The following is a 143,283-nucleotide window of genomic DNA, read 5'->3' on the forward strand; positions in this document are numbered from 1 at the left end:
AGGGACGATTTCCCCCAAATACGCCAATCAGTGCCGTGGCCTCAATCCGCCCCTGCTGCCCCGGGTGTCCCTAAAGTCCGGGTGCCGTCTCGATCGCGCCCCAGTGGCGCTCCCGGGTCGGCAAGCCCTCCGGGATCGCGCAGGACTGCCGGACCGACGTGCGAGGTACCCGGCCTCTTCGCGGGTACCCGCTGGGGCTGCTCGGTCCCCCGTTCGGGTTTTCCTGGCGGGCACACCGGAGGGGCCTGCCATTTCCTTCTGCAGCTCCTCATTAGGCACGCAGGGTCCGGTGGCTGGCTGAGGCTCACACGGCTGATAGAGGTCTTCCCGACCCCAGGCTGGCCCTCTCTGCACCGCCGCCCTGCCCCCTCCCGGCACGGTAAGGGGCCTGGTTTTCCCGCGGTTCCTCAAGGTCTCCGGCAGCACTCACCCCGCACCTCGCTCGGACGTTCGCCCATCGCGGGGCATCTCCTTGGTTCGAGCTCTCCAGCACCCCCAGAAGTTCCGAGGCTCCCCTCCACCACCCACCTTAACCCTTCCCACACTCAGCCCCCCTGGCGGCTTCCAGATGCCATTCTCCACGCACTTCCTCTCTTCGGCCGCCTGCAACCTTCCGGCCCCCCACCTGTCCACCCACCGAAGCTGCCGCAGCGAACCCGTGGGCAGACCCACTGTTCATTCTCCTTGGCCTCCATGATCGATTCTTGTGCTAGCGCTGCCTCCTCCCAAAACACTGGATTTTCTCTTTCATCTGCAGACTTTCCTTCCCCAAGTGGCTCATCCTTTCCCAACCAACCTCTTCATGGCTAACTGCCTATTGGACATTTCCAACTGCACATCTAGAGATGTCTCAAACTGAGTTCTTCCCCCACCTTCTCCAACTTTTCCTGGCCTGCTGCCAGCGCTCAGCCCAACTTACCTTGGGGTTTAACTCTGTCTCTGATTAGTACTTGTCTCCCATGACTGAATATCTAGTCCCATTTCCTACAGTATGCACTTATCGAAACTAGCAGGTTTAAACCCTTCGACCCAGATTCCACAGCAAGGTCTTTGACAAAAAGTAAGATCCCAGGTATGTGCAAATATTTGTAAGCTACACTTCTACACTTTGGTGGAAGCAAAGAACTGGAATACAAAGTAGATGCTGACCCACTGGGAAAGAAATCAACGTATCGTGGTGCATGAATATCATGTTATAATCTGATAGAACATTCAAAAGTATATACTGCTCCTCTCTCTTTTAGAAAAAGGATGAATATATATATATATATGGCTATCAAGTACATGTGATTTGTGGTCACTTGATGTATTTAAATTTTTATCATCTCGTGCCCAAAGGGTTCACCGCTTTTCCCTTTACTTATGGAAAATTTTAAAAACTGCCCCCATTAAAGAAAACAACACGCACTACAACGAAATGGAAATAAATGGAAAGAACAGAACACAGCAGACACAGAAGGCAGGCCCCTAGCCCTTGGCGAAGTGAAGGGCAGGGCCTATCACATCAGATTTTGTGATTTTGGTTACGGTGCATTAGTTTTCTTTCTTTATCCTAATGGATAGTTCTGGGAAGGGGATGCACCCTCAATCATGGAGCTCCCTGCCATTCTGGTCGGAGAGGTCAGTCACCCACCTCTGCTTGCCCCCTGGCACCTGCCTCCCCTGGAGTTTAAGGGAAGGCCAAAGTAGGATGGGCCCAGGCAAGTAAAAGACCTTAGGAAAAATGGCACAGGAGTCAGCCCTCTTTGACTGTTTATTTCTTGGCCTCACATCTCCTCATCGCTGACCCAACCCTCCAGAGAGGGCAGCCTTTCATTGACTTCTTCTTCGCTGCTCAGACCCGCCAACTCCTCAATTCTCACTTTCTTGCGTCCCCATCGCTTCACCTCTCCAGGTTTGTAATGACTGGGGCAAGTGCCCTTGTTCTTAGGGACAAAAGCACCAGAGACAGGTTTCTGTGCCGTGATCCAAAGCTCGTCCTCAGTCGCAACATCCAGCATCTCTAAGCTATCTTCACTGGGTGCTCCTTCCAATGTATCCATTGGCCCTGGCAGACTGGGCTGTTCTGGCGCCTCTCTAGGCTCCAACTTCTCCCGGGTCACCTCACCGACTCCTGGTAGGGTAAAATGCTCACCACATTAATGACTACATAGATCATCACTTACCTTACTTATTGATAAGCTCCCTAGCTGCTCCTTCTTGGGGCAATTTGTCCTTCTCTTCCCCTACAGATTTCTTTAGTGGGGGCAATTTTTAAAATTTAAAATTTAAAACAATGAACCCTTTGGGCACCAGGAGATAAAAATTTAAATATAAGTGATCATAAATTGCATGTGCTTAATTATATACAATATTTAATTTGAAATTAAACTCATCTCCAAGAGTTTTCCCAGACCCATATCATTCACCCTCTTTACAAAAGAGAGAGGTGCAGTATATACCTTTTATACTTTTAAGTAAATTTTGAAAACTATATTTGGGGAAGAGCTGTTCACTCTAGGACACAGTTTACGGCCAACATGATACAAAGTAATTTGACCCAAATTGCAGTTAATTGGATAACATAACTGCCTAATTTGTATTATTGGAAATCTATTGGTACATTTTTTTCCCTCAGGAAGGGGGGCGATTTTAAAATTTAAAAATACATTTTGTACACATTTGGCCAACATCTCATTACGTAGCTTTTTCTATCAATGTTATCTTTTAAATACAGAAATGCCTTTTACATAGTCCATGCTACACCAATAACGTATAAACTGTTTCCTACTTTGTCTAATTTATTATTTGCTCAGTCAGTAACTTGGTTACTAAATTCTTGGAATCTATAAGCAACTTTGGAGACACAGGTAATGTCAAACTTGGCTACGTCTGTACCATTTTCCCCCTCTGGAACAGATCTTTCCTTCTTTTGGCACTGTCTCCCTCTATACTAGCTAATCATCTCAGCATTCACTGGACCCCCTCCATAGGGCATTCAGGACCTGTGTGTTCATCCTTTCATTTCCTCTAGTCCCTGACTGGTCCAATTCACACAGCAGGCAACTTGTCTGAAGAATGGACATTTGAGACAAGACCCCAATCATATTGCTTTTACACCTTTCATCCCTTTCTTGGCCTCAAGCACTTGTTTGAAAATCCTAATACTAAAATTAAACTTATACTTCATGTGGTGAAAGAATGTTTCCCATATTAAAGCTGCCCCAAACTTGAGCAAGGCTCAATGCAAGATTCATGGCCTAACTTTTGAGGTTGCCCATCTCTATCTTGGTGGGGTTTTCTTCTTTATCTTCCCAGAGACACGGCCCCTCACCATAACTGGTTCCCCTGAACTGGGTAAAAAGATGCCTTTTACGTCAGTCTGGCTGGTCAATTGAGACAATACAAAACTTCCAGTTTGAAAACCACACTTTATTTGTGAAGGCGACTAGAAATATCCGATAACTTCTATTTTTAAGCAAAAACAAAAAAACAAACTCTCCTTTCACATTTTTCTTTCTTGTAGGGTTGTTAGTACAAGAAAAAAATGACAAGCTTGGCTATTATGTTGCATTCCTGGACAAATGGAGAATAAACTTGGTATCTGCAAACCAATCAGACCCAATACACTCTCAACACAGGCTGTTTTCCTAAGATCAAGAGAGCTTACCCAAACCCAACTGTGACAAGCTTCTTGCACTGCTTCAATGTAGGAGGTAAGATTTAGTAAACCAAGTGAAAAATTCCCAAGGACTCTGGGAGGATGTGTGATGTCATGCTGGGGTCTCTAAGAAGGGAGAGGGCACAATGATAGGAAAAGCCCAGGCATCTGCCAAGCAAGGGTATCCATCACTGTACCAGCTTTGCTGCCCTCAACACCACAGGCTCTGTCCTACCCACTTACATGAGGATAAACTGTCATCATTTTACAACTGCCTTATTTCATGGACGTTCCATGTTCACTCTACTGCCCCAACTACTCCTGTCCTTAAGAGAAAACACAGGCAGTGCATGAGTATCACACAGCCTATCTTTAGATGGGAGGCCCTGCCCACGCAGGCAGTCAGAGCTGTTTTCTGGAAGGCACCCAGTTTACTGTTACTTCAAACTGAGGAAAGGAAAGTGCTGCTGTAATGATAGCTAGCACCTACTGAAAGGAACAGCTCCCTACTAGAAAGCAGTGATGAAAGCTGTCATAAAATAAACAACCCTACGATGCAAAAAGAATCACAACTCTAATCTATATGTGAGTCACATATTTTACTACTGGATCATATAGCCAGGTTCACCTACATGTTTACGAATACACTAATCCAATCCTCATGCCCTCCTTCCCCAAAATGGAAAGATTAATGCAAATGTCATTTTCAAGGGATATTTCCCAAATCAAAGAAAGAAAACCTGAACTTCTTTCCTCATGTTTCAGTATAGAAAAAGAAGTAATGCTTGGGGTCTTCAGGGTCCCCATGAATAAAAATGAGATTTCTTGGCCAAATGAGAAGTTAGGAGAATTAGCCTTTACGTAGAGACACAGTAAGTGTTGCATTTCACATTGAGCCAAGCGTTCGTCCATGTCTGCACAATTAAGTATACTTCAAATGGCGGCCTTCATAAATATTGACTGTGTAAGGACTCTTTTAGCCTAATAAAATGGGGGGAAAATAGACTGTGGAAAACAAATGAAAACACAGAGCCCGGAGAGGGCCAGGGGTCTTGTTGTGGAGGAAAGACATTAATTCACATCCAAGGAGGAAGAAGAGGACCGCCTTCCTTCCCTTCCCTACACAGAATCACAAACGTTTACAGTGACATACGGACAACAGAGGAGTCAAGGTTACAAGGTGGTGAGCCAGTCTCACAGAAGCATGCCCTCACGGCAATGCAGGGGCTGACTGGTTAATTCCTCCCCACAATGCCATGGGAGAAAACACCTGGGAAATATTCCCCAGTCCTCACTGCAGGAAGCTCCAGTCTCTGCCCAAGTACTTATTACATCATCGGTGGTCCCATATTTGGTTTTGTCATCAAAAGAAGCATTTTTTTTTTATAAAGCACATCAGAATTTAAAAAAAAAAAAATCAAAAATCTCCAATAAGCATGAGGCCACTTCAAATTTTACATAGTTATATGAGGAATGTTTACCTCTCTCTGATTAGTCCAATTTTCCACCATAACTAGATAAGAAATCTTTTAACATAAGTCTCTTCATCCTCACCCTGTAATCTAATCAAGTCCAAGGGAAAGCCAAAATGATTTAATAAAGAAAACAATTTTATGCACTATCTTTCCTTTCTCCTTACATAATTTTCAAGTTTTGGAAAATACTCTTATGTTTCTTAAGTTTGTGATTGAGAGCAGGACAACATTATCTGAGACTAAGGGCCAACCAATCACTGTAACATGCTCCTGTTGCACTGGGGGCAGAGGAGGGGGGATATCTTCCAAGCACCCCAGTTTTCTTCACCAGAAGGTCAGAGGTACATTTGGTTTGTATTATTGCGAGGTCCATTAAGTGATCTGGGTTGTTTTTCCGTCAGTAAGGGCTTTATTTGTTAAAAGGGCATTTATGCTTGACCTCCAAATTTGGCTGACAATTTGCTGATGAGATTCATAACCTTTGGGTTGCTCTGATATTTGGACATGTTCGCGGGGTTCTGTGCCACATCCTGGAACGCCACCATCACCTCTGGGTCCTGCAAACGAAGTTGTAACACCCATTAGAGAGACTGTTCTGCAGTGAACTCATCTCCTGGCCTAAATCCGGCTGCCCTTCATCTGGACGCTAGTCCGTCAGGCTGCGCGCATGAGCCAGCTGGCCACTGTGCCCTCAGACTCATGGGTTCAGTTGTTCTCAAAATTCTCTGCTTCTCTTAAAAGGTCACAAAGAACAAACGATCCTCTAGAAAATGAGCCCAGTTCATCTTTAATTCCAATGGCTGGGCTGAGGGCTCTCCTCCCTTCTCTCCTGTTATCCATCTTGGTTATGGTTGGAATCGAGACCTGCCTCCTCTCTATCATGCCATGCTACCAGGGCAATGTGATAACACAAGACAAGAACAGAAAATCTCAACATTTCCCCCTGGGAGCCAAGACATTCACACTGCAGTTGTTGCTTTGTTCTATTAGCCACTGTTTGTAAAGCTTCTTAAATAACTGTAGCATACATAAGAAACACAAAGAAAAAAGCAAGTGCTCCAAAGCCATGCTAAGTTTAAAAAGGAAGGAGTTTTACAACAAGCCTCCATGACTGTACCCAAGGAGAGAACTGTGCCAACATCCCTCTGATTTTACCAAGGTCATCATTCTTCCCTGCCCTGATCCAGTCCCTCCACACCTCAGGAGACACCTTAGAACGAGGCAATGTGGCAAAGACTTTGTGACAGTCCACTTACTGATGGGCAACAGACCAGGCTGAACTTAAGATAAGACACCTGGACTAGAACCTGCCCTCTGCACACCCAGAGTTACCTTTTTGATCACAAGGAGGCAATGGAGGACAGCACTAGTAACATACTGCGTCTACAAACCCTGAAAGCCATGCTACCCTTTGGTGGTATAGTCAAGTGGGAAAAAGGGGTAGAGGGCTGGGAGGAAGTGTGTAGGAAAAGAACAGCTGTTTTCTTTCATTAAGCCTTATACTATAAACCTGTCTCTCTCCCCCGTGTACAGTGGGGGCTTCATGAGTTCCCTGAATGATCACTTAGCCACTCCACAGGAAAACTGTGATTCCTAGAACAGTTTAATTTGTAACAAAAGCAAATAAAATTGCTTCTACCTACACCTAGTAAGGAAAGAAATCAGCAGATGATGTATTTTTACAAGTCTTACCTGCATGGCTGCAAGCACTTCTGGGTCACTAAGAATCTCATTGAGCCCGGGCATTCCTGCCATCCCAGGCATGGCCCCTCCCATGCCAGGCATGCCTCCAAAGTTCCCAGGCATACCTCCAGGAAAACCTGGAAAATGAAAAAAAAATCACAAATTGGTGACCATGCTTTCACACTATGACTCCCAAGGGCTGGAACATTGGCCTGCTCTTCATGGAACACTCACTGACCAACCACACCCAAGACTGCCACTCAGTGACAATTCCTCCCCACAGTATCTCCCATACTCTTCATCACTGGCTTTTGAGGCCTCTGAGTGCAGCCTAGGCCTGGGGCATCTAACTCCAACAGAAATGGGGCCACTGACCCATACACAAGGATCCCCATGTGCTGCGTACAAATTCAGCTTTAAAATGACATGTTACTTATGCTGTATTGCATTTTTATTTATTTGGCTAAACATTTCCCAATTACATTTTAATGTGGCTCAGGTCATACTCAGGAGGGAGGACCCCTCAGGCTCAACGTGCTGGCCTAGAAAATCAGAACAAGGACAAGAGGCTTTGACTTTCCAAGGAATTCTATTGATCAAAACAGATTTTAGATAGATATTTCTCTGCTCAAGTTTCTACAACAGATATTTGTGTTTAAGACTATACCGCCTAAAGGTAAAATGCTTTAAACATGCTCTTTCCAATGAAGTTTGATTTAAGGATGCTAAGTCTCTTGACATTATCACAGACTTTCTCTGCAACAATTTAACTTTATGCTAGATGTTTCTTTCTTAAAAAAATAATTTAAAAAAATAATTAAAACAGTATTTTTAAATATTGCCTTCACCCACTGAATTCAACTTGACCTATGGATTCAAACTTGGAGCAGCCTTTGATCTCCATCCTTCCTTTGTATTGTGTATTAAGAATTTTACAATCATACAGTCCAAATGACATTTTTCTGTCACTGGAGAAAAAGTTTGCAAGATGGAGAGAGTGCTTATTGTATTTTTTAGCAGCTCCCTGTACCTTAACATTATCCATGAGTACTAAGATACTTTGGTTTGTCTCCCCTTTGCCTTGGAAGTGATTTTGTCATAACCATCACAAATACAGTGTCCCATAATAATAAAAAGTTTCTACAACAGAACATTCATCTTCCATCTTATAATTCAGCAAATTACAACTGAAGTTCCAAGACATCTTTGGTAGCTTTACAGTCCCTATTACAGTAGGTAACAGAGGCTCAGGGAAGCCACAAAGCCTGGTCTGCTGCCTCTACCTTGCACTTCTGCGCTCTTTCCCAGACCAGCTGGAGGGCGGTTCACAGGACACGGCACAACTGCCACTGCTGTTAAGATTACTGACTCACATTTTAAGTATTCCATTAATGCTAACTCCATCACTACTCATCCAAACTGCAGAAAACCAGGGAAATGTCACATGATCTCAATCCACAGAGCTTCAAATGCTTTCTCTTTGAAGTTACGGAAGAAACCTGGCACTAGGGAAACATCAAGGGATTTGGAAGAAAGGAGACCCAAGGTCAAACCCTGGTTGGGCACTGTACTTCCTCCATATCAGCACTGACTTATTGCCTTCCTCCTCTGTACATGAAGGGAAAGAGGTTGCATGATCCAAAGCCCTTTCCAGCTTTGGAGCCTTTGACAGGAGGTCCAGAAGCTGCATCACAAAGCTCCACACCCATAACCTCTCTTGAACTGCCCCTGCCCCCAAGGGTGGAGGACTCAGTGTTTTCATCCTCTCCTGAACTAAAAGCACTCTTCTTTTAGTTCACGTCTACCTGGGTTTCTTGTCCCTACCACGTCCCTCCTTGTCTCTGCCTCTTAGAATCCTTGGCCCAGTCTCAGCCAGCAGTGAATTCATTTAAAGACCCAGCAGAAATACCTGATTCACTTCAAGTCTATCTCTCATCAGAAAAATGAATCTTGGCTATCATTTCAGCTTTCTGGGCATCATTTCTCTCCATTCAAACTAGGTCTCATGTTTCCTCCTTCCCTATCTTGTCTTCCTGGGATGTAAGATTATATAGCTGGCACATATAGTGCCACACATTTGATTTCTTCTCTAGGTCCTATAAGCTTATTCTGAACTCTCCAGTAATACAGGCATAAGAAAATGCCACTGCAGTAACCTGAAGGTTTCTTGGAGTTCATAAAAGTGGTTTTTCAGGGACATTTTCATATTGTTTACTCATTGATCCTGCAGACACAGTAATAGGAATTCAGTTCTTGGAGTCACAAGGCTCTCAGCACTGCCATGAGCTGTGGGATCTGATTTCATCATTACATCTCTCAGGGCACTGATTTCCTCATCTGTCATGTGAGTTAAAGTCAGTTAAGTTAAAGTTAGGAATTTAAAAAGTCTATCACATTTTTACAGAATTAAAGAACAGGAGAGCAGAAAAGGACACAGACATCTTCTGGAAAGAATTAAACAATGTAGATTAATGTTCTTCCATGAGTGGCTAAAAACAAAATCCCCTTCCATAATTCAAAACACTGACATTTTAAATTTTTATCAGGTGTACCTGGAAAAGAGCCAAACTGGGGTCCAGAGGTCCTCCGGGCTTCTTCCTCCTTTGGAAAGGAAAAAAAGAGGCCATCATTCCAGAAGAATCATCTTGTCATTTGTTGCTTGACTCAATGGAGCATGTGAGAGAGCTCAAGGAGCACTCCAGGGCCATTGGCTCTCCCAGTAGAATATCAGTTCCCTAAGGGCTGTATACCCAGGCACCAAGGACAGTTCTTGGCACACACCAGGTGCTAAATTATTGCTTGCTCACAGGTTTTAAAATGCTTCCTAAATTAATGAATGACCTATCAAAGATAGCCAGTATTAAAACACCGGTAAAACCAGAAAAAAAAAAACAAAACCAAATCCAAAGTGAAGCTCATCAATAAACAAGTGGCACTGCTGGGGACTGTTCAAATGAATTTTAAACATAGGCCTGGGCAACAAATATTTGGGGAAACCGATCTGAATGTGCTTCTAAGAGACCTAGGTTTCTTAAGTTCGGTTGTCAGGATCTCTGTGGGCCCTGGCCTCCTTGCACACTCTGGATTGGCTGTTTGTTGTTAAATGATAAACAGGGATTAAGGGAGGAGCATTTAGGAACTAATGTTGCAGTTGTGACCCTAATGATCAAAGTGAAAGAGGAGATGAGGGGAAAAACACCTTCTGGGATGAAAATTTTCAACTGTAATTGGTCAGTTTTGAGGTTTTCTGCTGAATTAAATTATAATCCTATACTACTACCCAGAACAGAGCTGTCTGATGAACAGTGGGCAGAAAAATACTAGGCTGGGCCAAAGAGAACAGTAGCACCCAGTCTGAATTTCATTGTGGTAGGCAGAAATGGCACTTCATGAGGTACAAACAAGCTGCTTCAAGATGAGAACAGGCTTTGCTCTCACTAAAGAGTGGATATAAACTATGCCCACACAGGTCACTAAGTCCCAGCCACACAATCCTGTGCATGTCTATAGAGTACAGACATCCATGACAAGGCCTTGATCTCACGCTCAAAGACTTTACCCTTTGGGCTCGCTCATGTTCCTCCCGAGCCTTCTTCACCCTTTCTAGCCTGTCTTTGATCTCTCGCTCCTCACGCTTTCTTTCATATTTTCGCCGATGTTCGGCAATCTTCTGGGCCTGGAAGAGTGAACAGAAAGAAAACATATATTTTGTCTAAAGTATGAATAAGGAGGAAAAACATTTGGACAACCACTGCCCAAAAACTCTAATTCCTCATCCTCCTTCCGGGCCACCCCCCAAAAATGTTAAGACTGGTCCTGATCAAATACCCTAAAAAATTTGGCATCGCCAATTAAATAATGATTTTATTTGTTGGAAACCTATTTATTACAACAAGGCCAATAATAAAGAAAGACTGATGAAAAGAGGCCCAACTGTAGTAATTTATGAGAATGCTATTACACAGCAGGGAAAAACTGCAGTCAGGAGCTCAAGGCCAACTCACACTCAGAAGAGGAAGAGCACCCTCTTGTGGTCACAGTGATACCTCTATCTTTCAGTGCCCAGAGCAGCAGAGCCTTCCTCAGTTTACCTGGAAGAATTTTCCATCTGGGAGTCACACACATCCCGGCCTTCCTACAGCTAATATCCTGAACCTAATCTGGTTTTGAGGCACATACCAACGTGCTATCAGGGATCATTTTTGGCAGAGTGCACCACCTGCCCCTGGGCTGGGGATCACAGCTGGGTTGCATATCACTCAACTCTTAGGTTATTTCTGCTTTTTCTAATCTTGCTGCATGTAGGTATCTCCCTCCTTCACCCCCATCTCTCCATAGTGATCAGGGCACTACCTGGACCAGCAAAAGTGATGTTATGAGAATATGTCCCAGCCACACGCATCTTCACTTACCCTTGGCTGGACTTCCTTCAGCATGGCACTTGCATCCTCATCGTAGTCCAGTTTGCAAGCCATGGCAAGATCATGGGCCGACTCCTCCCAGTGGCCAAGGAGTCTACAATGGATTTAATAATTGATAATAATAATAATCATTTTCTCTCTGCAATCTCTCCCCCATCCCCCTAAGAGCAGGCTATAGCACCCTCTGGCACCAAAATAAGCCAGGTAGAATCAAAAGCATGGCTTGTCATACTACTGGATGGTCTTGACTTGATTTGGGCTTTAGCTCTCAAAGTAGCATTGTTGCAACTGAGAAGTAAGTGGTGTCATTTCCGGTCTCTGAAGTATGAATGGCTACTGTTTGAAGGAAAAACTGAACAAAAAATATTACTTATTTCAGTTTTTCATAAAAAATATAAAAAAGCCTTCCCTAATTGGAAGAGTCCTAAAAGCTCAACCCAGTTGCAAGTCCTCCACGAGAGTGGGGATCAGGGCACTACCTGACATAACTCGGGAATATTCCTTCCCCATGAGCAAATTTCAGGGACTGATAACGAAAATTGTTATTTTTTATCTTTTTTTTTAATATAATTGGTCTCAGGGTCAGATCTTTATCATGAGCTCTTTCATCTAAGCTTTTCATTATTAGACCCTTAATTAACACTAATGAGCATCTCATCTAGTTATGGGTTAAGCATTAAGACCTGAAACATTCCAGCTGTTAAGAAACAGAAACTCTGAGTCCCAGAGTGGGCTGGGTTAAGACATACAGGGCACCCAAGATGATTAAGAACTCATTTCAGGCACAGCTCAATAAAAATGGTGTGACTATGAAGCCATATGCACCAACATAAACACAATAACTGGAATTTTTGTAATAAAGTTATAGACTAGCAGAAAGGTGGTGCAGATCAGGCCTGGAGTCAGGAAGACTCATCTTCACAATTTCAAATCCAACCCTCAGACACCTACTAGCTGTGTGACCCTGGGCAAGTCAATTCACACTTGCCTCAGTTTCCTCATCTACAAAATGAGCTGGAGAAGGAAATGGCAAACAATTCCAGAGTCTCTGCCAAGAAAACCCCAAAAGAGGCCATGCAAAGTCAGACATAAATGAAATATGGGAGAGTAGAAGCAAATTTTAGGGCACAGGGTAATGCTGCCCACATCCCTGATGATTCTCCCTTCACAATGACTCTTCCTTTCCATCCTTCCCTTTCTCTCCATTCACACAAGCATCCCTACCCAGACCTTCCTCACCATATCCCTCAACTTTTCAGACTCCCTCACTGGTTTCTCTACTCCTACTCTGCTCCTTCCTCTCTACAAGGTAACCCAATTGATGTGCCTAAAGTTCAGGTCGGACCCTGTCACTCCTTTATCAAAGCTTCACTGCTTCCCAATGGAGCCTCTGAGACCAAATCCAAACTCCTCTGCTGGTCACTCAAAGAATTCCACACTCTGGCTCCAGATGCCCTTTCCAGGAAATTCTCCATTCCTGCCCCACACCCATTTTTGGATCACCCACAGTTCTGCTCATTTGGTTTCTTCTATTTTAACTGGAGAAAAAGGAAGAGAAAAGAGTCTAAGACTGACCGTGAGGGGAAAAAATACAACCTCTAGCTTATCAATAAAGAGGGTCTAAATTACAACGGGATCAAGCTTTCTGACAGCACTTCAATCTTCAACTAACCCATCATTTCACTGAGTGCCTTCTTTTTGATCAATACCACTAGGGATACAGACTGCATAGTGCTCACCTTGAAAGAGATGACATTCTCTTAGCTAAGGGAAGAAATCTAACCTCACTATGCTTTGAATCTTCTCTTTCCCCCATCTCACCCTGCTGAAATCCTAACCCACCATCATCCTGATGACTCATTCTTTCTCTGATCACCTAATAAAGACTTCCACTCCCAAATCCCCAAAGAGTAAAATGACCTTTGCCTTCTCTATGGTACTAGCTGTTTGACAGCAACAATTTATATAGCACCTACTATGTGCCAGGCTCCATACTTTATGAGTATTGTATCTCATTGAATCCTGACAACAAGCCTGAGAAGGAAGGGTATAATTATCCCTATTTGCAGATGAGGAAACGGGCAGGCAGCAGATGGTGACTTGCCTGGGATCACCCATCAAGGAAGTGTCTGAGGCTGGATTTGAACTTGTCTCCCTGACTCCAGGCACCCTGGTGTCCATCTGATGCCTGGAGAGTTTCAGTCAATACAACACTTGCAATACCACTCACTCTTCTGCCCTCTGCTCTGCACATGCTGCCCTGCCTTCCTCATGGACTCAGTGCTTAAAGGACCCTTCCATTTTCCCCTGGGGTTCCTCATGATTTCCCCCAGGTACGCCTGCTCTCCATGTGGATTTAGCTGGACAGGGCAGTCAGCGTCAAGTTATTTTTGTAAACTAAGCCACCTGTTTTTTTGCCTCCTTTTCTTGGTTCATATTTCTTATATGGTCAAGGAGGACAGCCTTTTCTATTCCCATCTAACTTCTCAACCTATCAATCCAAAGGAAAGATAAGAGCTTTTCTGTATGCACAGATGTTAATACACTAAAAATGGACTTCCAGAGGAATTGAATCTTGGAAGGGAGAGGAGTCACAAAGCTGATAACCCTTTGACCTTGGAAGTCCTACTACTAAGATCAGACCTCACTACTTAAATCAGTTGAGGAAACTGAACTCAGACTCAATACTGGGGGGTCAACATCTTCACCATCAAAGCAATACCCCTTGATATACCACATTGTAGGTATACAAGGTATAGGGACTGAGCTAATGGATATGACTAGTTTATTGAAAAAAACTCAATCTCCTGAAAGGGGCATAAGATAAATGGCTGAACTCTGATACGTAAGACCCTGGGTGGACTCTGGTTATGCTCAGCCTCTTTCGGCTCACTCCCCCTCTCCTCCCCAGGGATCTGTCCCTTAAGCACTGAGGCCACTCCCAGTCTAGAGACCCCCTCTCTCACCTGTGGGCTTTCCCTCGCCATTTGTAGGGCTGCGCGGAGTCCGGGTTTATTTCAATTGCTCTGTCACAATCTCTAATAGCAGCATTGGGCTTTTGCAGTTTTATAAAGATACTAAAAAGAGACATATGGCATTATAAAGCTTTCTTTTTAGATGAAACTTATAGACATTTACAAAAACAATTTCACAAAAGCTTGACACAATGGTCCCTATGGTGAGAGGAAAACTAAGGTAACAGAATCCCATTTGGGACCTTCTCCCCCCCAATCCAAATGACCCACAAACTAGAGGGGGGGTGGGGCATCAAGGCACGTGCCACCTTTACCTCCTAGGGCTCCTTACCTGGCTCTCTTAGCATATAAAATGGCCAAACGAGGATTCAGTTTGATGGCCTCGGTAAGTAACTGAATGGCGGTCTGAAGATCACCTAAAATAATAATCAAAGGGAAAAGCAAAAAACAAATATAAAACCACTTGTGTAATATTCATTTACTCAATATTTTCCAAAGAACATTAAGAACAGGCATCTCTATTCTTCTCATGCCCAGCAAAAGGCCAGTGGTTAGATAAGTGCACAAAATGACTTATTAGAAAAGGAGACATGTCTGCTTCAGCCTCTCCTGAACTGCAAATGCCCAGGAAGGAAATGAAGTGTTAAATCTGAAATACTCATGGGGTCAATACTTGTTATTTTCTCAATATTGTATCCTTCTCCTTTATCAAAAAGGCTGCTGGAGACTTGTCAGATACCCCATTATTAAGAGAATCTAGGAAAAGACCAGCATTGCTACAACCACCTGGGTCTGGACAAGGGCAAAGCAGCAGGAGTGAAGATGGAAAACAGAATCTCTGCTGGAGAGGAGAGGTGGAAGCCTGGGGAGATCAGGAAAGCCCCACACCAAGGATGCTTGCAGGTCCTCAGCCAAGGAGAGCCCTACCACTTTCTGGGTTAAGATACTTTCCACACACAGTATTTTCTCCCTCTGGTGCCTCTAGAGTCATTCACAGATCTTTCTCAAAGGTTCTGGGAGGGAATAAGACCAGACCCTTTTCCTTCAGTGTATCTACATGTGCCTATGGCAGGTACCTCTTGACTTTCATGGTCATTGTGGGAGGATCAGAGAAGCCCCCACTACTCACCACTATTGAGGGCGTCAATGGCCGCCACTTTCTTTTCATTAGCCTGATCCATCATCTCATCTGTTATCTAGAGAAAGATTGAGAGTACCAATTAAATCTGATCTGGAGGAGGGAAGGAGTAAGAGGGGCAAGAGGAAAATCCTGTAGGCAAGGGAAGCAGTGCTCAAAGCTGACACTGCCACCCCCGGTCCCTCTCCCCTGCCCCCAACGCATATACCTGTTTCCCCCCCCACTCTGGGCCCTGTCCTTCCAGTTAGGATATCGCTCCCTCCTTTGCTCTTTCTTCTAGCTGACCTCTACATCCAGAAAAAGACGTCCTGCCCCACCTGCCCCAACTTCTACTTTCATTTCAGCCAGACTCACAGAACAATATAGATAGAACCCTAATACAGCTGTCCTCAGCCCCAAACTTCCTCCTGGGCCTCACTGACAACACGCATGCCCTGATTTGACCACACAGTCTGACTTTAACCATAGCACAGGCCCTCAGACTCAATACAGCCACTGCCCCCAGATTTGATTCCCATATTTAAACAGGTATGTCCTTGTATTCAATCACAATCACATCAACTGTTTAACCCAAGACAGGACCACAATACCTAACTAGTCATCTTGACCAGAAAGGACAATGGTTAGCCCAACAGAAAGCAGCACGACTAGAATGTTGGCCCATCAAACAGGAGAAGGGGGCCCTCCCGTGTTATTTAATTCCTTAACAAACCCCTCCTCCCTTTTTAATATTCACAATTCCTGTTGTATAATCAGAAACATTACACTATAAACTTGCCTGTGTAGTCTTACTAAGTTGCTGGTTCCTCTTGGAACCTAGTCCGATTTTAAGGGGTGTCAGTAATAAATGGCTACACTTGGATTAGAGGTGGTCTGACTGAACTATTTGAGACAACTCCCACAACACACCATGAAACCGCAGCAATACTGCTTCAAATCCTTCTACAAAGGGAGGGAAGTGAGAATCCAAACTTAAACATGCACACATCATTTCTGCCCGTGAAAAAAATCATGACTGAGTGACAAAAGTAAAGGCACCTTCTGCAAGTGTAGACATTTTATGAGCAGAGAATAAATTTCCGTATCATTTGCCCAAGATTGGCCTTCTGTTCAGTGCTTTATTTTCCCCACCAGGACTTTTTTTTTTTTAAATATGCTCATTAGTATTCAAGTCTTTCTCCTTATGATGTTAAAAAGAACAAAATCTAATGAAAAGTACCTTCTCCAATAGCCTTTTTTCCTCTTAATAGGTTTCAGGGCATGTTCTTCTTATAAAGATCTTTTTTGACCCACCTCAAAATGCTGTAAATTTGTAGTATATTTAATTCACGTTATGCTGTATGAAATTCTGCAAGCTTCCTTGGTTGGCTCATCATTTATATGCTCCCTCTGGACAGGCATGCCAGTCTCTGACTTCCAAGACCACATCTCCTACTGCCTACTGGACATGCCAACTAGATGTCCCAGAAACACTTCAACCCCAGCATGTACAAAACAGAGCTCGATGTGGTTTTCTTCCACACCCTTGTTTCATCAAGGTAAAGCACCCCTCTCTACCAGGCATTCATTCATAACCATGGTACAATCCTCCACTCCTCATTCCCCTGCATCCTAACGCAGCCCAAATTGGGCTGCCAAATCTTGCCCAATTTTCCACCTCCACAACACCTTGTGAATCTGCCCCCTTCTCTCTACTCCCACAGCCACCATTTTAGCTCAGGCTCAATGGCATCCACTCACCTGGAGATTGTAATGATCCCCTAACTGGTTTCCCATTCTTCATGTCTCTCCCTACTCTAGTCTACCCAACACACAGCTGGCAAAATGACTTCCCTCAAGTAGCAGACGTGACCACATCACTTCCTAAACTCCCAAGGGCTCCCAGTCATCTCCAGAACAAAATGACAAATTCCTCTGCTCAACTGTTAAGAGTCATTAGAGCAGGGCCCCCACCTCCCTTCCCAGCCTAATTCTATACTACTCCACCCTCTACAGTCAGTCTGTACAGTCAAACTGTCTTCTCTGTTCTTCACATACATTACTCCATGATTCTATACTGGCTGTCACAAAGGCGTTGGTGTATTTCCCAGTCCCTCCACCTCAAGGAATCCAAAAGTTCCAGCCGTTCCACAAGAGGCCTTTCTAGCCCTTCTCTCTCTCCTGATAGCACAGGCATTATCTCACCTTTGATTCTTGTCTCCCAGCACAATAGGCACTTAATGATCATTCTAGAGAGAAGAGGGGCAGTGGCAGTCCCACCCACAGAACTTCAAGCAGGGCCCAAGCTTCAAGGCAGAAGAAAAGGACAGGTCTTGAACTCACCTCAGCAGTCTCATCTCCCATTTCCTGAGGGGAATCGGTATCTGCTTCAATCACTCCTTCATTATCAATCTCTGCAGGGGGCAGAGAAAACACCTGTCTCTTAGCAATCTGGAGACTGCAAGGCATCCCATTCTTCTACCCCACCCCCCCAGTGTATCACGTGACCAGCCTCCCTCACCTACGTCACTCTCCTCACTCTCGAGCTCTTCTAGTTTGGGGGATTCTTCCGGTTTCTTACTTTCAGTCTTTTCCTCCTGACAAAAGAAGGGTCAACAAAGTCAGGCTTTACTCAGTACTGTTAGAACTCACAGCTCACCCATAGCACTCAGGGTAGGCACTGGGAGGCAGGGGAAATACTTCATATGGTCCTTCATATGCTGCTCATTCACTCAGAAGAATAAGTGGCATTAAGATAGGAGCTCACTCCTTTCTGAAGACCCTCCTTCCTTAGTTCCAAAAGGCTCGATGACTTTGGTTTAACAAGCCCAGGATTTAACACACGGCTCAGAAATTATCCACAAGCTACGAAGCTATCATGTATTGTCTCATGGAATAAGCTCTCTGTCAAGTGGTCAGCATAGGCATCGTGCACAATAGCTAGTTCCTAAAAGCTTATTTTCTCTCTCACGAATGTCAAAAGTTGTAATTCTTCAAAACAGATATTTTTCTCATCTTAAAAAAGTGACAGTAGATACAATGGGGCTGGCTACTTCAGGAATTCAAGTGAAGGAGAGATAAACAGATCTCACAGAAACCCAAAGAAAGGGTGGAATAGAAGGAAGCTGAGCTTCTGTCCACAATTCCTCCAAACCCAGCTAGAAAATGCACCAGAATGAATGCTAATGGAGAAATCCCCCAAAAGTTGCTGTCAGTTCTTTGTCTGGCCCAGGTTGGCAAAGGGAGACAGATGCCAACAGTGTCAGGCAGGAGTGCCTGGTACACAAAAAGGTTATGCATCAGCACAAAAGGAGATCTCAGACTCGGGCACCTTCAGGCCCATGCCAGGCCACTGCAACAGGGCAGGTGTCAGCTGGCATCTCTGCTGCCCTTTACCCAGTCCCAAGACAGAGTAAGAAGGGAAGTGGCACTGCTGGGCTGAGAGGCCCTGGGCAGCTTATTGAGAAGGGGTGAAGTTCAGAAGTTGCTGCTGCTGCCACCAGCAATAACATTAATGTGGCTCAGACCCCAAGCTCAGAGCAAGATCTCACTTCCAGCTTCTAGCCAAGGATGCAGGGGAACAACCAGAGCGAGAAACCCAGACCAAAGAGGAGTCTACAATTCTGCTGCTCTGAACCCCCAGGGTTTCTCTGCTGTCTAACAGGAGCCAAGTCCAGCAGCATCTGGTTTGCAGAGCACTCAGACTGCCCTGGTCAGACCACTCTGGGAGCACCGATAGCTTATAGGTCCCCAGCCTGAGCTGTGCCCAAGACCCTGAAACAACATGACATTCAATACAGAACGCAGCAACCAGGCCAGAGCTTCCCTTCAGAACTGGGCAGAGCCCACCCAAATCTCTAGTCAGGGAGGAGGCCAGGAGGACAGACCACAAATAAAAGGATCCCACCCTGATGAGCTTTTCTAACAGCATAGGGAAGCTCAAGACACAAACCCACAGGGAGAGAATGACTCCACAACATCTACAAGCAAAGTACCAGAGAAAAATACAGCCTGGGCACAAACTCAACCAGAATGTCCTGGAAGAGATGAAGGAGTTTTTCTTAAAAAAGGAAAATGTAAAGTATCTCATAGTAAAAGCCACCAATCTAGAAAACAAATTCAGAAAAATTTAATTATCATTGGATTATCTGAACACCATAACCAAAAAGACTAGATATTCTAATTCAAGAAATCTTTAAAGAAAACTGCCCAGAAAACTTATATGAACTGATGCAAAGTACAACTAGCAGAATCAGCCAATGTATACAGTGATAGCAACATTGTAATGATGACCAACTATGAAAGATGAAGCTATTCGGATCAGAACAATGATCCAAGATCCAAAAGATCCATGATAAAAAATGCTACCCATCTCCAGAGGGACAACTGATGGACCTGTGAGTGCAGAGTGAAGCAGAGTTTTTGTTTGGTTGGTTTTTTTTTTTTTGGCAACACGGCTACTATAGAATTGTTTTGCATGACTTTGCACGTATAACTTGATATATCACTTGCTTTATCAAAGGGGTGGGGAAGGAGCTGGAGGGAAATAATTTTGAACTCAAAATTTTTTTTAAAAATGCATGAAAAAGACAACTGCCCAGACCTCTTAGAACCAAAGAACAAAGTTAAAAAAAAAAAAAAGAATCTACCAATCATGTCCTCAAAGAAACTTTCAGGAACTTCACTGCCAAAGTCTAAGGCAAAGACAAATTAATGCAAACAGCCGGAAAGAAAGAATTCAGGAATAGAGGATCCCAGTCAAGAGTGTATGAGATAACCTGGAACACAACATTCTAAAAGGCAAAGAAGAGGGGCACACAGCTAAGAACTGACCCAGCAAAGCTGAGTGTAATGTCGCAGGGGAAAACCTGGATCGGAAAAAAAAAGGACTCCCAAGTGTTCATGATGGAAAGACCAGAACTGCAAAGAAACTGTGAGATTTAAATACAGGAGAGGAGGAACATGAAAAGGTAAACACAAGTGAACTTAAAAGACAAAGGACTTAAACAAGGACAAACACCTTCCATTCAAACATGGGAAGGGGATACATGAGCTCCTGTGAACCCCATCATCATCAGGAGTCACAGAAGGAGCCCAGTGAGTCACAGTCTATGAGTGGTTCTGTTATGCCTTGATCTTAAGCAAAGAATGGAAAATGAGGGGAAGAGAAATACACTCTGAAGGAAAGGGAGGTTAGAAGGGTGCGTTACATAAGTGACAGCTGTACAAAACAGAAGTGGGGTGGGGGTAGCAAGGCCTGACACCTGAACCTGTCAGTTGAACTGGTTTGAAAGAAGTAATACATATTCACACATAAACCACACACATACCCAAAGAGTTGAGCAAAGAAATACACTTCACTCAACAGGGAAACAAGAGGGAAAGAGAATGGAATTAAAGGGAAGGTAGATTGGGGGGGGGGGGGGAGGAGAGAGAATGTGAGAGGGATGAGTCCTAAGCAAATAAACTCTAAGGATGCCCAAAAATACTTAAGCTTTTTGAGGTACTGATCTGGATGTCCGTAAATTGGAGAAGGGATAAACAAGGTATGATCTATAAGTATGATAGAATAGTAACTACTGTGCTGAACTCTTAAGCAGCATAATGACCAACCAGGATTCCAGAAGACTAACAATGAAATAGCTTACCCGCTCTGACAGACAGAAGTGAAGAACTGAGAACATGAAATGAGACAAACAGGATGAGGCCAATGCAGAAATTTGTTGTGACTAACGATACATATGTGCAATGAGTTCTGTGTTTCTTGTGTTCTCAATTGGGGGGGAGGGAAGAGATCTTGGCTGAATACAACATTTTTTTTTTTTCCTTTTTTTTTTTTTATTAATTTTTTTATTTTTTTTAATGTTTAACAATCACTGCCATACAATTGCGATTTTATCCCTCCCCACCCACCCCCCACAACCTCCCTCCCTCCCCACGACTGCATACAATTCTGTATAGATTCTACATATACTTTCCTATTGAGTATATTTTCACTATCGTCATGCTATGTAGTCAGACTAAGATAAATGAAAGAATCCGTATAACAAATCAGAACATGATACACAAACAGATACACATACACAAACATGATCTGCTACATTATGTGAGTGACTTCCATATTTCTCTCTCTGAGTGTGGAAGGCTTTTTGCCTTGAGGTCCACCATTGGGATTTTTTTTTTTTCAGAAGTTCTTGTGTTATTACAAAAATCTAAGTCTACCAGAAAAAACTCTCACACACTGTGGTTGTTGCTGTGCATAAAGTTCTCCTGGTTCTGCTCCTTTCACTCAGCATCAGGTCATATAAGTCCTTCCAGGCCTCTCTGAAGTCTTCTTGTTCATCATTTCTTATGGCACAATAGTACTCCATTACATTCATATACCATAATTTATTCAGCCATTCCCCAATTGATGGACATCCCCTTGACTTCCAGTTTTTGGCAACTACATAGAGTGCTGCTATAAATATTTTTGTACATGTGGGACCCTTTCCCATTTTTATGATCTCTTGGGGATATAGTCCTAGTAGCGATATTGCTGGGTCAAAGGGTATGCACATTTTTGTAGCCCTTTGGGCATAGTTCCAAATTGCTCTCCAGAATGGTTGGATGCGCTCACAGCTCCACCAACAATGAATTAGTGTTCCAACTCTCCCACATCCTCTCCAGCATTTATCATTTTCTTGTTCTGTCATGTTTGCCAATCTTATAGGTGTGATGTGGTACCTCAGAGTTGTTTTGATTTGCATCTCTCTAACCAATAGTGATTTAGAGCATTTTTTCATATGATTATAGATAGCTTTAATTTCTTCCTCTGAAAATTGCCTGTTCATATCCTTTGACCATTTATCAATTGGGGAATGACTTGTATGATTATACATTTGGGTCAGTTCTCTATATATTCTAGAAATGAGGCCTTTATCCCCGAGCTTAGCTGTAAAAATTTTTTCCCAATTTACTACATCCCTCCGGATTTTGGTTGCATTGGGTTTGGTTGTGCAAAAACTTCTCAGTTTAATGTACTCAAAGTTATCCATTTTGCATTTCATAATGCATTCTATCTCTTCTTTAGTAAAGAATTCTTCCCTTCTCCATAGATCTGATAAATACACTATTCCTTGCTTCTCCAGTTTATTCATGGTATCAATCTTTATACCTAAATCATGTACCCATTTGGACTTTATTCTTGTGTACGGTGTCAGGTATGGGTCTATGCCTAATTTCCGCCACACTGTTATCCAGTTTTCCCAGCTGAATACAACATTTTTTAAAGTGAAAATAAATCAACAGCAAAAAAAGAAAGACAAAGTAAGCAGCACTCAACAATGATTAAATAAGAATTAATATCTACTTACCTTGATTTTTTCTTCTGATTTTGCTTTATGTGGAGCAGGTGGGATTTTACCACCCATACTGGGAGAAGAAAAGAAAAAAAAGGAGAATTTTAACCAAAGTACTCGTTAAATATCTTAACACAAATAGCTTGTACTACATGCCATTATAGCTGATAACAAACAGCTACACACTGGGAAAGAACTGGAGGCCTGGGAGGAATCACAGCCAGATGGGACAGCTCGGAAAGTCACATGGTGAATGTTTGCATACTTGAAAAGCAAGCTGTGCAAAAAGATTCCAAGTTTCATGTATAACCATCATTTTTTATTCTACTATGCATATGGCAGCATTCATTTTAGTTGGCATTTTGTTAATGCCATAAAAAACCTTTCACAATTATCGGTGGGTTACTCTGGCAGAAATACACACCGAGTAAAGCCTAAACTAAATGAAACACATAAACTATACACATTTAGCTTTTTCCTAATTAGCCACAGTGAAGCAAAAAGCTACCACCATCTCCCCAACACTTTCTAGCCTTATTGCTGACGTATCTAAAACAGACTAATAAATGACTTTTGGCAGGACAGCTCTGTGGGCCAAATCAAACGCACACAACAGCTGCCAAGGGTCCGAGGTGGGTGAATCTCTCTGACTCCAGGCCCAGGGTTCTGTGCACTATGGTACCGCTGAGCTGCTCCAAGGTCATAGAAGGTTCCCCAACTGTCTTCCCCTTACCCTCCGAATACTTTTCTCCCCTGATTGACCATTTCATTCTTTCTTCATCCCATTTCTTTCTGTATAACTACATTTGTGACTCGTCCCACCCCTCCAACAAGTGGGCCATGCTAAAAAGATGGCTGAATTTGGAGCCCACAGGCTCAGGGAAGAGTTAGGGGATGGCTGCTATGAAGGCGAAGGGAGCCCCAGCTACCTTTTATCTTGGCCAATCTCTTTAATTTACAGATGAGCCAACTGAGCCCTAGGAGGCTATCCAGGACTTCCCAAGAACACACAGTGCTAAGTAGTAAACTCCAGATTTGAACCCAGGTCCTTGCCATGTGGCCCTGGGCTGCTGAGCCTTCTACTTCATCTATAAGACAGGAAGAAGTTTAACCCATTATCTATACATTATATGATTTTTTGAGGTTCAAAGAAGACAAAATGCTTTATACATCTTAAATATTACATAAAAGGTCAGGTTTTCTATTTCTAGCATCCAAAGTCCTTCCGATGACATCACAAAGGGCATCTTGTATGCTTAAAATTCATGCCAAGACAGTCAGACCTCCGGTGAGTGCTATGAAGTTACTTCCCTCCGTGAAGCCCTCCCTGGTTTGTAACCAACCCAGCCACCAGCGGAAGGGATTGTGCCCTTCTGGCAGACGTCACTCTCTGAGAACTTTCTGGATGTTTCCTGGGCAAGGGCATCTAGTCAAGATTAGTCATTTATCTGTTTCTTATCTCTTATTAAACTAAGCCCTGCTGTGGAGGGAAAGGGTTGTGTCAACCTAAAAGCATCACACAAGTTACTTGCATTTCACTTCTCAATGCCCTGAGTTAGTAGTATTTTTTGTTTTTAATGCTGCCTTTATTTTCATGCATCCCTCTCTCTCCTTTCCAGAGATCCATCCTTTGTAACAAAGAATAACAAAGGAAGGGGGCAGGGAACGTCAGCAAAGCAAAACCCCTAATGTCTCCTGACAGTCCATGCCCATGCAGAGCTCTCCAGAGAAGGAAGAGGTCATGTCAGCCACACAATGTGTTTTCTCCACTTTTTTGGAGGTCCAATGCCAGTGAACCTTTACTAAATGCCTGCTGTGGCCTAAGTGAGGTAACTCAGAAATATCTATTTGTTGAATCGTAGCAGCCAGGAATCATCACTCATGGACGATGGCAGGTAAAGGTGGGAGACAGGGACCAGTACACCAAGTGGGTAGGATGTCAATCATCATTCACTCATGATCAGATGATTCATCTGAAGGAAGGATTTCATCTGTGATCTGACCCCAGCCATGGACAGTGGCCTGATCACTCCTGAGTGCACAGCGCCTTCAGAGGAGGAGTACTATTTATTTTGTTACCATCAGCTCGTAACAACAAGCAGTGCACACAGCTGGCGCTTCATAAACGCTTGTGAAAATGACAAAAATAAAGTGGGGGGTTGTTAGTCAGATGCCTCCAGTGATTTCATCTCAAAGACCCCATCAATGTGACTTGTTCCCGGGCCTCCTTCCACTAGGTACCATCTCCTTCTGGTCCTGGCTCAGCAAACTGTGTTCAAAGCCAATGCCACAGATGAGAGAGACAGACATAGGAGGCAAGTCAAATGGCCATCACCTTTCCCTGGGGCTCTGATGGTGACAGATGATGGACGTCCCACTTCCTGAACTAGCTACTACTTCCAGCCTCCCTGCCCTAGCCATCACTGGAGAGAAAGATGCCCCTTCCTCACCACCAGCAGCAATAATCTAAGGTCTATGTGGTAGCACTCTCCTCGTGGAGGAAGGGGCAGATACCCACAGCAACCCCAATTCATAAGATAGGGGAGTCAGCCCAGATGAAGCAGCAGGACACCCTGGGAGAGACAAGAGGTAGCAGCAGGGGCCAGGCTAGGCCCCCCCAAACCATCATCTCCTCTCAGATCCTGATGGAGACAAGCCCAGGAGCCTGAGCCAAGAAATATGCGAATGGTCATGCTACCAGCCCAGTGCCCTCTGCCATGATCCTGGGAAGCCACCCCATAGGGTCTGCACCTGGGAACAGCTCTTTCTTGCAGTGCCTGCAGCCACAGCTCCAGAAGCAGAAAGAAGAGTTCTTATTACCAAAGTCCTTAGCCAAGGCCAACAGTCCCTCATCAAAAAATGATGTTTGATAAAGAAAAGGGTCTGATCATCTCTCTGCTTTGCCCCAGCACCCTGACCATGGGCGGTGCCCATGTGACTGGCAGCTGAACTCTTCCCCATGAGTCACTTCTCCTATGAGAATGGGAGCTCTCTCAGGGCTGTTCCTGTTCTATGTTGCTGTATCCCCAACACTCAGCACAGTGAGTGATTTTTACACAGTAGACCCACAGCAGAGAGCGGCATAATAATAACACAAAGACATACGAAGAGGTGAGAACTGACCTAGTCAAGCAGTAGGGTTGGGCAGTGAGTGGGCCTTGGGGTAGTGAGGAATAGGAGATGATATTTTGGATAAGGTTGAAGGTGAAAAGGAAGAGAGCTCAAGGTGTCCGGAAGTCAAGGTAAGGTCTCTTGAGGGTGATGGAAACACGAGTGTGTTCTGTGTATAAGCAACAAGAAAAATGTTCATAAAAAAGAGCATGCTGGACGGTGCAGATTCCTGGAGGGAGGGGAAGGATCACCTGCTTCTCAGAGCTGGAAACAAAGGATGAAAAGGAAGGAGTGAACAGATGACAAGGGAAAACAGGCTCCCAGGCCCTGGGAGAAGACGGCCTCTGCCAGTGACAGCCCTATCCTGTTGGGAAGAGAACAGCAAAGCAAGAGGAAAAGGAAGAAAGTGAGGCGAGCAGCCCTTCTGCTGGAGGTGCTCATCCACGCGGGAGGCCTGACCAAACTGGTGAATGAATGAATAGAACACTCACAACGTATTCTAAGGAAGGAAGGGATGGTTTCCAAGAAACCTGGGAAAACCTGTGGGAACCAACACCCAAGGAAGAGTGGAACCAGGAAAAATGAAGGCCAACACGTGAATGATGGAAGGATACCTAGCGCATGTACTGACCACGCACAATCTTAGAGGCTAACTCTGGGAGTACCCCCTCCCCCCCACTCGGTATGGCAGACTGTGACCTGCATATGATTCTGGGCACGGTCAGCCTGAGAATTTGTTTTGCTCATAGGCTAAAAGGGCTTTATTTTTCCTTTTTTTCCTCTGTTTGGGGATGGAAAGGGTGGGTGGGAAGGAGAGAAAATGAATGCTTTTGAATTTTAAAAAAAAAAGCATGTATTTTCATGTATTTTGGGGTGAAATGAGTAAAGAGGGGTTTTGAAATGCAGAGTAGGGGAAAAGAAACTACTGAATGCTCTGACACTAAAAATGAGATCACAGGCCAATCCCTTAATTGCTCTGTACCTCAGTTTCCTCATCTGCAAAAGTGGTAATACCTATAAAACACCCACTCCCAAGATTGTTTAAGGATTAAATGAGATATCCTTAAAGTATTCAACAAACCTTAAATGCTACCTAAATGCTAACAGTAATATTATCACTGCAAGGTTATCTGCTGAATGGGAAGGGGGGATGGGGTTTAAGGGAGTGAGAAGTACCAAAAATTAAATACGGGAATAAACGCAGTGCCAGGCTGCACCGAGGGTTCAGCTGAAGTGCCCAGGTAGAAAGAACAGTGAAGCTCAGAACGAAGTGGAGAAGGCAAGTAAGACATGCCAGACTGGGTAGGACATTCCTGCTCATGTATACCACCTCAGGGCTCCCTCACATGCCCAGCTGCTACTTTTCTTCCTCTCCAGGCTCCCTGAGCCTTGCACCCTCTACTCCCAGCCAAGATGTCCCTCCCTTAGACTGGCCCCTTCCTCTCAAAACTTCCATCTCAAGAATGCCATGAGCGCTCCATGAGGACTCTCCCCCTTTCTGCTCCCTTTTGTGGGAAATCTTTCCCTAATGGAATATAAGCTCCTAGAGGCCAGGGTCTGTATTTTTTCTGCTATCATTTGTATTTCCGGTGATTAAGGCTCTTTCATTGGAAACCAGCTTTAATCACTCTCTCTCAGATAAAATAATTACCCATGAGGCACAGTTGACCAAGTGACTTCCTCCAGAGAAGATCTAACCAGGTCACATATTTACCCAAACCCCCTAATACTCTGAAAGAACCCACATCAATTCTTCCTAGAGACAACAATGGTATAATTGAGGGAGGGGCAGAGAGGGGAAGAGAAACAGGAGATCAAGTGCTGACTTTGGAGCCAGAAGGACCTGGCTGTGTGTGGGGGACTCTAGAAAAGGTTCAGGCCTGCATTAAAACACTCATTTGAGGGTTTCCTTTATTAATGAAATCAAAGATCCAGTCCCTATCTTCATGACGTAAGATTATCCAGCATATAGAAAATGTTTTTTTTTTTAAGGAACTGGTTCCCTTGAAATAACACAGGCCTCCTCCCCCAAGGCTGTCTCTGGACTGAGGAGCACCAACAAACTGCTATCAGCATTACGCACAGACTTGCCTTAATTGATGCGCCACAACAATCTTCAAGCTTGGTTAGACCTGCTGATGCCTGACACATGTCAACGGCCACTATGTCCAGGTCTCAGGATCTTTCCTCAAATCCTCCTTTCTTCCCAACTCTCCCAACATCCTTATACTCTCTGTACACACCCAATTCATCTACTAATCCATCTCTTCTGAGTTATGGCAATGACCTGCGTACTGTCCACATCATCTGCCAAAAGACATTTTTCTAAAGCTCAAGTAGGACCATACAATCCCCACTTCAAACTAGTGGTTCCCTGTAACTTAGAATCCAATATAAAGTATTCTTTCACCACTTAAAGACCTTTGTAACAAAGTAACTGGCAGCCTTTCAATGCCTCTTCTGTGCCTCCCCTGCACACCCTCTACAATGCAGCTCCTCTGGGTTACTGGCACTCAATTGCTGACTCCTCGCCTTTGCCTGTCTTGGCATGCTTCCTGTAAAACTCAGCTCAAATTCTACCTTATTCAAATAGTGGAATTTTCATGTCATTTTCCTGGTCTCCACCCCCCAGTGCCTTCCCTCAGAGCTCACCTCTCATTCACTCTCTCTTGTATCTATGTACATTGTTATTTCCATGTAATATCCTCATTGGACTTTCTGGAGAAGGAACCAGGTTTCTGCCTTTCTTTTTATCCTCAGTCTAGTGCCTGGCACCCAGTCAATGCTGAACATGTGCTTGTTGATCAGCTACTAGAAATGAAGCCAGAATCCACAGGAACTGCTTGAACAGGCAACAAAAGGATTTGGTTTTATTGAACACTCAAAAGCAACAAGGATATTTCACAGGACATTTGTGGTCGTCATATGTGGCAGCGCTAATAAGAGGGGTGTGCAAAACGGTCACCATGACAACCAAGGTAGCTTGTGTGCCAACATCAGCTGCAGAAGACTAAGAGGTAAAAAAATTCTAATACTTCAGGACACTGCACAAGGTGAGATAGGTGAGGATCAGGAGAAGCCCAAAGGAAAGTATGGCTTAAGGAGAAAAGAAATGAGAGATAGTCAAAGCTATACAATCTGTCTAATTCCTACAAGTGTCATACTTTGTGAATTAAGACTTGTGCCCAACAAAGAACCCAAAGGCAAAACTGACATTTTAATAGGCAATAAGATAAGAAAGAAGGCATAAGTTATCCTTGGTATTTCTGGAAAGCTGAAACATCAACTCATCAGAACTAAAATGAAACTTTACAATAAACATAGTTATGAGGGGGAAAAAAGGAACTACGGTTAAGAAGTATTTCAACAAGTTACTGAAAATCAAATATGGTCAACGAACAAAAGAAATGACAGCAAAACTTACTATTTTGTTCAGAAATCAAACTAATGTAAACCAGTTGCTATAGAAGAGAGCAGAAAGCCCTTTAGCTAGCAATATGACTTGCCAAAAGAGAAGATGGCTGTGGGCACCACTGGATTCAAATAGAAACTCCTTTGTAAAATCTTACAAAGAACGATAGGTGATTATGAGCTCAAGAGATTACACGCTGTTTGTCCACACCAGAAAAGATCAGGCAGGTGAAGACCGTCAGCTGACCAGAGTTCACCATGCCTCTAACCCTGCAGAACCCATCCCAGTGTCTTCTCAATCTGCGAATGACATTGGAGACGGATAATGAATGAACAAAGAAAGATTGGTCTAATTTACTCTCAGTAAATTGTAAAGCCCTCTTACTTATTCCAAGTTTCCCATAACAGTAAAAGCCTATCTTTAAAAGCTAATCATTAGCGCAATATTACTGCAAGGAAGCAGGACATGACCTGTTCCTACCCATCTAGGAACTCCACAGGATGTCAGCAGAAATCAAGAAAGACTTCTAGAACCTTGGGTAAGCTTCCTTTGTCTAACTTCTGGAAGGATATGTATGGACTCTGGGTTATGTGGGTTGGGCAGGGATGGATGAGTTCTCATCTGCATCTCAGAAGAGACTTCCATAAGTGAAGAGATCACAGATCCTTTTATCTGAATAATCGAGGGGGAAAAGTCTTAAAATTTTGAACTCTAAAAATTTCAGAATCCATAGAAACTCAGGTTGACTAACATTATTGAAACAACATATGGTAGTCTGCTTCTTTGTTTCCTATTATGTGGAGAGATTGTAAAGTAGGGTATTTATAAAGAAAATGGAAAAATCTTTCTCAGAATGTTAAAGGAACAACATGCTCAGAATCTCAGATCAGCTGGGTTATAGACAAAAGGCTCCTTGTGGAAATATTACAGGCTAATTTTAGCATAAAAAACTGTAGATTGGGGGAGTCAATGGAAAGTGATAGCACTGTTTCTGAAAGCATGAATAAAAATGTGGTTTGAAAATTTGTACTCTAAAGATGCTACAACTTGTGCTGAGAGGAAAATGTTGACTTAGAGGAGATGCCTTATGTCTTTTCCATTAAGCAACTTCCTTTTGCTGGTCTTATAGTCTTGGGTTCATCTTTCTCTTTAACGATATCAAATCTTTAGAGAAATGCAAATAAAAAACAACTCTGAGGTACTACCTCACACCTATCAGACTGACTAGCATGAAGAAACAAGAGAACTATAAATGCTAGACAAGATGTGGGAAAACTGGAACACCAATTCATTTTTTGGTAGAGTTGAGCACTGATACAACCATTCAGGAGAGCATTTTGGAACTATGACCAAAGGGCTATAAAAATGTGCATACCCTTTGACCCAGCTTCTAAGGTTGTATCCCAAAGAGATCAAAAAATGGGAAAAGAACCCCATGTGTGCAAAAATATTCATAGCAGCTCTTTTTGTGGTGGCCAAGAACTGGAAATCGAGGGGATGTCCTGGCTGAACAAGTTGTGGTATATGAATGTAATGGAATACTATTATGCTGTGAGAAATGGCAGATAGACTTCTGAAAATCATGGAAAGACTTATACAAACTGATGCTGAGCAAAGTAAGCAGAGCCAAGAGAACAATGTTCACAGAAACAATCACAGCGTGCTGACTGATTTTAATAGACTTGGCCCTTCTCAGCAATGGAAGAACCTAAAATAATTCCAAAAGACTTAGGATGGTAAATGCCATCCCCACAGAAAGAACTTTGAAGTCTGAATGCAGATTGAAGCAGACTATTTTGTTTTTTTTCTCGTGGTTTCTCCCCCATTCATTCTAATTATTCTATGCACCATGACAACTGTGAAAATGTATTTAATAGAAATGCATGTGTAGAGCTGTATCAGACTGCATACAGTCTTGGGGAGGGGGAGAAAATTTTAAACTTATGGAAGTGAATGTTGAAAACTAAAAATAATAATTAAAAAAATTGAGAAGCAGGCAATTTCAGAAAAACCTGGAAAAATTTATATGAGCTGATGCTGAGTGAAATGAGCAGAAACAAGAGAACCCTGTATAGAGTAACAGCCACAGTGAGCAGTGACTGACTTTGATAGACTTAGCTCCAAAACTCATGGAAAATGCTATCCACATCCATTAAAAGAACTATGGAGTCTGAATGCAGATCGAAGTGGACTACCTGCGCTTATGCTCTCTCTTTTTTCTTTCCCGTGCTTTCTCCCATTCATTCTTAGCCTTCTTTACGACATGTGGAAACGTTTAATAAGAATATATATTTAGACTCTTTATCAGAGAGGAGAAAAAAGGCAGAGAAAATTTAAAACTCAATAATTTATGGAAATAAAGGTTCAAAATTAAAATTAATTTAACGAAAAGAAAATCAACTCTTGAAAACTTAGGTAGAGCTCCTGTGCCTTTCTTTGCAGGCAGAATCAGAGGATCTATCAAGTGAACTAAAAGACTCTACCTGAGCTTCTAGGAAAGACATTTTCAATCCAAGGCACAAAGCGGAGTCAGAAATGGAAGCCAGAGAGCTAAGGATACAAGTGTCAACAGACGTGAAACACCCTTTGTGGTCAGCTATCAACAGACACATGAAAAGGGAGAAAACCCAGCTGAGAGAGGTCAGACGGGCTCCCACATCCTCCCGACCAAAGGTGGTCCTTAGAGATCTCAGCAAGTTCTCTTAAAAGAGATAACAGCTAAAGTCAGAAGAGCTGAGGGCAGAGAACAGGGCTAGGGACGGCACCCTGCATGATATGCAGGCGCCGATGGGGACCAGAGCCAGGAGAACCAACATACAGATTTACAGCAACCTAAGGCCGGGCAGATGCGGGCCTGGACCAGGCACCGCCGGCGTGACCTTCGTCAGAAGCCCTCACCCCGGCCAGCGCCCTCCAAGAAAGCCACGGAGTCCCCACCCCCCAGGCAGCTCAGGCTGGCCTGCCGGGCCCCGCCCCCCTCCCACGCCCCAAACCCAGACGGAGAGCCGACCACACCCCCTGCGGGGTCTGAGCGCCCCGGGACACAACTGGATGTTCCCAGAAATAACCGGACCAGAGCAGGAGACCCCCTGGCGGGGCGTGGAAGAGAATGTGGGCGCCCCGCCTCGCTGCGTAGCCCAGACACGCGCGCCCCTCCCCCTGGCGTACTCGGGGCCTCCCCCCCCCCCCCCGCGCAGCCCGGGCACGCACGCTCCTGCCCCCCCCCACGCAGCCCGGGCATGCGCGCCCCTCCCCCTAGCGTACTCCGGGCCTTTCCCCCCGCCCCCCGCGCAGCCCGGGCACGCGCGATCCCGCCCCCCTCCCCCGCACCTCCCCCCGCCCCGCAAGCAGCCCGGGTATGCGTTCCCCGTCTTCCCCCGGGAAGGGGAGAAATCCTTCCAGGCCGGGGCAGAGCGGTTGCTCGCCTCCCGGCCCCTCGCGCCCCGCACGCACTTCGGCGCCCGCCGCTCCCCAACCGTCCCTCCCGCAGGAGGCCTCACCTCTCCACCCAGTCCCGGAGGAATCGCAGCTCGTCGGTGTGCAGAAGTGCGGGGTCCTGCTGGCAGAGCCGAATGAAGGCCTGAAGCTCGCTTAGCTTGCGGCTATCCATGTCGGGCGGAGCTGGGTCCGGATCTGGGGCGGGGGCTGCAGCTGAGGCCGCGGTCGGAGCCGGGTCTGGGGCCGGGGCCGGGGCGGCGGGGGCCCGAGCGGGGAGCTGCGGAGCGGCGGCGGCGGGCGGCTGCTCGCGCTCGTGCGTGACGAAGGAGGCGCTGGCGGAGATGGAGGAGGCGGTGAAGGTGGGCAGGCGGACGCGCGACGTGGGAGCGGACTGGGTCCCGCACGGCAGATGGCTCCGCCCCCTGGCCGGTCTCGTGGGGCCCTGGGGTCCTGGCGGCGGCTCCTCCCCCGCGCCCCGCCCCGCCGCACCTGCGCACGAACCTTCTAGAAGCCCCCCGGGCGAGCTCGTCGCCTGCCCGAACGCGCAGCCGTGCTTGGCGCACACGCCTCCGCTTCCTCCCATGCTGCCGCGGAGTCCCGGCACTGGTGGACGCCGGCGGACTGGCGGCCAGCGGCAGCTGGATGGAATGGCAACTCAGGCGCTCTCGCAGGCAGCCCTGGAGTGGCGGTGGAGGGGGGGGGGGGGGGCCGCGCCCCGGGACGCCACAGGGCCGGACGCCTGTGACGTTAGCGCCGCGCGCCGCCCCAGCTGAAGGCCCGCGCCGGACCCAGCGCGCCTGCGCGGCCGGAAGCGCCTGGGTCTCCCGGCGACGCGGCGCTCGCCTCTGCTGGCGGCTTTTCTCCCGCACGCGCGAGGGGCTGGCGGCAATGCCCTGGCTGTTCTGGGCGCCCCGGCTCGGGCCCGGCACCAGGAGAACCCGCGGCCTCGCAGGTTAGAGTCGAGGCGAACGCCGAGGGAGAAACTGAGGCTCGCAGGGTTGGGGAGCGAGCCCGTCCTTAAAGTACATCCCACTCCTCTCTCCTCGGGAAGGGAGCGGGGGCCCGCTCTGGTCCTGGGCGACCCCCGAGGCTGGGCCTCGCACGCAGCAGGGGGGCGGGAACAGAAAGAGGCGCTTTCCTGTCCCAGGCGCCTAATAAATTCTTGGTTTGGGGAGTGACGCGCCCCTTCAGCCCCCACGGGGTTACTTCCACCTGCGGAAGGACACGTGAAGAATGATGAGGCCGAGACGGGGAGAGAAGGGGTCAGGAACGTGGCCGGAGCCGCCCGGGGATGGGAGAGCTCGAAGTCGATTTTACCGTGCGAGAACGGGGGTTCAGTCACCGTCCTAGGCACCGCCCCGGCGGGAGTGCCCGTCACCCCTCGAAGCTGTGCGGGCCACTGAACCTTGGTTTTATTTGAGTAATGGGATGGGAGGGCTGAGAGGTGCTTGTTAGAAAGAAGGGTCAGATCTTCCGGTCCGGTCCTAAGGACGTTGAGGCTCAGAGATAAATGATTTAAACGTCCAAGGTGCTGTTTTCTGCTCTGGTTACTTTTGCCGCGTTCCCAAATCTGGTCCTTCTCCGAGGCCCCCCTCCGCGTCCCTGGGAGGCCCGTCCCGTACCCGTGTACCTAGGTCCACCTCAGGTTCGGTCATTTAGCAAACATTAGATACCTGGTGTGTGCCGAAAGCGGGGAACGCCGAGGCAGAAGCCTCCTGTCCTCGAGGAACTCACGTTCGGTGTTGGGGGCGCGGGGAGGAGGAATGGAGCGCCTCCGAGGAATGAGGGGGATGAGCTGGAGGGCCGTGGAGGGGCTGCCACGCACACAAACATTGAGGAGCTCCTGGAGTAAAGGAGCACCATGGGGCAGGGAAGAGTGGACCGCAAAAGAGCGGGCTGGCGTGGTGTCCGGAGAAGTAGAGGAGGGGACGATGAGGAAATGGGGATTCCCCAGGATTGACAGGGATGGGCAGGCTGTTCTCCGCCTGTCAGGTCAGCATTGGGCTTACTGTAGGATTTTCCTGCCCCCTTCCTTCTTCTCCAGGAAACCAGAGTTGGGTATAAACCCTCTGCCCCACAGCAGGACTTTGGCCCCACCACTGTGGAGCCACTTCCATTCAGCTTTGCGGATGACCTTTCACTAGGGGGTCTGTTGCTAATGTTGTGTTTATCACAACGAACAGCTCATTTCTGTTAAGAGTGATAAAGTTCCTTAGCTGACCAGTGAGTCAAGGCTTCTAGGGTCTCCTGACTGGCAGCCTAAGGCTTCTAAAACCATACAGTGTATCCAGTGTCTTCTGGTTACCCCCTTCACTTTTGTCACCATATTTAGAGTATCTGTGTCAGCAGAATGCCACCATGCTGGTGCTGGGACTCTCTGAACTGGGCTAGGCTGGTTCTGAGATAGTAGATGTAATTGAAGTGTTGGTTTTTATGCTAAATTGAATTAAAACATTTTTTTCTAAGAGTAGGGGGGAAAGCTTACTGAACAATTTACCCTTCGAGTAAAGTTCTCCAATGGCTTGGATTTTGTTGTGCTTTTTTCCTATCCAGAGGCCTGGTCCATCGTAGGCAATCAGTAAATGCTCAGTTAACTATACGCTGTGGACTCTTGAGACCTATTTATTTTCTTTCATCTTCTCTACTCTTTCCTTAGGATGCACACCCTTTTTACAGAGGAGGTTCTCCCTCCAGCCTGTTCCAAAAAGGAAGATTCCGAGCCGGTATCTAGGCCAACCCAGCCCTTTTACACACCCACACCTTCTCAGACCAGGTAAGGACTCCTTCAAAGGAATACTCTCCCCAAATGACTTTTTGGTCTACAACACAAAAAGAACAAAACCTCATGAATTCATACTAATTAGAGGAGGGGGCAGTAAGTTTTTGTGAAGAGGATAAATTACATCAGACTTTGAAAGATATAAGGTAGTTCCCTTAAAGTTAGGAACAGCATTGGTAGCTTGAGCTGCTACATGTTTTCCATTGGAGATCCTTCTTGCTGGGCTTGCTTTACTGAATGAATAGATGTTCACAGGAACTCTTTGAGGAGTGCCTGTTTTACATGGGAGGAAACTGGAAGAGGCTAGGGGCAGGCGGAACCCAGAGCAGGTGGACAGGCAGACATCGGCCAGGCTGAGAAAGGGTCCAGGTCTCTTGGTTTTCATTCCTCAACTCTTTCTTCTGTACCACAGCATCTCTCCAGTAATCATTTGCTAAATAAATTCCTGCCCCATTCTAGGCTCTGAGCATTCAGAGTCAAAGCTGAAACAATGTGGCCTCAAGGGGAAGCTGACAAGTAGGGGTGCTAAGCAACGCAGGGGCAGGGGGCCCCAAGCTGAGCCAGAAAAGAAGGAAGCTTCCCACCCCTCACTCCCAGCTTGGTTTCTGGGGAGAGAGGGAGGCCTGGGGACAAAGGAACAGAGGCCGGAGACAAGGAGCAGAATATGCAATGGAAGACAGTGCTTTATCTGATTGTAACCTTTGCTGAGTTTGGTGCACCATTTTCTTTGTGTGGCATCACATCTCTTGGTGTTGAGGTATATGTGCTATGAGTCCCTGTTCTCAAGGAGCTTCTTTTCTGTTGGAGAGAGGGCTTGGGCATGGGGAACCCTGTCAGGGCTGCCTCTGAGCCCAGCCTAGAGGAGGAGGCTTGGGTGCACCTGTGTAGAGATAGGCCTCCATCTTGGCTGGAGCATGTAGTGCAGTGAGGTGAGATCAGGGGATAGACCTGGCTTTTGGTTGTAGTTCCACTTCAGTATATTATATGGTCTTGCCATAAAGGGACTTTCCAGTAATAATGATCTAACTTTCTAAAGTTTTTTTGTTATTTTTTTTTTTTATAATTAGCATCATCTGTTGGCAGAGAAACATTTAGTCCATTTTTTAAAGTTCATATTTTTGACTACTGATTTGTATTTGTTGTCTCCCCCAATAGAACTAGAGCTCCTTGAGGCCAGGGAGTATTTTCTGCCTTTCTTGGTATTCTCATCACTTAGCCCAGTACCTGGCACACCATAAGTGTTTAATAAATGCTTGTTGATTGGTGTTGACCCCTCTTTGTTTCTCATTTGAGTCTTTTCTTTACCATCTACGTATGTGACCTGATTATCCAAATTCTGATCACTTGTGGGGGCTCAGGGAAGGAGCCGGTGCTACCACTGCTAACTGGCCTCCCTTCAGCTATTGCCTGTTAAACAGCACATGACTTCCCAACTGGTAGGCTGCCCCCCAGCTAGGGCAACCTTCTCGCTCCTGAACCGGTGAATGATGTCAGCTGCTTCTACAATCTTGTGTCCTTCTCTGTGATTGTCTACACTCAGCAGAGGGCACCAGGGTGTCTCTGAGGGGGGGCTGGCCCTGGAACTCTTGCTGGGAAGTCATCTGAGACGCAGGAATTGCAGCTTACCACCCAAGAAGGCAGAGGTTTTCAAAGCTGGAAGGTAAGAAGCTTCCATCAGTTTAACTCTTCTCTCATAAAAACAAATGGAAATGCTTTGAAAATCATTGATTGCTTGTGGCCAGTGACCTTCAGATGGTGAGCTGCATTTCCTAGACCCTTCACTCTAGGCATTTCATCAAGGTTACATGTGTGTACTTTAGAAAAAGTTTGCTTATGCCGAATGTTTGCTCTGCCAAGGGTTGTGGGGCCTGTTGCTGCCCTCTGCTGGAAAGAATGTGGTAGTGTTGTGTGGATCAGTAGGAGGGTCAGATGTTGGAACCAGCTTAAAGGCATTGCAGAGGCAGAGATCCCAGGCCCACCCCCAGCCTTCTAGCTATTGATTTGTCTCCTACCTTACCTCAGAGAAGCACAGTTTGGGGGGAGGGATTTTAGGAAAAATTGAAATGTAGTAGACATGCTTAATTTCCTTTCCAGATCTAAAGTCACATTATTTTGGCTATGGAAACTGTGGCTTGGATGGGATGTTGTTTGGGGGCTAACAGCTATCTGTCCTATCTCTGTACTCCCATAATTGGCTTCAGTGGCTCCCAGAAAGTCCTGCGTGGCTTGTGGGCCCCTTCTCATCCTTCCAGTCTTCTTGTGTCTTATCCTTGACTCTTATCCGGTGGCACCAGTCTCCTTGCCCAGCCTTGAGCACGTCACTTGGCTTCGAGCATTTTCCTGGGCCGTCCCTTGTGACCAGCACTGTCTCCCTCCTCATCTCTGCTTCCTGACTTCTTTGGCTTCCTTCAAGGATTGCTTTGTATCAGAAGCCTCTCTGGAGCCCCTTCCTCCTAATGCTTTTTTCCAGTTTCCTCTGTACATGTTGTTTGCATCTTTTGGCCCCCGTTAGACTATAAGCTTCTTCAGAGCAGGGACTTTCTTTGGCCTGGTTTTGTTTTCCTAGTGCTTAGCATGGTGCCTGGTGTAGCTGACGGCCTGCATCCTGCTTCCCTACACAGCTTGGTGATGTGGTGAAAAAGAAAGACCATTTATTGATCTGAGGGTCCGAGTATTTATAGACAGAAGCTGCTAGCCTACGTGACATTCTGCTTGTCTCCTGCCCTAGTGATTTAATCAGTCTTATCTTAAAGACTGAGCCTAGAGGGCATCTATTTTACATATCCCTTGTTTTCTGTAATTCTCTTGTTTGTCTCACTGAGACAGCAACATCTGGGGGGCATGGAGAGCCATTCCCGATGATTATGAGCACGGTCTCAAAGAACAGTTTTCCTGAACGTCTATCTTGATCTTGTCTACCACACCATATTTGTGTTGGCAAATCTGAAAAATCAGTAGAAGCAGTCACTGAATTAAGAGGTCAGAAGCAACTCTGTAGCTACCTTTGAGGTGCTTCAGGTCCCCAGGGGCAGAGTGTGTGCTGTTCTCCCAGCCCCACTTGGATGGGCACAGAGCTGAGTGTTGGCCCACTCCTCAAGGGTCTAAACTGCTCCTGGGAGAGAGTAGAAGGGGCTGGGGAGGACTCAGGAGAATCTCCCAGAGCTATTATCTCAGAAAGACTGTGCTTTCTGTAAATGGTAGATGGAATTGGACCTAGATGAGGAATCAGTGGTAATGAGGAAAAAAGTGTTTCCCTTTCATTGTGACATCTTCAGGGACCCATAGAGCAAGTTTATCCACACTGTGATCAGTGTGCACACACAGGGCTAGGGAGGAGGCCCAGCTCTGTTCCTCTTTAAACTACAGCTGTTTAGCAGCACTTTAGGCCTTAGTGAGATTTTTTTTATCATAACATCAGGTAGAGTAGACCATAGGCATCATATGGTACTCAGGAAAGCCCTGTTGGCTGATTCGTGGAATAGTTTGTGGCCTTGGAAATTGTAGCAATTTAATTTTGCAAGATGTTAGGGGGAAACCAGAGACTCTTACGTAACCACCTCCCCCTACCCTTTTTAAGGTTTTTTAAATATAGGATTTTAAAGTTCCATGATTTCCTTTCACCTATCTTTCTCTACCGCACTTTTGTAGGTGGACCAAGGCTTTCAGAAGATGGTGATGAAGAGAATCAAGTTCAGAATTTTTAGTGTTCTCAGGGCTCTCTAAAGGTCATAAAAAAGCCTTCTAAGGTTGGGGAACCTGTGACCTCTAGGTCGGATTCAGTCAAAGAGGCTACAGAGCCATAGACAGTAAGGGGGCGCTGTAGCATCACCAGGAGCCATGTGAGTTAACCTCAGTTTCTCCATCTGTACAATGGGGAAGGCTCCCATGATACTGACTCTTAGTGGAGGAACTTTCTTTCCTCCTCTCCTAATGTCAAAGGGCGAGCTTCAGGCAAGGATTGTCATTCCCTTGGGCAGGCAAGATGTACCATTTTCCAAGGAGAAGTGGAAATCCAGATTTTTCCTTGGCAGATTTCCCTTAAGTTTTAACTGAAGTTTTAAGTCTTAGCTGAAAAGAAGAATCTTTATTTTTATCAAGACAGTATTCTTAAAAATGTAATAGCAATGGAGAGAAAAAGACATCTATGGATCAAATGCAGTCTGATTTTTAAAATAATGTTATACTTTTCATTATTACATTTGCAAATAGCTTGTTTTTTTCTCAGTAAAAGAAACCTTGATAGTTCTTTTTGCTCCTCTCCCCATGATAATTTTGTGATAAATTAAGCACAGTAATGACTTCCATAAGCAGATCCAGCAAAAGTTTGAATGTGCAAAATGATTAAAGGAAACATTTTTTTCACTCACCCATTACTGAAGTGAGTACCTTTCAAAGTCTCGCACCATCTCCCTGGTCCAGGTTCAGAGCATGTTTAATAGACTCTTGGGCTCTCTTGTTTCAGGACCTGCTCGCAGAAAGCGACTGTTCAAAGTGGCTCATGCCTTTAAGCCTGCTGTCATACTTCTCTTCTCTGGACAGTCACTCCTCAGATGAAATCAGGAGAAATTATTTCCTTGCTCTTCTGAATGACTTTGGGAGTCCTGGAGGAGCCCCTGTCTAGCTTCTAAGCTCTCTGCTCTCTCCTGTGCTGGGGAGGCTTCCAACATAAAGCCCTTGGATTGGTTAAACAAGCATGGCCATAGCCTTCCTCACCTGGTCGCCCCAACTTGCTTCGCTGACTTTTGGTTCTTCACACTGTAGAGCCCATTTATGATTTGATAAGGTGGGAGGACCCTGCTCAGCTTCAGTCTTATCAGCTGGAGTTCGTCCAAGAACACTGCTGGGACTTTTAGTCCACTGTCCAGAGGGGAATAGTGGTTCAAGTTTCTTATCAGCCTTTTTTCCCTAAATGAAAAGAACTGTGGTCCTTTGCCTTATGTTATTTTGTGATTACCTGAATTTCTTTTATCATTTAAAAAAATTTTTAAATGAGAAGTGCATAGCTAATAATGAATACCTTTGGGCCATAGCTTCCTGCTATGTTGTACTAGAGGGTAGAGTCTGCTTTGGGATCTTGAGTGGATCACCTTCATGAAGCCTCAGTTTCCTCTTCTGTAAAATAAAGGGTTGGAGTTGATGATCCTTTAGGCTCCTTTCAGCTGTCATAATCAGTGAGCTTTTTCAGATGTACATGTGTTTATGGTAAATATAAGGATATTAAAACTGTATCTGTAACTCTCCCTTGAATTGGGTTCTCTGTCTTCTGCCACCTTGCCCTCTTGTCAGCTTTCCCCTTTGCCTTTATGTCTCTTCCTCTTCTCCTCCATGGCTCCTTTCAAGTCTCAGCTAAGATTCATCTTCTTTGAGAAGCCTTTGTTGGTTCCCCCCCCTTCAGTGTTAGTGCCTTCCCCTGAGACTACCTTCCACGGATCCTGTCTGTATCTGGTGGTCTGCCTGTTGTCTCCTGTTAGATTTTAAGGTCCTAGAGGGCAGGGCCAGGGATTCTCCCCAGCACTTAGTGCAGTGGCTGAACTTACTAAGTTCCTGATCGATGATTTTCAGTGTATATGGTTAGTTCTGTTGTTAATGACAATTGGAGGTGAAGAGCTTGGATAAATGAAGTTCACAGGTAGCCCAGAAGCCTCTGTGCAGCCACTTTCCTGGGTGACTCTTCTGTTAGAAGTGTTCAACTCAGAGCAGAAAAGATCAATGAAATGACCAGAAGGCAGATGGGAATGAGAAGGAAAAGGAGAAAAGCCCCAAGTGCAGAACCCACATTTGCATTAATAACAGTTTGGAGCCCAGCATTCTGGGGGCCAAAGTCCTCTGTGTCTGTAGTGACAAAGTCCATCCTCTGGAGCCAGACATCATGATTAGGGGATGAGGGCAGGGACAAAAGTTCCATTCTTCAGCTTCATTGTAAGAAAGCTGGTTGGAGCCTGAGATCTCTTGGTGAATTCTTAATAAAGTCCATCTGAGGGGGAAGAAGAATCTCTGACCCCTCCCAGCCCCTCATGGCCTAACCTTATCCACTTGCCTCAACCCCAGTTTCCACATATATAGTCTCCTGTGATGTGTGCAAGCAGATGTGTTTTCTTTGCCTCTGTCTCAGGAGACCTTACAGGGGGGAGAGACATTTTCTGAGCAACCAATGTGTACCTAACATAGTGCTAAGGACTAGGAAAAACTGAAATGACATGATTCTGAGCATCATAGACTGTAGGGACCCCCAGAAGCCCATGCCTTCTTTAGCAGATGAGGATACTGACTGTAGACAAGTCTACTTGCATAGAATTGCCCAGTAAAGTTGGAAAGAGGATTTGAACCTGGTGTTCTTGGCATGTTGTCCTGGGCCTAATCCCCTGTGCTGTGCTGCCTCTGGGAATGTATGCTACATTCCTTCTCTGGTAATAAACAATAACTCACATTTCCCTAAAGCTTTATTCATGACAAATCTGAAGTATGTTGTTCAGTGTCAAGCATTATTGTCATCATTTTTTGAGATCTGGTTGGTGAGTATAGTTCCCAGGGTCATGTGACTAAGGGCACCCCACATCTTCCTGACCCCCCAGACCAGTTCACTTTCTATTGTACTGTATTGCTGCTAAGTGGCACCACAGGGCATATGCACTGGTCCTGCTGTGTGACCCTGGGTAAGTCACTTCACCTCATCTGCCTTGGTTTTCTCATCTATAAAGTTGGGGTAATGACAGTGCCTGCCTCTAGAAGATGGTGTGAGGATCACATGACATGATCTGTGAAGTGCTTTACTGGTTGCTTGGTAGTAGCCACCTTCTGGTGGACAGAACCCTTCTCCAGGTCGGACTGGACCTTGGACAGTGCAGCCCAGTGGGCTCAGGCTGAGCAGGCTTCCCCTGTCATACTCTCCTCCGCAGCAAGGCATCATCCCTCCAGGGGCCGTCCATCAGAATCTCTCTGTAGGGAGAAGGCTATGCCGCCAGCTGAGGGTCATGGCATCTCTCATTCCTCTGCAGCCAGAGGATCGTGGTGGCCAACCGAGCTGGTTGTGAATGTGATGGAGGGATCCAGGAGGCAGACAGGCAGCTACTATTGGATGGTGAAGTGACAACCCTTCAGGGGAAGGTGAGGAAAGAAGGGACTGAGCAAGGCAGAGGGAAGAGAGTTAAACATAAGGGGCCTCAGGAGAGAGTTGATTTTACAGTGTTTGTGATGGGCAAGGCCCCCTGCAGGCATGCGCAGGGGAGGTGTAGCTGAAGAGTCAGTACATGTGTATGTAGAAAGATGTTGTACTGAAATGAGTGGAGGGCAGTGGAGAAATCCAGGGAAAATCCCAGTAAGAGATGGGAAAAGATGCCGTGAGACTCGGAGTCATCGGCCAGAGGTGAGAGAGAGAGGCCCAGGCAGGAGAGCATATACCAGTGACCATTCTGATAAAAGCCCTCTGTTCTCTACAGAGATCAGCTTGCCTGAGCCTCCTGGCCCTGGGAGATGCACATGAGTGGGAATGTGCATTAGTGAGGGAACTGATTCTTGGGAGGAGGTCAGGTTGGATGGCTTGGTGGAGCACTGGTTAGAGCACTGGGCCTGGAGCCTGGAGGGCCTGGCCTTGGCTCCCCTCCTGGCCCCTGGTAGCTACTCTGTGCCTGCTTCTTGATAGAAGTATTAAACTCACTGGCTTCCTTTTGCAGAGAGAGTAGAAAGATTGACTGACTAGTCTTAAAGAAGACCAGGGATGTCTTTTCTTCTTGGCTGGAGGAGAGGATGGAGGGAGAGATGATGCACAGAGGTCAGAGCATGAGCCCTTGGTGTGGTCCCTGAAGTTGGAGGCTTGGTCAGGTCTCTGATAAATAGCCAGGAGATGGAGGAGTTGGGGGGTGGGAGGAGCCTGTAAGATAAGGCATTCATAAGAGTTTTGGCCTTGCTAGAGCACTTGACACAGTTGATTTTACTTGCTTCTCATCACCACCTGTAAGAGAAAACAGGGAGCTGAGAAATCTGTCCTAGAGCCCCCACCTTGGTTCTGGCTCTCACCTTCAGGGTCAGCTGGCTTGAGCCTGGCTGCTAGACCTTTTGATGCTAAAACAGGTTCAAAGGTTTTAGCCAGTTAGTTTGGTTTAGCCAAGCTCTGCAGTCTCCAGCCACTAGAATCTGCTTTCTCAATCCTTAATTCCTCATCAGACATCTTTCCCTGGGATTTTTGATCCTAAAGGGATTCAAACATACCTCTCATCGTAAACTCAGTCCAAGGCCTGGGTGTCTGTGGACTTGCCTTGTCTCCTTAGAGACATGTACCCTGCTTGGTCTGAGCCCTGCTGCACTGCTGTGGGAGTCATCTGGTGAAGCATTCTCCAGTGCCTAGTTGTCTTTGACCCTCTCTTTCTGTCTGGTCATTTGGCCAGAAACTCATTGGACTTTGAGATTCTAATGGCCAATCCTACCCACACTGGTGAAACTGTATTCTCCACCTGTTTGCCCTAGGCTCCTCTTCTCTCCAGAGGTTATGGAGCACACAGGAAAGTCCTTATGACAGTGACCTCCTCCGTGCTTCATTCAGCTTTCTCCAGTTGGAATCCTTGGCAGCTGGTGTCCTCCACCTCTGCTGTATTCCTGAGAAGCTGCATCTGGTGCCAGTAAACCATGAGCTTTTACTGGGCCCGTTTCTCTATGTCCCCCTTCCCCAGAGAATGGGTTACTATGGTCCATATACCACCATTTTTAAAGAAAGTTCCTGAAGACAGTTCCCATGTGGCCAAAGGCAGTAAGGAGACTGCCCACGATGGACTTCAAGAAACACCTTGGGCAGTAGTGAGAGGGCTAGAGAGGTGATGTCACCAGCTAAGGAGTTTGGATTTTATTCAGGAGTCACAAGCGAGCCAGTGGAGGCCCTTCCACAGGGAGGGGATGCATAATGAGGGTGCAGGGAAATTGGTCATGCCCTTCCCTTAACTTAGAGCATCTAAGGAAGCCTTCCCAGATGCCCACCTTCTTTAGTTGGCATTTTCTCAGTAGGTGCGCTGGTGCTACTTGATAATCATTTGTGCTACAATCTGAAATCTACCAGGTAAGAATGGTGGAGCTAAAAGATATTAGGGTATCACTTTCCCCATCCCCACTGTGTGATCACCTACATTATGGCTCCCGTTCCAGGACAGCTTTGGAACCATGTCATTGGGGCTCACCTGATTATTCCAACCAGGTTGGTGGTGCCATGATGGGGGGAACTTGGTGAGCTTTCCACAGCATCTAGGCCATGTTGATCTGTGCTTTAGAAAGACCCCTTGTTACCTCTGCCATGCTGCAGGCTACTGAACCTGCACGCACAACATAAGCCTCTTTTCAATGAGATAATTTCAGAATTTTAAGGGAAATTTTTGACTCTCAGTAAGACCCAGGTATTTTGGAATGGGCAGACTGGAGGTGATACTGGGAACCTGCAGGGGCCAGCACCCTTCCTCTCTCCCCTTCACCTGGACCTCTTGTCCTTGCCACCCTCAACTTTGACTCTATTCCCAGCCTCGAGAATGGAGAAGGACTGACTCAGAGAGGAATCCCTGGGCTCTCCCAGCTGCCCAGGTGTTAGCAGCCCCTTGGAACAGACTAGGGGTGTGTGTGTGTCCTTGGCCTCAGGTGGCCTCATCTGTAAAGTAACTCTGCATAAACGCCAAATCATGTGATTGTTTGTCATCCTTAGGCGAGGTGACTCCGGGACTGTCTCAAGTGGAATACGCTCTCCGCAGACACAAACTGATGGCTTTGATCCAGAAAGAAGCCCAAGGCCTTGGTGGGACAGACCAAGCAGTGGTATTGCTCTCCAATCCCACGTTCTTCATGAGCAATGACATCCCCTACACCTTCCACCAAGACAATAACTTCCTGTACCTCTGTGGATTCCAAGAGCCCGACAGCATCCTGGTCCTTCAGAGCCTACCTGGCAAGGAGCTCCCCGCTCACAAAGCCATGCTCTTTGTCCCTCGGAGAGATCCCAGCCGGGAGCTCTGGGATGGGCCACGGTCAGGGGCTGATGGAGCTGTGGCCCTCACTGGTGTGGATGAAGCTTTCCCTCTGGAGGAGTTCAAGTATCTGGTCCCCAAACTGAAAGGTACCAAAAAGGTGCTGTAATGGCCCCCAGAGCCCCTCTTGCCACCTGGTCACAATTTCCCATTGGAATTCAAATTCCCACATCCTTTGGGGATCCTGCTAGGTCCTTGGCTACCCAAAGTCAAGCTTCTAGCAGGTCTTCTCTGCCCCACGGGACCATGACTGTGCTGGTGACTTGGTGGCCACCAGAGGCACCTGCGAGGTCCTTAGCCCTGCCCAGTGGCAGATAGGAAGGGCCAGGATCCCCCCTTTTTTCCCCTGAGAGTAGGGAAATGATTGGTCTCTTTTTTAACAGAGCTATTATGAAAATGAAAGGTGGCTGAACTAGAACTTACCTGATGTTTGATGCCCGAGGGCTCTCCAGGCTGTATTAATTGGGCAGTGATTTTGTGTCCTGAATCTTGGTAGTAGAAGCAGAAAAAGGACCCAGCTTATATTTCACTTTAGGTGCAGACTTGAGCATCTGTGGGAGAGCCTTCTCCCTTCCACTTCTCTGTGTGGTTGGGGCTCTCCACTAGGTGGCTGTATGTTAGAAGACACTCAGAACTCAAGTGCCCCCAAGTGGTCTGAGTGCCTCCTTGTCAGGTTGGGGCAGCCATCTGTCAGCCACCTGCTGTAAGTCCCGGGACTGGAATGGGGGAAAGGGTTGTCAGCCTCATGCAAGCAAAAACCTGCTCACACTTCCTCAAAAAAAAAAGACATTTGCAAAACCAGCCCTGTCATTGTCTCATGAACCAGAAGGGGCCCTCTGTAAAGACAGAGGCAGCAGGACTTGCCCAGGGTTGCCCAGCCACTAAATGCCAGAGGCAGACTGTGACCCAAGGCCTTCCTGACTTCCAGGTGGGCATTCTGTCTTCTTTGGCCTCAGCATGTCCCTCTCCCAGGTCTGACCACAGACAATGCCCGAATCCTTCAGGATTGGCTTATAAGGGAAGGATGACCTGTGGAAATTGGCATCCCACCATTAGATGTCATAGCGGTTCTAGAGAAAAATTTCTCCCAGAATAAGTAAGGTCCCTCCCTCTAACACAGAAAGACCCTTTGGTAGGGGATGGCACCCTCAAACCCTGGAGTCACACTTCTTCAGTTGGATTCTCATCTTCATACTCCCACCAGCTGAGCTGCACAGACAACACAAGGTTGGACAGATCACCAGCAAGTAGGGATTCCTACTCCTAGAGCATGTGACCCAACTGTCCCCTTTACAAAGACCAGTGATAGTGGATGGGCCCAGCCATGGGAGTTTGGTGGTTTCTGATCCTTTGTAATTCTGCCATCTTTTTGTGACTCTTCTCTCTGCCTCTGATTTTCTTTGTTTTCCTGTTGTAAGCGGAAACAAGTACCGTTTGGTATGACTGGACCAAGCCTTCCCATGCCCAGCTGCATTCTGACTACATGAAGCCTGTGACAGACGCCAAAGCCGGGAGCAGGAACAGGATGCGAGCTGTCCGCCAACTGGTACAGCGCCTCCGGCTCATCAAATCACCAGCCGAGATAGCGCTTCTACAGGGCGCTGGGCGGCTGACGTCCCAGGTACGGGCCAGGCCCACACAGGAATTCTGCCCAGCTTCTGAGACAAGTGTCTCCCCTGTCTGGCAGCTCAGGACCAGGAGGCCTGTGGGATGGTTGGACAGTGATCAACTGAAATCTGCCTCCTCTGGTTCCTTTCCTGGGTTTGCCCACTAGAGTCCCTGAGTAGTTGTTCCTGTTTCCGTTTGCTGCCTCTCCCCATATCCAAAGACAATTCTAGAATCAGAGAATTGCTGGATGGAGAGGGACCCCCGGAGTCATGGAGCTGAAACCCTTCCCATAGCATGAATCCCAGCCCCATCATCCCTTGTCCAAAAAAAGGCAGAGCTCCCAGGCATGAGAGGTGGGAAGAGGGAACTCCTCCCCCCATTTCACAAATGGAGAAACTGAGACCTACAGAAGGAAGCTCCTAAGGCTAGTAAACAGCAGCGCTAAGAAAGGAATCCATTAGATATGACCCACACAGAAAGGCCTCTACCAAATACTTGTGGACTGCATGACTGACCCAGGGGAGGAAATGGACATGTGGTGTATCTGGCCCCACTTAGGCCCTGAGGGCGGGACTCTGCTGATCACAGTAGAGGGTTGCAAGGGATGCTGAAGCCATATTGTCTCTGAGCCACCCCTCACACTTATATTGAATACAAGGGAAAGGGCTGTCTGCTGTGGGGTTTTGAGAGGCTTGCCTTCCCCCCAACCCCTAGGGGGGCCAGCCTTACTTGGACACGTTGGCCAGAACTTTGGAGCTCCTGCCATCTCCCTCAGCTGGACCTAGGGAGCGCATCCCCCTCACACTGACCCCACTCCCTTGCCCCAGCCTTGGCACTTGTAATGGGCCACTGTCTCTCCCTACATCTATCCCTGTGACAAGAGGAGTCCACAGGCCCCCAGACAGTACTTTGGCTGTACCATCATACTGTTGACTCAGGCTTCTGTGGTGTCTGTTGTAAAGTCTTGGGAGAAGTGTGTGACTGTCTACATTAGCAGCACGCCACTGGGAGATGCCTGTGCGACCTCCATGGCCACTGCCACCAGTGATTTTGCACACTGATGGAAAGTCAGTTGTCCTTTCTCTGGGACTGTCTGCCTCATTGCCTCTCCTTTGCAGGACTTTTCCCATTTGCCCACCAGTACTCCTCTGCGTAGAAGGCTTCAGTGATTCTGTTGCTCTTTAGATCCAGGGTAAGCCCTGAGGAGCCGTGATGGCACCTGAGACCTTCCTAAGCCAAGCTCAGCCTTGTATCGGGCCTGACTTCTCCTTACTCCCTTGCATGTACCCTGAGCTCCAACCCCACAGGACAGCCTCTTCTGAACTTGGCATGCTCTTGCCCATATCTACATTCTCCTAAGCCATGCCTCCCCCGTGGCCCTCCTCACTGTCATGAGGCTTCAAGGCCCCTGGGGGGCTGTGCATCCTCCCAGCCCCCATGAAGCTGCCTCCTTCCCAGATGCCCCCCTGCCAAGCAACCGCTTGTCCTTCCTGGCATCTTCTGGAGATGGGTCTGGGTCATCACGCCCAGCTGGTGCTGCAGTGACCAAGGTGTGGGTCCTGTAAGCTCCTTGAGGGTCGGGATGGTGCTTACCTCGGTGTCCTCATCACCCACTTGAGAAGGGAATTGATAATTTTCATATCAATCGATGTGATATGTGTCATGAATATATTAAGAACTTAGTTTGCTCAGGAGCTGCCTCTGGCTCATACTGCAGCTTAAACTGATTCATCAAAACTCTGACAGCGCTCACAAGCTCTGGACCTTAAGTGAAGCGATCAAAGATGATGGAACCTACTCCTGCCACAGAGCCCTGGTTCTGTGCTTCAGGGAAGGTGATCACAGCCCCCAAAGACTTGACTCCAGAATTGTGGGAAACCAGTAAATGGCTGTCATCCACCTTCCTCCTTCCTTCCCCAGTTGTGCTTATAGCCTGTGGTTTTGCTTCAACTAAGAGGACATTCCTCACTCTGAAACTGATTAATCAAATCATTTGATTACTGGTGCTCCCATCCCTGGGCCTGCTCTGTGCTGCTGGGAGCTTTCTCAGGTGAGAGACTGGCTCAGAAAAAAGGCCCATTCACATTCATTGGTGTCAGGAGTTTTTAAGGACTTGGCATAGGGTGAAGCCTTGAACTCCCTGGTACAGGGGACAAGGGACTGGCGCCACTGGATCTTTTTCCAGAGTCCCAACTAACACCTGGTCTGGCAACCTCTGAGCTCTCGCTCTGCTGCAGGCTTTGCCTTTCGTTTTGAGGAATGTTCTCCCAAGGACCTTTTGTTGACCCAGTTTACCCTGTTAAGGTCTACTGTCCATGGATTTGACCTGGTACGCATCTTCTCTCTTATAATGCAGGCCCAGCTGTGGGCTGCAGGGTTTCAGTTGGAGCTGTGGGCTGCAGGGTTTTGTTTCTTCACACAATAACATTTTTGCTTAAGAGTTGCCTTTGTAGTTGATTCTGTTTGCAGTTAAACTGGTTGACATTTACATCTTAATTGTGGAATTTTTATTTCTATGATGCAAGTGAATTGTTACCACAGTGTGGAATTGTTGTAATTGTGTGCTTGCATTTTGTGTATTTGTGTTGATGTCCCCTTAGAGTATGTTTATGTATTGTGTATACTTGTTAGTTAAGTGATATTACTATATTAAAATGGGACAGATGTGTGGTGGAGGCATGGGGGGAGATAGAGTAGTTCCTATTAGCAGACCCCGACAAACATGTGCTTTTCAGATGTATAAGAAATGTGGTGCTGACTTCCTTCAGATTGCCAGGATTAGGTTGATTTGACTAGTGATGACCCTAAATTTTGCTGGCAGGAGAAGTGGCAAAAGGAGGGGGATGTGTAGGTGATGCCCATAATCCCTAGGACTCCTGTTAGAGACAGTTTTAAACCCCTCTGCCCTCCCCACTCTCCTCCTCGGAGTCAAGAGTGTATCTCCTTGTGGGGATCTCTGAGAAAACCATTATAGCCTATATTTCAGAACCGCTCTCCCTCTTTCTTGGAGAGATCAGAGCTTTCCATTCTTTTGTCCTGGTTGCTGAGGCCCCTAGCCACTTGCCAGGACAGGTCACTGTTGCATTTGACTCAGGAGGGACCCCTTCCTTTTGTCCAAGTTCCCTCCAGCTTGTGGATTTCAGATGTTACTGATACTGGGTCAGTTACCAGTGCCCCACCTGTTCTGCAGTTAGCGCTCCCGAGTGATTGATTCACCTCTGACAAAGGAGGAGATGTAGTTAGTGTATGTACATTCAGTCCTGCTGTCAGTCTACCTGAGATGGAAAGTGAGGAGGAGACTTTGGAAAGCTGTGGAAAACTTGATATTCCTCGCCTCCTCTGGACAATCCATTAAAAATCAAAAACAGGTTTCCCATCTATTAGACTATTTATTGCTTCCCCAAGGCATAACCAAGAAAACAGCATTGCTTGGAACATGGTGGCTGTTTCTGAAATATGTGTTCAGTTGCATTGTGAATGGATGTGAATTTGTTAGCTCACTTGATCCCCACGTAACCTTCTGGCAGGAGATAAGGCCGTCAATGCAGCCAAGATCTTTTAAAAGAGGAGGGAAGTTGTGCTGTACCCCCTTTACAGATAAGGAATTATAGATTCATTTTAGATCACTCAGCAGTAAATTGTCGGAAAGAAGAGCAGAGCCAGGTTTTCTGACCCCCCCAGGCCTAGTGTTGCGTCACCCAGTGGGTGTGCTGGGCACTTCTGGAAAGGAACGTTCTGCCTTCTGGACTCTGGCTCAGCCGCCCTTGGTGAATTCACTGTGTCCCTTCTGAGTCCTGGGAGAATGGAAGGGCTGGTTCTTGGTGTTCCAAGTGGTCTGGGGCAGGAAGTGATGTACTGGATAAAAGAAAACTATATTTCTCCCTTTTTCTTTTGGCAGGCTTTTGTAGAAACCATGTTTGCCAGCAAAGCCCCAGTGGATGAAGCATTTCTTTATGCTAAGGTGGGTGTTTTATTGGAAGAAAGGATTGTTGAAGAGGAAAGCTTTCTTAAGGAGTTTGCAGATAACTTTGAGCTGGTGGGCAGTGGGCCTGTGAATTTCATCCAGTCTTAGAGCTTAGAACAGGAAATATGGAGAGAGAGACCTTAGAACCAAGAAAATTAGGCCTGGGAGGGCCCCTAGAACCAGGATCCTCCCCCATTTTTGCAGTTTAGGAAATACCACCTCTAAACTTAGGAAGCTATACACATCCTAAGAACCAGAAAATACAGTGGAGTTAACATAAGTGGCCACTTGTGTATTTGGAATAGAAGCAAACCTATTGTTCTCATGAATGCCAAATTAAAGCCTATAGAGCCATGGGGTGCAGCCCAGCTAAGTGGCAGCACTTTGTTCCCCTAGCCCCGGCTTCCCAGGGGCTGCTTTAATGAAATTCATGCCTTTGCTGACTCACTTGCCCAGCATCAGCTTTTACTACCCCAAAAGAAGTAGGCTGGTGGCCATTTGAAAGGCTGAAAAGGTCACAACGCATATGTGCATCAGCAGTTCATATCACCCCATTGCTTAAGAAGTAAATCCGTGGAGGACTGGGGGACCTGAATAGGAGTCCAGCTTCTCTCCCCTGAGGTTCCCAGTTGCCCTCATTACACCCTTGATAGGTCTGGGGCCAGAATGAGGACTATAGAAGAGAAGGCGTGAAGGGTTTAGGGGAAGGGAGCCAGGATGATTATGGGTAAAGGGGCCATTGAAAGAGTCCGAGTCCTGGGGCATGGAGAAGAGAACACCAGGAGTGAGCTGCTAATGGTTTTTTAAGGACAAATGCAAAAGTTAAGAAAACCAGTGCCTGATGGTGATGACTGGCTGTTCTTGCCATTTGCTGAGGCTGCATCAAAAAATGGCCTGAAACTGGAGCGTGGGCAGTTTGGGGTGGAGGGGGCACCCTTCTACTCCTGCACTTGGCAGTGCAGATCACAGCCCCCCTGCCTTTGATCCCACTGCTGCAGCTCCTGTGCTGATAAGCCTTGGCCAGCACCAGGCCCATAGCCCCAGTGCCATGACTGACCAGCATGACTTAGACCCCTATCATGGAGGCTTGACTTGAGGGGAGGTCTGAGAGTTCTCTTGCCTGATCTTCTCATAGCAAATACTGGAATAAAGTGCAGCATTCCTGCTCATGAAGGGAGTTAAGTAGGGACGAAAGAACCAAAGACCCTGTCTTCACTCTGTCTCTGTGACTTTTGCAGTTTGAATTTGAGTGCCGGTCTCGGGGTGCAGACATCTTGGCCTACCCACCTGTGATCGCTGGGGGTAACCGGTCTAATACTTTGCACTATGTAAAGAACAACCAGATTATTAAGGTGAGTGAGAGATCCCACCAAGGAGCTGTTGTTTTTGTCTGTCCTTTGTTCTCAGAGAAGACCCTGACATCAGGAAGGGGGTGCCATGACGGAGGGCTGTGCCAAGTCACCAGCCTCACCTCTTCTCTGGAGCCTCCTGGGCCCAGTGGCCAGACATAGACCAGGATGACTGGAGATGGCCGAGGATGTGATGGGGGACCTTGGCCTTTTCAAGCTGAGGTCCTTAATATATTAGTCTTGGTATGACCGAGGCCACGTCCATTCAGTGATTAAGACCCAGTAGGTCCTACCAAGGAGCATGTATGCACTCAGTGGGCTGCTAGTCTAAGAGGAGATGAATCAAGCCCATTATTGCCCCCCGCCCCCAGCTCCTCCCATGTTGGTTCCTGTTTGCTCCCAGTGGTCTGGGAGTGAGGGGGGAGCTGTGTTTGAGCACTGCTCCCATCTAGTAGGTGAAGAAACCAGCATCAGCAGATAAAGGGATGCCCCCCATGTCACCCAGCTTGTGAGACTCTGGACTAGGACTAGATTCTGCAGCCTGAATGCACAGATCAGACTGGCCCTGAGGGATCCCTCAGCCATCTTCCGGTGTGTGCTGATGTGCCCACTTTTGTCCCCATGGTGGTTGCCATTGCCTCGTTGACTCACTCAGCACTCAAACCTGGCAGGCAATAGGAGGTCACCCATTTAAGTGGCTGCTGCTGGGCATCTCATCCTGCTTAACCCCACCTGAGTTCTGCTTTGTCTCCCACCATGGAAGAACTGAGATGCCGTTCTCATGACGTTTTGGTTTTATTCTTTAGAGTAACCGAAACACCAAGTGCTTTGGAGCAAACAGGACTTACACCTGCCCCATGGTTTGTGGGGGCACTGTGTGTCAAGGCTGAGGGGGATTAGCTCCACCCCAGGGCAGCAGAGGCTAGGAGCAGGTAGCAAGCCAGTGAGGCCCCGAAGCTCCCCTGCCATCTCTTCTAATCCAGCCCAGAAGGAGGCCCCAATCTAACAAAAGGCCTGTCCAAGCAGCCCCTTCCAGGCCAGCTTTCCCGATCCTGAGCCTGACCATACCTCTTTGTGCCTTCCCTGTCTCTCTGCCCTCCTTTCCCACTCAGGCCGCCCTTCTTTGAGGCTTCAGTGATCTCCCTCCTTTGGTCCCCAGCACTGGCTGCTAGACACAGGACAGAACGGGCTCCAGCCTCCCCTTTCCTGGAAGCCATTTGACATGGCTTGCCCTCCATGGAGGCATTCATTTTCTTTGGCTTCTGCATTGTGCTGCTGTCTTACGGACCTGGTTGTTGACTGAAATCCCTTGATCTTTGCCTGAATCCTCCTGACTGCCAGCCCCTTGTCTAGCTCTGGAGCTGAGGGGATAAGGGATGGGGAGGAGTTGATCAGAGAGGGCAGCAGGTCCCGAAGGGAGGTGACCTGTTGTGCAGGTGAGCAGCCTTCCAGACAGCTTCCCACTGCTCAGATATGAGTTATGGGTGTTTTCTCAGGAGGTGATGATGTCATCACAGTTGGCATCAAATGACCTCATCACTAAAAGACTCATCTTCTAGTCTGAAACCGCAGTGTTGGTCCCATAAGAGCCCAAATTCAAATTCTATTCCTTCAGTTTTCTTCTTCCCATCTGCTTAGGGTGGGATAAGAAAACCAGAGGTGCAAAGGGTAGGGAAGGGAAAGACCACCTGGGTATGCATGACAGGTGACCCTGGACATTAGTTCAGTCACCACTTGTGGGCCAGGCCCTGGGTGAGCCAAATGGCTCCCTCAAACCGCGGGTCTTAGGGAAAACTCGACAGGATATGTCCATTCTTGGTCAGGCCCAGGAAAGATTCTCCTTTAAATCAGACCCATTGAAAGGAAAAGAGAAAGCATAGACTGAGAAAACAACATGCCATCCTAGGTCCCCCTCTGATTTTCCTTCCTCCCCTGCAGGATGGGGAGATGGTGCTGTTGGATGGAGGCTGTGAATCTGCTGGCTATGCCAGTGATATTACCCGTACCTGGCCGGTCAACGGGAGGTAGGCCCCAGGACCAACATGGTACCACCGGGGAGGCTTCTGGGTCTGCTTCCCCAAAGAAGGGGTGGGGATGGAGCTAACTTGTCAAGGAGACCTAAGCATGTGGAGGATTGGTGGTGAGATTAGGCCAGGCCTCATTCACGGCTCTCTAGGACTTGCATTCTCACGTTGCTTTGGAAGTCTCCCTCCCCTTCCTAGAAACCAGTACTAAATCTGGAAGTCTCAGGGACATCAAGCACAGTGTTGTCACCCCTACAGGTTTCGGGCGCTTCCCTCATGGCAAGAATCCCCCTTTCAAGGCACTGAAAGCAGATTAGTGGTGTGATAGTGATTCATAGGATCACTCAGCAAGCATTTATTAAGCACCTACTGTGTTCCAGGTGCTGTAGTGAGTGCAGGAAATTCAGAAACATGAGAGAAAGATTCCTGCCCTCAAGGAGCTCATGGGTATAATAACCCAGATTTGGATCAGGGAAGGAAGGGCCTTAGAATCAGCAAGTTTTATTTCCTTTTACAGATGAGGCCTAGAGAGATAATGGCATTTGCCTCTGGTCTCCTGGGTGGTTTGAGGCCACACAGAGGCCCGGTTTTCTGGCCCCAAATCTAGGACACTTGCCTCGGACGCCACATCACCAGTCAACACACACGCGCATGCACGCACGCACACCCCTTCAAGCTTGAAGACTGATTATTTCTACTGACCCATTTTTCCCCTGTTCCATTTTGGTGATGGTAAAGTGACCTTTTCTTTTTTGGATTCCCTGCAGGTTTTCTGCAGCCCAGGCAGAGCTCTATGAAGCTGTGCTGGACATCCAAAAGGCGTGCTTGGCCCTTTGCCGCCCTGGCAAGAGCCTGGAGAACATCTACAGCCACATGCTGGGTCTGATAGGGCAGAAGCTCCAGGAGCTAGGGGTGGTGACCAGCCTCAGAGCTAACAGCATCACCAAGGTACACGTGCCCCTCGCTTCCCTTGTCCGGCCAGCCGGTCAGCCCTTGCTCTAGTCCCTGCCTGTGTCGGCCCCTGGGATATGAGAGAAGAGAATGAAACAGGCCCTCTCGAGCTCAGGGTGCTGTCATCAAAGACTTGTGGGAGGGTTCAGAAGGACTGGAGAGGATGCTCTGATTGTTCATGTGGACAGTGGTACTTGAACACTGCCTCTTAAGGAAAGGGAGGGAGGAGGGTCTGAGTGAGCCCAGCTCAGAGGACAAGCTGAGGCCTGCAGTGTGGCCTCCTGAACTGGACCCTGATCACAGAGTGTCCTAGCCAGGCCCCTTGTGGGTGAGACTGATCTGAAAGGGCCTAGAGAGAGGCAGTACCTGGTTCTGCCAGCAGGGGGCAGCCCAGTCTGCCATGATTCCTTCATCCCTTACCAAGATGGTGGTTTATGGGCACCTAGCAGAGGGCTAGGAAAGAGCCAGGTGCGGGTTGGTCATATTCCTTTGCGGTGAAACCGGTTGGGGGACCTTATTGCTTAGACTAGTTAATGTTCTGCCAGAGAGCCAGAGAGAGACTGAGCATGTACACTTATTAAGCACCTGTTGTGTGCTACTCACCGTACTGAGGGCCATCAAGATTAATGTCCTATTCTTTGGAAGATTTTGTCAAGATCTCAGATGGATAAAATTTATTGTAAATGGAAAGGTTCTATTTTGGAGAAAGTTGCAGGTTACATCAAGCAAATGTTTAGAGATGGACTCCCTATACCCTGGAAATGCTGAGTTTCCCTGAGGCATTTTTATCTGAAGACAAAAGGCCCAAATTCCTCCCAGTTCAGGCAGCTTAGTAAATAGTGGAGTATCAGTCTAGTCTACTAGCTCATCCTTAACAGGAGAGCCAAATTTTAATAATAACAATCTCCCTCCTTAGATTGTAGCTTGGGCAGGTGTGAAATAACTCATTTCCTGGTAACTAGAAAGGATCTGCATTCATCACAGTCTGTGTGCAGCAGGGAAGGCCCAGGGTACCTGGAAATCACCTTTGACTTCCACCAAGGAGTCATATGTGACCACTGAGCCTGAGAGGGGACACACTAAGTGGAAGAGAGACAGAGAAAACCAAGATCTAACTGTCCGGAGGACAATAGCATCTGATCGCTACCTCATACAACATCTCTTGTGAATGTTTTTACTTTACCCTGAAATATACCTGGTTCTTTGCTCCAGTCTCCTTCCCCGTGAGAAGACACACCATATGATACTCATTGTCCATGTGAAGTCAGGCAGAACATATCTCTGTATTAACTATGTTGGGGAAAAAAGACAAGGAAAATTAATCAATTAGTTCATTAGATGATACTTCAATCTGCACCCAGAGTTCATCAGTTCTGTCTCTGGGAGTGGGTAACATTTTTCATCATGGATCCTTTGAAATTATTTTAGATTGATACTGATCCAAATAACTAAGTGATTTACAGTTCATCATATAATATCACTATTACTGTGTACAACGATCTCCTGGTTCTGCTCATTTCACTTTGCAACTTCCCAGGATGTTCTGAAAGCATCCTATTCATCATTTCTTGCAGCACACTAGTATTCCGTCACAATCATACACCACCACTTGTTCAACCATTCCCCAAGTGAAGGATATCCACTTGATTTCCACTTCTTTGCCAGCACAAAAAGAGCTGCTATATTTTTGTACATGTGGGTCCTTTTTTCTTTGCTGTCTTTGGGATGTAGATCTAGCAGTGGTATTGCTGAGTCAAAGTATGCAGTTTTATAACCCTTTGGGCATTGTTCCAAATTGTTCTCTGTAATGTTTGGATCAGTTCACAACTTCACCAACAATGCATTAGGGTCTCAGTTTTCTCACATCTCCTCCAATCATTTTCCTTTTCTCTCATATGAGTCAGTCTGATAGTTGTGTGAGGTGGTACCTCAGAGCTGTTTTAATTTGCATTTCTCTAATTGGTAGTGATTTAGAGTTTTTTTATATTGATAGCTGTTGATGGCTTTGGTTTCTTCTGAAAACTTCCTGTTCATATTCTTTGGTCATTTATCAATTAAGGCTCACTTTACTTTCCTCTTTACCATAATTCCTAAGGAAAACTTTTTTAAAATAAATCCTACAGTGTCTTCATTGAATGAATGAAAATCTGGTTTGCTGCCTCTCAGAGTTGAGTGTACCTCAGGGGTGTGATTAAGCTGGGGGAGTGACAAAGACAAGACATGCTCTGGGAATGGGACAGAAAGCTGTGTGTGGTGGCGCCAGCTCTCCCTTCCCAGGGAGCCCTGAGTGGAGGGGGATGTGCACAGGGTTACATCTGGTGGGAGCCCCAGGCTCTGGCTGGTGGAATGTGGAGGTGCAGGAGAGGGTGGGGAAGCTGCTTGCTCCACCAGCAAGCTTAGTTTCCCCCAGAGAATGAGCTCACTTAGCAGGAGCTGTTGTATAAATTCGGGCCCTGCAGGGAGGACAGATTCCCCCTTCACTGGTGTAGTCATTTATGTGGTGATGACATGGGGCTTTGCTTTTCTAGGCAGCTCGGAAATACTGTCCCCATCATGTTGGCCATTACCTCGGCATGGATGTCCACGACACACCGGACATGTCCCGCTCACTGCCCCTCCAGCCTGGCATGGTGGTCACTATTGAGCCAGGTAAGAGTGCCTGCCGTGTCTCCACACCTGTTTCAGTAAGCTTTGAACTTGAGTAGACTGGGAGGAGAAGATGCTTAAGACAGTGTCTTCTCAACTGAGAAGAAGCAGCATCCTCTCCAAATAATTATCCATCTGTTTACTTTAGTCCAGTTCTGGATGGCAAGGAATAGAAACTCAGCCTTCCCCCACACTCCTGAGGCATCACTTCAGGATTCATGTTTGTCAAGGCCAGACCAGGAACTTCGTGGGTCCAGGGAACACCTGGGGAGGGCTGCTCTCTCCCAGGGCATACTGGCACCTTCTTTGCACCGTGGAGTGAGCCCTGAAGGGCAGATGGTCTTTGAATCTTGGCTAGAATTGAAGGTCTGCTCTCTGACCTTTCTGCCTCTCGAGGTCTCTTCATTACATACACACACATGCTGGTACATATAAAGAGAACACACAAACATGGCATGTGGGGAAGTCCAAAGACATCCTCTCTCAAGTCTGTCCCTCTGGGGTTTCGAGCAGCTTGCTTCACTTGAGGGGCCTCCATTTCCTCATCTCTAAGACTCAGGGGTAGGAATAGCCCCTTCACAATCTCTGTGACTCAATCCTCTTCAGCAAACACCCACTTCCTCAGCTGTCACCTCTGGTCTCAGAGAGGGGAAGTGATGCCATGCTAAGCCAGTCCTGTCCCAAGGGACAGACCAGGACTTAGTGAGGTCTTACACTTGTCTGCTCTGAGGAGGGCAAAGGGTACTGATAGGGGGCCTGCTGACTACACCCCTTCAGAAACCATTAAATAAGGGGACACTCAGGGTTGTCACTCCTTGGCTTCTGCTCCCCACTCCTTGTCTGCAGCCCTAGAGGAGGAGCTGCCATTGAAGACCCTGCCCTTCTTCTTAACCAGGCCAGCCCTTCCCCTGGGCTGTCAGCACCTCTTGTCTCTGGTATAGCCCAGGAGGGATTCCCACAAGAGTAAGAGCTGGAAGTCATTGTTCCGATGCCCTCCAAAGAGAAGGGATGCCTACAGACATCTCATGGGAGAACAACTGGGGCTCATCCCCTGGCATGCTTTGTTCTCTGGATTGCATAGTGTCCAGCTAATAGGCATCTCCCCAGGGGGCTCCTGGGGCCAGTGACAGATGTTCAGCAGATATCCACACCCGGTTGTATTTCACCTTTTTCATGAGGGTCCTTTATCGTGGACCTCTCAACTCCTGGAGTGTTCTTCCTCCAGTGGGACAACCCATCAAGGGTCCCAGAAGCCAGACCCTCCATGCCTTAGGCTCATCACCATCCCCTGTTAAGATGTGGCACATGCTGGCTTCTCATAGAGAAGGGGTCTCAGCATCTGTTTTTTCATTTTTCTCAATCTCCACGGAGGGAGGCAGGAACCTGTGATCCCTTCGGTTATCTCACAGGGCCTGGCCAGACTCCAGGAGCTGGGCCTGGGAAGTTTAGCAGTCTAGTTGCAGTTCTGTCCTGGGTGGCACCCAGGCCGGTCAGCTAGGATCTTCATCTTTACAGCCGCTCATCCTCTGCTTTCTGTTCCGTAGTCTGATCTCTGCTGGCTGTAGAGATAAGTCAGGATTTCAGGAGTGGATCATCTTGTCCCACTCCCCTGGGGAGAATGAATACAGCCAGACTAGTTAGCGGGCATGCACCCCAGGGGAATCCCCCTCTGTCCTTGCTGCCCACTCTGCGGCACCAGTTTGGCCAGACTGATAGTGATGAAATCACCACCTGGCCTGGCATCCCCCTGGCTCCTCGCCATCCTGCAGCCTGGCGTGCACTGCCAGGACACCCCAAGTCAGCATTGTTCATCTTGGAAGTGACTGATGTCTTTCCAAGTCATCACCGGCACCCTCCCTGATCATGGGCTAGGGGCAGCAGGGAGCTGTCAGTGCAAAAGTGGCTCTAGACTGAGCTGTGGATGTCCTGAGGTAGTCTGGGTCATTTCAGAAAACTCCAGGAACACTCTTCTGTTTGGAGGGGGATTCCCATGCTGCCATAATCCTAGAACATTCTCATCTCCCTTGGGATTGTGCTCAGGGACTTGTGGGTTCCTCTGGCCAAGTAGGCTGGAGACCCTAATCCTACCAGGGCTGGGCCATTAACCTCCAGAATTGGGGAGCCCACTTCCAAATAGATTAGTCAGTCAATCAGTAAACATTGATTAAGAGCCTACCACATGCTAGGAACTCTGGATCTGAATCCTTATCTAGAGACAGACAAGGATGCTAGCTGAAATCTAGCTTAAATTTCTTCCTCCCCTCCTTTGCCTGACTTCTTTCCCTCCATTTCCTCATTTAGCCAGCTAACTAGCTGGCCAGCACAGTAAAGAGGTCCTCTATTCAGCTGACAGACTGTGGAAGCTGTTCATTGTATTTTGCCACAGCTAGGTCAGAGAATTGCACATTGACTTTCAGTATTTTCCCCAGACTTCATTTTTTTCCAGGCCTTTCGATCTTCTGATCCTGGATAAAGTGGGGTTCTGTCATTGTCAATTCATGGATGGTATCCTACTCTTCAAGGGTTCAAGGATTCAGGATTCATGTAGTAATTCATGTAGTGAGCCTGGTGAAAGGGGGAACACATTCTGAGAGACAGAAGCAGGAGGGGACTCGAAATATCCTGCCCTCCCCTTTGTGGGGCAGGACAACGCAGAGCCACTTCCCTGACCCTCTGCATTTGTCCTGTTTGCCCAGTAGAGCTGTATTTGGTGTCATGCCCTCGGCCAACCTTACTGACATTTTCCCTTTGTGGTTTGGTGGTGTTCTGATTCAGCAGCATGTCTACCCAGACAGTAATGATTCCTAGCACTACCCTGGTGTGGTTCTTTCTGCTCCATAGGAGTGTTCAGTGACATCTGCATGCACATAGGTACTTACAGGTTTCTGAAAACATACATAGACCCATTCAGCAACACAACAGAAAACTTCTTAAAGGTTCATTTGCTGCAGGAGAGATTCTAGAGAAGTTGTACAAGCCAAGTTGTAATTGAATGAACCTTCCTGGGCTGACACCTGGGTTTTATGTCTTCTCCCTCTGGCTCTGTAAGCAGCTGTGTGCCCCTCTCTTTGGGGGCCACAAACTGAAATGCTGCCACTCCGACTTGTCTGCTATCTTTCCAGAGGCTGAGTTACACCGCTGCTCATGCCTCTCAGAGGAGGACATTGTGGATTGCATGGGGAACTCCTCCTGCACCCCAAAGTCCTGGAGATCTGTCAGTGGCCACATTGGACTTTGCTGCCAACTAACTTCTGCTGTGGTTAAAAGCACAGACCTGTGATCTTGGTCCAAACTTGACCCCACCTGTCCAGTAAGTCACTCCAGCATTAGACTCTGCTTAACCCCAAAGAACCCAGGCCCAGATGTCTCCCAGGCCTGCCCACTAGGCTCCTTCCCCCTGAAGAGAAGCCACCTTTTAAATGAAGCGCCAAGCAGATTCCCTGAGAGCTTTGCCTTCCTAGCTCGCTAAATAAGCTAGTCTGCTTCCAGGGACAGCAGCAGCCCCCACTGTACTGACATCCAACATCCGGACTTACTGATCAGATGTAAGACCCAAGCAATACATCTCTGTAGAAAGGATATGATTTTTCAGCTGTCCTGGTCTCTGAGAAGCAAAGTAACTCATGGGATACCCCTAAATGCTGAAGCCCCATAGGTCTGCAGTCCTGGGCAGGGATGTTTTTCCTGGAACCCAACTATTTGGCACTCTGTGATTACTATATCACTTGGTCTTTTCAAGAGCTCCCAGAGGTAAATGCTATTGGTATCCCTATTTTACAGTTGAGGAAACTAAGGCAGACAGAAGTTAAGTGACTTGTTCATAGTTACACAGCTAGTAAGTGTCTGAGGCTGCGCTTGAACTCGGGTCTTCCTGACACCAGGCCTAGTGCTCTATCTCCTGTGCTGGCCAGACCAGACTGCATCACTCTTAGATTCTTTTGATAACACAACGATTCTTTTGCTTGACTTCTTCCTTCACTATTCAGCAATGAGTATCTATTAAATTCTTCTTTTATTGTGATTTTTGTTGTTCAGTCATTTTCAACCTTGTCCAGCTATTTGTGACCCCATTTGGAGTTTTCTTGGCGAAGACACTGGAGAGGTTTGCCATTTCCTTCTCTGTCTCATTTTACAGATGAAGAAACTGAGGCAAACAGGGTTAAGTGGCTTGCCTAGAGTCATAGAGCTAGTATCAGGTCAAATTGAAGTCAGGTCTAACTTACTCCAGGATAGGGGCTCTATCCACTGTACCACCCAGCTGCCTTTCATTGTATGAGACTTTGAGAATTAATTGTAGAATCCTGTCTGTCCAATATTAAACTGAAGTCTTCCATTTTATGTAAATTTCAGAATATCCTATTGCAGAGCCATAGATCAGATGGCGAGGCACTGGGATTGTTCCCTTAAGAAAGGCCAAGGCTACCTTCACTTTTTAAAGACACCAGAGCTGTTCAGGTAGAGGCTTGTTTGGCATGTCCTCATGTTTTTAGCTGCAGCTCCTACTCAGGGCTGTGGGACTACCTTGCTTTCTATTGCCTCTTGAGATCTCCCTATGCTTTCTCATTTGCCTCAGAGAAAGGTGTGACTGTCTAATGGGTCACCTGATGTGGCTGATGCTGTGATGTTGGGAGTGAAATCTGGGGCACTGCTGTGGCTGCAGATGCCATCTCTAGCTCATGGACCAGTGACCTCCACCTCCAGCTGCCCATGACTTAGATTCCAAATGTGTCGGTTATGAAATCACAGAGATTTGGAGCTGGAAAGTCTTGCAAGCCCAGTGGATCCAGCCTTGTGCTGCCCTCTTGGCCCTGGACCACCGTGGTCCCATCTTGTTTGTGGCATTTCAGAAGCCAAGTTCCTCCCATAGGGCCTGGCCTGATCTTCCTTGTGCCCCATAGAGTGGATCAGAGTGGCTTCCAGGGAAGTACACTGTTGAATTTTCTTTTGCTTCATTTTTGCCTAATTATCCCACTGAGGATATCCCTTTGAGGCCATGGAAGGAGAAAATTTCAAAGTTGTCTCCCATGGAAAATGTTCCATGGCTTGCCTTCTCTGTGGCATGGTAGAGCTCAGACACTATGTGAGATCCTCCCTAGCTCTCTTCTCCCCTAGTCTAGCCCATGGAAACATTATTTCAAAGGTAAAGTCAAGTTCTTGGTTCCTGGTGGGACAGCTTCACCCTCAGATTCTGTGTCTCAGTGACATCCTCACAAATGTCTACTGGTCAGGACCTGGTGAGCTTGTTTAATGGGAGTTAAACAAGTAATGAACAGAGTTGAGAACAGAGATGCAGGAAGTAGGACTGTCTTCTCCTGGCCCTTTCTGGTTCCACCCCCCAAAAAATATGCCGTGCCTTCACTTCCACGGTCACAGGGAGCCTCGCTAGCTATGCTGCACCCAGAGTGCTATTTGTTCTCCGGGGAATGTGGCGGCATTTTTATTCTTGAACTTTTCTTTCATTCTCCCTACACCCCCTTCCCAGCGGAAAAAGAAGAAAAAACAAACCAACAATTAAGCAGAGGCCAGCTAGACACTTTCTGTGTTGGCTGTGTCCAGAACGTTTCGGTGCTGACTCCATCAACTCTTGTTAATCATGGGGAGCTTTTCATCGTGAGACCCCTGAAATCATGGTTAGAGCAGAGTCCTTCCAATCACTCAGTTTTACAGATTGATGTCAGAGTGCGCTTTCTCCTGATTCTGTTTGCCTCCCTCTGCATCACTTCATACAAGTCTTCCCACTGAAATACCATCGTGTTCCCTTCCCCAGCATACACCATCATTTCTCCTGGTCTCCTCAATTTTATTTCATTGATATGATGAGGTTCTTATGTTTTGTACATAGAGGATGTTTTTCTCTGTTTGATCTCTTGGTATAGGCCTAGCAGTGGTATTTCTGAGCCAAAGGGTATGCAGACTTTGGTAACTTTGGGGGCCCAATTCTAAATTGCTTTCCGGAACAGCTGGACTGTTGATCCCACAGTTCCAATGGTGCAGTTAACATGAGGAAGCCAGCTTGATGGGTGTGACATAGGGGCAACCTCAGAGCTGCTTGAGTTTGCCTTCCTCTCTTTTTTAATGATTTGGAGCACAATAGGTAGCTTGGATCTCTCAGAACTAAAGACACTTTGAGAAGCTATCCTGTGGTCACCTTGCCCTTGCCCTTTCTTCTGTTCCCATAGGCATCTATGTTCCTGAAGATGACTGTGACGCCTCTGAGAGATTCCGAGGTCTTGGCATTCGCATTGAGGATGATGTGGTGGTGACCAACGACTCACCGCTCATCCTGTCTGCTGATTGCCCGAAGGAGATGCACCATGTTGAACGGATCTGTGACCGGGGCTCTTGACCTGAAGCCTGGGGACCCGTACACACACCCTAAGGATCCTTCATGGATGTGCATGTGCACATTCTTGAGTATATGTATGTGCATATGTGTATATATGCATATGTGTATATACATACATATGTGTATATGTGTATATACATACATATACATATAGGCATGCACTTCCTTGTCTGGGAGTTGGGTGGAGTCTTTACACAGACATTTTCCTTTTATATTTGGGAAGCCTGAAGAGGGAATTATTCAGCTGTACATGAGCACAGCTCTGGAAGGAGGAGGAAGTCTACACAGCGGTAGTGACCCAGGTGAGCACAAGGTGTGAAGGTAAATGAGGTGCCCATCCCCCCTTGGCTTTAGTCAGTCAGTTGTTCATTGTCAAAGGCAGAAAAAAGATCCTACCCTCCCAGCCAAGCCTTCTGTATTCCTGCTTCCAGGGACTCCATGGTTAAGACTTCCATGTAATGTGTTTTTTGAGCATTCATCCCCTGAACTTGCCCTAGAAGCCACCAGTCATTGACCTGGAGGTGAGGCAGGGGGCTCTCAACTTCTCCTTCTCTCTCCTCTGTCTCCTGTGGGTCTTCAGCAGAGGGGATGGGGCCTGTTGTTGCCCAACCTGTGTTGTCCACAACCAAAAGCCCTAAGCTGGCCACTTTATGTCCACAACTCTGGTTGACTCTGCTGGTGAGGCTACAACCTCAGTGCGTGTGAAGGCTCAGAATTCATTCTGTCTGCTCTTGTGGCTTAGAGGCAGGAGAAGCCATTAGTTCTGAAAGGCCTCACCCCTCCTCACCTTCTCACACCTTCCTATAGCTGACCCTGTCCAAGTGGTTCCCATTCCTTGGTCGGGGCTCTTCTCTGGCTGATTATCACAGTGATGTGACAGGCCTCCCCGAGACTGCAGCATAGACTGAGCAAGGGAGACTCACTGTCTCTCCCACTGCTAAAGGCAGTGCTAATGCTGGTAAAGCCTTTGATGAGCCTTCAGCTGTCCTGGCTCTGTTTGGGGCACACCCAGTTCTGGCCTTGGTGCTGGGGCCCTGCAAGGGAGGAAGCATTGTGAAAGGGTTAAGAACCAGTACAAAAATCAAAGCCCCAGCTTCGCAAAGTGTCAGTAAAAGGGCCATGGATTGTTTAATAAACACATCAGGGCAACTAGCTTGAGAAGTGACACCCTTTGTGGAGTCCTGGAAGGGTGCCTATCTGATAGGAAGCCTGGAGAGAGATACAGAGGAAGCCAAGGGCAGGCAGACGGGCGGGCGCTCCATCAGGAGGTGAAGATAATGTTACAGAGCTAAAGTGTTACAAATTATATCCGGGCTACCCTTCCTCCCACCCCTCCTCAATGGGGCCCATGGTGGCTGGACAGCTGGAGCAGGTGTACACAGGCCAGCCCGGACAACTGAAATGTCCCTTTACAGCCCTGACCCCCACACACACGCGTGTGCACACACACTCTCTCCCTCCCTCCCTCGTCATGGCCCCAACTTGGGCCTGCCATTCCCCACTTTAAATGGAGAAGATGAGACAAGCAAGTCAGAAAGGCTTCTTTTACTCGAAGTCCTCAAAGATTGCCCTTTCTTTCTACATCACATTCCTTGTGAAAGAACACTTAGTAACAAATCTTAAACTTTGTAGCTAAGAAACTGGTCTTGGGCAAACAGTTGATACCATTTGATACTTACCTCCTCCTTCCCTCACAGAGAAACTTTCAGGTCAGTGGTGATGTGGTTCTGGGCCCTAGAGCCCCAAGTGTGCCTTCTAGCAGAACTGGGGTGGAGTGATGCTCTGGCTATTGTTTAGGCTCTCCTCCTGGTCTGAGGCCCAGCATCTCAACCCAATCCTCTCGGATACTTGAACTGAACAACTGCTGCTCCCAAGGTCAAAATCCCGAGCACAGTCACCTCGAAGACTGTTTTATGAGGTATCTGGCTTTGCTCGGTTTGGGAATTGGGGAGCAGACTGTTCTACCCAGGGTACAGCCTAGGTACATCCCATAAAGATTCATTCTTCAGCCAGAAAAGTGTTTGATCCTTTCAATGTTCACCCATACCCCCAAGTGAAAGAAGCTCAAATATGCTTGTTTCCTAATGGCGGGGAGGGGGGTGAGGGTTGAAGGAACTGAGGAATACTACACTGACACACAGAGAAGTTGTTACTTCAAGGTGGCCATTGCTGCTTATCTTTTTTATATCAAGAAAGAATCTGGTGTTTTTCTTCCTTGGTTTCTGGGTGAAGAGAGGAGAAAGTGTTGAGGCATCTCCGTTAGGTGGATCCCCTTGGTAATATGTTTGATCTTAAAGCACCAATATTGGTATTTATTCTAGAAAGTGCTGCCTCATACAGTCTCCCCTCTTAACTGAGAGCAAGGGTCATTTTAAGATGTATCAGCACCTATCTTCAGAGTTACTTGGTGGGTCCTTGGGGAGTTAGGGCCTCTTCAACTCTACCCACAGATAGCTCCTCTGCCATGGTGGCAGAAAGAAAGTGCATCAGTAACAAGAACGAAATCAGATGTCTCTGAGGAGGGGGGGGTGGGCTGGAGTTTGGGGGGCTTTTTGACTCTGGTCTTCAGTTTTGCCGTTTAGTTAAACTGTGTTAAAGTCAGACTGGGCCGACAAAGCCTTTGTCTTGAGGGTAGTGTCCCTTTAAGCTGCTGAGCTTGCTCAGAAGCTGTGCGGGACCTATCCTTAACCGGAATAAGAGAGAAAGGTTGGAACACAAAATACCTCATGGCTCCCTTGGGGGAAGACTGTCTTTTCTCTTATTCCAAGACCCTTCCCAAGTTCACAGATAGCTGGGTGTTCCTGACCGCCCTCTGCTACCTGCACCTGTGCTGGGGAATAGCAGTGGTCTCCTCATGGGGAAGCTGATCTCAGCCAGCATTCTCACAGTTTTGTGAACTTGGTATGAATATCAAATTTGGATAAAATGCTGTTACTTTGTGAAGACTTGCCCACTAAGATATCAGGTATTTCCCAACAAGGGAAAAAAATTGTTACCAGTGTTTAAAAATTAAACTGCAATATACTGTACATTGCTTCTGGCCTCATTGTCATGTTTTAGAAGCCAAAGGTTTCTTCTGTGATTAGAGGTGTAAGTAGTTGCTTTTTCACAGAGCACTCATTAGTTCAAGGATCCAATGAACAAACATCTAGCTCCTTGGGTGCAGCCCTTTGAGTCCAAGTTTTACAAAACATTCTTTTTTATGAAGAGAATTTGTTCTGTGAAGTTTGGATTCAGTCAAAGGGCTGTACTTGAGGACTTAGAGGGCTACGTGTGGCCTCAAGGCCACAGGTTCCCTATCCTTGCCTTAGACTACAAAAACTGGCCACGGGAAGATCATTTTCACTTGGTTGGATGGGATCAGAGAAGGTTCCCAAATGAGGTGACTTCTGACTGAAGGAGGGAGGGGGGACATCAAAATAGAGAGCTGTAGTCCTTTCCAGACCTGAGAGAGGAGTTAGCAAATGCATGGAAGCAGGAAGCAGGCGGTTGGACAAGGATTCCCATTTGGCTGGAATATAGATCCTGTGTCATAAGCTTTCCAGGGAAGGTCCTTTGGAGACAAAGGCAACATCTCTAAGCTAACAACTTAAGTTGTTAAGTAAGTAAGAGGCATGCTGCCATAGTTGACAGGAAGCCAGCCTTTGAATTGGAGAGCTCTGGGTTCAGATCCCACTTCTTGACTTACACTGTGTGCAGATCTCAGTGCCCAAGGCAGTGCTTGCTGGTGGGTGTCAGGTAATGTACATGGATGTAATCATAGATCGGTACCAAAACAGGAAAGCGAAAAAATGCAAAGGCTTCCTGTCTATTGAGTGGCTCCCAGCCTTCATTCTTTGGTATAAAGAGAACATGACTTAAAGTATGGAATTGTCAGGTGCAACTATTAACAATCAACCCCTGAGGATTCCAGAAGGAAGGTAGAGGGTGGAAAGTTCCCTAGGCTTTGACTAAAAGTCAATGAGACCCGGATTTTAGGCCGGACTCTCTTACAGTCTGGTTTGTGTGACCTTGAGGGACCTACGTGCCCTTTTTTGAAATGACAGCACTGAACAAAGGGATCTCTAAGGCTCCTTCCTATCCCAACACTCCTTGATAATATGAAATCCCACCAAAGGAAATTGTCATAATGGAATAGAAAGGGCTGTCTAGTCCAACTGCTAACCTCAATGAATCACATCCGCAAAAGCCCCATCCAGCCTTTGTCTGAAGACCTCTAAAGAAGAACTCCTTACACAACCCCACCCCCCACCCCCGCCCAAGAAGCCTCCTCTACTTTTGCCATGTTCTCATCACAGTTTCCCTTGATACAGAGCCAGAATATGCCTCTGTAACAATTCCCTGGGGTCTGTGGACTCTGGGACGAAGAAAGACAAACTTAATCTTTCTTCCCCAAGTCAGCCCTTCAGATACTTGAAGACAAGGAGCCTTTATCTTTTCCAGACCAAACATGGCCAGTTCCTTCAGTGATGCTCATATGGTTCAACTGGATACTCTCAACACATCCTAAAAGGTGGCTCCCCATCTTACCCTCCTGCTGAACATGATAGTCCAGGTATGGCCTGACCAGGGCAAGATACAGGGAGACCCTCATCTTCCCTTATCCTAGCCTTTGATTTTTAGTTCATCCTAAGAGGAAACAAGTCTTTGGGGCTATGATTTTAGCCCCCACTTGGATAAGGAATAATTATCATATTTAAAACTTGGGCCAACAAAAGCCCATTGGATCAGCACAGCATGTATCACAGGCTCAATATTTGCAAGGCTGGGCTTGCCCCATGACAGCTTTTTGTCCAGTGCTGGTACCAAAGCAATGAGTAAGACAAGGAAACTGAGAACAGGCAGCGGCCTCTTGGAATAGCCACTGCAAGGCCTTTGGTTGATCTACACCCTCTTGGTCACAGTCCGCTGCTGTCCCATTTTCTTGAGAGCAGATTTCAACCTATGAAAGCCACTCGCTGGAGAGTGAGCCTGATGAATCTTGTGCATCGAGGACCTGGGTTCAAAACCTTGCTCTAACCTGCCTGGAACTCAGTTCCCTAATCTGTAAGATGTTGGGGCTTGACCAAAGAAGGCCTCTGAGTTAGGAGTTTGCCATTAGGCTCCAAACTTGTTAAAGTTGAGTAGTCTGGTCAAGGTGAAACTTGAAAAACACTTGGAAATGGCCAGGATGGGAAAGGCAAGTACAATTGATTGTGAATTAGAAATTTAAATATAGTGATTAATGATATAGCTGGTTAATGTGGCTCTCATGGAATGGGAAGGAAAGAATGAAGTATTTAAGAGCTTTTTGCCAAGTAAGCTCTGGGAATACAAGGAATGACCAAGCAGGGAGACCTTTCAGGAGCTACAAGGAAATTGAAATATACCTTATAAAAAAATGAGAAAGAAAAACATCACATCTCGTGTTCAGTGGTGTTTGGGGAAGGCATAAAGACTGGACTTTGTGGTGCACACTTCTCTGCATTGAGCTCACTGCTTAGCGTGGTTCCTGGCACACACACAGCAAACACTTCACTGCTCTATCTATAACACTTGTATCTACCTATCTATATCTACTTACCTACATATCTACCTATGTCTGGTTTTTTAAAAAGAGGCTGGAAAAGACCTGCTCTGTTTAGTCTTGGAGAGTAGGTTCTAGATCTCATTTCTCCACACTAAAATCTGAATATCTGAAAGACAAGCATCCATAGACAGGGACCTGGCTTTCCTTTGGCCCCTGAGCCTTCCAAGCCTGCTAGAAGGAGATAGTTTGGGGTCATCACAGCCTCCCAGAGCTCCTGCCCACTTTAGCACTGCAGTTCTTTCACCTGTCAAGTGAAGAAGGTGGTGACTATTACCCCAAAGCACCATTTCCAGGGTTAGGGAGAGAATGAAACCCTAGGGGAAAGGGTGAATTTGGAATTAGAAAAGGGGCAGTTGGTCCTGATCTTGCTACCTTTCCTTCCATGGGCCTCAGTTTCCTCTGTGTGTCATCAAGGGGTCACAATTCAGAGCCTCAAATTTCAAAAAATGTTTGCGGGGGAGACGGGACCTCCGAGTCAACTAGACAGTGAACAGAGACGCTCCTCACTCCAAAGGGTCTCTTCGTGCACAGCCTTTGCTCATAGATCTCTACGGAGAGGGAGGGGAGGGAGGGGGCTCTGAAGCACCAACTGGCTTCGGGGCCCATCGCCTCTAGCGCTAAGCGAAAAAGCCTATGAGATCTAGAAAGGAAGAGGAAGGGCCAGTTGTCAAAGCATGGGTTTTTGTATCCGGAAGATTGGGGGGGCTCTCGTGTAAGGTGACAAGGAGAAAGTGTTGGAATGTGGGGACCCCGAGGGATATGAGGATTTTGTGGAGATTGGGTGGCTTTGGGAAATGTGGCGGGGTTCCAAGAAAGGAGGTATGATCTTGGGGGCAGAAGCGGTGGAAGATTTGGGGACCCAGGATGGAGACCTGGTCCTAAGGAATGGGAGTGTATGGGGGTGACGGGAAACTGGAGATTTGAGGATCCGAGAGGAGTCTGGAGGGTTCTTTGCGAGTTTAGTGAAGACCCCTCGTCAGGGATCCAAGAAGACGATCTTGGAGAATGGGGATATGGGGGATGGTGTAAGGGGAGGGGACCCAGAGACAGCATATGAGAGTCCTGCGGGGAACGAGGGGGACCTTAGATCTCTGGGGGGGGCAGTCCGGGAATTCTGGGGATCAGGGGGAGGCTGGGGGTGGGGATGCATTGCGTAGGTGGAGGTGCCTTACGTGTGCACGTGCGTGGGTACGTGTCTGCAAGTGCGTACTCGGGCCGGGGCGGGTTGGGGGTAACGATGGGGGGGGCACGGGCCGGGCTGTCCCCCCCAATTCCATGCCAGGCTCGGGGGCTATGGCTTCCGGGGATGAGGGGCCGTGTATGGAGGGGGACCGGAGCTTCCAAGGGTTCAGCGCGGGGGGAGGCGATTCTGGGGGGGAAAGTCTTTTCAGTTTCAGCTGGGCTTACTCGGCCCCGCCCTGTCCGGCCCCGCCCCCTCTAGGGGTTGAGCAACCCAGTGACAACCTGGGGAGACGGGGGCGGGGTGAACCCGACCAGCGCCTTTAAGGGGCGGGGCAATAAGCCACGCCCCGGAGCCTCCGTACGCCAGGAGGGGCGGGGCTGGAGAGGGAGGAGGTCGGAGGCGGGAGGGGGGGGGAGGCGTGCGCCGCCGCGCAGGCGCAGTGAGCGCGCGACGAGCACTCGCTTTCCAAAATGGCGGCGGCGATGGATGTGGACACCCCCAGTGGCACCAACAGCGGCGCCGGCAAGAAGCGCTTTGAAGTGAAAAAGGTCGGACCTGCCCGGCGCCTCCTTCAGAGGGGCCGGCGGGGCGCGGGTCCGCTTGCAGGACCGAGCGGGGGACGGCTGGGCTGGGGGTCCCGCTCCCCGGCGTTGCTGGGGTACCCGGTTCTCCACAGGAGGACGGAAGTGGGCGGGATTTCGGCGGGGATGGACGCGGCTGCGGCCCAATGGGCGCAGGCGAGGCTTCCCGGCGAGGAAGCGGGACGGGCCAATGGGCGCGGCCGTTGTTGAGAGGCCGGCGGACTGCGGCTCCTGCGCCTCTGCCGGGAGCCTGAGCTGTCATTGGGGGAGGCGGTGGCGGCGCGGCCGGGAGGGGCGGGGGTGGGGCCGGATCTGCCCCGCCCAGGCCTGCCCTGCCCCGCCCCGCCCCCCGAGCCGAGCCCAGGGTCTCGTGACGCCTCGGGGGCTGCCCCACCCGCTCCTCCGCTCCCTCCCCCGGGCCGGGGCAGCCCACACCCCCCCCCCCCCCGCCGCCCCTGCCTTTGCTTTGTCCCGCGGCTCCTCCCAGGCCCCTTGTTCCGGTCACGTCCGGAGCCCGTGGGCTTCCCCCTAGGAACGCGAGCTCTAGCCCCATGAAGTTCAAACGGGGGGACGTGGGGAGAGGGCTGCGCTCCTGACAGCTTGGCGGGGCGGGATCGAGGGGTTTGCAGACCGCTCCCTCCGGGTGTCTCAGGCTTTGGGGCCCTTTGTAAAGTGCAATACACCGGGACGTGCCAGAGAGGGAGGGGCGCTCCAGCCGCGGCCGCGGGGCCCCCAGTATCCGCCCGGGACGGGGAGGGTTAGGGGTACCGAGCCCCGCGTAGCCGGGGGGTCAGCCCGGAGTGCCCTCTCGGCGCTCCCGCCGGCCCCGCACTGCGGGCTCTGGGCCTGGCAGTCTCTGCCCCTGGGGTGGGGGCACGATGGAGCCCCGCCAGCTTGCAGAGGAACCGGGCTGCGGGCCGGGAAGGTCACCGTAGGCGTCTGGGAAAGCTCGTTGGGCAGTGGCTCCGTGCTCGGCCGCTTCGCCCGGGAGGGCTGGCCGGGGGGGGTCGTGTCCGGCGGGCCTCTGACTTAGCCCGGGGTAACTTGGGGCGCATAAAGACTCGTGCGCGAGGGGCGCGTTCGCTTGTGGGCCTGCCGCAGGTGTGCATTGTCCTCCCCTTTTCTCTTGGCAGTGGAACGCCGTGGCCCTCTGGGCCTGGGACATCGTGGTGGACAACTGTGCCATCTGCAGGAACCACATCATGGACCTTTGTAAGTCATCGGGGGCAGAGCGGGGCTGGCCAGGTGAACCCCTGGCCTTCGCAGTGATTTCCTCTGGGCTGCGCAGTTTGGAGGCAGGCCTGACTGAAAACAAGTCCATGTACATGGAAGGGTGGAGAGTGAGCAGTAGGAAGAGGCGCTGTGGACTCTCCCACCTGGGCACAGAAAGGAAAAATAAACAGTGATAAAATGCTCCTTCGGGGCCAGTTTGTCGGGCACAGGTTTCGGGGAAGGTCCAAAGGCTAAGGAAAAATCCTTTTCTGCATCTCCATCACGGTGGAGAATCACCAGCAACTTCAGGTTCCCAGTGGGAGAGCTCTGAGGGAATTGTAGTTACCTCTTTATGTGCCACCTGGGGCTCCGTGGCTGCTCCACACAGGCTGGCGAATGGCTATCCTTTTAGTAATAAGGACAAGGAAATCAACCAGGAATGCTTTAAAAAGCCTATCTTGAGGAGTTAATGTGCAAAAATGGTTTGTTTTGTAATCAGCAATTAGTCTAAGAAACCTACAAACACCCAAATTTAGTTCTTTATTTTTGAAATAGCTTCAGGGAACTGTGATACATTTTCATGATTAAATTATCAGCCAGGGGGGAATAGTCTGTAATCATAGTTACATTTTCTAAATTAAAAAATAAAATCGTTAGTTGCTGGTGGGAAGCAATCTTGAGTCTTACAATTTTGTAGTGTATTGATTGGTGGTGAGGTAGGCTAGCTCTCTTTTAGGTAGCAACTTTTTGTTTATCTGTGGGTCTGAGGCTTTTGTGAAGGGAGAAAGGAACCAGGCCACGCTTCTCTTTCACATGGAGGCAAATCCACAGCTTCCAAGAAGCTGCAAGTACATACATATATATTCTATGTGTGCATTGTATGAATATGTGAAAGATGCCAATCACAGAAGAACACCTGTGCAGCCTTAAATGTGCGTGGGTGTGGTTTTTTTGATTACAGCGTGCCAATAGCTTGATGCTTTTGTTGGGCCTTGCCCAGAAGTGAGGGGATCGGACTTGACTTTGGTCTCATGTAAAGGTTGTCATTTTATGCCTACTTCCTATTATTGCCCCAGATAACATTGTAAAAATTAGTGTTAGTTCCTATTGAAGAGTCAGCCCAGCAGCATGCCTTACTGTGACATGTTTGCTCTCTTTTCTTAGACCTTGTTAAGTAAATCTAGGCCTTTAAGGATGCTACTTTTCCAAGATTCTCACGAACCTATATTCAGGGTCAGTTTGGGCATTTTGTAGCAGTTATGTAGTAATGGCTTGATAAAGAGCTTACATGCTAATGTCTGATCTTCTGAGGTTCTCAGAAAGCATTGGAACTGTCAACATTGCCCTCCCTTTTCCAAAACAATTGGATTCTAGTTTGACCAAACCATTCTCCTCCAGGAAAGCATTTCTGCTCACTTTCTTCACAGCTTTACCTGAAGTCTCTCCCTCTTTGAATGAACATGCATCCTGCCAAACATAGGAGGCCGCTGTTAGTGCAGACAGGCTTGAACTGAAGATTGCTAGAACTAGGATGTTGACCCACACATGTCTGTCGTCACTTTTTAGTATGTAGTGTGCCCAGGAACACCTTTTGAGAATGTCTGGTGCACTTGGGGTTATGTTCCTCTAACCTGCTGATCACCATGAATGTTTTCTCAAAAGAAGGGCCTTACAGAAGGTTCAGGTCATCCTCATGTTCTGTCAGTGGTCATTGGTCTCTTTCTGAGGTCAGTGGACACTTTGTGCATCATGAACTTGAGAGACGAACGCTACTAGATCCTTCATTGTACTGAGAGCCAAGTAACTCGATACAGACTTAACATGGCTTCCATTTTCCCCTTCCAATTTAAATTAAATTGGGCGCATGGGAAGCAAAATTCTCTTGTCTCCTTTTTGTCCTCAGCCTCTTTCTGCCATGTTTCCACTTCCTTGATGACCTCTCCTCAGTGGCCCACTATTGTCCTGATAGTCATCCTTTCCTGTTTGGTAAAATAAAAAGAGGATCTCTTCTCATTTGCACACCACTGCACCTTGATTCTCGTAGGGCCTTGATAAATACTTGTTGACTGACTCCATTGTTTGTACTCTAGCCAGCCATTTTCATTCTTTTCTCTATGTGTCTCACCTGCCTTTCCAACTCCTTAACTTGCCTCCAAAGCTTAGTTTTGAGAGACCTCCCCCCCTCCCCTTGAGCCCTTATCAGATTTTTCCTCTCCATTTTTCCCAGCTTTTCCTCAAGTATTCAGCCTGTTCCAAATGTCCAGATCCAAAAATCCCTTTATTTCCTACCTGTGTGATACTTCTGCATTTGTGTTCTGTCACCGAGTAGATGGTAAAGCCCTTGAGGACAGGGACTGTTTGGGTTTGGACTTTTTCTCCAACAGTAGCTTATTAGCTAGCATGATGCATGCAGTTGGCAAATACTGGTTGAATTCAGTAGACTCAGGAGTTGTGAAATGAAGGGTTTTTTCCTCATTAAAGGTATTTCAGGCTTGAATCAGAAGAGGGAGAATTGATGTGTGGGAGAGATAGGCAGAGAACCCCTGAAATCATACAAGGACAACTTGGCAGTCACTAACCGTAAATGTGATGGCTTGTTAAAGTGATTGGGGGAGTGGAAGGGAACTAGCAGAAGGCAGGACTGACCTGGCTAAGGCTGGTGAGTGCCTAGTCCTGGTAGTTTCTGTGGGTTGAGACATCTCTTGGCTTCTCCTCGAGCCTGCTCAGGTCTGCAGGACAAGGTTCTTCCTCACGATCACTCCTTTTGTTGGTCCCTGACTTGACCCAAGTCACACACTGTATTCACCTAACCTTGACTTGCCCTTTCTTCTCTGCCCCTGAACTGGCAGATACAGGTTTTGTCTTTTCTCACGCATTTGATGTTTTTAATATTTAGCATCTGTTTGTTTTTTAATTTCATACCCCTCCTCATCTGACATCCTGGTGCCCACCCCATGCCACCTGTGTTATTTCAGGGAATTTCTGACCAAGAAAAGGCCTCATTGTAATCAGGCTCTGCATAAGTGATGCCGCTTGTACTTAACGAGTGTATTTCTATTTAGTGAGTCTCTGTTCTGTACAGAGCACTGTACTAGATCCCAGCTGAACTGGAAAGATCTCCATCTCTGGAGAAGAGCCAGTGATATCCCGGTCTTCATGCTTCAACTCTGAAATTGTTTCCCTACTTGTGACTTTCTCCTTTGGCTAGATTTCACAAAATGAATTGGTCCTTGGGAACCTGTGTTCATTTGCTGTCCCCCAGACAAGCAGTAGCTTTAGATCCTCACTTGGGTGAGCCCTTGGGAATGATTGCTGGACAAAGAGCAGAATTCAAGAGAGGGAAACTGAAATGCGGCTTTATGTAGGGGGGCCTCTATTAAACAGATCCCTCAAGGACCCTCTGGACGCTTCTTGTCTGCATTCACAAGCCCGGCTGCCTGGGGTCTTGGACCCACCTTTGCAGTCAGTACGTGGTTATAACTTTTTTCTGTAGTTCTCTGTTTTTAATGGACAAGTTACTGCCAAGTTTACATGTAAGACAGTTGAATCCAACAAACATTAAGTACTTCTGTGTAAAGCTGTGTTTGAAGGAGGGGGATGATACTCAGGCCTTGGCCTCAAGAAATTTGTGATCTCATGGGCCCAAAGGAATATACCCAAATAGCTTGAATACAAATTAGAATATGAGAAAGCTGAAGAAATCCATGAGATGCTACAAGAAATCTGAGGGAAAAGATGTGGCTTCTACTTGGGGAGGGTTAGACAACTACTCATCCAGCAAGGCGAAGCCCAAGCAGCTTTCAGAAGAGATCCTTGCTCAAATACAGCTGGGAGTCAGTGAAGGGAGGACTCTCAGGTGGGAGGTGATGGGATTCAGAGAGGGCTTCATGAGTCCCATTGGGCACCAAAGGGAGAAAAGGATGTCTGTGGAGTCGAGGAGTGGAGACAGTCCACATTGGGCATAGGAGAAGCAAGGTTATGGTAAGAGGGACGTGAGCCGTCAGTCTGGTGTTTCTGAAGCATCAGCTGTTAGAAGGACAGGAGGGTGATGGGGGAGGACACTACATGCTAGCAGTTTGGGCTCTGTGAAGTGGCATAGGAACCCACTGGAGATGTTGGAGCAGAATTGTGAGAGTGAGTGTGCAGGCGGGGATGCTGAGGGTGGATTGGAGGCCAGGACCAGGGGTGGGAGTGTGCGTTGCGCAGCTGAAGGAAGAGGGAAAGGAGACTGCAAGGTTTCTAACCTGGATGAAGTGATTTTAACCTGCTTTGTCCACAGGTGAATTTTCCTTAGCTTTGCTCCCCCATTTCCACACACATGCCCCCTTGCAGTAGTTGTCACAGTGCATAGGTAGTTACTATCACATTCAGGTAAAAGGATTCCTACTCCTGAGATTGTGTAAACTTATTCCCACAGGTATAGAATGTCAAGCCAACCAGGCATCTGCCACCTCTGAAGAATGTACCGTCGCATGGGGAGTCTGCAATGTAAGAGAAATATCTTTATGTATCAGTAGACATATTACTCCCTTTTGTGTTCTGTCAGGTTTGCAGTTAAATAGAAAACATTCCCACACTGAGCTCTACCCAAGGGGTACATGAGTAGTAAGGTTTTTAAAAGTCGTTCACCTGTCTTTACTTACTGCTTCTGTGGGCCAGTAACTATTTGCAAGGTGCCATTATACGGCACTGCTGTAAACAACACTCCCGCTGGCCCTTCCTTTTCACAAAGGCTCCAGCTCCTCACTCCTTTGTGTGGGTTACAGTGGACAATGAAAGGAATGTCCAGGCCAACATAGAGTAGATAAGGCCTCCCTGCCCCTGGGCACGAGGAGTAGCAAGGCTGACTTTTTAATAAACGTGCTTCAGAGGGTCCTTTCAGTGGCCACATATTTGTTCTGATACTATTTAGAATGCTCATGGAATGCTTCCTTAGAAATGGCCTTCAAGCCTCTGGAATATTTGCTTCCCTGGTCTTTTGGATTGGGTTTTTGGTTTGTTTTTTTTTCTTTTCAGTGAACAAGCATTTAATTTTTTTCCTCCCTCTCACCTTTTCCTTTCTTACTCAGAAAAAGGAAAGATAAAGAAAACCCTTGTAACAAATGTGCATAGTCAGGCCAAACACAATTCCCTTGTTGGCCATGTTCAAAAATGTATGTCTCATTGGACGTATTTTATCTGTCACCTTTTTGTCAGGAGTGGGGTGAACCTCCTAGTCTTGATGGTACCAGATAAAGCTTTGCAGAGCCATTTTGATCTGTCTGGTGAATAAATTCAGGGTCTAGATCACTGTCTAGACCAGACATGGGAGCCAAACTTGGCTTTGGTCTTTCGTTGACACCAGTTGGCCATTTCCAAGGAGGTGTCCAAGACCACATTGTTGGCCTAGGTGCATGCTGCTCCGTGGGCTGGAGGGAGTAAATTCTAGTCTTTTGCCATGACTTCGTGGTCATGGTCACATGATGTCAAGCCATCTAAATGTGCCAGGACCGTCTCCTTCTTTGTGCTCCCCACTATGTGACCTGACTCACAGAGAAGCCCTGAGCTTCCTCGAGATGGGCAGCTTTCCTTTGGGTTGGGGAAGTCTCTGACCCTACCCCCACCACCATGAGAAGGCTACTTGGTACTTGTGGCACCTTGGATAAGTCACAGCGTCTGACCTTCCAGCTCTGACTCCTCTCCTAATCCTTTTGAGCATTTTCCCCAATCCATTGCCCAGCCACCTCCAGATAGTTAAGATCCAGCTGAGGACCCTGGACTCTGCTCTCTGCATAGGCTCTGAGCCCCTGCTCCCCTGGAGCCTCTTCTCAGACCAAGGTTAAAGGAAAACAGCTTGGTGTGGTGGCTGTCTCACCCCTAGGCTATTTAGCTGCTCAATCGGAGGAAGGTGGAGGTCAGGAAAAACTAAGTTATTCTGCTGTCAGGTCTGTGCCAGCCAACCTTTGCCATGCCCAGCAGGGTGGAGGAGGTGCAGGTATAGGCCAGGGCAATTCTACAGGGGCACAGCCCCATGCTCAGGGCTAAAGGTCAAGGAGATTGGCTTAACTTGACCTTATAAAGGTCCATGGCCAGCACTCACTGGGGAGAATAGAGCCCCGTGTCTGTGGTGTTCTCTCCCAGTGAACTCTTTTGACTGTTCCCAGACTAGTTCTTTCCAAGCTCTGCCTGTGGTAGAATACTCCTCCTGCGTGCCCTCGGGGCAGTGATTCCAGCCTTTATTTCCTACTCCTGAATGTGGCAGTGGCAGTTGCCCCTCCCCCCAGAAAGAGGCCCTCTGCTACTTCTTCCCAAAGTGTTCCTTGGTCTTGGAGATCTGCTGGCCAGGTTCAGGGCTGTGGGGGAAGCCCTAGGGCCAGTACTTGCTGCTGCTTGCAGGTTATTCTTCATAACCAGTTATGTGGGGATGGGAGCCCTTGGGGTCACTGACCTGCAGTGCTGATGCTGGTCCTCTGCTGGCTTTTTCCAGGCTGCGAAGGAGTGGCCTTACTCCGTGCTCCTGACCATTCTCTCAGCCTGCACCCCAGTTCCCTGTCCATGTCACAAAGGAAGAGGATGCTTGACTGTCCTGACCATTATCTGCCCTTTACATGGCTTCCTCGAAGTGAATTTTAAGTGAATCTTGGCATCTGCTAAATGATCACTTCTCTATCCTGACAGAAGCTAGCCTTTGCCATTGTGAGGGTAGTGAGGGAGTTCTGGTTTCTTTGGCACTGGCCGTGCCTGAGCAGGATGGGATCCATGGACCGAATTTGTGAGGGGAGGGAGGGGCTCTGTCCCCAGGGTCCAGAGCTCAGGGCCTAGCAGGGTGAGAAGAACAGAGGCCCAGCTCTGGCAACAGAACCTGGAGAGTCACATTCTTGCCACCTCTGCTGTAGATAAGCAGCGTGTGCTCAGAGCCCCGCTCCTACAGTGTCTTCCCCTGCAAGTCCTGTGTTTTTTCTATTTCTTGTAATGGAGTTTCTGAGAATGAATCTCTCCATACATAGAGGAGAGAGGTTTCCCTTTTGTCAGATTCCTCCTGCCTTCTCTTGTGTTTTTCTGTCTCTCCGCCTCACTTTGCTTGTGAGGTGGTAATGGTGACAGAGCCAGTAATGGGGAGATCCTCCTTAATGTGCTTTGCCTTCTTTTCCAGCACGCCTTCCACTTCCACTGCATCTCTCGTTGGCTCAAAACCAGGCAGGTGTGCCCACTGGACAACAGAGAGTGGGAGTTTCAAAAGTAGGTGCTCTGGGCTGTTGGGTTTATGATGTGGAGGCAGGGGTGGAGACAAGGATGGGGACTGACTGTGCTTGTGGGGTCTTCTAAATTTAGACTTTGGTGAATTGAAAAAGAACCCTTCAGGCTCAAGTGGGAGGGGCCTGGAGGGAGGCAGTGCCCTGAGCCAGCAGTTGGTCGGGTTCATTTAATAAGAGGCAGGAGCTCCTTACTAACTGTGTTGACTTGGGCTGGTGACATCTCATCCCTTCTGAAGGACACTCGCACTTACTCCCAGCCTCTCAGATCTGTGAGGAAGGAGCTTTGGAAACCATGGCTAATGTTGCTGAGGCCCTTTCTCACTTAATTCAGTTCAGTAAATCTGTGTCTAGAGGACAGATACAAAAGAAATAAAAGACAGGTTCCTGCCCTGAAATGCAGCCATAGAGCAGCCTCCAAGTCCCACTGTCTTTGGCCCATGACAAGGGGCCCCCAGTTTCTGGTGGGCAAAGGCAGACACCTCCAGAGGTCCTTGGCCACATAGGCTGCCTTTCAGTGAGCAGGAGCTAGGGAGTTGCCACTCTTTGGCCTGGATCCCAAAGGTTAAGAGGCAGAAGCCACTCTCAGTGTCTAACATCGATCTGCCCTGACCAAGCTAAAGGGGCTGTCTGGTGGGAAGACAGAACAGTAGGGGTTTGGCTTTGGACTTAAAGAACCTGGGTTCAAATCCTGACTGCTGTTTTATACCTGTATGATCTTAGACCAAGGCAAGGGAACCTGCAGCCTGGAGGCCACAGCTGGCCTTCTAGGTCCTGGATGCAGCCCTTTGACTGAATCCAAACTTCACAGAACAAATCCCCTCCATAAAAGGATTTGTTCTATAAAACTTGGGACTCAGTCAAAAGGCTGCACCCAAGGACCTAGAAGGCCACGTGTGACCCCAAGGCCACAGGTTCACCACCCCTGGATTAGACAAATCACTTAATCTCCTTGGGTTTCAGTTAAATTAGATGTTCTCAAACATCCATTTCTGCTCCAAAACTTAGGATTCTAGCCTTGTAAGCACATTTATCAAAACCAGATTGAAAACACCTAACATTGAGTGTTATGTTATCTGATCATTGATTTGACAGTTTGGGATATTCTTACTAAAAACATGCCAGAACCTTCCTTAATATGGACCTTATTTTGGTGCCTGTCTAAGAAGCTGGTTACAGTGAGTACCAGAAGGACCTAGTTCACGACGTTATCTTGGAGTGTGAACCCCAAAGGCTGATTTTACTAAGATACCTGCACATTAATCCTGAGGTTTCTGTGTATAGACCAGCTTCGTTATTGGAACATCACTGGTAAAGGAGGGCTGACTGAAGCCAGGAATGAAGATAAGGATGCCAGAGAGACAAGCACTTGTGTTGGCACAGGCCATGCAGTGGGCTTGAGGAAGCCCCAGGCCAAGAGGAGCATGTGCCACAGTCCCCTGAGTGGGGTCAGTCAAAACCCAGTGTTTAATCCCTGGTTTAGGGAGGCTCTGGGAAAGGTTTGGAGCATGGAGGACAGAAAGTAGGCTTGCCCTACCCTTCTTAGTATCAAGCTTTCTCCTAGAGTTCCCCAAGAAAAAATAAGGCCAGCTATAGAATCAGGAGTGTGGAGACCAACGTTCTGGTCCCAGCCCTTCTACCCACTTACTTTGTGACCTGAGTTCCAAGGAGATTCATGGTCCCATCTGTAAAAGAAGGGCAGTGAAGTAGATGTTCTTTAAGGACCTTGCAGATGCCTCCCAGAGCTCTCTCCTGGGCATCCCACACTCCACACAGGTCCATCCTTCCAGTCAGGCAGGATATTGAAACCTCCCAGCTGCCGTCGGCCCTTCCCTCTCCCTCATCCCCTGTAGTTATTCAGTTTCCCGGTCTTTCTGATCCTTCCTTCCTACCATCTCTCACATTCCTCCCCTTCACTGTCATGGCAGCCACCCCAGAGTTGGCCCTGTCCTTTGGACTTCTGCTAAACTACTCCCTAAGTAGTCTCCCCTCTCCTGTCCATTCTCTCCTCCCTGCCTAACTGATATTCATGAGGCACGATGGCTCCTGAGACAAAGACAAAATGCGCATTTGTCCCTTGTACATTTAAGCCATCTAATCGATCTTTCTCGCTGTGTCTCAGAGAACTCCCTTGACACCCTGTTCTACTTTCTAGCCAGAGTGGCCTGCTCATTCCCAGGCACAACATTTCCCTTCATCCCATGCTCTCCTCACCTTAGGTTGGAAGCCAGAGCTCCATTCTAGGCTTAGCTGAAGGCCCCCACCCCATCCCCCAGTGCTTTCTATGTCTTCTCTATCCACTTAACCTGTGTTGTTTCTCAGCAATAGAATTTGAGTGTATTGAAGGCAGTTTGGTTTTTGTGCATTTGTGTCCCTAAGGCTCAACATATGTGTGGGATATAATGATTGATTGAATTAAATGACCTATGTCCACCCTCTGTTGGGGCGAGGGTGGCCGCTCCCTTGCGTCCCTGGTAGAAATGACCAGCCTCTGACAGGTGATTGGGGAGGATGAGGCCAAGGACGGGGAATCAACAGAGAAGGCTCAGGAAGGGAGGATCACAGAGAAGAGTAGGCTTAAGCCATGCTTGGTCTGTGTGGTCTGCGTGTGCGTGTGAGCTCCCCCAGATTTTAGCCCATTAGTGTTGCTGCTGTTGTATTCAGAAGGGTGTGGCAGTGGAGATAATGTTCTTCCTTTTATTTTTCAGGTATGGCCATTAGAAAGAGCGCCTTCTTCCTCAAGATTATCACTTTTGTTCGCTACTTGATGACTTGCTGTCCTGTTGCCTAATTATACATGAGTTAAAGCCAGTCTTTGGTCTTGTGTGCAGCGTCTTTTGAGTTTGGTCTTACTGGCACCATATTGTATTCTGTGTGAAATAAAGCCCTGTTGGATCCAAGGAACTGCTGGTCTCTCGCAAGTGTTACTAGAATGACTTGGACGCAGGAAATCTTCTCCTCCCAGAGTAGAAAACCATCATTTGGAATTAAAATCTTTTAAAAGAGTATCAAAGACGTTAGAGTGGTACAAACATTGAATTATGTAGTCTGTGCCCAATCTAAACATTACTAGACAGATGAGTAGGCTTGCAGATGAATGCCCTGGTGACCAGCTTGTTCCTTCCTTGCTTTTCTTGGCATCTCTCAATCCATGTCCCTCTTCCTCACAGTTAAATCAATCCTCCTGTTAACTTGGCAGGTTTGTCATCCATACCAGACCCCTTGTCATTGATCATACTCCCATGCTTGGTTATCCTGAGTCTTCCCCACTTTACATTCTCTTGGTGATTTCATAAGTTCCCATGAATTCATCTAGCATGTCTGGATACAAGACACTCCCATCTCCATCTCCTGGACATTTGCACTGGGATGTCTCTAGGCCTCTCAAGCTAAAACATGTCCAAAACCCAACCCATTCTCTTTCCCCTAAACCCATCCTCCTCCTAACTTCCTTATTTCTGTCCAGACCACAACCACCATTATTCAAACCACCCAGGTTTGCAATCTGGGGGACCCATCAACCCTTTGTTCTTGTCCTCCATATCTAAACATTTGCCAAGTCTTGGTGATTGTACTGTTACAACATCACGTGGGTCTCAGTGGTCTGAGTTGTCTGCCCACACTTTGGGTTTCAAGGAGAATCCGTTGCAGACTCTGCCTTTTTGGCCTTTCATTTTGGAGTTCATGCTTAGAACCACAGAAAAAGAGCACGTTAGGGTCCTGGGGTTGGATTCCCTCCCCACTTGCAGGGCCACTTCAGTCATGTCTGACTCTTTATTACCCCATTTGGGGTTTTCTTGGCAGAGATCCTGGAGCGGTTTGCTATTTCCTTCTCCAGCTCATTTTAAAGATGAAAAAACAGATAAGCAGTTAAGTGAGTGACTTGCCCAGAGTCACACAGCTAGTAAGTGTCTGAGGCCAGATTCCTGACTCCAGGCCCATCACTCTCTCTGATGCAATACCCAGCCACTGCAAGTGCAGAGGAAAGGCGGGTGTAGGGAAAAAGACAGAAAATTCTATTTTGGATGTGTTGAGTTTAAGATGTCTGAAAGGCAGTTGGAGATGTGAGACTGGAGGTCAGTAGAGAGTTTGGGGCAGGCTTGGTGGTGCAGTGGATAGAGCACCAGTGCAGGAGTCAGGAGGATCTGAGTTCAGATGTCACCTCAGGCACTTGACACTCACTAGCTGTGTGACCTTGGGCAAGTCACTTAACCCCAATTGCCTCATCCTGGGTCATCAGTCATCCTGATGAATATCTGGTTACTGGATTCAGAAGGCTCTGGAGGAGAAGTGAAACTGGTGAGCCGCACAGCCCTCCCTCACTCAAAACAAAGTCAAGTGCAAGTCATGTCATCATGTTTCTGATGGCATGCTCAGCAACGAAGGACGAACACAGGCAGAATCGGTGGATGTAAGAATTGTCAGCGTGCAGATAAATCCATGGGAGCACAGAATGTGGCCCTCATGGGGTTAGTGCCTGAGATCCCAGCCCTGAAATTTCTAGGGATCAAGATCCTAGAAGTCAGGCTTCCAGAGAGAGTTGGGGTGCTCTTGGGCTGGAAGAGACGTTACTCCAAATTTAAGAGAGAAATAGAGGTCTTGGGCAAAGCCAGCCTCTTGGAGAGAGGTGATCATACATATGGTCCCCACAGCTAGAAGAGCAGCCAGGGACTCTGATCCACAGTATTGTGTTTGGGGGAGAGACCTGACCTTTGTCCTCCGTTTCTTCCATGAGTTACCCAGATGGTGCAGGTCTGTGGGGGGAGGGGTACCTGTCAGGCACCTGCAAGTGCCTGGCCCTGGTCAGAGTCTAAACTTCCTTAAAATAGTTCCAGGAGGCTGAAAAAGTCACCTTCACTGAAATTCCTTTCCCTTCTGGGTGGGGTACTTGTGTGGATCTTTGGAAGGAAGGTGGCATTTACCAGCTCGTCAGCAGGTTGCCGTGCTCACCACTGGATGTTAGTTTGACTTTTTGGGGGAGTCCTTTGGGGTAGAGGTGGGTGGCAGACAAGCCAAAGAGAGTGACTTGGGATATGGTCCCCATGCTCAACTCCAACCCTTATCTGCTGGTTTCCGTGACAACAAATGAGATCCTCCAGAAGAAACCTGGAATATGGCAGGAGGGTTGTTGAAATCCTGGGCAGGAACCAGGGACTTCAGTCCCCAGCTGTGGTTGTCTTCTCTTCCCCAGGCTGAGGATCCTGCTTTAAAAAAAAAACCAAACTATAACCCTCCTCCTCCAAGAGAAGGAAACTTTCATTTCCCAGCTTCAAAAGTCACTCTCTTAAAACTATATGATCAACCAGCATTGATTAAGCCCCTGCTGTGTGCTACTCACATGGATATAAAGACAGCAACTGCATTTATTTAGTTCTCAAAGATCAGCAATGTTTATTACAAATGGAGTTTCATTTCATCCTCACAGCAGCCCTGGGAGGAAGGTGCTGCTATTGTCCATTTTGCAGATGAGGAGACTGAGACTGAGAAGTTAGGTGACAAATATATACTGAAAAGAATTAGAGAATCAACAAATGTGACTCCTTGGCGCCAGGCATTGTGCTAGGCAAAAATCAAGATGGAGACACCATCTCCTCTCAGAGAGAGCTTACTTATTGGAGGGGGAAATATATGCATAAATGTGCAGAATAAATACAAAATAATGATAATAACTGGCATTCTTTTAAGGTTTTCAAAGCACTTTATACATATTTACCTCATTTGATTCTCACAACAACCTAGGACAACTCAACCTTCCCATTTTACAGCTGAGCAAACCAAGGCAAACAAAAGTGACTTTCCCAGGGTCACACAGTAAGTATTTGAAGTAAAATTCAAACTGTCTCAAAGAGCTCTGTCCACTGCATTGGTGGCTTCAGGGACCAGAGGGCTATCTAATTGCTATCTAGGGGGGTTACCAAATTGCTAACCTTACATCAGTGGAGGGAGTTTCTACACGTGGGAGTCCCACATCCAGATGTAATGAGATCCAGGTCAAATGAGGTCCAGGTCAAAAAGAAAGCAAAATTCTGACTCTCACAGTTTGTAGAGCTCTTTGCAAATATTCTCTGGAGCCCCACAAACCTGTGAGACACAAATATAATTATGCCCGACTAACAGATGAGGAAAATGAGTCTCCAAGAGGTGAAGCTATTTGCCCGTTGTCCTCCAGATAGTAAGCGTTGGGATTTGAGATGTGAACCTAGGTCTTCCTGGCTCCAAATTCTTTTCCCTAGAAAATCGGCTGGGATTTTTTGGAAATAGTAAAATGCTTCACAAATGTCATTGAATCTCAGAAGGTAGAAAGAGGCATCTGGTGCATCCCTATGGACAATGGGACTCTCTGAGGAGGCCTCTTGTGATGGGCTGCCCACCCCTCACAGCAGCCTTTCACTCAGGGTTCAGAAGAATTCCTCATTTCACCTTAATGTGATCCACACACCATGCTCTTGCTGACCAGGAAGTTGTCCCAGAACCAGCCACTATTCACCTCTTTTCGACTTAAGCTCATGGCTCTATGCACCCCAGGACCCGGCCACACAATCCTGTCTCCCTGAAGTCCTCCCCACGTCCTTCGGCTGATCCTCCCGTGGTGTGTTCTCCTGGTCACCATCCCCCAGCTTGTCAATGCCTCTGTTGAAAACTGACCAGATGAGCCCTGACTCATGGAAGAAGACAGGAGGACCATCCCTCATCACTTTTTCTTGGGGGGGACTGTCAGTATTGCTGTTCTTATGGTTTCATTCATCTGACCATTCTGGAATTGAGGAAGTCTCTAAAGAATATGGACTACCTTACTTGGGAGATTTATCCATCTTTAAGTGTCCTTCCAGCTCTAATATCTTATATTTTTTATTATTATTAATTTATTTTTAGTTTTCAACATTCACTTCCACAAGATTTTGAGTCCCAAAATTTCTTCCCCCACCCCAAGAAAGACTGCATTCTGATTACCCCCTCCCTCAATCTGCCCTCCCTTCTATCACCCCCCCACCCCCTTCTCTTATTTCCTTCCCTTCTATTTTCCTAGAGGACAAGATAGATTTCTATACCCCACTGCCTGTATATATTATTTCCCAGTTACATAATATCCTCTATTCCAACATTCCAAATTGTAAGGTTCCTCCCAGCTCAGATATTCCCTGTCCTAAACTCCCAGCTCTGGCACTGGGTGATTCTTTTGCACTTAATAACTTTCCCTGTGCTTGTAGGTTGTGAGCCTCAGTTTCCACGTCAGTAAAGGGGATGATAAGCTTTCCTGCTCCCTCCACCCCTTCTTGTGCTGTTACCTAGACGACTGTCCCCAAAGGGCCCCCTTTGCCTCGGTAGCATCATCCTAGACCTAGGCCAAGATGGCAGCCCAGCCTGGGTGGGTGGGGGCGGGGCAGGTCTAGCTGACCACCCCCACGTCCTCTCTCACTCATTGTTTACACTGCCTGGGTGCTGGGAGGTGTCCATGATTCACCTCCTCCCCCACAAACAAGGTTGTTTTTTATTGCAATGGGAGGTTCTGGGGAACCTTCACTGGCTGGCGTGGACAGACCCTCCAGTAAGCTCCTTGGCCCCCAAAGAGCCCCCAGCACCAGCATCGAGCCTTGCAGAGAAACATGGCTCAGCTCTCAGCTTCTGGTGGAAGCCTGCACGGGGGAGGCCTCCCATCAGTCTTCCCAGTCAAGGTCTCTGGAGCCTGATTCTCTGGCAGCTGGGTGGTTTGTTATTTTGTTGCTATGGCAACTGAGGGATGCTGATACAGGTGGGTGAGAAGGAAGCCCATAGAGCATCCTATTCATTCAGTACTGGAGTCATTCATTCACTCATTCAGTCGTTCCACAAACATTTCCTGAGGGCCTGCTTCACTCAGGGCCCTGGCCTGAGGCTTGGGAAGAACAGACCTAGGATCAAGGAAAACTGGGTTCCATTCCAGACTTGGACACTTACCAGGGATGTGATGTTGGGCAAGCCCCCTGATGTCTGCACACCTCTGATTTCACCTATAAAATGGGAACTTGCATTGTCCACCTTGCATAACTGACTGGAATAACACATATAAGATGCTTTATGCACCTAAACACGCTAAAGAAATGTCAGCTCTGTTTGTTACTGTGGTATTTCTCTGCATCTGGCTAGCCTAGTGGTCAGCTAGAGCTGCTCCACCCCCACCCACCAGGCTGGGCCACCATCTTGGCTTAGGTCTAGGATGAGGCTGCAGGGGCAGAGGGGGCACTTTGGAGACGGTCACCTAGGTAACAGCACAGGGAGAGGTGGGGAGAGCAAGAATGCTTATTGCCCCCTTTACTGATGTGGAAACTGAGGCTCGGAATCTACAAGCACAGGGAAAGCTATTAAATGCAAGAGAATCATCCAGTGCCAGATGCCTCAGCTTGCTCTCCCCACCAATCTTCCTGCTAATCCAGGGGCTAGAGGCTCTCTCCCAAGAAGATAGTAATCAGGCCAAGGGTGTTAGAGCGTTCCTATGTGCCTTGTCACTAGGCCCTCCAGATCCTTGTACTTACAAGGATGTCTAGACTTTGTCATCTGCCCCACAACTGTACCCTTGGGACCACCAGGCCCTTCCATTCACCTTGTAGCCAACCCTCCAATATGTATTGTCTCTCCGCACTCCCTAGGAACAAGGATATTTTCCATATTATCCTCTGTGCTTGTTACAAAGTAGGTACTTAATAAATGATTTTTCCTTCATACATTACTGTTATAGTCCACAGTCCATCCACCTGAAAGCCCTGGGCTCATGTAGGCCAGCTTCCATCCTGCCAACTGACCCTCAAAGGGTTAGATTCTCTCTAGCTCATTGCCTCAAGTCTGGAGTTTTATTCTGGGGAAGTCTTCAAAATAGTTGAGGTAAGTCTTGTGTCCAGGCTTCTCCAAATGTAGATGACAGGTATAAGGAAGATTGACTAGCCTCATGGTGGTATGAGCCCAGAGTTGGGTAGTGGTGACCTGGGGCAAGAAGTCACATTATTTCAAGAGGCACTATTTTTAGAATCTGTTTTTAAAGTAGCAAATCAAAGAGAAGGTCCATATTGATGGAAAGGTTGCCAAAGAAAGTCAGCTAGGTGATCTAGTAGATAGAATACTGACCCTGGAGTCAGGAGGACCTGAGTACAAATGTAGTTGTGGACACTGTAAGGAAAGCAGTATGATCCTGGGCAAGTCATTTAACCCCGATTGCCTCCAAAAAACAAGAAGAGGAAGAAGAGAAGGAGGAGAAGGAGAAGGAGAAGGAGAAAGAGGAGAAAAAGAAAGAGGAGAAGAAAGAGGAAAAGAAGAAAGAAGAGAAGAAGAAGAAGAAGAAGAAGAAGAAGAAGAAGAAAAAGAAGAAGGAGAAGGAGAAAGAGAAGGAGAAAAAGAAAGAGAAGGAGAAGAAGAAAGAGGAGAAGAAGAAAGAGGAAAAGAAGAAAGAAGAGAAGAAGAAGAAAGAGGAGAAGACAAAAGAGAAGGAGGAGGAGGAGGAGAAGGAGAAAGAGAAGAGGAGAAAGACAAGAAGCCCCTTCCTTGGTGAGATCCACAGTATATTCCTTCCAAGGATGAGGCCCAGCTCCCTCTAGAAACATGCTGAGTCCTGCCCCCCACAATACACCTTCCCCTGCTCTTTCTTGAGGCTTCGTATTACAAAATAATGTTAGGATTCTGCTTTAGTTTGACGTCCTTGGTCTAATCCGAATGAAACCCTACCGATCTTAAACTCTCAATTCCAAACAATGTCTTTTTATATCTATTTATATTATTTATATCAATCTTTTCATATAATTCTTAATAAAGCCCTAAACAGTTTCTAAAGCAGACATCTACAAATTTGGTTTTAAAAAAATATTTGGGCAACTATATTTCAATAGAATTGGCTTTCTCTATAATCTGACACATCTAAAAATTGCATTCTTTTTTTCTCCTTTTTTTAATTATTATTTTTTAATGTTTAACAATCACTGCCATAAAATTAAGATTTTATCCCCCCCACACCCCCCCCCGCTACCCCCCTCCCTCCCCACAACTGCATACAATTCTGTATAGGTTCTACATATACTTTCCTATTGAGTATATTTTCACTATAGTCATGCTATGTAGTCAGACTAAAATAAATGAAAGAAATCGTATAACAAATCAGAACATGATACACAAACACATACACATACACAAACATGATCTGCTACATTTTGCGAGTGACTTCCATATTTCTTTCTCTGAGTGTGGAAGGCATTTTGCCTTGAGAACCACCTTTGGGATTTTTTTTTTTATAAGAAGTTTTTGCGTTATTAAAAAATTCCAAGTCTACCAGAAAAAACTCTTGCACGCTGTGGTCGTTGCTGTGCACAAAGTTCTCCTGGTTCTGCTCCTTTCACTCAGCATCAGGTCATATAAGTCCTTCCAGGCCTCTCTGAAGTCTTCTTGTTCATCATTTCTTATGGCACAATAGTACTCCATTACATTCATATACCATAATTTATTCAGCCATTCCCCAATTGATGGACATCCCCTTGACTTCCAGTTTTTGGCAACTACATAGAGTGCTGCTATAAATATTTTTGTACATGTGGGACCCTTTCCCATTTTTATGATCTCTTGGGGATATAGTCCTAGTAGCGATATTGCTGGGTCAAAAGGTATGCACATTTTTGTAGCCCTTTGGGCATAGTTCCAAATTGCTCTCCAGAATGGTTGGATGCGCTCGCAGCTCCACCAACAATGAATTAGTGTTCCAACTCTCCCACATCCTCTCCAGCATTTATCATTTTCTTGTTCTGTCATGTTTGCCAATCTTATAGGTGTGATGTGGTACCTCAGAGTTGTTTTGATTTGCATCTCTCTAATCAATAGTGATTTAGAGCATTTTTTCATATGATTATAGATAGCTTTAATTTCTTCTTCCAAAAATTGCCTGTTCATATCCTTTGACCATTTATCAATTGGGGAATGATAAAAATTGTATTCTGAGAAGGGTTCCATAGGTTTCACCCAAGCCATGGCTGGTGAGGACATGGTCATCCTAGAGAGGCCCCCTCCCTGCAGGATAATCACTAAGAGAAGGAATCTGATTAAGTGAACTAACAGACTTTCTCCTTGAGTTGCCTTTTGGATGGAAAGAAGGTTTCTTACATTGGCTAACAACTGGCCTTTAGTAAATGATTCTCCAGAGTGGTCCAAAAACTAAATGAAGCGCAGCTTGTTTTGTGAATCAAAAAGATTGTCTAGATTTTGTCCTGTTTGAGTTTGAGTTTTACATTTGTCTTTGGTTTTGAAACCTATAAATTATAACTCAAAAATGACTGGGATAGAGATATTTCCAAAGACAGAATGTTTTTCTGTCTCTTGATTTTCTCTTTCTCTAAACAAAGCTTTTTAGAATTAGATAAACGTAATTAATAAATTCATCCTTGGCAGCCTTGGACCTAAAACAAAAGAGAATAGAATTTTTCTTCCACATATTTACACAAGGAAAGTCAAGGGGATGACAAGTGCCTATTGTCCAGGCATGATATGAGTTGGAGGGACAACTCATGGAACTGGTCCCAAATATAAGTATCTCAGACTGAGACTGCAAAGGTCACTCAGTCAATAAACATATCTTAAGCACCTACTGTACACAAGGCCCTGTACCGGGGATACAAAAAAAGGCAAAAAGCAGTCCCAAGTCTCAAGGAGGTCACAGATAAATTCACAACGAGCTGAGTCCAGGATCAAATAGAGTAGGCCAGTGTGCCTTTGAAAAATTGCTCAGAAGTTTTAATGACCCAAATCTGATTCAGATAAATAGGAAGGTAGATAGATAGATAGATAGATGATAGAAAGATAAGTATGCATATATGCAAATGTACATACACATGTATATATCTATAATCTACCTATGTTATATGTTATATGCATACATGTGTGTATATAAATGTATGTGTGTGTATATATATTTTAAATATTACCTATATAGCCTATACTAGACACACATACACCCACACACAAGGCAGGGAAGACTTTTGTTCTCTCCCTTCCCACACAGACTCAACTGAAAGACTCTCACAGGGTGTAATCACAGATTATGATGTGGTCATAAGAAGTTAACCTTTGGTTTTCCCTTTATGAAATGGGACGACTTTCCTCTGATGGACTCAAAGAGACACACACTAATACAAATTAGCCACACCCTTTGGGGCTTGAAATAGATAAATCCTGAAGACAACTGGACAACTCAACATGGGGAGAGTTTATTCATTTGGGGAGGTGGGAAAAAACTAGTTCTTCCTTTCCTTGGTGGGGAGGATGGGAGGAGATTTTATCTCCTCCCCACGCTTCCATTTTCCTATGGCATCAAACATCCGAGTTATTCATCATCACATCCAGTAGCTGGGGAATCAGGTCAAGAGTGTTTGGGCTCAGTTTAAGTGAGCATAGGCACACTGCAGAGAGACACAGTTACAGAGAATCATTCAACTCCAGAAAGAGCTTCATGGCAGTAGATTTCTGGCAGTAGAGAAGAGAGCCAGCTGTGGACTCAAGATCCAGTTCATATTGGAGAGCCCCCTGCTAATTTTCATTGTGAGTAGTTATACCTCCGAAATTGGTAAATGCTATAAATCAGGGCTTTTATTTTGTTGATTGTCTAGACTTAAGAGAACAATGGATAAAATGTTAATAATACAGACTAATCTTAAAAGCATTTCCTACATACATTTTTTTCCTGGAGAAATGATTATTAAACATTTACCAGCACATTCTTCCCTTGGCATTTAAGAGCTGGGTTGCAAAGAGGAAGGTATAAGCACCCTTAGGTACTGGAGTTATAAGCTGTCTTGGCATACCCAGAAAAATACAATGACTTGCCCATGGTCATATAGGTAGTAAATGCCAGAGGCAGGATCTGAATGGAGATCCTCTGACAGCAGAGCCAGGCTCCTTGTCTTTAAGCCAGATAGCAGTACTGTAGGGCATATTGACTGTGTAGATGGCTGTGTCCCCTGATGAACTGGCAAACTGGAAAACCCGCCTAGGGGTTGTAAGTGTGGAAAAATGGCAGAAGACGCTATTTATTGATAGTCTTAAAGAGTTACCTGGCTGGTGCCCTGGGAGTTTAGATGACTTGAATAGCTGTTATGTTTCAGAGATAGGACTTGAACACAGATCCTCCCAATCCTACAACCAGCTCTCCAGCCTGCCTCTCAAAGCTGGGCATTCTAACCAGACATGCACTGAAAAAGTAGGAAGCACTTGGTGATCCAAGTGATCCAACAGCACTGAGCAGGGTGCGCCTCTGCTGTGGCTTCCTTCTGGGTCACTTTACTGCTCCCATGGCTTGTTGTGTTTTTCCTTCATTCTTGAAGAGCCCATGACATCAAGATGATGACATGACTTGCAGTTGACTTCGATTTGAAGGGGATGTGGGAGTCACCAGCTCTACTCCTCTGGGTGAAAGGGAAGGCAACTAGACCTTGCCACTGCCTCCCAAGAGCCCATAGACCTTACCATCTTCTGCCTGCCAGTGCCTCCTGGCACTGTCCTAAGGAAACCTCAGCGCCCCTGATACTGTGCTTGTTTTTGTGTGTGATAATTCCCCACCAAGGAAGGGAAGAGCTTCTTTAATTCCAACAGGAGGGAAGCTTCCTTAAGAGGAGGCACTGTTTGCATTTCCTATTTGTATCTCCAAAGCTTGGCACCAAGCAGGCACCTAATACATTATTTTTCATTCTTTCATTCATTGAATCGCATGACCTTTTTTGTTGGCAGGATTGTGGAATCATAGGCAGAGCTGTTTAGTCCAACTGTCTCTCATCTTAGAGTCACTTCATAAATGTTTATGAAGCACCTACTATGTGTACTGTGTTAAGCACCAGGAATACAAAGGAGGCTAAAAAGATAGACCCTGCCCTCAAGGAGCTTACAATTTATTGGCGGGGGAAGGGATGAGGAGCAAACAAAAGGGCACAAGCTAGCCATGGGCAGGATAAATAGGAAATAATTAAGGAGGGGGCAGCCAGGTGGATAGAGCACCCACCCAGAGTCAGAGCATTCATCTTCCTCAGCCTTAAAGTAGTTAACGTCAGTGTGGGGGAGAAGGGCCCCAAATCTTAAAGGAACTGACGGTGGTCTTCTTTCTTTTTTTGGCAAGTCCTCAGTTTCTTCATCTGAAAAAAGAGGATCTTCGAGTTGCTGGATCCAAGGTCCATTCCTGCTCTAAATCTATAGTCTAGAATGATAAATTGTTGGCTTCCCCCTCCCCTCCCCCATGAGCATCTTAAACATCCATGGAGAGAGTGTTGCCTCATTTCTTTTATTGCTATTTCAATAAACTTTAACCGGTGCCTCCTGAACAAAAGAGAATCATGGCTGACAAAGGCCTCGCTATGTCTGCTCCCTCTGCCCCTCCGTTACCATCCTTTCCCCACTTCCCTCTCATCTGCACCTCCCTTCCCCCTTCACCTGGCCGGGAGGAGGGAGTCACGAGCCAGAAGCATCTCTGCTCCCTTCCCCTCCCCCTCCTCAGCTAGAGCTCGCTCTCTGCTTCTCCCCTCCTTCTGTTCTCTCCCTTTTCCCTCGCTTTCTCTCCCTCCCTCTCTCTCTCCCTCTCTCTCTCCCTCTCTCTCCCCCTCTCCCTCTCCCTCTCCCTCTCCCTCCCTCTCCCTTTCCCTCTCCCTCTCCCTCTCCCTCTCTCTCTCTCCCTCTGTCCTCCCCTCATTTAAACCCTTCCTGCTCACTTTGCTCCATTAAGATGTAGGCTGGTCATTGACCTCTTTCGCTGGTTCCCCCCTTCCCTTGCCCTCACTTCAGAACCTGTTGTAGAAAACAGAAAATAATTGTAATAATGACGTCACTGACAACGGGGGAGTGCTTGACATGTCTTTTTCTATTTGTTGCTCCAGCGAAGTCGGTATTATTATTGATTATTATTATTAATCAGATGAAGAAGACTGAACACAAGCCAGGCACCTGGTGGGACTGAATAATGCTTCCTGGCTTAAGGGTGATGAAGTGACTTGGCTAACATCAACGTGGCTAGTGGCAGATGCAGGATTAAAACCCAAGACTTCCTGCCCCCACATCGATACTCTCTCATTTCGCCAGGTTGATAGAAGCTTGTTTGGAGTGGGTCTTTGATTAGTCTCTTCAGAAGACTAGATTTAAAGCTGGCAGGGGGAGCAAAGGTCACCCCCATTTTACAGATGAAGAAACTGAGGCAGGAAGAGTGGTTAAGCAGTTCATCTAGGATCACTCAGTTAGTAAATGTCTGAGGAGGGATTTGAATCCAAATTTGCCTGGCTCTAAGTTCAGAGTCCTATGCACTACTTCCCTGTGCTGAGTAACTTCAGAGGTCTCAGATTTTTAGGCGTGCAGGATGATCATTATTAGAGGGGTCTGGGAACTTTGAGTCATCTAGTGTGACCCCTTTGTTTATGACCCTTCCACATCTGGTAAGCAGTGATGGGGAGAGCTGGCCTCAGTTAGGGGGGAAGATCAGGCTTCGAGATTTAATTCTGACACTTTCAGGCTGTGACTGGGGGCAACTCCCCAAGCCTGAGCAGTTGCCTTCCAGCTATGCCAGAGGAGGTTCCACATCAAGATCTTGCTTCACAGATAAGATCACAGGGCTACTAAAGAAAAGCCTGGATAAAGAAGCATGCCACCTACCTCCTGACAGAGGTGGTAGACTCAGAGTGCCCAGTAGAACATCAGCATCTACATAACTAAGTGCAGGTGTGTGCATAGGTACATGCATGCCTGTCTGTGTTCATCTTTCATTTTCAAGAAGACCATGACATCAGAGAAATGATGACTGACTTGCCCTTGACTTTGTTTTGAGTGAGGGAGGGCTGTGCAGGTCATCTGCCTCATTTCTCCAGAGTCATCTGGATCCAGTGACCAGATATTCATCAGGATAACTGGAGAGGGCTCAGGATGCAATGGGAGACCTTGGCCTATTCGGGTACATGCATGTATATATACACCAATTAGCTACTGATGCATATACACTCATATGTGTATGCATATCTACATGTGTGTCTACATATATACATACATGGGAATGGCATGGCTGGTAGGGGAATTATTTTGCCTGACTTCACATTTGTTGCAAGGATTTTTTGGTTTTTTTTCTTTTTTCAATTAGGAGAGGTGGGAGGGAAAGAAAACAGATTTTTGTTCATCTAAAAATGTAATTAAAAATTTTTAAATAGACTAATCAAGTATTTAATGATAGCACCTGACACATATTTGAAGCTGGGGGGGAGGTGTGGAATTATTTTTATCACCTCATCCTCATAACAGCCCTCTGGGTTTACTAGTGAAAATGGTATTTGATAACCCCATTTTGTTGTCATTCAGTCATTCTCGGTCATATCTGATTCTTCCTGACCCTGTTTGGGTTTTCTTGGCAAAGTTCCTGGAGTGGTTTGCCATTTCTGTCTCCAACTCACTTTACAGATGAGGAAACTGAGGCCAATAGGGTGAAGTGACTTGCCCAAGGTCTCACAGCTAGGATGTATCTGAGATCATATTTGAACTCAGGTCTTCCTGACTCCAGGCTCTGAGCTCTATCCACAGAACTGTTCACCTGCCCTTATCCCCATTTTAAAGATGAGGAATTTGAGTTTCAAAGACAGTTGAGTTGTACAAGTTCTATTTCACTCTCCTTCACTTCCTCTTCCTTCCTCAGGAAAAAGAGGCAATGTTATTATAATCTCCAAGATTATTTTTTTCCTAGTTACTCGCTTGTTTATTGTGCTTAAGTGAGCCTCGGTTTCCTTATCTGTAAAATGAGAAGGTTGAATTGGCTGTTGGACAAGTCTGTGACTCCCCTAGGCAGAGGGCTGCTGTCTATGCATGTTCTCCAATCCCAGCGCTGTCCAATAGCAGGGTCCATTTCTGGACAGACCCCAGGCTAGGAGGGAGCATCAGGAGAGAGGGCAGTAGACATGATGGCTGAGGGGTAATCTCCTTCCACCTGGGAAAGTTCCATGCCTCTCATTTGCATATTCTAGCCTGCTCTCCATTCCCAGGAGTAGCAATTAGCTTCCCCACTAACAGCTGCCAACCCCGACCCCCTACACACTGGAGCAGGCTGAGGTTCTGCAGACATGGAGGGTACTGCTGGGGGATGCCAGGCAATGAGAGAAGGCACTGTATGGGGCACCAGAGAACCATGAGGGATTGTGGCAGATGTCACAATGTATACAGTGAAAAGAGTGTTTATTCTGAAGCCAGAGGATCTGGGTTCCAATTTCCACTTAATACTTGTGTTACCTTGAGTAAGTGGGATGTAATCTGGGCCTCAATTTTTCATCTGTTAAATGAGGGAGTCAGACTACATGGTATTTGGGGTTCTTTCCAGCTCTGAATCTATAATCATGCATGACCTGGGGACATAATTTTGCCATCTTGGTGTAATGAATACCACTGGCCTTGGAGTCAGGAGGGGTTTGAGCCTCAACTCAGATATATGACCTTGGGTAAATCATCTCACTCTCCAACTCTCAGTTTTTTCCTCGGTTAAAATTAGGGGTTTGGACTAAGGGGCCTCCAAGGTTCCTTCCAGGTCTGGCTCCACCATCCTATGTCAGCTCCTTACCAGGCAGCTTGAGGCAAAGCCCAATGGCTCTGTTTCTCAACCCTGTGCATTCAGCTGCTGACCATGGACCAAGGGGGTCCCTCTGCAAACTCAGTTCCCTAATTCATCTCCACTGGTTCCTCCCTCCCTAAGGGACTTCAGTCTTCTCTTGGGCCCTGGTTAGGTCTCAGTACACTCCCCATTTCTCTATTCTGAACCTTCTAAAGTCCTTACTCCCTCCTCGAAGAGGATCATCCAGTTTCCTCCTTTATCAAGGTCCACCATACCCCAAGGATAGAAGAATGCTCTCTTTCAGGCAGTTAAGGCCCTCCAAGATCTGACTCTAGCCTCCTGGAGTCAATCCCCTCATTTTATGGAAAAGGAAACTGAGTCATAGAGAAGAAATATGACTTACTCACTGGCAGTAAATAAGAAAGCCAGGATTTCAGTTCAGGGTCCTTTCCATGATGGCATAATCTTTCTCAGTCTCTTGTCTTGAGGCCAAGGATGGTGTTAACGTACCATGTCACATGCTCATGTCTGGCCATCTTTCCTCAATATGACTGGGTGGGAATTTGGCAAAGGGCTCTCACCCTTACACCATATTGAACACTACTTCAATTCAGACACCCCGTTTCTCCAAATGCCAGGGGGTCACTTTGATTTTCTTGTCATTCAGAGTGGTGGCAGACCTCACTAACTTCCTGTCTTTGGAGGATGAAGGTCTTAATTCTCTGTTACACTTTCTTGGTGACAATGAGTTATTGTTATTATTAATAATATTCATTTTCAGGCCCAGGCTATTGCCTCTCATGATGACTACTAACCACCTTGTCCAGGAGGTCAAGAGAGTACCTCTAACTCCATTTCACAGACCAGGAAATAGAGGTTCAGATTGGGCAGGTGTCCAAGCCAGCACTACTGTCTAGACCTCCATCGTCTAGGGGTCATTATCTTAGACTCCCTCCTCTCTGAAGGCAAGATTGAGCTTAGGTTTAACTTACTGCCTCTATGACCCCAAAACTGGGCCTCAGTTGACTCAATTGTAAGATATGGAGATTGCGCAAGAAGTTCCTTCCAACTGATCCTATGACTCAGAGTCAGATGTCCTACACTCAGATCCTGGATCTGCTCCTTGGGTCTTTTCTCTCCCTGGGCCTCAGTTTTCTCATCCATGAAAGACAAAGGTGGATGTGCTGAAGAAGCTGGAGAGGCTAGTGGTTATGGCTATGTGTGTCTGACTGGGGGTGGAGGAAAGGGGGAAATGATGGGAGGGACCTGAAAAGAAATCGCTACCTTAAAAAATCACTTTGGAAAGAGGTGGATTTATGAGTTATTCAGGGTTCCAGCACGACTTCAAAAGCTGATGCCAGAGCATCCCATGCCCCTGTGGGCAGGGGCAGGCCCAGAATGAGACATACATGTTCACATATGGCCAGTATGTTCACTTGTTTAGCTTGGCTACAGTTCTTTGGAAGGAGGTAGGGAGACCTGATGGATAATAGTAGAGATGATAGAAAAGAACATCAATTAACATTTTAACAATAATACAAAAGAAAACAAAAGGGAATTAGGAATGAGATGTAAACAGGGCAGCCTTATTACTACCTTGTTAAATTTCATATATTTTGTGTCAAATATGTTAAATTTAATATACTCTAAAGCATGCGTATAATAGAATTCTATACTTATACATACCATCTTCTGCTTTTTGTACATTGAAATCTTCATTGAAATGTTTAAGTTCACAGTAAAAAAAAAAAAAGAAAAGAAAATTGTATTTTAAAAGATTATGTCAATTTCTGAACTAGAAGAGTTTTCCATCCCAGGAATCTCCAGGTCTCCAGATGAGCACCTAGGCACCCAGAGAAGGGATCTCTGTTCAGTTGGTTGGACAAGATGACCCCTGAGGTTCCTCCAGTTGGATGTTCTATGATTATGTAGATTATTGGACAGTGCTCTCCTTCCCACAGTCACTTTCCAGGCAGGCTTCTTACTTTTCCTCATACATAACCTTTCATCTCCCACTTCTGTGCTTTTGCCCTGACCATGGCCCATGCCTGGAAAGCACACGCTTCTCCCAGCTCCCTCTTGGAGTTCCATACTTGTCTTCAAGACTTAGCTCCAGCATGACTGTCTACATGAAACTTTTACTGATCCTACCAAATGCTAGTGCCTTCCACCACAAAATTACTTTTTTCCTGTATTGTGTGAGGCTAAATGTATACATGTGGTCTTGCCTAGTAGAAGGTAACAAGGATTATTGGGCTTTCATCTTTGTATACATACCAGTGTCTCACACAACAAAAGTGCGTTACAAATATTTGTCAGGTCACTAATTGATTGATATTTGTATGTGTGTATGTGTGTGCGTATATATATGTGCATATATACATGTATATGTGTGTGTGTATGTGTGTATATTAGAGAGCTAGAAAATAGGGCTGGATTGGGAGTCAGAGCCCTTGGGTTCAAATCCTACTTTGGACACTTTCTCACCTAGGGCAAATCACTTAACTTTCTTGGGCCTCAGTTTCCTCACTTGTAAGAAGAGAGGATTGGACTGGCTTAGGGGTTCTTCACTTTGTGGGTGTCCTGGACCCCTTTAACAGGCAGTCTGGTGAAGCCTCCAGTCCATTTTTCAGAACCATGATATAAAATCCATCAGATTACCAAGGACACCAAAAGGTAGTACAAATAAAAATTTATTAATTTTTTCCAGTCACACTGAGGGATCCCCAGGAGTCTGCGGACCCAGGGTTAAGAACCGCAGGAGTAGAAAGTCCCTACGGTCTCTTCCGGCGCTAAGATTATGATCCCTTATATAATAACTCTGCCGCGAAGCAGCTTCAGACAGATCTTCCTATTCAGTTCTGGGCCCAACCCACCATTCTAGGCAGAGCCACCACAACAACCTTACTAAGGCACGGGCAGACCCTGACCCTTTCCTGCTCTGTATTCTCCAGGGTCTCCCTAGCGCCTCTAGGATAAATTAGTCCCATGGTCCAGAGCTGGATAAGAACCGTAGACAAGACCGAGTGCTGATGAGGAAAGGCGGGCCCGGAGAGGTGCTGGGATCTGAACCCAGGTGCTCGGCTCCCTGCTCCTTGGCTCCTCCCCCCACACTGCGCGGACTTCCCAGGGCGACATTTAAAGTCTTCCCCCGCCCGGCTCTAACCTCCCGATGTCACGGTACTCGGCTCCACGAACTCGCTGTCCCTGCCAAACTGGCCCCGAACGAACGTGACATCCTGACCCTCGGCACAGGCAGTCCCTGAGTCCGGGAACGTGCTGCCCCCTCCCCCAGGCGCCTGGAATGCTCCCTTCTTGGCTCCGAGCTTCAGGTGGGGCCTCAGGGGAAGGGGGTTCCCGAGCTTCCCCCCCACTTGGGAGTGCTCCCCCCTCTGCGGGCACTGCTCACTCTTCCCCCGCCCCAGGGGAAAGGCCCGAGAGAGGCTTCCGAGCCCCGGGTTCTAGAGAGGAAGTCTTCGTACAATCCCCGACACGGTCACTTTTCCAGTGTCCTGGGGAAGTGACGGTTCCTGCCGGTCTGGTGGCCGATGACCAAGCCCTGATCAGTCGTTCCCCCGCGCAGCCGTGGTGGGAGATGCGGGGAAGTCGGGTACCACCTAGGGTTGGGGGCATGTGGTCAGCACATGGCATGGCGCCTGCGGACCCATCGCCACTCATGCTATACAGTGTTAAGGTAGGAGCCAGCCTAGATGACCGCTGAGGGCTTCTCTCTCTTTCTCTCTCTCTCTCTCTCTCTCTCTCTCTCTCTCTCTCTCTCTCTCTCTCTCTCTCTCTCTCTCTCTCTCTCTCTCTCTCCCTCCCTTTCCCTCCCCTCCTCCTTTCTCTCTCTCTCTCTCTCTCTCTCTCTCTCTCTCTCTCTCTCTCTCTCTCTCTCTCTCTCTCCCCCCTTTCCCTCCCCTCCTCCTTCTCTCTCTCTCCCTTTCTCTCTCCGTCTCTCTCTCTGTTTCTCTCTCTCTGTTTCTCTTTCTGTCTGTCTCTCTGTCTGTCTCTCTCTGTCTGTCTCTCCCTCTCTCTCTCTCTCTCTCTCTCTCTCTCTCTCTCTCTCTCTCTCTCTCTCTCTCTTCTCTGTCTCTGTCTCTTTATCTGTCTCTCTCTCTGTCTCTGTCTCTCGCTTACTTTCTGTGTCTCTGTATGCCCATCTCTTTCTCTTTCTCTGTCTTTGTGTGTCTTTCTGTCTCTCTTTTTCCGTCTCTGTCTCTGTCAGTCTCCGTGTGTCCGTGTGTGACTCTCTCTCTGTCTTTGTCTCTCTGACTCTATCCTGTCTCTGCGTGTCTCTGTGTCTGTCTGTCTCTCTATGTGTGTCTTTTCTCTGTTTCTGTTTCTCTTTGTGTATCTGTGTGTGTGTTACTCTCTATCTCTCTGCGTCTGTCTCTGTGTGTGTGTCTCTGTCTCTCTGTCTCTGTCTCTCCAGCTTCCTCCTGCCCTGTGGATCTCCCCAGTTCCCCAGTTCAGCTCCCCAGGATCAGTTTCCCAGGCAAGAGAAGGCAGAACCTGTAGGCTTCTCCATCTTTTCCTTGGCAAGATGGAAGTCAACTAAGCAGAGTTGTCCCATTGGCACCACCCTCATTCTTAGGGTCTCTCCTTCCTTTCCCCTGTTTTCTTCCAGCCTTCATCAATGCCCAAGACCCCCTTCTGCCTGCATGCCCACCTATGGCTATGTTCCCCTTGCAAAGGATGGGTAGGGTGAGAGGAGGTCATCGCAAGGCACCATGCTTATGGGCAGCCCTAATGCCAGGGTCCCCCTTGGCACAAAGGTCCAGGTCCTTTGGGGGTGGCATTTTCTGCTTTATGGTTAAGGTCGCTACTGGGGATCCTAGGGAAATCTCCAAAGTGGGACCCTTGCTCTGCCTTTGCAAAGTCAGATTGTCTGGTGTCCCTACCATCCCCCCAGTCCCCTTTTCTGGGGACAGGAAACCGGAAACAGGCTTAGTTAGTGCAATTTAGCTAGACAGTGACAGACCTGGTCAGACCACAACCCTCCTCACTGCCTGCTTCCCCAATTCTCTTGTGCACTGGAAGGGGGGAGGGAGCGCTGGAGCAGGGAGGCGTGAGCTCAGGACACAGGCTACCCCAGACAACTGCACCATGAAGACCTAGAAGAATGGAGGTGGAGACTGGTGGACCAGGAGGAGCCTGCTGCCAGCTGCACCCACACTGGGCTGCTCGGAGGCCACATGATGAAATGGGAGGTAGTCCGATGCTATGGAAAGAGCCCTGCCTCTGACCTCTGCTCCTTGTAGCACCACACAAGCCATTTGGTCTCCCTTAACACAGCATTTTCCTCATCTATAAAATGAGAGGGTTGGACTGGATGGCTTCCAACTCTCGATCTAGGATCCCTGAGCCTTCGTTTCCCCGGATGTAAAATGGGAGAGTTGAATAAGAGGGCCTTTGAGGTTCCTTCCATCTCTAGAGCTGTGACCGTGTGATTCTCTCCATTATCCTAACACCACATAATTGCTCATGTCAAGCAACGCCACCAAGTAACAGCTGATCTCTGCCATCACCAATGCCCCAGCCCTTTGCCTGAACCTAACTCCCATTTCTCCAGCACACCGTGGTTTGCAAAATGCTTTCCTCACAGTCTCCTTGTGATATAAATAGTGCAAATGTTATTATTTCCCAATTGATAGATGAGGAAGTTGAGGCACCAAGAAAAAGGGAGGGGACACAGACAGTGGAAGGAGTGTTGACCTGGGACCTTAGGTCCAAACCTAAGATCTGTAAACCATAGGCTCATCATCTGAACCTCTGAGCCTTTATCTGCTTATTTAGAAAATAGTAACAGCCATATTTACCTTCCCTTGACTCACCCAGAAAAGTATTTTGCAAACCTTAAGATGCTGTAGAAATGTAGGTCACTGCTTATTCTCCTCCTGACGTGGATGTGTGAGGTCCACAGGGAAGCACAGACAGTGCACAAGCAAGCCAGAAAGGGGGAGAAAGCAAGCCAAGTCTGCAGGATCCTCAGGTGGCAGCCACTGAGTAGCTAGCCCTAGGGGCAGAGGAGTACCAGCCTTCAAAGCGGCAGCTCCACCCTCCTCACAGTGGCCCCCGCTCTCCAGCCTCTCTGAAGCAACTTGGGGCTTCAGGATGTCTTTCTCTTTGGTTTCTTCTTCCTGGGGAGGACCTCTCCTTGGCACAAAGTAAGCCTTAATCAGTGCCTTTCCTTGACGCATTCTCTTATTCACTTATCTCTCTTTCCTTCTTTCTTTCTTTTTCTTTCTTCCTCCTTTCCTTCCTCTTTCTTTTCTTCCTTCCTCCCTTTTTTCTACCTTCCTTTTTCTTTGTTTCTTCCTTTTCTTCTTCCCTTCTTTCCTTCCTCCCTTTTTATTTCTTTTTTCTTCTTTTTTTCTTTCTTCTTTCCTTCCTTCCTTCTTTCCTTTCTTCTTCTTTTGGTTTCCTTCTTCCTTCCTTATTTCCTCCCTTCCCTTCCTTTCTTCATGCTAGCCATCAATCAACCAACAAGCATTTATTAAGTATCTCTATGCCAGGCACCATGTCAGATGTTGAGATACAAATTTAAAAAAAAAGGTAACACAGACCCTACACTGCTCAAGGAACTTCTGTTACATCAATCAAGACCATGAGCATACAAGAATATACAACATCACTGGGAGGTAATTATTGGGGGACTTGCCCAGGGTCACACAGCTAGGAAGCTGCTGTTGTTCAGTCGTGTCCAACTCTTGGTGACCCCATCTGGCAACTGAGTAGGCTCAGGGAAGTCTGCATGTAGAAGGTGGTGATTGTACAGAGTTGGGAAGGAAAAAACATGGTGGAGAGGAGTCACGTGTGAAAAACAGCACCATGGACAGTTGGAGGAGAATAACATCTAGTCAGGTGGAAAGTCAGGTTGAAGCCAAGTCATTGAGGGCTTTCAGTGCCATGCAGAGAACATGATATTTTATCTCAGAGATAATAGAGAACCCTGGAGTTTACTGAGTAGAGGAATACCACACTGGCCTCTCTCTTCAGTAAGATCTCTTTGTTGTCCACACTTAATGAGAGTTCCCAGTAAGATACATCTAGATAAGTCCTCCCTCCAGTACAGTACAACCCATACAGAATTTCCCAGCCTTGGCCATTCTTGTCCATATTTTCCCACAAGTCTTCCATAGAAAATCTGCCCAACATGTTGGAGACTTTTCTTTCTCCGGCTCTTTCAATCTTTCATAAATGCCAATGGGTCACCTGGGTCAGGTAGCAGCTACTCCTCACTCTCACCTCAGGCCCACCCTCCTTATTTTTGGGCCAGATGTGTCCCTACTGGTGTTTCTTGATGCGTTTCTAGCACTCGGGTCATCATCATTAATATAAAGTGACCCTCTACACATCTCTACTTGCCCTTTGGATCCTTGACTATTTGGGTTCCTCTAAGATGCTGCCATTTCATGGTTTAGCCACAGGGCTTCCCTTCACCAGTACCAACTCCAACCTTGCAACTCATCCAGTCCATCTCTCAAGGCCTCAATTTATTTACTTGCTAAATGGGAAACTAGCTACCTTGCTCTGAAGAAATGACAAAGTGACATTTAAATGTGAGTTATGATTACATAAAATAAAATGAGATCAATGAAATCCCCATTGGGAGAGGGCTCAGACCTGTGATTTCTTTGATGTAGGGAACTCTTAGGAAAGCACCACAGATCAGCACCTTCTCTGCAATCTGTGGTCTTAGAAAGTTCCCTAGAGCACATAGAAATTAAGTGACTTGTCCCCAGTCCAAGTACGTATACCAGGCAGCTGGTAGGACTTCAACCCAGATCTTGTCAGCTCTAAGACTAACTCTTTGAATGCTGCATCAGGCTATCTAATGTTCAGAATGTAGGTCAGAGGAATGAAATTCAGAGGTTGTGTGTGCATCACTGAAATGTGAGCCTTATAGATGGGTTAAAAAAGGAAGGAAGGAAGGAAGGAAAGAATGAAGGAAGGAAGGATGGAAGAAAGAGAAAGAAAAGAAGGAAAGAAAAAGAAAGAAAGAAAGAAAGAAAGAAAGAAGAAGAAGGAAGGAAGGAAGGAAGGAAGGAAGGAAGGAAGAAAGAAAGAAAGAAAGAAAGAAAGAAAGAAAGAAAGATGGGCCATATGAGCATCTAGGAGAAGGCATTTCCCCTTGCTTGTTGCAGAGGTGGCAAATCATGAGGGTGGACATTGTAGAAAGTGTCAGACTTTTTCAATCTGTTGGTTTTCTTGAATTTTTTCCCCTCATTTGTATTCTTTATTATAAAGGAATGGCTCTCTAGGAAAGGGGGGTACATATTGAAAAAATGTAAGTAATGTTAAAAATATTCATTAGAATTTAATTTTTAAAAAATGGATTCATAGCAGATGATCAAGGTTAAGATTTTGTCCCTCCTACTTCTGGTAGTCTTCAAATGCTGAGCACAAGACCGATAGAGCATGCCCACAACTGGAATGAACTCATTTATGTCTATGGAACAGCTTCCATGCCCTAAATGTTTACATGTATCTCATGTTCTCCTGGGGATGCTGTCTGGTCAGGAATTTTAGAAAACCCCAATGATCAAAGAATCAAAGTTGCAAGTGAACAGAAAAATGCAGAGTGGGTACAAGAGTGAGCAGCTGAGATATCATTCAGGAAATGTACAGCTGGAAAGGGATGTGGGCCCGTCATGTATCATGACCAACAGATAGCAAATGGTAAGCCTAAATACTGCACTGGTCACCATGAAACATAGAAAGCCCCAGCAGAGCCAAGTTTCAAAGCTCACAGATGAAGGAAAAAAAAATATTGGAAGCAACAAGAAAAAACAATTTAAATATCGTGGTGCTACAATAAGGATTACACAAGACCTTGAAGGACTATAGGTCTTGGAATACTATATTTTGTAGAGCAAAAGAGCTGGGATTCTGACCAAAGCTAATTTACCCTAGAAAGTTAAGTATAATCCTGAATGGAAAAAACAAAATGAACATTTAACAAACTGAAAGACTTTCAGGTAAAAACAGCAAAACTTAATGGAAAATTTGACAAATAAGATCCCACAGAAATATAAGGTAAACATTAAAGATCAATTACAAGGGACTCGAGAAGGTCAAATTGTTTACTTCTTCTATGTGAAAATATTATCAGTTTTCTTACTATTGTCATTATTTGGGCAGTGTGAAAGAAAGGCATGGGCTGAGCTAAGTATGATGGGGTGACTAAAAAGAACTATGTAGGGAGGAATATCTCATACACATGAGGAATAAAAGGAAAAAAACTGATATAGAATAAGCTCATGGGGAAGGAGGGCAGGTAGTGTTGGAACCTTACTCTCATCAGGAATGGGTTAAAGAAGGAACAACGTAGATGTCTAGAAGGGTATAACAGTTGTCTAAATTCAGAAAGAAATAATATGGCCAAGGACTCTTGGAGGGGTGGATAGGTTAAGAAATAGGAGGACGAGATAGTGGGTAGAAGTAAAGGATAGGAATAGGGTGAGAAGTTTAGTGAGGAAAAATAGGAAAGAGGAAAATACACAAGTAATTACAGCTTAGAATGTGAATGGGATGAATTTAACCATAAAATGGAAACTGATAGATTAAAATTTTGAATTCCAAAATATATTGCTTTCAAAAAATGCAATAAAAATAAGAGATCCACATAAAGATAAAATAAAGGTCAAGAGAATTTAGTATTAAAAACAAAAACCAAGCATAGTAATCATGATCTCAGATAAAGTTAAAGCTAAAAGAGATTTAATCAACAGAGAAAAATAGGGGAACTACACTATATGTCAGAAATATTATTCAATGTTGTTTTAGATCATTTCAAATAACTAGATAGTATAAAATATCTGAGAGTATACCTGTCAAAACCAACACAGGAACTATATGAACAAAAACATAAAATACTTTTATACAAATAAAGTCAGATCTAAATGATTGCAGCTATATTTTAGGGTAGGTAAAGCCCATATAAGTTTTAAAATGACAAATTTACCTATTTATTTAATGCCATCTCAAATAAATTACTAAAAAAAATCTTACTGTTAGAAAAAATAATAACAAAGTTCCTTTGGAAGAACCAAAGGCCAGGAACATCAAAGAAACAAGGAAAAAAAGGTGTAAAGGAAGCAGATTCTGTAGTATCCGACCTTAAACTACAAGGGACAGCATCGTTGAAGTATAAAATGGATCATTTGGATTATTTTAGATGAGAACTTTCTTGTACGTATAAAACTGATGCAGCAAGAACAGAAAGAATGCAGAAAATGGGGGGGGGGGGGAACTTTCATGGATAGTCTCCCAAATAGGATGTGATTGGGTTGGAATATGGCTATGGTGTAGAAAATGATGGGCTGGTTGATTTAGCAAAACAGAAAGATTTGGACTTAGGATGGAAGAAACGATCCACCTTCAGAGAAACAGATGACAAGTGGAAATAAGAAGAGTATGGTTTTACATAGAAGTGTATGAGTACGGATGAGTGTATATGCGTATGCTTATAGATATCTATCTCTATCTATATCTATATATCCGAGTTTAATTGTAGCCTGGGGGGGGGGGAAGAAAGAGGAAAAAAATAAAGTCAAAAGTGCACAAAAGAAAACTGAAAAGCAAGAAAAGAAAAGTGAGGCAGCTTTCCAAACAGTGTGTAGTATTTATTATACAGGTTTTCTTGAAATGGAAATGTATTGTTTTATGTTAAATTTCCTCATGTTCTGCTGGGTACATGGCAATGCTTTTTTTTTCTTTTCTCATTTTATATTTAAATTCAAAATAAATAAAATAGTTAAAAACAAACAAACAAAAAGCTCCAGCATGCTAGGCAAACCGTCTTTGAGGCCTGGGGAAAGTATAAGCAAGAATCACAAAGTCTAGGAAAGCCATGCCTCCAGAGCCATTGATAAAATCAGGGCTTATTGGAGGCATTGAAGAATGCGTAAGGAGAAAATAATCTTGTATGATCCTCACAGGCCCTCTGTGAATTAATCTGTGCAGATATTACTTGCCCCCATTTTACAGATGAAGAAACTGAGCCCAAAGAACCATGGGTGCTATTAAGTGGCCTGATCCGAGGTTTGAACCAAGCTCAGAGGATCTGGCCCGAACCAGAAGGCACATGTTTCCTTTCAGCCCTAAAACGAAGATGCTAGCATTAGGTGAAACTCCTTTATGTCATCCATCAAATGAAGGGGCTGGACTTAATGCCCCCAAAGATCCCTTCCAGGGGATATTTAAGTGATTGGCCCAAGGTTACTAGGGCAGTAAGCACTGGAGGTGAGATCTTAACCCAGCTTTTCTTCAGCTCTCTCCACCCTTCTTCAACCCAGGAGCAGGACAGCCTGGGACTCATTGGACACTCTTGGGACAGGGTGTGAGACAAGATGAAAGCAGATCTCGGAGTGGGTACAGACTTGCCTGGGTAGCAAGCTGGGCCACGCACCGAGGCACCTAGGAGTTCTGAACCCAGGCGGGAAAAGGACTGGGAGTTGTAAGTTGAGTGTTGTAAGAGGCTAGGGATGCCTGAAACGGAATGAAATAAAGCCAACACCAATTCCTGGGCAGGGGTGATAGATCGGCCAACCTTGACATTTCCCTCAGCCCAATGCTCATAGTAGCTTGTTGAGTGCTCAGGTAAGGGATTTTTCAACTAAATGTAGGGAATGAAAAGCATGTATTAAGGACTTTCAATTTTGTAAGACTAAAACCATGCTTGCCTTCAGGGAGGTTACTTTCTAAAGGAGCCTTGGACAACGGTGGCCAGGGAAGGGAAGTCACATGGACTGGGAGCCTAGGCAGCCAGCGTCTGTTGACTATCTTTTCCAAACAATAGGATTGATTCAACTATTGTTTCCTGAGCAAAAGACAGAAATAGAGCCAGGGGAGGAGGCACTCTTAGACAGACACTCTCGTTTCACTCCATTTTTAATCCACCTGGGCTCTTCCCTGATTTCCACCTACACTTCCTCCCATTACCTTGGATAAACTTTGCATTCTTGAACGTGTGAGGTTTCCCTTCAGAGAATACAAGCTTCTGGAAGGCAAGAACCCAGCATCCAGCCTGGCATTTTTGTTGTGGGTCAATTGTGTCAGCTCCTTCCCCTTCCCCCCCCCCACCTCAGCACACCTTCTATGCTCCACTATCTCCCAAAATCTGTCCAACCTCATGATTGCTGCTTCCATGACCCTCTCCATCTTATCCTCTGTCGTCCCCTTTTCCTTTTGCCTTCAACCTTGCCCAACATCTGGGGCTTTTCCAATAAGGCTCTAAATCAAAGTTGGTTATCTGATTGACTTAGATCACTTTTCTGATGAAGAAACCAAGACCCAGAAAAGGGAAGTTACTTTGCCAAGGTTACACAAGTAGTATGTTGACAAGCCAAACTCAGGACAAGGTCTGACACTGTGCTAAATGTGTAACGTGTAAAATGACGTAGTCCCTGATTTCAAGTTTCCGTTCTGATGGGGCAGACAATATAGGCTTTCTTTTTTTGTTCTTTTTTAAAAAATTAATATTTTATCTTTTCCAAATATATGTAATAATAATTATAAACATTTTAATTTAATATTTTATTTTTCCTCAGCTACATGTAAAAACAATTTTTAACATTCATTTTTAAAACTTTGAGTTCCAAATTCTCTCCCTTCCTCCCTTCCCACTTGGGAAGGCATTGGGAAGGCAGGCAATTCGATATGTGTTATCATGGGTAGTCATGCAAAACAATAGTCAGACAACATAGACTTTCTCTGTATTCCCAGCACTTAGCACACACAGTATATGCACTTACTGTTTACTGATTATACACAAGGCAACCTTTTCTCAGCCCTCTGCTGCATTCCACACTGTTAAGACCTCCTTCTTCTCCCCTACCTCTCTGCCCACCACTTCCCAGCATGTAATCTGGCTCCTCATCCAGGTCACCCACCAACTATACGTATCACCCCAGGTTCTGCCATGGGTCCTCTACTATCTTACTTGGTGATCTCACAGCTCCCAAGGCTTCAAACCTCATCCCTATGGAAATGCATATGCTGTCCAGATCTGTGCACCCAGTCCCAGGGTCTCTCCTAAGTTCCAAACTCCCACCTCCAGCTGCCTTTTGGACATCTCAAATGGGTTGTCCTATAGGCATCTCAAACTCAACATGTCCAAAACAGAACTCATTATCTTTTCCCCAAAACTCTTCCTATGACTGGTAAATACACCATCCTCCTCCTCCTAGGCACTCAGGCTCACAGCCTCCATGTCAAACCCTGCCAAATCTTGTCATTTCTGTCTCTACCGTATCTCTCAATGCCTCACAATCCTAGAGCAGAACCTCTTCACTCCCCTTCCCACTCCCCACCCCCAACACTAATATAATCGCCTGATCTTCTTGCCTTCCATACCAGTCCATTCTCCACTCAGCTGTCCCTAATTTTCCTAAAGTCTAGTTCTGACTATATTACTGTCCTTCACTTAAACTCTTCTGGCTCTCTATTACCTCCAGGATCAAGCTTCCTTTCCTCTGGTGGGCATTCAAAGCTCTTCATAACCTGGCCTCTTTCCATTTTTCCAGTCTTCTTACACATTATTCTTTTCCAGTCACTCCTTGATCCAGATCTAGCAGCACTGGTTTTCTAACTCTCCTCCAGACCATCATCTCTAGGACTATTGTTCTCCATACCTGGACCTCTTGCCCTCCGCACATTACCTTCTGGCTGCCCTAGCTGCCTTCAAGAGTTTTTTCCTGCCCCTCCTTAGTGACTCCAGTTTCTGAGGCTACCCACCATGTATTCTGCGTATCTCCTATGTGTGCCTGATTATTTACATATCCTCCCCATTAGACAAGGACTGTTTTGCCCTAGCTTAGCACAACGTCTGGCATGCAGTAGGTGCTTAATAAATGTTGGTTCATAGAGAAGGCACCAGCAGCTGCGGGACAGGGTCTGGAAAGCGAGCCCCTGAAATGGCCCTCTTAGTAAGGTGAGATGGAGGCCACACGAGCTTTACTGGACCTTGGGGAGTTTTGAAATGTGGAGATTCGGAGGGAGGGCGTTCTAGGCTCGACTAAGGAGTCTCTGCAAACGACAAGCTGCATTTTAGGCAAGTCTTGGGTACGGAAAGCCTGTAAGATGAAGGGAGTCTCCTAGGTGACTGAGGTCCCTTGCAGTTCTAACTCTGAAATCCCACGATTCAGCTCGACCTTCCCAGGACTATCAGGAGAAATGGGATTTTCTAACTTGCAGCTCGGTTCCGTGGCCAGGATACGCCAATCTGAAGAGCCCGCAGCCCCCCTTAAGTAGGGCCTGGCAGCCGAGGACGGGGATGATGGGGGGCAGCACATGGGGGGGAGAGGGGGGCGCGACGCCAATCAGGCGGGGAAAGAACACGCCCAGGCCAAGTGGATCTTAGGGAACGAGCTTGCCCGAAGCAGCTCTTCCAAGCTCTACCTGGCAACAGAGGACCCCTCGTTCAGCCCCTTTTGGGCGGGGGGCTGGAGCCTCAAACCGGCCAGCCTTTGCCGGAGCTGCCACAGAGGGGCTGTCCCCAAGGACTCGGGGGGCGGGGGGGGCTGGGGACAGCTCTCTTCTGCTTTTTCCCTCTGTCTCCAGGCAAGGGTTTTCTTCTGGGGAGGGGGATTGGCTCCCCTGGGCCGCGTCCTCCGCAGGAGGAGAAGCCGGCAGGCTGGCCAACCTGCAGCAGCCTGCAACCTGCAATTAACCAGCTCCCGACAGCAACGAAACACGCAGAGGTTGGAGCCCGCGCCCCATTGGCTGGGCCAGAGCTCAGCCCGAGCGCTGATTGGCTGGCCCGGAGCTCTGCGGAGCGACGATTGGGCGGCCAGGAGCTGGGTAGAGAAGGCGGAGGAGCTGGGGAAGCTAACCCTGACTCCGGGAATCGCACTCCCTCCTCCCCTGCCCTTCCCCTCCCCCTTCTCCTCTCTCCTCTCTATCTGCACTCCTCCTCTTTCCCTCCCCCTCCTCCCCTTTTTTCTTTCTTTTTTGCTTTAGCGAGAAGAAAACCAGTGGATAACAGCCACATTGGGCTGCTTTCTCCTCCACCCTGAGCACGGGAAGGGATGGGGATGAGCGGAGCTAGGACCAGCTCGGGAACGTGTGGCTCTGAGGCCGGCTCTGACTAACCCAGGGTAGACCGGACAGCTAGGACCAAAGGACCGTAGGGCCAAAGACGTGAACCCAGAGGAGCCTTAGGGGCCATCCACATCCTTTGACAGTGAAGTCCATTTGAGGCCCCGAGGTTAAGAGACTTGCCCAAGGTCACATAGCTCAGTAACAAAGATTCAGACCCAAGTCAAGTCCAGACACATCTATTAAGCCTCCACCTGACGGTTCCTGCTTTCAAGGATCTCCAATACCACAAGTGACTATATCGACCTAAGTTCAGGTGTCAGGATGAAAGAACATTCTCTGCCTGCAAATCGGTCAGCAGTCAGTCAACTCTCCATTTGTTAAGAAGAACCAGGCCTGTCATTTAAGGAATAATTGCTTGATCCTTTGAGGTATTCAAAGGACCTCACTTTAAGTGCCTGCTCTATGCCAAACACTAAGCCGAATACAGCGCTTTTTCCGCTGATGATTTTACAGATAAGGAAACTGAGGGAAGTTATTTTTAAACTTATAGGATTTAGAGTGGAAGAGACACTGGAATTTACTCCATCCATTCTCCTAATTTTATTTTAACATAAGAGAAAGACTGACCCAAGGTTAAGGTCACAACTAATAAATCTCAGAGTCTAGACTCTGACTTTTGACTCTAAATCCCAATAGGATTCTTTGAGACCAGGAATTGTATTTACCTTGATTTAGTATCTGCTGCATTGGATAACACTCTGGGCTTGGATTCAGGAATATACCCCCAATATGTTTAGCCATTCCCCAGTAAGACAGCTCCTCAGTTTCCAAATTGTGGCTATTCTGAAGAGAAATATTATATATATTTTTATACATATGGGGTCTTTTCTCTTTATTTGATCACTTTGGGGGGTATATGCCTAGGTATAGCTGGATGAAAGGGCATGTACAGTTTAGTAACTCTTGGTCTTGTTCCAAATTGCTTTCCGGAATGTGCATTAATGTTCCTGTTTTCTTGAAGCCCCTCCTACATCTGTCAGTCAATAAACATTTATTATAAAGTGCCTACTTTGTATGAGGCACTGGGTTAGGCAAAAGACAATCCAGAGACTCTTGAGAAGCTGCCTGTATAATTGGGAAGGCAGCATGCAAATGCCATTGACAAGCCAAATATATACAGGATAAACTGAAAATAATTGAGGGAATTAAGATTGGAATTAAGGGGAATTTGGAAAGGCTTGCTGCAGAAGACTGGATTTTAGCAGTAACTTACAGGAAGCTAGAAAAGCCAGGAGGCAGAGATGAGGAAGGAGAGCATTCCCACCATGAGGCACAGCCAGGGAAAATGTGGAGATGGAATGTCTCTCACAAGGAACAGCAGGGAGGCCAGTGACATTGGATCAGAGTATGGAGGAAGGGTGTAGTGTAAGAAGAATATCCTTTTTCTCTTTTGTCATATTTACCACCTGGGGGGTAGTAGTGGAACCTTAAGGTTGCTTTAATTTGCATTTCTCTAATTACCAGTCACTTAAAGTATTTTGTCATATGGTTATTGACAATTTGTATTTCTTCCTTTGAAAACTGCCTGTTGATTGTCTTTAAACATTAACCAATTGGGGAATGGCTCTTAGTCTTATAAATTCAGATTAATTCCTTATATGTCTTGGATATGAGACATTTATCAGAGAATCTTACTGCAAAATTTTTTCTTTACCTGTTTCTTTTTGCAGTTTAACCAGCTTTATTGGTTTATGCAAAAGCTTTAAAATTTTTTATGATCAAAATTGTCCATTTTCTCTCATGTGATCCGCTCCATCACTTGCTTTCATCATGCTCTCTGCCTTATCCATGTGCCTGAGAGATAATTTCTTCTTTGTTCCTCTAATCTGTTTGTGATATGACCTTTCATATCCAGTTTATGTATCCCTTGGAAGTTTATCTTGGCATGTAGTGTAAGGAGCTTGTCTAAACCTAATTTCTGCCAGACTGCTATTTAGTTTTCCTAGCAGTTTTTGTCCAAATAGTGAGTCTTCCTCCCAATAACAACGGCCTTTGAGTTTATTAAAGACTTATGCCTGCAAATTGTGTAAACTCCAAACATTTTAGCAAATTAACTTAGCACATTCCTCCATCCCCATCAAGAGCAGTCAATGTTCATTCCCTTTCATGTTTCCTCTTAAATAAGGTGGTGGTTAAGGAATATGCCTGCTGGTTTTGCTAAAAGTCTTTCTGGTGTTCTATTTCTCACGCTTGTCTACCTTAGTCTGTACATACATTAACTCCTTCATAGAATCTAGTCTCCTTAGGGTTGGAGACAATTGAATTGTTGAGTTTAGGCTGTCTTTTTGATTTTCCTAGTCCCAGCACTTAGTTCAGTAAATGGCATACAACAGGGGCTTAATAAGTATTTGTTTGAGGTCCACTTGCTTTGTAGTGGTTCATTACAGACTTATTTAGCTACATACCTGTTGCTGGGTTATAGAATCTTTGACCTGGAGCCCAAAAGGCCTTGAGAGGCCATCTATGTAAACCCATCCACAGAGAAAGAAACTTTCCGTGAGCCCAGTGGAAGAGAGAGGGCAGCAGGCTTGACCGTGGAAAGAGCTGAGCTCCAATCCTTGGGTTGTTGCTGTTCACTCGGACCCTGTTTGGGGCTTTCTTGGCAGAGATACCGGGAGGGTTTGCCATTTCCTTCTCCAGATCATTTTAGAGATGAGGAAACTGAGGCAAATAAGGTGAAAAGATTGGCCCAGAGTCACCCAGCTAGTAAGTGTCTGAGGTTGGAAGAAGAGTTTTCCTGTCTCCAGACTCCTGACCTGGGTACACACTAGTAAGTCACTTCCCCTGACCCTCAGTTTCCTCATCTGTGAAACAGAGGTAATAATAGCACCTATCTTGCAGGACTGTTGAGAGACTGGAATGAGAAAATGCACGGAAAGAACTTTGAAAACACCTGGATGGATTGTTATTAGAGGCAGCAGAAATTGAGAACAGAGATTTTGGAATCAGAAGACACGGCAAAGAACCCTGTGTCCCTCCCCTCCCCCCCCACCACACAAACGCGAGCACGCGCACACACACACACACACACACACACACACACACACACACACACACACACACCTAGGTGACTGTGGGGAGATCACCTCTCTGGGCCTCAGTGCCTTGTGATGAAAATGAGGAGGATGCATAAAGGGAAGGCTAAAGTCTTCTCTGCTTCTAAAATGTCATCCTAATAGTCAACTCAACAACCATTTGTTCAGAAAATACAAGGAGTCAGAGCCAGTACCTGCCACTTCTTGTAATCCAAGCAAAACCCCAAATGGTGCTCAGTGTCTTCTGAAAGTAAAAGGGTTGGGCTCATTGGCTTTTGAGGTTCCTTCCCAATGGGAATCTATGACCCTGTTATTATTAATAGCCTATGATTCAGTGTTGGGAGAGGCCTTCAAGGCCTCATTTTACAGCACAGGAAACTGAGGTCTGTGGAGATGGAAAGGAATTTGCTCAAGTTTGCACAGTATTTAAGGAGCAGAGCCAGGATTTGAACCTCAGATGTCAAATTTAGTGGTCATGTTGAGAACCATCTCCTCTGAGTAGACTGTGTACTCCTTTTTTTTTTTAACTGAAAGTTTATCCTGTTCTTTATAAAGAAGCTGAGACCAGTCACCCACCGAGTTGAAATCCTCTGCTGTTCGACAGGATGAAGGGAGGGTAATCCCAGATTAAAGGCTGCTTGAGATTTAGCACTACCTGTCAATAGCCTTAACTGCCAAACCTGGGGACACAGGAAAGAAGAGAGTCCATCCAGAGCCCAGCGACCTAGGTGGCGCCTGCAGCTGTTATAACAATGCCATCTCACGTTGGTATAGTAGTGATTTGAGGTTACCCTCCTTTTCTCCTTTCAACATGGGAAGTACAAGGACTCTGAGCCTCATTTTGCAGATGGGGACACAAAGGCTGAGAGGGATTCACACATGGTCATGCAGCTGTAAGTGTTTGAGGCCAGATTTGAATTTAGCTCTTCCTGACTCCAGGTCCAGAGCTCTATCCACTGCACCTAAGTGTCAGAAGCTGGCTTTGGAGTTAGGTTGGTCCAGGTTTGAAGTCCAGCACGGGATCTTTCGCCAAAGCAGAAGTGGGGTGGGGTGTTCTCTCCAGGAAAAGCCCTGGCAAGGTGGAACCCAGTTTGGACTCCAACACAATCTTACTCTGTGACCTTAGACAAATTGCTTCCCCTCTCTGAGCGGTAGTTCTTTTGTTTATAAAATGAGGGGGATGGGCGAGGTAGTCTCTAAGGTACCTATTGGTTCCAAAATTGTATCATTTTATTGTTCCAATTCAACAAACATGAATTAAAGGACACTAGCTCCTAGTCTTAATACTAGGTGTACAAAGACAAAATCAAACTAGTCCTTCCCTCTAGGAAGTAATACCCTACCTACTTAGGGAAATGTCATCTCAAGACTCTGATAAGAGGAAATGTTTCTAAGCGAAAAGATGTCTTTGGAGGGAGAAGGGTCTTTATTTAGAAGAAAGAATTTTAAGTCAATGAAAGACAAGATGAAGAATTGCAAATGTGATTTGGAACTGGGAGAACTGATGGAAGTTATCTAATCCTTCTAAACAGTATTGAAATCTCCTCAACATCATCTGTGACTAGTGTTTGTCCAACTTCTGCTTGAACCCCTTCATTGATGGGGAACTCACTACCTCATGAAACAACCCATTCCATTTCTGGATAGCTCTGATTTGTTAGAAAGTTCTTCTGTAGATCGAGCTGATTTCTGCCTCCTTGTACCTTTCGTTCTCCTTCCTGGGCTACTGGTTCAAACCTCCTTCACAGGAGTCTTTCAGATATTTGAAGAATGCTATTACCAATTACTGTCGACCCCTACTCCCCCTTCCATCCTGCCCCAAGCCTTGTCTTCCCTCCCCTCCCCATGCTCATTTCCTTCAGCTGTTTCTTGTCTATCATGGTTTCAGTCTTCCCCATCCTGACTTCCATCTTCTAGATCTGCGATCACCATCCTCAGTATTATTCTGTATTTACTCATCCGTGTCCATGTTGCCTCCCAAGAACTGAACACACAGAAGTGGTTTGGGTTTTGGCTTTGTGCCACCAACCCATAGCCCAATGCCCCACAGGACACACAAGAGAGGCTTTGTTACTGTTTGTTGAATTAAGGTATTGGCTATATCTGCCTAAGGAAGAGATTCAGCCACCTGAAACTTCTACCACATTACTGAGGGAATGGATCCAGAGCCCTGGATGTCTGAATCCAAGGGTCTCTCCTGGGTCCTCTTGACCTTTCATACTATCTCACTTGGCAAACTGCAGCTCATTGATCATTTCTGGGCAACTGAGTCCTGTGTATTGATCCTAACCATTCTTCCGTCCTCAGTGTCCAATCACCAAGTGCCTATTGGACATCTCCACCTGAATGTCCAATCTCACTATGTCCAAAACTAAGCTCATTCATCATCTCACTCCTAAATCCTTCCCCTCTTCCCAGCTTCCCTATTGCTATGGAGAGAATCCCAATCCTCCAAGTCACCCAGGCTGGGGTCATCATCCACTCATTCCTTTCTACCTTCACAACCTCTCTCCTCTGACACTGCCCCACCCTCCTGCAGACCTTCATCACCTCCCTTCTGTACTATGGTAATAGCCTGCTGGGGAGGAGGGGATCTTCCTGCCTCAGTCTCCCCACTCCCATCCAGCCTCCACTCAATGCCAAAGTGATTTTCCCAAAGCTCAGTCTTCCCTACTCAGTCAGTTCCAGTGGTTTCATATCACCTCCAGGATCAAATATAAAATGCTCTATTTTCATGCTCTTCTCCTCATCTTCATTCTTGGTTTCCCCTGATTCCTTTAACACTCAGCTCAAATCCTACCTTTTGTGGGAAGCCAAGGGTCAATGGGGTGGCTCAGTGGCTAGAACACCTGGCCTGGAGTCAGGATGGTTCATCTTCCTAGCTTACTTACTGGCTGTGTAACCCTGGGCAAGTCATTTCACCCTGATTGCCCTAGTGTCCTCATCTGTCAAATCAGCTGGAGAAGAAATGGCAATCCACTCCAGTATCTTTATCAAGATAATCCTAAATAGAGTCATACTATGCCTCTGAGATTACCTCTTATTTACCCTGAAAATATCTTGTTCATACATAGTTGTTCTCGTGTTGTCTTCCCCATTAGAATGTGAGTTCTTTGAGGTCAGGGACCCTGCACTGGACTTTCTTTGTGTTCATAACATTTAACACAGTGCCTGGCACATAGCAAGCATTTAATCAGTGATCATTGACTGACTGACTGACCTCAAGGAGCCTAAATTCTTTTTTTTCTTTTTTAAATTTATTTATTTAACTTTTAACATTCATTTTCACAAAATTTTGGGTTCCAAATTTTCTTCCCATTTCTTCCTTCCCCCCACCCCAAAACGCCAAGCATTCTAATTGCCCCTATCACTGATCTGCCCTCTCTTCTAACATCCCTTCCTTCCCTTGTCCCCATCTTCTCTTTTGTCCTGTAGGGCCAGATAACTTTCTATATACCTCATTACCTGTATTTCTTATTTCCTAGTAGTAAGAACAGTACTCGACAGTTGTTCCTAAAACTTTGACTTCCAACTTCTCTTCATCCCTCCCTCCCCACCCATTCCCTTTGGGAAGCAAGCAATTCAATATAGGCCACATCTGTGTAGTTTTGCAAACGACTTCCATAATAGTCGTGTTGTGTAAGACTAACCATATTTCCCTCTATCCTATCCTGCCCCCCATTGCTTCTGTTCTCTCTTTGGATACTGTCCCTCCCCAAGAGTGTTGACTTCAAATTGCTCCCTCCTCCCTCTGCCCTCCCTTCCATCCTCCCCCCCACCCTGCTTATCCTCTTCTCCCCCACTTTCCTGTATTGTAAGATAGGTTTTCATAACAAAATGAGTGTGCATTTTATTCCTTCCTGTAGTCGAATGTGATGAGAGTAAACTTCATGTTTTTCCTCTCACCTCCCCTCTTTTTCCCTCCACTGAAAAGTCTTTTGCTTGCCTCTTTTATGAGAGATAATTTGCCCCATTCCATTTCTTCCTTTCTCCTCCCAATATATTTCTCTCTCACCCCTTAATTTCATTTTTTTAAGATATGGTCCCATCCTATTCAATTCCCCTTGTGCTCTGTGAGTGTGTGTGTAATCCCACCAACCACCCAGATACTGAAAAGTTTCAAGAATTACGAATATTGTCTTTCCATGTAGGAATGTAAACAGTTCAACTTTAGTAAGTCCCTTATGACTTCTCCTTGCTGTTTACCTTTTCATGCTTCTCTTCATTCTTGTGTTTGAAGGTCAAATTTTCTTTTCAGCTCTGGTCTTTTCATCAAGAATGCTTGAAAGTCCTCTATTTCATTGAATGACCATTTTTTCCCCTGAAGTATTATTCTCAGTTTTGCTGGGTAGGTGATTCTTGGTTTTAGTCCTAGTTCCTTTGACTTCTGGAATATCATATTCCATGCCCTTCAATCCCTTAATGTAGAAGCTGCTAGATCTTGTGTTATCCTGATTGTATTTCCACAATACTTGACTTTTTTCTTTCTAGCTGCTTGCAATATTTCCTCCTTGACCAGGGAACTCTGGAGTTTGGCCACAATGTTCCTAGGAGTTTCTCTTTTTGGATCTCTTTCAGGCGGTGATCTGTGGATTCCTTGAATACTTATTTTGCCCTCTAGTTCTAGAATATCAGGGCAGTTTTCCTTGATAATTTCATGAAAGATGACATCTAGGCTCTTTTTTTGATCATGGCTTTCAGGCAGTCCCATAATTTTTAAATTGTCTCTCCTGGATCTATTTTCCAGGTCAGTTGTTTTTCCAATGAGATATTTCACATTATCTTCCATTTTTTTCATTCTTTTGGTTTTGTTTTGGGATGTCTTGGTTTCTCATAAAGTCGTTAGCCTCCATCTGTTCCATTCTAATTTTTAAAGAACTATTTTCTTCAGTGAGCTTTTGGACATCCTTTTCCATTTGGCTAATTCTGCTTTTTAAAGCGTTCTTCTCCTCATTGACTTTTTGAACCTCTTTTGCCAATTGTTAGCCTATTTTTCAAGGTGTTATTTTCTTCAGCATTTTTTTGGGTTTCCTTTAGCAAGGTGTTGACCTGCTTTTCATGCTTTTCTTACATCTCTCTCATTTCTCTTCCCAGTTTTTCCTTCACCTCTCTAACTTGCTTTTCAAAATCCTTTTTGAGCTCTTCCATGGCCTGAGTCCATTGAATATTTATTTTGGATGTTTGGGATACAGAAGCCTTGACTTCTATGTCTTTCCCTGATGGTAAGCGTTGTGTTTCCTCATCTGAAAGGATGGGAGGAGATATCTGTTCACTAAGAAAGTAATCTTCTATGGTCTTATTTTTTTTCTCTTTTTTGGGCATTTTCCCAACCAGTTACTTGACTTTTGGGTCCTTTTTCAAGAGTAGGGTATACTCTGGGAATCTGTGAGATCTCGGTTCCTCCAAGGTGGCACAATCAAGTGTGTGGACACAGAGAGGGATTTTTATGCCCAGAATTTTAGCAGTTACCTCTCCACAGCCACCTGGCCTCCAGTTCCCAAGTCAGCACTGGAGGCTGATTTTCAGATTAAGCTGGATGGGCAGGGCTGCCATTCAGTGTGAGACAAAGACCAACTCCCCCAGGGCCTCCACACAGGGCAGAGGCAAGACTCAGCTCTTCAATGCCCCCAGGGGTTTTTACACTCCAACAATGGAGCTTCCATACAGGCTGCTGTGCAGGCTCTGTGGCTGCTGCCTGCTGCCAGAGTTATGGGAAGGCCCTTCTCCCCTCCTGGCCTGCTGATTAAACCCCATCACTGACCTTTGGTGCGTGTGGGCCAAGGGATCTGAGGACCTGCTACTGGGACTGGAGATTCTGCTCCTGATGTGTCCTCCTCCTAGAGTCCCCTCGCGCTGCACCACTTGGCCAAGGCTGGGCTGGGCTCCGTGCTCGGCTCCAGGTCCAGCGCAACCAACGTTTCCGTGGGCCTTTCAGGTTACCGTGGGCTGGAAATCTCCTCCACTCTGTTATTCTCCACTTCTGCTGCTCCAAAATTTGTTTAGAGTCCCTCTCTACAGGTATTTTATGGGCTGTGGGGAGGACCCTGTGTTAGTGTGTCTTTCTAGTCCTCCATCTTGGCTCCGCCTCTGCCTCCCCTCCCCCCAGGAAGAAGGGAGCCTAAATTCTAATAGAAGGAGAAAATAGATATAGGGGAGTTGTGGCCAGGCAGGAATAGTTGGTTGAAAAGTTTGAGAGATGTTGACATTAGGGAAGTAGGTTTGCCATGCCCTTTCCAACATTAGTGCAATATTGATTTGATTATGGTGGAATTCAATGGGACTTGGGTGGAAGCAGCCTTGCTGTTGGGGAGATTTCCAGCAATCAGAAACTGGGGCCCCCAGAGTTGGGGTTCAGATCTAAAAGGGTCAGGTCCTTCAGGCAGTGCTGGAAGATGGGAAGGGAGTAAAGTGAAGGATGGCCACATCTGTGAGCCTCCACTGATGACTTACTTGGTGACCCTATTCAAGTCATTTTCCTTATCTAGGTTCCTCCTGACTGAAAATGGAAGTCCTGGACTAGATGTCCCTTCTAGTTCTGAGTTATGACCCTTTGAGATGTCTTGGGAGTTTCAAAACCAGAGTGAGAAGAGCTTATCTTCTTTTTCCATCCTCTGCTCCCCCACTTCCCATCTCCCATCAAGGCCTCACTGTACCAGTTTCCCTGATCTTTCCCTCCTTTCCCATGGTACTTGGCAGCAGGATTCAGGGACCTGCCAACTTTAATTTCACAATCACTTACTCACTGTGTGCCAGGCACTGGCCTTAAAAACAAACCAGTCCCTGCTCTCAAGGAACCTGCATTTTGGTGGGGGAGAGGTGAGAGAAGGGGGCATATGTGCACAAGTAATACACACCAAATAAACTGTTGGATACATAGAAGCCAGGACAGATAGCCTCTGAGGTCCTTCCAACAGGGAGATTTTGTGGAAATAAAGTACTTTCTGGTGCAGGAAGGCACTTATAACAGGGGGATCAGAAAGGGCTTTCTTAACATCAGAGCCTTTTCATAGAACCTGAGCCTTGAAGGGAGTCCCAGTCTCTCAGGTAGAGATGGTGGGGGCTAGGAGGAGAGAAGGTTAAGAGAAGATCTATCACTTTGACCTCCATTGGCACGCCATCACATCGCTGGAAGGAAGTTGACCAATAGAATATTCTGTTGCTAGGTAACAGACTCTCAAGAAGGCTGGGGATGGGCAGATGGAAGAGGGCCGCCCCCCCTCCCCCCATTAGAGGAGGGAGAATAAGCATGTTACTAAGTGGTAAACAACTTAAAGGTGCCTTGGAATCTCTGTGTTTAGCTGTTCCATGTGGAATTACTAAAGGTGGCCACAACGAGGTGCTGGGGGACATCTGCCCTCTAGGAAGAGCCTGCTTGAGCTGGTCAGTTTGAGAGGGGCATTGGCAAAGACAGGCAGCACAATGAAGTAGTAGTGGTAGTAGTAGTAATAGTAGTAGTGGTAGTAGTAGTAGCAGTAGTAGTAGTAGTAGGTGGTAGTGGTAGTAGTAGTAGTGATTATTATTATTAATGCTAGGTAGCATTTATATGCTGCTTTAAGATTTGCAAAATGCTTCACAGATATTATTTGATTTGGTCCTCCTAACCACTCTGAGAAATATTATTCTTATTTTATAGAGGAGACAGGACCCGACTTGCCCAGAATCACCTAACTGGGAAGTACTCGAGGTTAGGATCTGAATTCCAACTGATACATAGTGGATGCTTAAGAAATGCTGATTGCTTGATTGATTATCCCCTCACCCCTGGCCCGAGCTTCCTAGGAGAGTGGAGAGAGTGTTGGCTTTGGAGCCAGGAAGGCTCTGGAACGTACTGACTCTGAGCAAGGTCCTCTCATTTCTCTAGGACTCTCCCAGATGATCACTTGCTAAGAAGGGCACTAATCTGTAGGGACAGCAATAGTTCCTATGCAAATGAAATCAAAGTCATTTCTCTGTGTTTCAGTTTCCTCATCTGTAAAATGGGGATAATAGGAGCACCTCCATCCCAATTGTTGTGAGGATCAGATGACAGTTTAGTTGTAAGCTTTCAAATGCAGTTCTTATTATTATAAATGAGATAATATTTGTAAAGGGCTCTTTAAACCCTAAAGTGTTACATAAAATGTTCACTATTATTAATTATCATAAAATGGAGAATATGTATCCACGTAAGAGGGACCAGAGTTGTGGGAGGAATATATCGATGGGAGGAATCAATGGAATTTTAAATATGGAAAGGAAGGAACAGTAGAGACCAAACCAGGATGTTTCAGCTTGGAAAGAGTAGTTTAAAGGCAGATACAATAGCTGTCTTTCAATTTTTGAGAGACTTCCCTTTGAAGGAGGAATAATTATACAAAAGGAGCATTCAGTTATGAAAAAGAAAGAGACTCGCCCCGCACCAGGCAGGGTCTGGACCCACCCGGGGCCTGGAATTGTGGCAAGCATTGAGGACGAGGAGGAATCATTGCCTCCCAAGGAAGGAGGGGAAGAGCCAGAAAGATCCGGATCCAAGCAGGAAAGAAACCAGACCAGGTTGGTGTGAGGGCTTCTCTGGAAGGGTTTGAGAGAAACGTGGGAAACAGCTCCAGAGGTCAGTACTAGAGCAAGAAACAACATATTAATACGGGGAGGGTCAGGGAGTAAACCATTTGTGTGACTCAACCTGTCTCCTCCCAGGCTTTGGTCTTTTCTGGAGATTCACTGGAATTAGTGGGTTAGCAGGGTCCCAGGCCAGGTTATACTCATTCCCAGGAAGATAGCGGATTCGAACACTTTGGAAAGTTAAGATCTAGTTGCCAGGTTGATGATGGGAATTTAAAAGAACTTACTTATCCCAATCTAAGTATCAAGGGTGGCTGGAATAATTGGTTAGGCATTGACAACCTAAGGAAGTGACTTTAGTCATGAACATTTTAGTTTATTTGGTAATAACTCTTGGGGAGGCCTTATGGGAACCCATTCAGTTATACACTAACCCCAGCCCCACGAATAGCACCAAGACTTCCCCTCCCCCCATTAATGTAACTCCTTTATATTATTAGGAAGTTAGGAAGATTGAGGCAGGCTGCCTCGTCCATCCATCCATCTATCCATTCATCTATCTATTCATCCATCCATCCATCTATTGATCATTATCTCTTTATTTATCTCTGCCTCTCCAGCTATCTATCATTTATCTCTAGAAATCTTTCATTTATCTTTCCTCTATCTATATCTATTCCTATCATCTATTTATCCATCTCTCCTTCCCTCTCTTGTTCTCCCAAATTCCTTCCTTCTCTCCTTCCTTCCTTCCTCCTTTTGTCCATTTTTGAACACACATACATATGTAAGTATATTAAGAAATCAAAACTCAGAGATATGTGTATATAAAAAGTATGTGTGAATTTCTATATCTGTATATTAACACCCATGTTACATAGTATATGATTATATACACACATATGTGAAAATATATTGAATTATGAACAATAGCTATGAATATACATAAATATTAACATATACACATATATGTATACATATACTATACATATGTATACACACAAAGACACATAATTTTAATTTACTTGAAAAGAACCTGGATGTGGAGATAGAACCTGACTCCTCCCACCCCCCAGCTGTATGATCTTGGAGGAATTATTTCCTTTCTCTCCTTTCTCTCCTTTCTCTAGGCTTCAGTCCCTTAAATTCTAACATGAAGGTGTGAACCAGAGAGCGTCTGAAGTTTCTTCCCCCAATCTGTGATCCTTTGTTTCTGTGAAGTCAGGAATCAATGGACTCATAGCCTGACTAATATTGACTAGCATGTGATGCTGGGCAAATCAATTCCCTCTTTGGGCCTCAGTTTCTTCTTCGGTAAAATGGGTATAATAATACCTGTGGGACTTCCCACATAGTCTGCAAGCATTCATTAAGTGCCATGAACTGTGTTGAGCACTCAGCATCCAAAGAAAGGCAAAAGGCAGACCCTTGTTCTCCAGGAGCTCACAGGGTTGTTATGAGACTAACATGTATACAGTGCTTTGAGGTTCACAATTACAATTGTTATCTCATTTGGTCCTCACGACAATCACGGGAGGGAAGTGCTATTATTATCCAAATTTTACAGAAAAAGGGACCGAGGCTGACTTGCCCAGTATCATACGGCTAGTAATGTCTGAGACAATCAGGTCTTCCTGACACCTGCTCTAACCATCCTATCACCCAGCCAATCTATGTAATATGTTCTTATGATCATGGATTTGGTCAAAAGGGGTCTTTGAGGCCATCATCTCTGCACATAGTAGTCACTTAATAATATTTACTAACATCTTCATTTTTAAAAAAATGCCCCGGTCAGTGATTTCCTGTTTGCTATTTACTACAAATGCCCAGGGAAAATCCATGTTCCCCCACCCCAACTGTTATTTTTTTGAAATGTTTCCTATACAAAGAGGACAAGGCTGATGATGAAACCATGGAGATCCACCACATACAAATTGGCTGGAGTTTTGGGGTGTATTTCAAATTCCCGATCCTTTCATTTTCCAGATAAGAAAACTTGGGCCCTGAGAGGGGAGGTGACATGTTGGCACTTTAAAGTGCTAGACACTGGTTATTAGTGTTAGAATTAGCACTATTTTTAATGGAGCCCTGATTTGTGGACAGTTGAAGGGAAGTTAATGAGTATTTATTAAGCACCTACTATGTGCCAGGCACTGTGCCCTCTAGTCCAGTGTCACTTTACAAATAATTTTATACAAATATTTATTTTACAAATATTATCATAGCTGCTCTTCTCATGAACCCTGGAAGGCAGGTGTTATTATTCTATCCATTTACAGCTGAGGAAACTGAGGTAGGCAGAGGCCAAATTATTAGTGTGACAGGGCCACACTGCTAGTGAGTGAGGGTGGATTCGAAGTCAGCGTTCCATCCACTGAGTTACCAGCTGCCGAGTCATGTGGATACTGCCAAATCCTGAACTTCACTGTCCTGTTAAGAATTGGAACTGATGGCATTGCAGGTCCAACTTTTGAGCAAATGTTATTCTTTTTTTTCCTCTTGAGAAAAATGGAAAGCATCCCCTCATAATCTTTTATCTCTTTTTGGATGATCACTAATTAATTGTTTGTTCTAAGCAACTGAAGTTGACAAACTGCTCACCATCTGGTGAATGGTCAGCACTAGAGCCTCTTGTCCCTTGTATGAAAAATATCTGACTCACCTACTGTGTCTGATGGCATTAGGGGGTTGGTAACAGCTTTAAAAACAAAATCTTTTAGCTTGAAATCAGCACTAGGTCAGGAACTTCACAAAAGTTTCCTAGTGGAAAGCCAATCTGGAATTGTCAGGGGCATTGGGGCTTGGCTAAATAGGAGAGAAGAAATTTGAATCAGATAGTAACTTGGCTGTGTGACACTGGACAAGTCCTTTCCATCTCTATATGGGCTTCAGGCTCCCTGAATCAGACCACATGAGTTCTTGAATCCCTGCCGGATCTAATGAGTCTTAGATTCTCCAGAGCTGTGTGGATAAAAATGGATCATAGATTCAAGGCTGGAGGAGACTTCAGAGGTCATCTAATCTACCACACCAACCCCCCCCATCCCATTTTATAGGTGAGGAAACTGAGGCCCAGAGAGGAAGAGACAGGCCAGAACTGGCAGACCCAGTTCCTTTGACTTGAAATTTTTTTCCAAAAGCTCTTTCCTCATGCTCCTTCAGGTGAGTTGTTTCTGTGACTGTTAGGTGAGCATTTGAGTTTTCTAGCACCTAAGAAGGGGGAGAAAAAAACATTCATCTGTTCAGTCACTCATTTATTGTTTCTTTGTTTTTTCAACAAATTTGTAGTATGTGCAAGCCACTATCCTTATGCCAGACCAGTGGGGACAGGAAAGATTAGGGTAGGCACATTCCCAGGCCTCATGAAGCTCATAGAGAAATAGACACAAAGACCAATAGTTATAACGGGTGATATGATGTCACTGCTATGTTGACAAGGTGCCATGTTGGGCTTGCTCAGCCATGCTGATGCTCACCGAGGGTGGAAGCCCTCTGGTCTTTCTGCAAAAGGTGCTGTTTGAATTGGGTTCAGCAGATGAAGATGAGGAGTAAACATTATGCTCTATTTCCCAACTCCCCTTAATTCTAGTGGCTTCCCTCTCTTATTTCCTATTTTTCTTGTTGATACATATTTGTTTACTTGTCTCCCACATTACATTGTAAGCCCTTTGAGGACAGGAACTTTCCCTCTTCTTCCATCCTCAGCTGCTTAGCACAGTGCCTGAGGCATTGTGCATGGAGGGTAAATATTCCAGGAATACAGATGAGTAGTGAGCAAAAGCTCACATGGGAGCTCATCTCAGGGAGCCATCGTTTGGCTGAAGCACAGAGTGGGTAGAAGGGAATAAGTCATATGAAATTAGGGTGAGGCCATTTTGGGACAGGCCTTGAATGCCAGGCACAGAAAAGTTTGAGCCTTACTCCAGAGGCAAGAGAGAGCCACTGAAGACTGGGTAATGCATGGTAAAGAGTTGCTCCCTTGAGCATTCCTGGAGGTGCCCATTTTGCAACCCCAGGGGAGACCTGTCCAAGACTGAAAGCACAGGTGAGCCTGTAAATTACAGCGCTGCTCTGCATGCTCCGGAGAATTAGCTCTGCCAGCACGGGCCATATCCTTTACACTGAAAAAAAAGAAAATTATTGAGATCTTTTGTTTTTTTGGCTGTCTTTTATAACAAAGAAAAGAAAATAAAGAAGAGGGGAAGAAAGCTGTTCAAAATGGACACATCCACAGTGTCTGATGGCCTATGCAAGGAGCCACACCCCTATCCCTTGCCAGACAAACAAGGAAGGCAGCCATATTTTTCTATCCCTTCTCCTGGGCCAAGGTGGGTCCTTTGGCATTTTAATTCTACAGTGTTCGTGCTCAGTTTCAACTTTTTTTGTTGTTTTTTTCCCCATTAAGATTTATCATTTTCTTGATCTACTTACTGTCTTGTAGATCAGTTCAAACACGTCTTCCCGTGTTTCTCTGTATTTTTCAATCACTATTCATTTTAGTGTGGTAATATAATACCTGTAACATTTGAGTACCCCAGTCTTTCCTTAGTCTATTTCTTTGGTAGAACCAGGGCCACAGCTAGAAAACCTCCTCAGAATTGATCTAGGAGCAGGGAAGCCTCTTACTAGCCTGACAGGACAGGTCTGTCTCACTGGGGTGGGAGGGGAGTGAGGTCTAAGAACAGCAGCAGCAGCAACAGGAGAAGCAGCCCTCAGCCTCCCCACAGGGGGCCAGCAGCAAGGCTCCGTGCCTGGGCCATTCCACCAGCAAGGCCTAGCTTTCCTGCATACCAGCAGCCCCCTCAGCAGGTAAGCAGTCTGTGCAGAAGCAAGGCCCTGCCCAGGCCATCCCACCCCCAGCACAAACCATCAGCTTGGCCTGTCTAGAATTGGAAATCAAAAGGATGCCCATCAACTGGGGAATAATAAGCTATGGTATAGGGTTGTAATAGAAGGTTATTGTGCTATAAGAAATGACAAGCGGGATGATTTCAGAAAAACCTGGGAAGACTTACATGAACTGATGCAAAGTGAAGTGAGCAGAACCAGGGGAATATTGTACATAGTAACAGCAACATTGTTTGATGAAGAACTGTGAATGACTTAACTCTTCTCAGCAATACAGTAATTCAAGACAATCCCAAAGGACCCATGATGAAGCCTACTATCAACCTCTTTCCCCCACCCCACCCCCACCCTTCAGTTACATATTCAAATGTTCTCAAAGGGGTGAGCCCTGTGATACATACAGGCTTTTTAAAGACTTCCACAAATATTTCTGTCCAGCCTAGCTCTTTCAAGATGGAGAGACGGGAGTGGAATGGGTGACCTGTGTCCCCTGAGGTTCCCTTCACTGGAGGTCTTCAGGCTGAAGCTACATGACCAGTCTGAGATGCTGTGCTGGACATTCCTACTTTTTATAGATAGAAGTTGAACCAGATGCCTCTGAGTGGAGAATTTATGATTCAGTGACCCCAGATGCCCAGCATTATCTGAACGCCCCTTTATGAAAAAGCAGCACCCATATGGATAAAAGAATGCTAGACTTGAAATCAGGGAATCGAGTTCAAACCACATCTTCCGTCATTTACTTGCTGTGTAATCATGTGTTCCTCAGTTCCCCTTGATGAACCTCAGTTTTTCTCCCTGTAAAATGCCCTTCTGACAGTGGAAGGATTACTGTGTGAACCTTGGGCCTAAAGAATGCCGATTTGTATTTGGCTTTGTATTGAGTTCCACAAGAATGATGGATATCAGTAGTGAGCTGGAATTCATTTCAGTTCAATACAGTTCAACAAATGAGTACAATGTATCTACAATGTGTCAGGTCTTTGTTACAAAGACAGAAATGAAACAATTCCTGTCCTCAGGGAGCTTCCGTGCCTCACACTCACCAAGTAAGGAAATACAAAATGTGTACAATGTAACAGGCCCCTTCTAAGATAGGGCACTTAAGCTGTGCCATTTAAGTCACCTTGGGTGTCATCTAGTTAAGCTAATGCCTTCATTGTATAGAGGGGGAAACTGAGGCCCAGGGCAGGTAACAATGGTCAACCAGACCAAGGAAGTGTCTGATATGGGAAAGACATCACGGATTCTCTAAGGCAGAGAGAGGAGGTGGAGCATATTCTTGGCAAAGAGGGATCACCTTGCAAAGGAACAAGGTAGGAAATGGAGTGTTATGAATGAGAAAAACAGCTTGTGCACCAGTTGGGCTGAAGTAAAGAGAACAGGAAGAGAAGCTATGACTATTGCAGATTTTTTGAGGGGGGCAGGGCAGGTGACAGAATCAGATGTGTTTTAAGAATATCCATTTGGCATCTATTTGAAGATGAGAAGGTGGGGGGAAGAGATTCCCTCCAGAGAGGGGATCAGTTGGGAGACCGTTGAACCAGATCAGGTGAGAGAGAATGAGGGTATGAAGTAAGCCAGAGGCTGTGTGAGCTGAGAGGCAGGGGACTGCAAGTGAAGTTGGTCAGGTAAAATCAGAGACTTGGCGATGATTGAATCTAGGGGTGACATAGTCAAGGCTGACTGTAAGGTTGCACACTTTGGAGACTGGAAGGATAGTGGTGCCTAAATGGGGGATTCACGATTGGGAGAAAGGGGCTGCCATGTTGGAGGGATGATCCAGGTTGAGGAAGCCCCAGGGGCAGAGGCAGTTGAGGACTGGTGTGGAAGTCTGGGAGCTCAGAGGCAAAGCGAGGGCTGGCATGAGCAGCAAGGTCTTCATCAAGTAAGGCTGAGGCAAACTATTACTCAATCAGTTAACATTTATTAAGTACCTACTATGTGCCAAGCATTCTGTTATGCCCTAGGTTAAATCAGAGGCTTATTTCTCTCTAACTGGATGATAAGAATGGATTTTACCGTTTCAGAAACAACTTTATTTAAAACTGTAAAAACCTGTCTCAACCCCTAGGCCATCCCCAAACAGGCAGGAGGTGGATCTGGCCCTTGGGCTGTGGTTCACAGAGTTCTGGGTAAAAGAGGACAGTTAGGGTAGACAGGGTAGAGAGGACAGTTTCATGACTTTGGACTCAGAAATTCCAGCTTCATCTGTGGGTTACAAGTGGGGCTGCTCGGTCTTGATGGACAAAGACCATGGGCAGGATTGTTCTGGGCTGCTCCTCTGTACAACAATGACTTGCCCGGGGTCCTCCTACATGTGTGATTCATTTCAGCTGCAGCTTTATCACCTATAAAAATAAAGGACTTTGATGTCACAATCTCTATGGTGTTTCTGCCTGGAAATGGAACGATATCAACAACTGCCATTTATCTAGAACTTTTCAAATATTGTCCCAGCTGATCCTCACAACAACCCTGTAAAACGAGGTGCTATTATTATCCCCATTTAACAGATGAGGAAACTGAGGTACACGGCAATTAAGTGACTTGCCCAGGGTCATACAGCTGGTAAATGTCTGAAGTCAGATTTCCTGACTCCAAGTGCAGTCTGTCAGTATTTTTTCCCTAAATACAGTAACAACAGGTGAATTTGGACCCAGGAAAATAGGGAGATAACAATAACTGTATAGTCATGTGTGTAAAGCAAATCTTATGCACGTTAGCTGTTATTACTATTATTTAATGTTAGGGGCATTTAGTAAGAGTCTTCCAGGTGACAGGACAATGGGTCAGGAAAAGACAAAAACAAAACATGTCTGTCTTGGATGTTTCCCTCTCTGAGGCTCAGTTTTCTCATCTGTAAAATGGGTGTTGGACTAGACAGCTTCTGCTCCCTTCCAACTTAGATCTATGAACCTGTGAACCTACTGGGTCCTCAGTTTCTCTCTCTGCAAATTTGGAAAGCCTTTCCAACTGTCTGTTTATGAAAAATAAAAAAAAGCAACTCTTGGTCTCAGGAAATTTACCTTCTGTCAGACCCAAATCATGTAACAAAGGTGTCCTAAGTGCCTCAGGAGCTTAATGGGGCAAAGATTTTAGTTTCAGTCCCCACCTTCCCTCGCTCTCCACTTAGTGGGAATGAGATCAGTTGAGGGGGTGCCCAGAAGGGGAAAGTGAAGGCAGAGAAGGTTTAAGGATGGGGAATAGGTGGAGTAATTGAATCAGGCTGATTGTGTAGAGGAGAGATGGGGTCATTTATCTCCTTTAAGATCCCTTTTGAAAAGATTGTTATACCCATTTTCCTGAAAAGGATACATCAAAGTGAGGGAGTGATTTACTCCAGGCCACAAAACACCAAGACTAAAGCCTGGAGCCACGCCTTGTAGTTTGCAGCATCTGCTTGAAAGGATTAAGATGTTCTACTCGAATCCCCAAATTTTTAGGGTAGAATATAAACTCCTTGCAGGCAGGAATATAGTTAATGACATTGTTTTTATATCACTTTTATTTCCAAATATACCCTTTCCCTCCCCTGTCCAGAAGGGATTCCAAGCGTCAAAAAAGAGAATGGCGGAAGATGGGGGGAGGGAATAAACATTTATACATATTATATGCTAAATACTTTTATAATTATATATTATAAAAACAATACAAATATTATGTAAATGATATAAATGTTATCTCATTTGATCCTCACAGTAACCCTGCAAGGCAGATGCTGTGATCATGCCCATCTTATAGATGAAGTAGACAGAAGTTAAGTGACTTGCCCAGGGTCACATAACTAGCAACTATTTGAAGTCACCTGGAAAATGATCATCTATCTGAGAGCCGGTGTGGCTTCAGAAAGGGCCGAGGAACAGTCGCTACGGTGTTTGCTGCCTGACAACTCCAGGACAAATGACAGGAGCAGAGCAGAGGTCTGTACACAATGCTTGTAGATCTGACCAAGGCCTTTGACACTGTTAGCCGTGAGGCTTATGGAAAATTATGTCAAAATTTGGTTGTCCAGAGAAGTTCATCAATATTGTACATCAATTTCATGCTGGCATGTTTGCCCAGGCTCTGGATAATGGACAAAGCTCTCGTGCCTTCCCAGTCACCAGTGGAGTGAAACAGGGCTGTGTGCTTGCTCCCATGCTTTTTAGCATGATGTTTTCAGCCATGTTGCCAAATGCTTTCAATGAGGATGAACAAGGCATCAAGGTCAGCTACCCTACTGATGGTAAGATCTTCAATTTGAAAAGGTTACAAGCCAAGACCAAAGTGGAGGGAGTGTTGGTGCATGATTTTCTGTTTGCAGATGATTGTGCACTCAGTGTAACCTCTGAAGCTGAGATGCAACAAAGTATGGATCAATTCTCTGCTGCCTGTGCTAATTTTGGTCTAATAATTAACCCCAAGAAAACACAGGTGCTCCATCAGCCAACACCACACCATCCATATGTGGAACCATTGGTTACAACAAATGGAGAAGTTTTGAATGCTGTGGATAAGTTCACTTACCTTGGTAATGTACTTTCCAGGGATGTACACATTGACAATGAGGTTGATGCACACATTGCCAGAGCTACTCAGTGTTTGGGAGGCTCTGAAGAAAAGTTTGGGAGAGAAGAGGTATTAGACTGACTACCAAACTGAAGGTCTACAGAGCCGTTGTGCTGACATCATTGTTGTATGCCTGTGAAACATGGACAGTCTACCAGCACCATGCCAGGAAACTGAATCGTTTCCATTTGAACTTAGGATGATTCTGAGGATCACCTGGCAGGATAAGGTACCATTCACTGAGGTCCTTGCTCAAGCTGAACTGCCAAGCATTCAAACTATGCTTCAGAGAGCACAACTCCAACGCAAAAAGTACACTTGCCAAAAGACTATTTTATGGAGAACTTACATGGGGCAAGTGATCACATGGTGATCATAAGAAGTGATACAAGGACACTCCCAAGTTCTCTCTCAAGAACTTTGGATTTGACTGTGCGACATGGAGACACTGGCACAGGACTGCTCAGCATGGCTTGCCCACATCAGATAGGGTGCTGTGCTGTTTGAGCAAAGCAGATTTGAGACAGCACAAAGTAAACGCATGATGCGCAAATTTGGGATATCCACCCCAGATATTCACACAGACTATCTGTGCCCAACCTGTGGTAGGGCATTCCGAGCTCATATTGGTCTGATCAGCCACAGCTGGACACACTGACACTTCACTTTATCATGGTGATGTCATTTTGGTCCTCTTCAAAGACAAAGGACAACAATCACTAATTTGAGGTCAAATTTGAACTTGGGTCTCCCTGCCACTAGGCCCAGTGCTCCAAAAAGCTCAGCAAAATTAACCAAGACATAAGCTGAGTCTAGTCCTCTGCACAGTCTAATACACGCATAGGAGGGAGCTTGTTTCTTTGTATCCGAATCCCTCAGGCCTAGCACTTAATAAACCCTGGAAGGGCTCTCACAGGACATCTAGTCCAGGCATTTTTGGCCTTTTTTGTGAGTCCTGGATCCATTTGGTATAGTGTCTATGAATGAATCATGTCAGAGTTCTATTTTTAAATGCATAAAATAAAATACATAGGATTATAAAGGACATGAATTATCATGAAATTCAGTGATGAAAATATTGAAAAAGCAACTTCTCAGATCTCAGGTTAAGAACTTATGTCGTCCAAGCACTCTTTTTGCAGATGAGAAAACTGAGTGCCAGAAAGACAGATTTGAACTCAAGGCCTTTGCCTCCAGAGCCAGGACTCTCTCCTTTGGACCATACTGCTTCTTGTGGGTACTGACATTCAGCTCCCCCAAAAGAAAGTGACTTGTCTAAGGTCATACATCTGGTTAGAGTCAGGGATGATTCAGACCTAGTCTTGCCCTCTCCCTCTCTTGCTCTGATACCTTCTCCCCCTTTTCTGAATGACTCGAGTCTGAAAGAACCAGGTTTTCACCTGACCCCCATGAAAATCAAAAAGTTGTGTTTCACTTCAGGAAAGAAAGTACCAGATCTCAGAGAGCAGCAAAAGTACAGATTTAATGGGCAGCCTGGGCAGGTGCACAGGAAGGCCCAGAGAGGGTTTACTCCTGAAAATTGGGTTTTCTCCTTGCATGTTTCTGCTTGCACTATGACAGGACTCTGGTGAGCTGGTCTTCTCTGCCTTCTCCTTCTTGCTGTGTTTCAATTTTCTCTCTCTGACTCCTTCCTCTACCCCCTGCCTCACATGGCAGGGCTCCTGCCCAAACCCAGTTTAGAAAGAATTCTATTGAACAAACATTCAGAGATTATAAAACTGAGGGCTGGAGAGGAATTCAGGCAGCCTCTAGTACCCCTCCCTAATTTCACAGAGGAGGAAACTGAGGCCCACAGAGGAAAAGGGGCTTTGTAAAATGTATATGAGATCACAGATTTAGAACTGGGAGGGAGCTCAGGCAGCCTCTAGGGCATCCCATCCCTTGCTTGACAGAGGAAACTGGGATCCAGAGAGATGAAGGGATCTAAGACAGACAGACAGAAATAGGGAGAGACAGAATCAGAGAGAGGGAAAGAGAAAGAGAGAAACATAGAGAGAGACAGAGTCAGAGAGAGGGAGAGAGAGAGACAGAGAGACAGAGTCAGAGAGGGGGAGAGAGAGGCAGACACACAGAGACAGAGAAAAAGAGAGAAAGGGAGAGAGGCAGAGCCAAAGACAGAGAGAACTTGTTTAGTGCTAGCTAAGTGCTAAGCACCGTACTAAGTACAAACCAGCCAGTCCTTACCCTCTAAGAGTTTATACTTAAAGCTGGAATAAGACAAATAGAAGTGGGAGACAGGGAAATGCAGGTTTTAGGTGGGGGTGTGAGCAGAGAGGAGGAGGAGGAGAAGGATGGACAAAGCCGAGCCAGGATAGGATGGATAAGATGGATATGGGCTGGGAGGGACACAGAGGCCTGGTTCTTGGTCATCTCAACACTAGAGCCTCCACTCTGGTCATCCTTCTCAGCTCTCCACCTTCAGAATCCAAGCCCTTGAGAATGTACCTTCTTTCTTCCTCAGTTTCCTCATCTGTAAAATGAACTGGAGAAGGAAATGCCAAACCACTCCAGCATCTTTGCCAAGAAAACCCCAAAAGGGGACACAAAGAGTCAGACACTCTTTCAGTGAAAGATTGAACAACAATCGGATGTGAGGATCTGTGGGTACACAGCACTACATATACTGTCAGACACATTTGATATGTTGGTGGGTTTTACTAAACTGATCTTTATTTTTTTTCTTCTTTCTTACAAGAGAAGGTTCAAGGGTGGACATTTGGGTAAATGAAGGTAACATCAGCACTAAAGACAGCAGTAAAAGTTACTTTACCCAACTGAGCACTTTAAGTTCATAACCATCTTTGAACAAAGGACAAAACTCAGAACAATGTGTGGAAATTGCAAAGAGGGAAATTGAGGCTGGTTGTTGCCAAGAATGTCCAATGACTGGAGCTGCCCAGGAATCCTACATCTTGAGCTAGTAGGGACCTTGAGAACCACTGAGTCCCAGTCCCTGATTTTATAGGAAGGAAACTGAGGAGGCGAAGACAGGAGTGACTTGTCAAATGGATTGTTAGTGAGAGTTTTATCAGTGCCTATGAAGCAGGACTTGAACCCAGAGCCTCTGGCTGGCATACTTCCTTTTGGAAGTACAGAACAACTCACCAATTATTGTTCAGGGATGGGTAGAACTAGCTGGGCTCTGAAGCCCTACCTAGAGCTAAGATGCCAAACTGTAAGGAAGGTAATGGCAGGTGGTGTTGTCCCCATTTTACAGATGAGACTAGAGACCAAGAGAACTTAAATGATTTGCCTAAGGTCATACAGCTATTAAGGGTCGGAAGCAAGTATCAAACCCAGGTTTCTTTCATTTAAACAAATTTTTAAAATTTAATTCATTTTTTGGTTATATTTTAAGTTCTGAACTATCTCCCTCTTTCCTTCTCTCCCTCCTCCACTGCAATAGAGGCCACCATTTGACATAAATAGATGTTATATATTAATACTTATATGTTATAGAATTTGTTATAATCATATACAATACACATTATAATAAATGATACAGTCAAAATTATATATTATATCATATAAAATATGTATACATATTATATATATGTAAAACCATACTATGTATACCTCTATTTATCAGTTCTTTCTCTGGAGGTGGATAACATCTTCCTTAATAGATCCCTCGTAGTTAATTCAATTGTTTATAATATTCAGAATAACTGTTGTTTCTAGTTATTCTTTACACAATACTGCTGTTACTGTGTACAACATTCACTTGGTTCTACTTATTTCCCTCTTCATTATTTCACGTCTTTCCATGTTTTTCTGAAATCAACCTGCTCATCATTTCTTACAACACAATAGTATTCCATCACAATCATACACCACAACTTGTGTAGCCACTCCACAATGGATGGGCAACTCCTCAATGTCCAGTTCTTGACCACCACAAAGAAAGCTGTTATAAATATTTTAGAGCATATAGGTTCTTTTCCTTTTCCCCTGATCGCTTTGAGAAACAGAGCCAATAGTGGCATTGCTGGGTCAAAGGATATACATAGTTTTTATAACTCTTTGGGAATAATTCCAGATTGCTCTCCAAAATGGTTGGATCAGTTTACAGTTTCACTAACAGTGTATAAATGTTCCAGTTTTTCCACATCCCCTCCAACATTTGTCATTTTCCCTTTTTATAATTATAATAATAAGTGAGTAATATGTAATAATAACAATATATATTATATATAATAATAAAATTATGTGCATGCACCTCATTGTCACTGTGTACATCCCTGGAGAGTACACTGCCAAGGTAAGTGAACTTATCCACAGCATTCAAGACTTCTCCATTTGTTATAACCGATGGTTCCACATATGGATGGTGTGGTGGTGGCTGATGGAACACCTGTGTTTTCTTGGGGTTAATTATTAGATGAAAATTAGCACAGGTAGCAGAGAACTGATCCATACTTTGTTGCATCTCAGCTTCAGAGGTTACACTGAGTGCACAATCATCTGCAAACAGAAAATCATGCACCAACACTCTCTGTCTGATGTGGGCAAATATAATTATATATATATATAATAAGTGAGATAACTCAAAGTTGTTTTAATTCGTATTTCTCTAATCAATAATGATTTAGAGCATTTTTCCATATGATTTTATATAACTGTTTTCCTCATCTAAAAACTGCCTATTCATAGTTTTTGACCATTTATCATCTCTATATAGTTGAGATATGAGGCCTTTATGTGAGAAATTGTCTAAAAATTTTCCCTAACTTTCTCCTTTCCTTCTAATTTTGGCTATGTCAATTTCATTTGTACAAAACCTTTTTAATGCTCTTTATCTCTTGTTTATTCATAAATTCTTCTCCTATCCATAAGTCTGATGGGTAATATGTTCCACCTTTTCTAATTTACTGATAATATTTCTGTTTATATCTAGGACATACATCCAGGTTGACTTTATCTTAGTAAATCATGGAACATATTGGTCTTTCCCCAGTTTCTGCCAGACTGCTTTCCAATTTTCCCAACAATTTTTTTTATACCAAATAGTGACTCCTTATCCCAAAAGCTTAAATCTTTATATTTTTCAAATACAAGGTTACTATAATAATTTACTAAGACTCAGATATGACTGAACAACAGAAACTAAATATTGTATGTCTACTCTGTTCCACTGATCCACTTTTTATTTCTTAGCCAGCATCAGATAGTTTTGATAATTATTGCTTTATAATACAGTTTAAGATCTGGTATTCATAAACCTCCTTCTTTTACATTTTCTTCATTAGTTCCTTTATATTCTTGACCTTTGGCTCTTCTAAATTAATTTTGTTATTATTTTTTCTAACTCAATAAAATAATTTTTGGGTAATTTAATTGGGATGGTACTGAATAAATAGATTGCATAGAATTGTCATTTTTATATTAGTTCTGCCCACCTATGAATAGCTAACATTTCTCCAATTATTTAAATCTGACTTCATTTGTATAAAAAGTATTTTATGATTATGTTCATGTAGTTCCTTGGTTTATCTTGCCATAAGGTATACTCATAGGTATTTAATGTTGTCTATGGTGATTTTAAATGGGATATCTCTTCCTATTGTTTCTTGCAGGGTTTTGTGGTCATACATAGAAATAATAATGATTTGTGAAATTACTATATATGCTGCCACTTTGCTAAAATTGCAGATTCTTTCCATTAGCTTATAAGTTGAATATCTAGGATTTTCCAAGTATATTATCTTATCATCTACAAAAAGATAGTTTTATTATCTCATTGCCCATGCTGGTTCCCTTAATTTCTTTTTCTGCTATTACTAGCATTTCTTATACAATATTGAATAATGTTGAGTATAATGGGCATCCTTGTTTTATTCCTGATCTTATTGAGAAAGCTTCTAGCTTATCTCCATTGTAAATAAGGTTTGCTGATGGTTTTGGGTAGATGCTTCTTATCATTTTAAGGAAAAATCCATTTATACCTATGCTTTTGAGGTTTTTAATAGGAATTAGTACTGTAGTTTGTCAAAAGCTTTTTCTTCACCTATTGATATAATCACATGGTTTTTGTTATTTTTGTTATTGATATAGTCAATTATGTTAATAGTTTTCCATATGTTAAACCATCCCCAATTCAGGTTTCTTGTGGCTCCAAGTTCACAGCCTCTTTACTACCACACCATCTTGGTTTATTTCCTACCTCTCCACCTATCTAGTACTTTACAAGGTTCAAAACAACAGTCCCTGACCTCAGGGAGATTACCATCTAAAAACGGGGATTAGATGTGCAGAAACAGATATAAAAAGAGCACTAGTGTAATAGGGGAGCGAGAGGGGGAGAGAAGGTGACTTGGGAATATCTGAGGAGGGAAACAACTCTTTCCCAAGTTGGGTCAGTGAAGACTTCAAGGAAGAGGCAGCCTCTGAAATGAGCTTTAAAGGCAGGAAAGAATTTTAGAGAGCCAAGAGCTGGAAATTCCAGAATAAGGGATGCCTGGGTAGAGGCATGGAAGCAGGAGAGGTTGGTGGCCATCCCCTCTCACCATAGCACCATAGGCTCATGGTACCACAACGAGACCCATCACATTGTTTAGCCCTGGATCCTCTGGTGGCATGTCAACTGGTGAAGCCTGTGGATCCTTTCTCAGTGCCATGTTTCTAAATGCATAAAATAAAGCACGTAGGATTCCAGTGGGGCCTAATTATATTGAAATACAGTTATCAATCTTTTTTTTCAAATTAATAAAGAAGTAGTAAAGAACCCCCACTCTAGAGGTACAAGCGAACTTAAATATTTTGGGGGAGGAGGGGAGGTGATGAGGTTAAGTGACTTGCCCAGAGCCACACAGCTAGTAAGTAACTGAGGCCAGATTTGAATTCAGCTCCTCCTTATTTTAGGGCTGGTATTCTATCCACTGTGCCACTTAGCTGCTCTGGTACAAGAGAACTTAGGAGCCCCCTGGGCCAACCTTGAGGCAGTTGGGAGGAAGGGAAAAGTCCTGTACTTGGAGTCAGGAAGACCTGAGTTTGAATCCCACATCTGATACCAGTTGGAAGACTCTAGATAAGTCCCTTCCCCTCATTCAGTTCCTCATCTGTAAAATGTGGGATTCAATGGCTCTGAGGCTCCTTCTAGCATTAAATCTATGATCCTTCCTTTTACAAGATGAAGGAACTGAAAAAGGAAGGGACTTATCCAAGGTCACACAGCGGGTAGGTGGCAAAGCAATGTCTTAGACTTAAGCCTAAACCTACCAAATCCCCGGTTCATTATTCTTTCCATTCTACCCCATGCTGAATTAGGATTGATCAAAGAAAGGTGCAGTTTGTGCTGAGGTCCTCTGAGCGTTCACTGGTCCTCACTCTGTATTGTTAATGAATAGCTCTGCTGTGAAAATCACTTTTCCCCATGCGGTAGCCATCAATTTCAATAACACCCATCCTCCAGTCCTATGGTCTGGAATGCCAAAAAATCTCATTTCTAACTATTTCCCAGGCAATGAAACCTATTTTTCATCCTGAGGTCCCAGAAGTTGTCAGGCTGCAAGGTCTTTCCTCATTAAGTCTGAAAATTGCTTAAAACAAGGTTTGTGTTAAATAGAAATCAGTCTTTGGATGAAGTGTGGTCAGCAGAATTTCCTGTCAATCATTTACAATATGACTTTCGAGCAGCTATGGGATAGCGGGAAACTTGTGGGGGCCAGGGAGAGCCCTGGCTTTCTATTTATCATTTGGGGGACCATAGGCAAGTCACAGGGTTCGAGATTTTGGAAAGGACTTAAAAGGCCATTGAGACCGATGTCCTAACTTTATAGATAAGGAAACTGAGACTTATAGAGTGAAAAGTGATTTACCCACATAGGGCAAGTGACTTGCCACCTATAGGCTCACAACTCTAGCACTACAGGGCCCTCAGAGAGGATCTGATCCAAACCCTTCATTTGTAAAATGAGACCTAGAGGAAAAAATGACTTGTCCAAGGTCACCCAGGTAGATAAGTGATAGAGGCAGAGATTGAAAGCAGGTTCTCTCACTCCAGGAATAGTGTCCTTTCCACTGTCCCACACAGTGGAAGCCTCAGATTCCTTATCCGTTAAAAAAAGCAGAATTTCACTCCCTTCGATTTGGAATTTGGTAGTGTCTACATCACAGGCTTAATGAAATGTAAAGAACTTTTGTAAGCCTTAAAATACCATAGAAATGGCTCTTGTTGTTGTAATGGAAGCATTTGAGGCACTTATGGTCCTTTCCTCCCAGAGTGTGGTAGAAGCATAAAAGGAGGGAATCAATATGGCAGAAGAGAAGAAAGACATATAGCCCAACTCCTCTACAAAGACTTAGAAAATGCACTTGACTGAGTCCTGATCAGGAAATGTAAAAGAAAATCAGAATCAGTCATTTTTTCCAACCTATCTCAGCACAGAGATACAGACAGAGAAGTCTGTGGACACTGGGGTTGGAATTTGGCCAGGCACATGTCATGAGCCTAGAAAATGGAAGACAACTAGAACATGCACCAGGACAAGAAGAGACACTAGACCCATAAAAGAGGAGTTAGACCTTGTGGAAGGGCCAGGAACAGGTGCCAACTGACAAGTCTGTCCATTGTTACCCAGTTCCAGGTGACAGATCCAGGGCAGACTGAGAAGTGGTGTTCTAAGGTGAGGGCTAGCACTGAGTGAGGCACACGTTCAGAAGCAAACACTAGCTGTGTGGTTCTGATTCAGGAGTTGAGTTGGGTCTCAGGCTGAAGCCTACAGCAGACGAATCAGGGCAGGAATACCAGACCAAAGAGGAGTCCACAATTCTCTCACTCTGAACAAGCAGAGCTGGCTAACAGGACTTCAGTCCAGCAACAGACCACTGGAATTTCCAACCAGGGACAAGTCAATAGGAATGTTGGACAGACTCAATCCCAGATCAGGAACTTGTAGAACTCAGACCAGGAGGGCAATGATTAGACTTTGTCCTGGATCACACCACTTAGAAAACCTAAAAGCTTGCAGGTCTCCAGCCTGAGCTGTCCCTGAGCTTTTAAAATAACACTGTATCTCAATACTTCAAGAAAGCAGCAGAAAGAACCAAGAGGACAAAATTTCAGTACAGACATTTTCTCTGGAAAAGGACAGAGTTCATCCCTAACATAAAGTATAAAGTTAGGAAATGGGCTAGAAGAATGAGCAAACAAAAGGAATCCTACAATATAAAGCTATTATGCTGACAAGCTTCTCAAGGCACAAACCCAGTAGAAGAGAATGACTCCATAAATTTACAGGCAAAGGCTCAAAGAAAAATACAGCTTGAATGCAACTTTATATATAATTCCTAGGAGAAACAAAGTAATTGTTCAAAAAAAATCTGAAAATGACTTTTTACAAACCAAATGAGAACATGAGAAGAAAAATTTGGAAAGGAAATGAAAGTTATGCAGAAAAAAAGAGAAACTGGAAAGAGAATTAATGACTTGGAACAAGAATTATAAAATCTTATTGAAGAAAAAAGTTCCCTGGAAATTAAAATGAACCAAATAGGAGTGCATGATTTCATGAGACAGCAAGAAATAGTAAAACAAAATCAAAAGACTGAAAAAAAATAGAAAAAAACTGACTTGGAAAAC

General features: G+C 45.9%; 3 protein-coding genes across 3 annotated transcripts; 2 read left to right on the forward strand and 1 right to left on the reverse strand.

Moving 5' to 3' along the window:
* Positions 1–3,390: 3,390 nt before the first annotated feature.
* Positions 3,391–33,195, reverse strand: ST13 (ST13 Hsp70 interacting protein). Its single transcript, XM_072656240.1, has 12 exons — positions 32,675–33,195; positions 22,667–22,724; positions 17,833–17,908; positions 17,655–17,725; positions 15,324–15,390; positions 14,526–14,610; positions 14,186–14,296; positions 11,211–11,313; positions 10,358–10,474; positions 9,351–9,399; positions 6,808–6,935; positions 3,391–5,672 (listed from the first exon to the last, which is right to left on the reverse strand). Exons 1-12 carry the CDS (start codon positions 33,193–33,195, stop codon positions 5,544–5,546), a joined length of 1,515 nt encoding a protein of 504 aa, XP_072512341.1. The 3' UTR covers positions 3,391–5,543.
* Positions 33,196–33,254: 59 nt separating this feature from the next.
* XPNPEP3 (X-prolyl aminopeptidase 3) lies at positions 33,255–67,305 on the forward strand. The gene is made up of 10 exons (XM_072656238.1): positions 33,255–33,564; positions 35,269–35,385; positions 45,065–45,472; positions 46,802–47,004; positions 50,890–50,952; positions 52,194–52,307; positions 54,243–54,328; positions 55,096–55,276; positions 57,808–57,928; positions 64,105–67,305. Exons 1-10 carry the CDS (start codon positions 33,255–33,257, stop codon positions 64,269–64,271), a joined length of 1,770 nt encoding a protein of 589 aa, XP_072512339.1. The 3' UTR covers positions 64,272–67,305.
* A 4,105-nt stretch (positions 67,306–71,410) lies between these two features.
* On the forward strand, positions 71,411–82,952 carry RBX1 (ring-box 1). The gene is made up of 5 exons (XM_072656243.1): positions 71,411–71,571; positions 72,738–72,816; positions 77,234–77,304; positions 79,949–80,034; positions 82,757–82,952. Exons 1-5 carry the CDS (start codon positions 71,494–71,496, stop codon positions 82,767–82,769), a joined length of 327 nt encoding a protein of 108 aa, XP_072512344.1. The 5' UTR covers positions 71,411–71,493; the 3' UTR covers positions 82,770–82,952.
* Positions 82,953–143,283: the final 60,331 nt, after the last annotated feature.

Source organism: Notamacropus eugenii, chromosome 3, assembly GCF_028372415.1.
Source record: "Notamacropus eugenii isolate mMacEug1 chromosome 3, mMacEug1.pri_v2, whole genome shotgun sequence".
In the NCBI taxonomy this organism is placed as follows: Eukaryota; Metazoa; Chordata; class Mammalia; order Diprotodontia; family Macropodidae; genus Notamacropus; species Notamacropus eugenii.

Bases quoted from the DNA above. Each gene is read 5' to 3' on its own strand.
- RBX1 (XM_072656243.1), top strand. From the start codon at position 71,494: ATGGCGGCGGCGATGGATGTGGACACCCCCAGTGGCACCAACAGCGGC. The intron at 72,817-77,233 runs GTAAGTCATCGG...TTATTCCCACAG, and splicing joins GAACCACATCATGGACCTTT to GTATAGAATGTCAAGCCAAC. The intron at 77,305-79,948 runs GTAAGAGAAATA...CTTCTTTTCCAG, and splicing joins TCGCATGGGGAGTCTGCAAT to CACGCCTTCCACTTCCACTG.
- XPNPEP3 (XM_072656238.1), top strand. From the start codon at position 33,255: ATGGAATGGCAACTCAGGCGCTCTCGCAGGCAGCCCTGGAGTGGCGGT. The intron at 33,565-35,268 runs GTTAGAGTCGAG...CTCTTTCCTTAG, and splicing joins GAGAACCCGCGGCCTCGCAG to GATGCACACCCTTTTTACAG. The intron at 55,277-57,807 runs GTACACGTGCCC...TTGCTTTTCTAG, and splicing joins GAGCTAACAGCATCACCAAG to GCAGCTCGGAAATACTGTCC.
- ST13 (XM_072656240.1), bottom strand. From the start codon at position 33,195: ATGGGAGGAAGCGGAGGCGTGTGCGCCAAGCACGGCTGCGCGTTCGGG. The intron at 17,909-22,666 runs GTAAGTAGATAT...TTCTTTTGTCAG, and splicing joins AATCAGAAGAAAAAATCAAG to GAGGAAAAGACTGAAAGTAA. The intron at 6,936-9,350 runs GTACACCTGATA...TTCATTTTCCAG, and splicing joins CCAGTTTGGCTCTTTTCCAG to GTTTTCCTGGAGGTATGCCT.